We start from the raw sequence: 115,076 nt of genomic DNA, 5'->3' as shown, positions 1-115,076 counted from the left end.
GAAATTCAAAGTCAAATTTGTTTACCAAAGACTTCACAAAAGGAAACTAGAGCAACCAACTCTTCATTTGGAATTGCTCTCAATTTTAAGCAAGAAATTTAAGAACCTTTGATTTATCTCTCCAATTTCATTGATGATTCGCAATTCAATTGTGATGTGTGCAACGTCAAATTTCCCAATCACGATACCATTTCATACCATGTCTTAAAGAGTTAAAGTGATAGATGCTTTTTTGTTAAAAAATATTAAGACTACCACAATCGGATAATCTTACTTTACATTGTAATTTTAGTCCTCTTTAGTTTATTTAATTTTGACTTATTCTAAGCAAATTTATTTATTTATTTATAATAAATCAAAAAAGTTTTGATTAACTCGCTTCAATTAAAATAAGTTCAACATACAAATAAATAGATACAGTGCAACAAAAAAATATATAGTCAAATAACATAAGTTAAGACAAAATTAAGTTAGATAAAACAAACTCATAGTTTTCTTAAAAGAAAATTTTGAATATATTATAATAATACATTTACACAATGTGAAAAAGTAGAGAAATATCGATTACCTAAAATTAATAATAAAAAATATACCTTTTTTGTTTCCCGGTGAAAGAGAAGGAAAAACACCAATAATACAAACTACAAAATAAGCAAACTACGTAATAACGCAAACAAATGTAAAGCTAAGTGTCAAACTAGGCACACTTTAGAGTGTTTATACTAATGTAAATTATCGCTCTATGTCAATAAAATATACGCAAAATACGTTAGGATTTCATATCTCACAAGATCGGGAAATTAATGTTTTCAACTTTCAAATTTAACATGCTATATCTAAATACCATTAACATAATAATAATAATAATAATAAAAAAAAAAATCTCATGACAAGATATACAAGTATTTACAACTTTTAAAGAGTATAGGTTAAATAGTGGTAATTTTCTTACAAAATTTTACTAGAGGTTAAATATATTGCCTTTCCAAATTGAATAGTTGTGTAATAAAATTGGAAAATTACTTGCGAGTGATTTATTTATTTATTTATTAGGGAAAAGTTGCGAGTAATTTATAAAACCCACACCTTCCTCTTTCTCTCTCGTTTCTTGGACCCTCCATTTTTCTCTCACTAAAAAAAATTACGGTAAGAAAAAGCTTCCTCACATAAAACCAAAATAATAAAGGAAATTAAAAATCCCTTTCTCCAAATAGTACTGATTTTCTAGTTTTTATAATAAATTATTTATTTTCCTTTTTATTTTTCCCATGTACTATAATTTTCTATTTCCTGGTAGTTCTTCTGTATCATGCTTTGCTTTGGTTTGCTCTTTCTTCTTCTTTCCTGGAGCCATCAAGTTTCTAGATAGCTCCAAATTTCATCTTCTAAATGTTGGATCAACCTACTTCCTACTCTGATTTCTCGGCAAATTCATAATCTTTTTGTAAGATTCCTTCTTTTCCCCCTTTTAATTTCTGGCTCACATGTAATTAATTTTGATTTCTGGGTTGTTTCTGAGTGGAATTCAATCGAATTATAGGATTTTTGAAGTGGTATTACTTTGATTTGAATTTCTGATGATGGGTTTTTGTCAAGGGTTTTTAGTTGATGGATTTTTTTGATTTTTTCTAGGGGGTTATTTTACTGGAAAATGCAAGTAGGGTTTATATGATTTCAATTCCAATTTTAATTTTAAAAATTAAAACTTTTGAAAGCTTAATTATTGAGAAATTTGACCATTTCCAAATGTTGAGTGTTGCGGTGCTAAAAGACCAGGTTCAGTTAGTTTATTGGATCGGGATCCTTTGTTAATATTGATTGTGTTTTTGTGCTTATTTCTAGAATTGTTTTATTTGGAGCAAATATAATAATATTGGTGCAAAAATACTGGTCTTGGAATTTGTGTGTCTATATGTTGTTTATGAGAAAAATCAATTAGTTTTACTTTATTATCTGAATTTTATATAGTATTAAATCTTTGCTCATTTGGGAATTTCTTGTTTGGAGGAAATTCAGGAGTTTGCACATTGCCGAGGTTATATAATAAAGTTGGTTACTTGAGGAGGGGTTTGATGGGTTGAGGCTTATGCTCAAGCAAACAATGGATACTTGCAGTGATCCTGGTGAAAACCAGTTTTTTGATGCTCTTGAAGAGATTATTGATTCGGGTTCCGATTGCGATTTGCGTTCGAGTTCTTCCCGGGAAGCTAGTTGTTCTGTGTCTAGTAGTGCACAATTTGATGTGTGGATACAAAATCCAGAAAGTGTTGAATCTCGTCGTAGTAAATTCTTTAATTGGTTGGGGTTTGATGTAAATAATAAGTTTTCTGGTGATTGTTGTGAAGAAAGTTGTGATTCTGAAATTGAGGTTGATAGGATTACAAATGTTAATGGTAATGAGCTGAGAAACAGAAGATTTGAGTGTCAGCTTTCGTCGAGCAGGCATCCTGTATCATTCTGTTCTTTTGATGATACGGAGTTGTCTGGAAATCTGACTCATAAGGAAAATGTAGGTGAGGGATTGAAGGGCAATGTGGTTGTTGAAAACCACGAATCGCGTTCAGATGATGCTGTCAGAGCACATCAGTCTGAGGGCAGTTTGAGCTCTTCTTCGTCGAGTGAAGGATTTTCACCTGTTGAAAACACAGAAATGAGCAGTTCAGTGGGTCCTACCAAGAAGGTGAAGAAGTGGTGGTTGAACAGATTACGCAGCTTTAATTGTGTTATGGAGGGAGAACCTGAATCATGTAACTGTGATTCATCTGCTAGGGGAGGAATTCAGAGAGTGAAGGTTCATCAAACAAAGAAACAGTCAAAGGAATTTTCAGCCCTATACTATGGCCAGAACATCCAAGCTCATAAAGGCGCGATTTTGACAATGAAATTCAGTCCTGATGGGCAATTCTTGGCTAGTGCCGGGGAGGACAGAATTGTACGCGTGTGGCAAGTGGTGGAGGATGATAGATCGAATGAGATCGACATTCCGGAAATGGATCCATCATGTGTGTACTTCACAATGAACCATCAATCTGAATTGAAACCCCTCAGCCATGATAAAGAGAAAAACAGCAAATTGAAGAAAACTTCTGATTCAGCCTGTGTGGTTCTTCCTCCAAAGGTGTTTCGGATATCGGAAAAGCCATTACATGCGTTTCAAGGCCATAGGAGTGAAGTATTGGATCTATCATGGTCCAAAAATGATGTAAGTGATTGCATATAAGGTATTGTGTACTTTTTTTTTTTATTGCTGTGACACTCGTCTAATTACATCTATTGCTTGAAATGCAGTGTCTCTTGTCAGCATCAGTGGATAAAACTGTTCGTTTGTGGCGAGTGGGAACCGACCATTGCCTTAGAGTCTTTCCACATAATAACTATGGTAATTTTTCAAGAATCTTGTTATATATATATTGTATTATGCAACTCTTGATTTTTATCATCTGCTTATAAGCTTATTGAGTTAATTTGGTCTTGATGCAGTAACATGCGTTCAGTTTAACCCTGTTGATGACAATTGCTTCATTAGCGGGTCAATAGATGGGAAGGTTCGCGTTTGGGGATTATCTGATTGTAAGGTTGTCAATTGGACTGAGACTAAAGACATAGTAACTGCCGTGTGTTATCGCCCTGATGGCCAGGTACATTGTCTGTTTGCTGTCTGAAATATTTTCAAATTTATTGTTTAGTCTCAAAATGCTACCGATCTTCTATGTAGTAAACTTATAAATTGTGCTCCTGTATCAGGGAGGAATCATTGGGTCGATTGCAGGGAGTTGCCGTTTTTACAGCATATCAGGTACTAAATATTGCTAGATACCTGTCCCGGCTGTTTTAAATGCAACTCTAACCATTATGTATTCCATTGGGTATGATGTAAACTTGTATATATCTGCTTTCACAGAGTGTGATCAGTGCAATTATAAACAAATAATGTTGAGAAAAGAAATTCAAATAGAAACTCGGTTACTGATTTAACAGATCTAATTTTGGTATAGAGGATGTCTAAGATAGGCTAGTAAAGCAAAGTATGTATATCGCTCCTGATAATCATGTAGTGGTGAAACTTTAGTCTTTTCGTTAGGTGGTTAATGAATTGTCTGGAGGATTTAGTTTTTGAAAGAGATTTGTTGAAGTGTGTTCCCTTCTGTGTTTCAGATAATCAATTGGAGCTAGATGCTCAGATCTTTTTGCACAATAAGAAGTCATCTGGGAAACGGATAACTGGTTTTCAGGTATTCATCCTTTCTTGGTTATTACCAATTTCTCCTTCTATTATAGAGTATATTCTATTCGTTTGGAGTAATCTGTCATGGTTCTCATTAAAAAGTTTCTTCTATGCAGTTCTTTCCTCAAGACCCAAACAAAGTGATGATCTCATGTGCTGATTCACAAGTTAGGATTCTTCAAGGGGTGAATGTGATTGGAAAATACAAGGGTGAGTTTTTCATTAGACACCCGGATTTTTGGCAAGACTTATCAGTGTTTAAAAACAGTTTATAAGTTCCTTAATTGATTTGTATTCTTTTCCCTTCTATTTTCCAGGCCTTCGAAGAACTGGTGCTCACTGCACTGCGTTTTTCACTGCTGATGGAAAGCATATAGTTGCTGCATCTGAAGACTCCAATGTCTATATTTGGAAGTGTAATGATCAGGACTACACCGACTCGTCAAAGACAAAGAAGATTAAGTCTTCTGAGCGGTTTCTTTCCAATGCGTCTGTTGCACTACCTTGGCCAGGGCTACAAAACGATGTCAACAGAACTCAGTGGCGTGATGGTGCTTTTAATGGTTTGCCTCATGGTTCGCGCCCTTACTTTTCTCCACCTCATTTCTCCTGTAGGCAGGATTTCTTCTTAGAGCTGTATCATCCTAAAGGTTCCGCATTATGGCCCGAGGAAAAGCTTGTCTCCCCAAGCCGTTCTCCCAGTTTAACATCTTCAATGCACAAATCTGAGTACAGATTTCTGAAAACTTGTCAGAGCAGATCTGATTCCAATGCATGGGGAATGGTTATTGTAACTGCTGGATGGGATGGCAGGATCAGATCATTCCATAATTATGGATTACCAGTACCCCATTGAAATTCCTGGTTTTAACAATATTTCAGGAAAAGTTGGAAAAATACAGTGGGGTGCATCGCGCTTTCTGGTGGGTCCATGCCAGATATCTCCGCTTAGCCTCTTGCTATAATGCGATGCTGAGGTTAGCCTATTACGGATGCTAATCACGGGCAAATCCCAACATAATCATATGATTCTTCCATTCATTTACCATGAGAATTTAGCGTGAGGTGGCCCAGAAAGGAGCAATTCATGTGCTTAATTTTGGCTATTTGGGATTGCATATCCATGTGATAGGAGCATATTTAAGCTTTGTGGGGTCTTTGAGTGGAACCTCTTTTGATATCTTCCTCTTAAAATTGTGTGGAAGGTGATTGCAAAACTGGTGGGTTTTATCCCCGGGAGGAGGAAATTTTTGGAGTGGGGAAGCCTCAGCCTTTATGCTATATTGGCTGTTATAGAATGATTTAAATTCGCCTGTCCGCCATTTGGATGTTGTCCCCATGGTTAGGCCCAGGCACATTTGGGTTTAAGAAAAAGTTTAAAAGAGCTGGTGGGGTTCAATGGGGCTTGGCTCATCGGTCCGTTGCTAAAAAGTGGAGATCAACCCATGTTCCTGTTTGGTTGCAAGTCAACATCCAGCATTAGTATACAAGTGTTCAAGACGAGAGAGCAAGAATGACATTTTTCAAGCTGTAGGTAGGAGGAATGCAGCATATAGTCTCTGCTATCTGCTGGTAAATATACCCTTTTTTCGGGTTAAATAGAGAGTCAAATATGTGTGTTTAGGACAATTACTGACATTTTATGTACTAACACCATAGTTTAGGATTTACTAGATCTATCAGGTTAGATCTTCGGTCTATGCAAATTGTAAGTTAACTTGTGTAAATGAATTCTTTTTTTTTTGGTCACCCTCCTACCCTTTCGGGTCATGTAAAGGCACAATGGCCAATACAACGATTAAATTGGGGGAGGAGGATTCGAATACTGGATCTAATGTATCCAATATCCCGGTCTATATATGAAGATGAGAGTGTACTTGGTCTATTTGAATCGCCTTACTTCTCAAAGAAAATAGATAATGATGTTTTTTGACATGCTCTCGCTTTTACATTGGTGAATTTATCAATATTCAGCATCATTCCTCTATTCGAGTATTCGACTAAGCTATACCGGCCTCATTCATTGCTTTGCCTATCAGAATTCAAAGGCGTGTAAGCGAGATCCTCATTAAACTCGTGCCGCCTTCAAAGAACTCAGCCACAGGTATTTCTGTTTCGCTCGAAAAAAGAACATGTTGCAGGACATTCTTCAGCATGGGGCGTTACAGGCCAGACTAAAATTTTTATCATCTTTTTAGAGCCGACTTATTATATAAAGATCTTTCACAAGGTTGAAAACATCTTAGCAATTTTCTGACAAAAAGAGCAGCAATTGTCGTTAAATCTATAACAATCCTCTGATTTATGTGTTATGTTTTGAAAACTATCCTGTTTATATAAATAAGATACTCTTATATAACTGGAGATAGATGAGGTAATAGTTTTAGGCTTGTCTATATCTAGTTGCCTAAGTTTATTTAGGCCTGTTACCTACTTTCAATGAAATGTCAGACTTTCTAAACGCTCTTTTTAGACACAATTTATGTTATGGGCAAAAGAAGCATGGAGCAGCAAGCACCCAAGCTGTTTTGTGTTCACTGAATCACTGGCACTCTGGCTAGTACATCTCCGACAGTGTAGTATAGGTGTGTGGCCGTGTTAGGCATATTGCCATGAGTAGTTGATTCGCGCTCCAAGAAACGAGGCGTAGCAACTAAACCGGAAAAACTATTGTGTGTGACAAGTCGCGTAACATTAATTTGTTCTCGTATTTACGTTTAAGCATAAACTTGTATGAGTAAAACTAATACGAGAATGTTAGCGAGCATTAAAATGTTACCGTGGTTACATATGTTATTAGCAAATACTTGCATCAATGTTACTGTAGCAATAAAGGAACATATTTGGACACAGCATGATACTACTTGTCTACTTCAAATTCTATTCCAATAGCATTATTATGTAAAACAGCATCCATCTGTCGTCATAAATAATACAAGTGGAACATTAGAATTTGTTTAATACATTCAAGTGCACCGTACACCCAACTAACCTGAGGCTAATTTTTGCTCTTCATTTGATGGTTAAATGAAAAATAATTATTAAAATGAGAACAAAATACTCATGGATATACGGTGCACCTGGATGCATATAACAATCTCTCGTAGAACAATTAATATTGCTGTCATTATTGTTACCTCAAATTTACTTGATTATAAATTTATCATTAACAATTTGCAAGAACCAAAAAAATTAGTTACACCAAGTAAATTTAAGAAGACAACAATACAAACAGTCTTTATAACATTGTCGTCATAAATAGTCTTTAGGATTGACAATGACTAGTGAACAATCACACTAACACATTGTACGGAATATGTAATTAGGCCAACTGTGAAGATTTCAACGCGTATGAGTGTATGACATAGCAAAAATTAATCGAGTATTATAATTTATGTTCATAGAATAAGAAACTTTGTAAACCTACTTCTACAATAAACCTATCTGCAATTCTGGATCAATGGTTATGGTTAAGATTCGTACGTCATTCTCATAAGAAGATCTCAATAATGTTGAGATTTTAGTAAATTGAATGATAAAGTATTTTCAAATCTTATTTTTTCCTGATTTGATCTAATATAAACTCAAAAGAAAAAAAGTTATTATAATGAAGGAAATTTTGTCAATAACTACCAATTAAAGCACGTATTTTGAAAACAACTACCTATTAATTTTTTTTTTTAAAAGAACTACCACAAAGATATAAAAAGTTTAACTAGTACTACCACTTTAACAATTTTGGCTAAAATCTCCGGTATTTGGGTCTCACTTTTTATCACTTTTTTACCTTTATGAAGGGTAATTTAGTTAATTTAGATGATGATTTTATGAGGTAAAGGTAAAAAATAAAACCTACATGCCGAATATTCTAGTTGGAATTATTAAAGTGGTAGTGCTATTTAAACTTTTTACAACTTTGTGGTAGTTTTTTTAAATTTTTTTTTTAATAGGTAGTTGTTTTCAAAACACGCACTTTAATTGGTAGTTTTTGACAAAATTTTCTATAATGAATTACATTCCTCTTAACTCCTAACACTGTATTTTTTTTTTTTTTTTTACTTTTTTTTATCCGAGTCATATAGAGAATCACAAAAGGTAAAGAAGGTACATAAAATAGTTTTGTAAAATGTATCCGGTATATAGTTGGGTTAACATAAGACCGTGAATTGACACAAAAAAAGTCTAGGAATTCATTTATGATTAGGCCAGTTGGACGAGGATCCATGTATAAATGGGCTGCAAAAAGACGAAGTAAGGGTTATTTAGATCAACTTCTCTCACCAACCTTAAGAGCAAGAGCCATCATTTGTTGTCTTGTTCCATAACCATTGAAACCCGAAACGTCAAGTCGAAAAACTGTCTTATGTACACCCGTATCATGTCAATGCTAAGGTGAGAGCTTAAAATTAAAAAAACCATAAAAGAGCTTTGCCAGATGCCTCAATCTGCAATTGATAGGTCCATTCTCATTTTATTTTGGAAATTACGAACGTGTGCTAAATGAATGCTAAATCTAGAACGTTGGGTACAAATGAAATGTGCATTTTTCCTTGAATAGCTTATGCTAAAGAGCCTGAATGCCTGATCCTCATAACCCTACAAGGGACCATCCTAGAGCTGATACCTCTCCACGTGTAGTGTACTCGTAAGACGCTATGATCATACTCATAGTTATTATGGAGATCGATCTTACAAGATACATACTACGTAGTAAAAATGGAACACAGACGCATACTTAATGTATTAATCTGGTTAAATAGCTATCTACCCAGCATAAGTTCTAAATGACTAATGACTATCTACCAAGACTCTTAAGAGCTCGCGTCTTAACTTGGAGAAATCGAATCCTATTTAAGCTGAAACAGTTGCCATCTGCAGGAGTATCTGAAGGACTATTAATGGCCCCCATAAATCTTCATATTGAAGGAAATATAGTAACTATCAATGATATGCAGAAAATTAAAAATATCAGTAGTTGGAACATGGAAATTAGTCTCAGCCACTAAGTACAACAATTGATCATCGTTCTAGGCTATACTAGCATTTATGACTGTTGTGAGAGAGCACAAACAAAAATTCGATTTATAGTGTCTTTACCAGCTAATTTCACCCCTGTTTTAAGAGTCAACAACTGGCAAAGCAACACAAGGTGTAATGATATAGACATTGAGTAGTACAACCTTTCCAACTCATTTATGATAAATTGACCCAACAACCTGGGATTCAAATCTACCAACATTTTGGAGTGAAAAAATCGTACTCGTAAAAGACACTGCACTGGGAGGAAAACCGTACTGTGAAATGATGCATCTGATTGTGATGCAGTTCGGCCTTCTCAATCACCCATCTAACAGTTTATGAAGCCCAAACACAGGGTGTCTGAGTTTTACACAACACAGGACAAATCTATTTGTTTGTTAATCAATAGACTCCTTTTAATTAACGCCAAAGCCCATCTCCCACACAAATCACATATCACGCCATCTAAAACTTTAAGAACAAACTACTGTATCCATTTCTCGAAAAGATATCCTACGCAATGCAGCACACAGTAATGCCTGCAATGATGCAAAAAACAGTGCTGAAGCATAAATTAGAACAAAATGTAGGTGTGTTACTAATTTCCTATGAGAAGTGATTGGTAGTACTTGCAAACAGTCCCAAACTACAAGAGTTGCACCAAATCTACCAGGGCTTGCCCAAGCTACTGGCTGATAACTAAAATTTTTTAACATAATCAAGGGAGTACTCCTACATGTTAATGTAATAGCTCTCCAATGCCTGAGCATAACAAAAAAACCCAAAGTGAAGAGCGAGTGTAACTCTATTCCAATTCCTTGAGCTCTGGCTTGATTACCACAATAACCAGAATATTCCTAACAGCTTAATTTTTCTATCCTAAGATCACCTTTTAAATACCTCTAATCTTGTAGACCACAGTTACAGGCTATTTTAGCCCCAAAATAAAACCAAGATCCCAATTTTTCTTATCCTAGGCGAGATTCACCCCTGATTATATATATCATCAATGCTAATGTCACCAGTCCACAAGATAAAATTAAGTTCCCTTAGGGCCTTAGGTAATCCATATTATTATTATTATAGTAGCTTCAATAACCATATGCATATTCCCACACTAATCACCTACCATTCATAGTATAATATCTTTGATCAGAAAACACTTCAATATCCAAATAAAAACAAAAATGTCGTTATGAAGCAACTGATGACAAAATTTGGGCACGCTAAAATTTTCATCTCCAACCACAATGGACCCAAAAATATGGAAATAAGGCCAAGAAGCTTTGCTAAATACAAGCCAAAATAGATAAATAATCAATCTTTAGCAAGTACCTCTTCAATCTCTAATCTTCGTGATAATTCACACTATTCATTCCACCAAACTCATCAACCAAACAACTTAATAAGAGGTATATGCACAATGCACTCTCTCTGCCACACTTAATAGGCGTATAGGCCACATTTATTTAGAATAGCCCAAAATATTGGGCCACTCAATATTTTTAGTATGTAAGGAGGCCCAATATTTTTAGCATGTAAGGACATACAAAAGTAGGTCTTTATCAATGAACACATTTTAAGTTCAACTGTAGAAATGTAAAAGCAAGAAAATGAAATATAGTACAAAGAATGAAGAAAAAAAGTCATCCAAAAGATAATTGAAGAGTTATGGTGTAGATCGTAAGAAAATGGGTAATGGGCCTAATTTCCAAGGTTCAGGGTGTAATTCCACTATCTTTCTCGTTCTCAAATATTCTAGGGGAGATCATATTGTTGTATTTTAAAAAGAATGGAATTTGAAGTCATCAATGTCATTCGTTTGTGTGGTATAAAGAAGGCAGAGGAAGAAAGGGAAGAGTATGCAGTACATCAATAGAAAAAAAAAAAAAAAAAAAAAAAAAACCGTGATTCAAAATGAACAAAATGAGCATAAATATCAAAAAAATCCTACAAAATTCAAAAGGATGGTCAGATTACCAAAACCAAAAACAATACCCAACCTGGGAAAAGAACAATGGTCTAGAACCACTTACAAACTTCATCATCCTCCACTTCAAAGGCTTTCATGGGAAATGTTGCTTCTTATATTCTCTTAACTTATAATTCTAAAAAAACATTTAAAATAACCAAAATATATACATCAATGATGTAAAGCAATTCTCCTATTATTTGTGATTTCATTAGCTAAATAGTTCAATTCATGGATGAGTAGAGTAAGATTAACGCAAATCTAGATAACAAATAAATTTCAAACATTATATTTGATTTAATCAAGGGGTGAACGTTGTGCCCAAACAACTCATTACTCTTAGTTTATCATCACCCTCACAAACAACTTCCCATCTAAGAGGTCAGATTTCTTCATTCCTTCATGATTGTATTTATTCTTTGGATGAAACTCAAACATAATTTCAACAAAACAAAAGACCTTGATTGAGAAAACCCGAGAAGGGTATACCTATGATTTAATTTAGGGAAAGAAAACTCCCTCTGTACTTTGACCTATCAAGATTGCCCCAAAAGAGCTCTTTCACTTTCTTAAAAGTTAATGCAAGGGAAGGTAGTCAAAGGTACATGGGGAAAACTCAATGGGACTACTAGAAAAGAGAAATGGGGAAACCTAGTGGATCGGATACAATCAAGTTTAAAAATAAAATAAAACATAATTGAATTATTTCTTGAAAATCACACCTCAACATTGGGGAAAACACAACTACATACAAATACGAAGAGCACAAACTTCACCTCACTTAATCCTCAATGAGACATCTCAATTAAACAGCTTAGATCAAATGGGGAGACTGGGAGAGAATCAATGGAGGGAAAGGTTTAAATGAAGCAAACAGCAAAGTAAAGATCACCTACGATGTAGAGCACAGGGGTACTTCAGCTCCAAAAGACCAAAACTATCAATAAATAATGATCCCAAAATTTTTATCCTAGAATCCTAAAGTTACACGAAAATTAATTCTAAATCATCATACGTAACGCAAGAGCATATAAGAGTTTACTTTTGCTGTGATAATGGCTTCAACAGTTCAACTACCACATGCCTATTTACACGAACTATTTGATGATCAAAGGATAAGTTGTTGAAATAAATAATCAAAATCAATCTCAAAAACCCTAGCAGAAGATAGACAAAAGATTTTAGCTTCAACAACAAAGACTTTGTTGGTCCGCAATCGCATTCTACAACAAATAACATAACCAATAACATAGCTAATCCCCCCAATCATCTCACCAACACCAACCAATCAATCAAATAACTAAGTATCCACTATACACAATAGAATACCGTTCAAATAATCTCACTCGGTTTCTAAGCGATATGTCAGATTTAATCAGGTGGAAATCTTCAAGGATTTGAGTTATAAATTCTCATAGCTATCTTTCACTAATTAGAACTTAAAACTCTTGTAAATTAGAATCTAGAAAGCGGCAATTATCTTGGACTATTTCAAAATAGCAATGTAGTACATAATTCAGAAAATCATTGGAGTACCAAGATGATTCAACACTAATAAAGCAACATCAAAACTCGTCTATAGGCGAAAAATCGAACAACGACACAGCGAAATCAGAAACCTTGATCGAGGAAATACCTATGATTTCATTTAATAAAGCATACTTGTATATAGCAGTAACATACAATTGATCAAGTTTCAGATCAACATATTCTTAATTCACAAGGCATAACACTTAAAAAAAAAAAGAAAATTAATCGAATTCTTTCTTCAACATCACACCTTCAACATTGTAAAACAAAAGGAGAATGAAAGAACTACATACAAACATGACGAACACGACCTTCACCTCACCAGACCCCACCTCACCTCATCTCATCTCACCTCACCGCCATGAAAGATCTCAAATCAACGGCGGAGATCAAACGGGAAGCGAATCAACGGAGGGAGAAGGGTTAGATGAAGCATTAATGGCGGAACGAGGAGCAGGAAGAGCGAAGCGAGGATCATCATGACGAGTAGAATGGTTGAAGATTAAGCCGCGATCCATGGCGTCTTCTTCATCGTCGTTGTCGGAGGTGCTGAGATTGATGCAGGAGCAACGTTCGAGGGAGGTGAAGAAGGCGGAGACGACGCTAGCGCCGACATAGTTGGCCACCATGAAAAGCTTGCCGGTGGGAGTGGTGGTGGTGGTTATGGCGGTGTTTTCCTCCATTGATGAATGTTGAAGAAATTCGAAGGTCAAAGGTTTTAGGGTTAGGGGGAAATTGGGAATTGGGGAAATTAGGGATTTGAAGCGGAGAGAGAGTGGAAATCGGAGAAATTGAAGGGGAAAAGGTCAGAGAGAGGAAATTTGGATTGTTATTGAGAATTAAGGAAAGTTTGATTACTATTCAAAAAAAAAAAAAAAAAAAAAAAAAAAAGGGAAAGTTTGATTAGTTTTTAAGTGAGATTTTTTAAGGGAGAAAATTGAGAAGGACAATTTCAACATTATTACTACTAGTGACTACTGACTAGTGAGTCGGCTAATTGATTTTGATTATGGGCTCATTGTTTTATAGAATTGTTATTATTGAGTTTGGGGTTTTGGGCTCTTCTTTGATTCATACTGTTGGAAATCTTGGAATAGGTCTTTGGAGGGTACGAGATTTTTTCGTTATTTGATAATCAGTCGGCGTAAATAACTCAATCCAAATGTAAACCGTTTTTCTAAGATTAAACCGTCAATTTGATACTAACTAAAATTGATTTGATAAAAGTTTGTATACACTTAACTGTTGTTGTTTTTCTTTTTTAGTTGAGAACTAGGTTAGATCCCATGCCATGCACGGTAATTTCAATATTTATCATTAGTTTAATACAATTATTGTACTATAAAAAATAATATCAAATTGCAAAATAGGATGAAAGTTCTGTAATTACGATTTTTTTAAATCATTAAAGAAAAGTTGTATACACTTAACTGTTGATTTTTTTCTTTTTTAGTTGCGAATTGAGAAAATAATCCATTGACATGAATTACTCAATCCAAATGTAAATCATATTTCTATGACTAAAACTTCAATTTGGCACTAACTGAAATTGAATTGGTAGATTTCGATTTTTTTTTTTTTTTTTTTTTTTTTGTGTAAAAACAAGCACGTACACTGACCTGAATTTGGGGTACATAGAATTCCATTTTGTTTTATCATATTAAATGCCTTACTTTTTAAAAAATAAGTCGACTTTCGTCGTCATACTTGTTCCAAGTAAGTGAATTGGCATTACTTTACTCTAAACAGTAAGTCAATTTCATTGCTTTTGCCTCTGATTACTCCAACTCGTACAGGTCTTTTTGTAGATCCAATAAAGATTTTGTATGAGTTAATTTACTTTTGCTCTTTTTCTTTTGGGGTACATAGAATTCCATTTTGTTTTATCATATTAAATGCCTTACTTTTTAAAAAATAAGTCGACTTTCGTCGTCATACTTGTTCCAAGTAAGTGAATTGGCATTACTTTACTCTAAACAGTAAGTCAATTTCATTGCTTTTGCCTCTGATTACTCCAACTCGTACAGGTCTTTTTGTAGATCCAATAAAGATTTTGTATGAGTTAATTTACTTTTGCTCTTTTTCTTTTCTTCCATGCTTATATATTTCTCATCGTATCAATAAATCCAAAACCAAAATTAAAATCGATTGTCTTCTTAAGGGTGAATGTTCCTAACCCAAAAATAAATAAATAAATTTACTCCGTATTAGATAAGAGATTATACAAAATGAAATATTATTAATACTTTATAATAGAGATTTATTTCTAATTCCAAACCCGTATACGTAATAGATTGGGTCGCCCCAATAAAAATTTATAAATGACGACTATATAAAGACCCGCCCTAATTATTAATTGAATGATTGACCCATATATAACTGGGGGCGAATCAGGGCTTTTAATGGGGGTCCAAGCGTCCAAGCCCTCCAACCCATTGAATTGCTCTATTTGTCAGAAACTCAATAAGAACTCTCTCTCTCTCAGTTCGTGCTCCATTGAAGCTCAGTTGACGTTCTCCATTGACGCGCCTTCTAATACTTGAATCCCCCATTGAAGCAGCTTCAGAGGTAAGTCGTTGTTTCCTTTTGTAATCGTCATATGAATTTCACAATCTAGGGTTTAATTTAATCTAATTGTCTGTTTAGTAAGTTTAGGGTTCGGAATTCTGAACTATTGGTTCTAATTAATAAGATTATTAAAGATCAGAACCAGCAATTATGTTGTTAGAAACAAAATTATAAGCTCAATTGATGATTGAATCAAATATCCCTAATTATTTGGTAATTGATTCAAAGTTGGTTGCTAATGATTGCAGAACCCTTTAATGTTAGGTTTTAACTATGAAATTTGCTTGGATATGTTTTAAGATATGCTTAGATGATGATCAGGAGTAAGATTTATAGCAGTGACCTCAAAGATGTTTGTATGATGTTGTATAATAGTGGAAATAATCGAGTTTGTGTTGCTGTCTTGCTAGTTTGAACATTCTTTAAGGTGGCCTTAGAGAGCCAGTGATGTGTAGATGATGTATGTTTGTTACGTTTCGTGTAACGAGGCAATTGTGTGGAAAAGTATACCTGGATGAATATGCTGGAAGTTATCCGTAGTTTCTTCTGAATAGATGTAAACTAAGGGATTCTATATTCTAATGGAGTACGAGTAGTAAACAACTCGTGTCATATGATTACTTTTCAACAATTATCTACTTGAATCACCCTCTTTGAATTTGATCAATTTATACATTAATTCGTTATGGCCACTATAATTTTTTTATTATTTGGGGGGACTAAATATACATCTATTTTAGTCATCACAACTTCTTTAGGTCGTATACTTATCCTTAAGTTGATGCAAATAGTGACTAATTAACCTTAGATTGGCACACTGAATTATAATTGATAGTTTATGTGATTATGAAACGAAAACCCTGAACTTCGTCATTTACCCTTTTTTACAGATCAATCATCATAGAAAACAACTATGGCAGGAGAAAGTGACACCCTAACCTGTAAAAACCTTCCAAACCTTTTCTCCTCATTCGTTGACACCTTTGTCGACTTCTCTGTTAGTGGCCTCTTTCTTCCTCCCTCCCCTTCAAATTCTGACCCTAATAAGCCATCACCCACCTTCTACCCTTCACCAGACCGCCTCATTGCCGTTGGTGATATCCATGGGGATTTAGAGAAATGCAAGCAATCTCTTCTTCTTTCCGGAATAATTGATGCCACGGGGAACTGGTCTGGGGGCTCCTCTACTGTTGTGCAAATTGGCGATGTCCTTGACCGTGGAAGTGATGAAATTAAGATCCTATACTTTCTTGAGAGATTAAAACGACAAGCAGATAAAGCTGGTGGGAAGGTTATCACGATGAATGGGAACCATGAAATTATGAACATTAATGGTGATTTCAGATTTATTACAGCTGATTCGTTGAAAGAATTTTCGAATTGGGCCTTTTGGTACAATGTTGGTAATTCAATGAAAACACTGTTTTCTGGAATTATGGATGTGCCGAAAGATCCATTTTGTGGTGTTCCTGTTGAATTTAAGGGTCTTAGGAAGGAGTTTCATGAGGGATTTAGGGCTAGAATTGCAGCATTGAAGCCAAATGGGCCATTGAGCACTCGATTTTTAGCGAATAATGCAACAGTTTTGGTGATGGGAGAGAGTGTGTTTGTTCATGGGGGTTTGTTAGCAAATCATGTGAATTATGGATTAGAGAGAATTAATAAGGAGGTTAAAGATTGGATTAATGGGGTCAGAGGAGATTTGTGGAGAGATATTGGAAGGGGTAGCAACTCAGTCGTTTGGTTGAGGAGGTTTTCGCATGAATTAGCGGAGAGTTGTGATTGTGAAGCACTTGAGCATGTTCTTACTACAATTCCTGGAGCGAAGAGGATGATCATGGGGCATACCATTCAAGGGAAAGGGATCAATGGTGCTTGTGAGGGCAAGGCAATCAGGATTGATGTAGGTATGTCAAAGGGTTGTATTAATGGATTGCCCGAGGTTTTGGAGATTGCTAAGAATTCAGAGGCACGAGTTTTGACAGCTAATCCTGCTTATCAGGATAGTAATGGTTCTAGAGTTGTGAGAATTGGTGGGAGAGCAGGGCTTGGTGCGTTGCTTGAGGACGATAGACGCAAGCAAGTTCAAGTTAAAGCTTGATTTTTATATGATCTCAAAGAGTTGCATATCACTTCTCGTGGATGATGATTGAAAGCAACTATAAGAGGACGGTTCTGATTATGATTTTGGAGAACTATTTTTTGCTCTGTGGAAGTCTGTGTTGCTTGATAGGGCAGATTATTTGGATGCAAATATGCAAATTGACTTTTTTTTAGTGAACACTATTTTGTTTTGTTAGAATAATATTTGGTGATTTATGCAAGCACAGAATGCTCAAAGTAAGGAGCAGTTGCTCAGTGTCTTCAATTCTTCATAGACCTAATATTAAACTTTGCTGTATATATCTTCATACTTGGCAGACTCAAGAATCTGTGTAAAATTGACTCTTCCAGCAAATCACTTCTTTTTTTTTTTTTTTGGTGATCCATCTTGTCTATTGCTGTGTGCAATGCTATGAATGAGGTTCTTTTGCTCAGGGTATGATGTAATCCTCAATTTGATTACACATGCTGTGATCCAAGATTAGTGTTTTGAGCCATGCATGCCATTTATAGGGGTCATGACTTCGCTTATTGATCTTTTAAGATTGCCACAGATGTATTCTCTAGCATATCATTATATATAATTAGGATTTAACCTAGTGCTTGTAGTGGAGCATACGGTGATGACTCTGATGAGTGTACATTTAAAATTTGATTTTGAGTTGCCAATGTAGTCTCAAGCTTTTATGTTGAAGACCTGATTATTATGGTTTTGACATTATCTTATGTGTCCTTTATATTTTGGTGTTTACAAATTATATGCGTTATTTTAAAGATCTTTGTTGTGTATATGTTGTCATGGGAACTATTATATTATTTGACTGTCTCTCTTCCGTGGACCTTAACTTCCTTAGTAACTCATTTTCTGTGGAACTTGATGTTTGTTGGACAGGAGATGGGGTACAAGGTGAGTCCAACTTATATAATTCGGCTGCTATTTTGTTAGCTACCCTGAACTTTGAACATAAAATTGTTGCATTTCGAGAGCAAACACTAGGATTTTTGGTTGCATTTTTATAATGAATTTCTCAGTACTGTTCAATAATACCTCTATAATCCAATCCTTCTCTTGAGTATGTTATTGGGTAACTTTTATTTTCCGTGGGCAAGCCAAGTTTTATCCATGTCTTATACAAGTAGATTGCTGTGATCTCAGCCTTCTTTTCCCTTGTTTGGGCTAATAATGTTCTGCATGCCTTGTCATAGGGATTTGCCTCTGAGCATGACTCTTCATGTGCAGTCCACCTTGGAAACATACTATGATATCCTTCACGTAAGGGAGGACGCAAGCTTTGATGAGATCCGCCAAAGCTATAGGTTAGCCTTACTCCAGTCCCACCCTGATAAACTGTGCAAATCATCTGAAATGCCAAAATCAGTTGACAATGTAGATGATAGATTCATGAAGGTCCAAAAGGCTTGGGAAACCCTTGGGGATTTACGATCACGTGCTCTCTATGATGACAAATTAAGAAGTTTGAGATGTGATGAATTAGTTGCGGAAGATGTTGCTTTGGACGACATGATGGTTGAGGATGGGGAAGAATTGGATTTCTGTTATCAATGTCGATGTGGTGATTTTTTTATGATTAGTTGGTCCGAGTTGGAAGAAATGGGTTATGTGCTGTGTAGGGATCCTGAGGATGAGATTTCTGTTCGGACCGTTGAAGGTTTGCCAGGTTGTGTTATTCTTCCCTGCAGTTCATGCTCTCTGAAAATCCGCTTATTGATCAATACCAATAGTAAAGTAAAGCTATAGAAGCTGCATAACCCTTGTTGGTTGGCCCCGAGCTCTCCAAATTTGTCTTTTGTGAATGTTTATGTCAGTGCCCCAACTGTAATGAACTGATATTTTTGCCCTTCAGCATAGCAAAAGGCTTGTGGACTTGTGGTCAGCAATCTCATTCTTTACCAGAATTCCCTCATTTTTTAAAAATCAATCTCTTATGGGGTGGATGGCGCAATAGGAACTTTCACCATGGGTATTGCAGTGGCAAGGAATTTCCATCTACTCTGTAATATATGGTGAATTTGAAGTCTGAGATACCTTCTGTTTTCTTGGTTATATGAGTACTCCGTAATAACATAGAATCCCCTGAAGCCATGGGCCTATATTCCCAGGTTAGGGATCTAGTTTGATTGTTTCTGGATGCTTTTAGCCTTCAAGGTTCTTTTCAAAAAAAAAAAAATAATAATAAAAAATAAATAAATATCTGTTTATTTTCACCAAAATTTCCCGTTTGATATTATAGCATTTTTGCATTTTGGATATCAACTTGCATTTTGTGTGGTCTCTTATATACGCGTTTGTATATCAATATCTTTAGTTTTAAATTACTCTGCAGTAAATAAATAAAACAAGAATAAAAATTGTTAAAGCACACATAAAGATAAATCTAGTGGGAATTCACATGATTACATTTTTTTTGTCTCGTATTTGATGTTGAAGGCAATCAAAGTTCTTGATGAAGTTTGTTAGTATGAAATGTAAATAAGTGATTTAAAAATGAAATACCAATATTTAAATTAGGAAAATATCATTATGATAATATCTAATTATCTATGTCTTACCTATAATTATCACCAGATTTTAAATGTCATTGAATTGTGCAAAATACCCACTTCTAGAGGGAGGGGAGGAAATACTAAAAGTCCCAAAAAAAAAAAAAAAAAAAAAAAAAAAATTAACAATCCAAAAAAAAAAAAAAAAAAAAGGTCTTGTCAAAAATTAAAGAAAAGTACAAGTAAGTTTGAGTGCCACGTAAGAAGATAAGCTCACCCAATAAGGGAGAAAGAAGGGAGAGAGAAAAAGATAGGAAATGGAATTGACATTGTTAATCATCATTTGAAACATGGCTAGCTTTGGCATTCACCCAAATACCATCTCTTTGAATAATTCTTCTGCCAAACGCCATCTCTTTTCTGCTCGTAAACTTCATCTTTCTTTCCCAATTTCCTGCTCTGGTACGCACAATCTCTCACTCTCTCTTTATATGTCAAGTTGTTTTGTTGCTTTAGTTGTTGTATTGGTTGAGCTTGACTTTCTTATCTTTAGCTTATTTGCAAATGCTTAAAGTCCCTCTTTTGCCTGCTTAAGTGGCGCGCTCCCTATGCTCTCGAAAAATTGTGCATCTCTTGTATTTTAAAGGGACATGTTCATATCTTTTTCTTTTGGTTATCAATTTCGAATAAAATGTGCTTTTCTTGACATGTTTTGATTGATCGTGTGGTTGCCTTTGTAATTTTGTTTATAATGGGACGTCACAAGTTTTTTATTTTGTTTTTAGATGCTTACTTATGACAGGTTAGGAGAATGTGACACTTTATGTTAAACAATCATTGCATACATCTAACACTAGTTCCGATTGAGCTTAGATCTCTTGACAGCCGCGTCTCTACTACATTTTGGGTGACGTAGAGTACATCTAACCCTTTTTAATTACCATAGCAATCATACTTTGAAACCAGGGCAGGTGATTCTTTTGAAGACATTGAAAAATATTGAGATGAATAGATGCAAAACTGCTTTACTAAGTGTTATAAACATATAATATCCAAGCAAAATGAAAGTTGAAGGGTATTGTGTCTGGTGAAGTCTACTTCTTGGTATATCTCAATCTTTATAAGACAGATGTTTAAATTGAGATGGTCGAACGAGTTATCAATACCTCTGTTTAAGTTAGTGTGTTCACCAAAATACCAACATGGTTGCACTCACAGCGGTCAAAAACTCCTTGAATTGTAACTAAAGGAAACCGTGTGACAATCTATTAGTACAGTTCGATCCATCACGTAACATTGGTAAGTCAATTGATAAACATTTTCTTTCACCTTACACCAATCCAACAAATGCCTTGAAATAGAAGTGGATTATAACATTTGTATGCTTCTTGATGATACATCAATGCTACGCTGCATCATTAAACATACCGCTCATTTCGTTCCCTAACCCATTTCAGAGTCTTAACAGTTTGCAGAATGCTTATGCTTTGCTGTTATCTTGTTCTTCATTCTTTTGGGCTAACGGTGATGTTAAATGAACTCATAAATGTTTTCATTTTTGGTGCAGCTGTTGGAAATGGATCTCAGAAAGAAAATTCATCTCAATTCAAAGAACTTAGGAATGTGGCGTTTGGCCTCCTGGCCACGTGGGCTGTCACAGCTGCCTCACCTGTAATAGCTGCTAACCAGGTTAGGAATCAGCCATGATTTCAGTATCAATTGCAGATGCCTTCATTTGAAACAATTTATGATTTAGGATTCTGTTCTCATGCTTCTAAGTTTTCTAGATACAACTACTGATTTACACTCTACTGCTTGACATTATCCAAATGAAGTGTTTTATGGTTATAAGATAATTAGAGTTCATTAGTTGAAAAAGTAGGGGTATTGGAAGTTTGCTGTTGTTGAGTTGATCTATCTTTTGCTTAGGACGCTTACATTTCTTGATTGTCGTGAACTCGTGATCAAAGCCATATCTTAACAAAATTGACCTCTCATGTTCTCAGTTGAAGTTTGATTGTCTGCATCCCCATTCTCTCTGGGCTCAAAACCCAAAATTATGCTCTTCCCCACCCCCCCCCCCCCCCCCCTCCGCCCCATTTGATATGTTTACTTGGTGAGCCTAGGTCATCATAAAAGCTTTCAAGCTGCTATAATGTTCTTTAATTTGTACGTTTCATAATCTAAATCCTAAGCTATATATCTAACACGAATTATCCTACTAGGTTTTTTTTTTTTTTGAGAAAAATTATCCTACTAGGTTTGAAAAGCTCAATTGTTTGATTTTAAAGCTTATGTTTCATAATTTAGACTGTATAGCTCTCTCATGTCAATCTCACAGCAAATTATGATATCAATCTATCATAGAAAGCTCAGATTAGATGCTCCATCACATCTTGATAGGCATAATTATTCCCATGTTAGTATTCCCAAATTCTAGTAACTTATAGCTTCATGCCTAAGAAGCTTCATTTATCTGGTCTGTTTGACTCTTTTGTACTCACACCTTGTATAGTGGGTTCAACAGATAACTTCTTATTTTTCAGTAGCTTTTAACATGTTTTCACAGAAAACATTCATTTCTCCTAATAGGTGGGGTGATATTGAATCAGCTGCAGAACAAAATATTATTGCACAATTCAACTGTTTTTTCAAATATGCATCATGTTTCAGTTACTTATACTTGTATAATTCTCCTCAACCTGTGAAAAGAAGCTTACTTTTTTATAAACTCTAATGTATAAATTTAGAGGATTGCTAGTTGTTTTTCTCTGTTTTTTATTAGTACATAATTATTCATTTGCAGAGACTTCCTCCATTGTCAACCGATCCTGATCGTTGTGAGCGTGCATTCGTTGGTAACACTATTGGTCAAGCAAATGGTGTATATGACAAGCCATTGGATCTTCGCTTTTGTGACTTTACAAATGAAAAGTCTCAACTTAAGGGGAAGTCTCTAACAGCTGCTCTCATGTCAGATGCTAAGTTTGATGGTGCTGACATGACAGAAGTAGTCATGTCCAAGGCTTATGCTGTGGGAGCTAGTTTCAAGGGTATATTACTCCCTATTTCTCTTCTACTGATCAGTTCTATTTAATTTTTGAAGCCACCTTGAAGCTAATCACTCCCTTCGTTCCCAAAATAAGTTCCGTAACATTAACTTGTGCACGGAGATTAATAAGTCAATATAAAGAGATGAATATCCTGTGAAAGACGTATTCTGAGTTTCTGACTTTCATCGAGTTATATTGCAGAATGGAAGATGATAACTATTTTTAGGAATAGAGGGAGTATTCGCTTATTAACCAAGTAATAGAATAGTGCTGTGTAAAGTTTATTTCTTGCTGACCTCGGAAGATTGATTTTTATGCAGGTACTGATTTCACAAATGCAGTTATAGATCGTGTTAATTTTGGGAAGGCTGATCTACAAGGAGCTGTGTTTAAGAATACTGTGTTATCAGGCTCCACTTTTGATGAGGCCAATCTAGACGGTGTTGTATTTGAGGACACCATTATTGGCTACATTGATCTCCAAAAGATCTGTACAAATAAATCTATCAGCGAGGAAGGAAGAGCTGAACTTGGGTGCAGATAAACCGTAAAACCTATGCTCTCCGAACCCAGTTCTCTTTTCAACAATTTTTTCGTGACTCACAGTGTCAAACTGAGAGTGAAGAAGGGGAAGAGATCGTAATCGACAGCTAAAGGTTAACAAGTATTGTTATGTATAATAGTGATGCACTTAATACTGATAGGATGAACAAGTTCATAATTCTTTCTTTTTAGTCTTTTTTGTATGAGTTATGTTACTTGTACAATTGTACCTATCATTTTATACAAATCATAAGATTCATAACCACCAATTACTTGAGTTTCTCATGTGTATAGTGTATCTGTTATTAACAGTTAATACTGTCCTTGGAGTATCGTCTGTCAGTCTCTCATCAGAAAACAGGAGAAAGAAAAGGATTAAGGATCAAGGTTTAAGGGTAAAGTAGTTAAGAGTTGGACTGTACAAGTACAATACAGTACGTTAAAGATCTCGTTTTCATTGGACCTAAAAATGTACATCTGAATTGTTACATTTATGGAACCTAATTTGGGGACAATTTCTTGGTATATTGGGAGGACCATGTTATGGTTTCGGTTTTTTTTTTTTTTTTTTTTTTATTATTAGAAAGAATTCACAACTAGTGAGAAAAGAATCGGATTATACAAAGTAAAATTGAGTAGCTCTTCACACGTATTTTTATTGAATTTATCAATGCATTACCATAATCTTGAATTTGCACAATCATCATAAATTTAAGTGGTGTGTTTGTAACTCAACATTAGAGGCATTGTAAAGATAATGGTCGCTTGCACCATGTGTCCATGTCATATATACACCGATGAAAGTAAGAGTTAATGAAGTAATACTTTGATAGGTGAAAAATATTGTATTATTTGAGTAGGGAATAGCTCAAGTGGTTAAAGCTCTCCTCTTGTTTTCAGGTGACCTTGTGATCGATTCTCATCACCTTGCTCTTGTGAGTTGCAGCTCTCTAAACCCTTAAAAAAAATGTTGTATTATTTTGATTTTCTACAATGTACAATAGTTAAATTGTAAATGAATTAAGAATATTATAAGCGCATCTAGTGTAGTGGTATCATAGTACCCTCCCACGGTACTGACCGGGGTTCGATTCCCCGGATGCGCAAATTTGTCTTTTTTTTTTTTTTTTTTTTTTTAATAATAAACTTCATATTCTATCCTCTTTTTTTATTTTTTTTCTTTTTAAATTCTTGGACTGGATATTTATTCCTTCTTCATGAAATCTTATGGCTCAGTTGTTCATTAGATTTATTTTTCTTCTACAAAATATAACATCACTTCATGATCTAGAAACTTATGATCTAAATTTACAAGATTTAATGATACATATAAAGAGTAAGTACTATAACAAGAAGCTCATAATCCGATCCTTTTTACTAGTATTCATTATTAAGCTGAGGTAGATCTTAACAATCTAATACGTATACAATATTAAAAGTAAGTAAAAGCTCAAAAAAAAAAAAAAAAAAAAAAAGTAACCCTTAAAATATGCTTATCAAGTTACTAGTACATATCATCTTCTCACAATCAACTAGTTCTTAGGCTCTTTTTGTCTCACAAATTATTACTAATTGATACTCCGTAAAATATAATATTGATAACATCAAGAAATTTTGAATTGATGTAATATACTTTATATAATGCTATGTACAAGTATGTAAATCAGTAAATCTCGGAGGAGACATTGATTTATATGTATAAACTTGATTGACAAGATAATTGTGTACAAACTTTAATTTATGGACGAACTATTCAAAATGATTAATGATTAATCATATCTATTATTTAAATTACATATTTCAAATAAATCAAAATGGAAAATTACATATTTAATTTGATGATTTACCTGTAATTGGTAATTTGGTATAGATCATCAATCGTAATGGAGGTAGAGCACAAACTGGAAAACTAACCTCTTCTCATAATACTGCTTACTCAAATGAGCATCTCAATCAATCATCAACAATTTACAAGAAATCATAGAAAAAAATCTTTCTTTTAAATAAACTAGCTCACACCTTTTCTTCTTTTTTTTTTTTTTTTTAATCAAAAATATCACTCCAAAATGCACTAATAATAATTTGCCTCAAAAAAAAAAAAAAAAGCACTAATAATTTGTAGTAGTAATAAAATACAACAATTTTCTAATTTTTACCTAGGCCATTTGCTGCAGTGATTGGAATACTCATTTGAGCAAGAAACATTACAAAGAGGTTTTCATAACACCTAGGTTTTCATGAGGAATTATTGAACACAATTCATAAGTTTAAGTGTAATAAATCTTATGTAGTTATATCACTTATATATGTACCTCACAATATATATCGTCGGCCTCAGGATGAAATGACAAAAATACCCTTGCCAAAAGTCGGGTTTGTTGGTCCAAGATAGGGATGGGAGGAACGTGAAAGAAGTGTTCACAATTGAAAGTCAGTTTGGGAAAGTTTGATGATGTAGATCGAAGGGAAGGGAGTTAGTTTGTTGAGTATGTAATTAGGGTGTTAGTTTAGAGTTACTCCTTGGACTGGCAGCTCCCACGTACTAAAGTACTAAACACCATGTAATTCACCCACCACAATATACAACACCACACAATACTCCTAGGTTACTATACAAACATTAAATATAATTAAAGTTGCATTTAAATATGATTAAAGCTACATTAGTAATGAACTTTTTCCCTTTAGAGATAAAGCTTTTAAAATAAACGACAAAAATGCTTTACCACTTAACATATATGAGTAGTATCAAGAGTCAGTGTGACAAGACAATTATAAATACAGATCCCATAACTTGTGGCCTAATCTTGAAATATTCCTAAAATTCCCTTCAATAATTTTTCCAACTTTTTTTTTTAATAAATTACACCAAGATTATTAGAAGAGACTTACCATACTATTAAGAGAATTTTTTTAAAAATTACTATATAAGAAAATATATAAGTATTTTTCTTGATGGGTTTGACAAATATGTCCTAACGCTTCAACATAATCTGCTGCACTATTAGCTTCTCTGTAAATGTGATAAGATAAGATCTTGGCCTGGTGAAATGACTCAACAAACTATAGAGACATTGTCCATGAAATTTAACGGGATTCTCCACGGACTACGAAAATATTAAAAGTGAGTATATTATTGCCAAAACTAATTAGGATGTGAAGTATGTAACCTTTTGATCCGGTTGACATAGATCACCTTCATTTGTAAAGAAAAGCTTGAATCATACTCCATATAATAGTAATAAAACAATTATGAGTTAAGATGTGGTGTCAAATACACTTTACGCAATGCACAAGCTAGCTAAAATTGCATCATGCTCATAAACTCACCAACAAAGAAAAGTATCTTTCATTAATCCATTTTGATACTTATTCTCTTAGACAATTCTGTTTAACTAAGTACTTCGTAACAAGCTAAAGTCATACCCTGCAACAGTTAGCATACAAGCAAAACTTCCCATGATCATGGCCTTGAAAACACTAATCTATGTCATTGTCCCCTTGATCATCCGAATCTTAGGTAAGCGCGAATCTTAACTCTCTACACACAATCATTAGTACTAGTTTAGTACAATTAGTACAGTTTTTAACATGTTTTTGTGTGTTGGTATTATGTAGGAGTTGAATCAAACATTGGAGTCAATTATGGAGTGAATGCAGATAATCTTCCACCACCAAAAGAAGTCGCGAAATTCCTTGTTAACTCAACAATCATCAATTATGTTAGAATCTTCGATGCAAACCCTGATATTCTTCAAGCCTTTGCACATACAAGGGTTAACATAACTGTTACAATCCCAAATGTTATGATTCCTCTGTTTACTAATTTCACATTTGCTCAACAGTGGGTTAAGACTAACATTTCTTCACACTTACATTCTACAAACATTAAGTGTATCTTGGTAGGTAATGAGGTGTTGGCAACGGCTAATAAACTCCTCATTACCAACCTTGTCCCTGCTATGGAGACCCTCTACACCGCCCTCGTTGTAGAGTCCTTGGAGCGTGAAGTTCAAGTTTCGACGCCTCATTCTCTTGGGATACTTTCTAGCTCGAACCCTCCCTCGACGGGGAGGTTCAGGCAAGGGTACGATGTGCATGTTCTTTGGCCGTTGTTAAGCTTTTTAAGGGTTATAGGTTCACCCTTTATGGTGAACCCTTATCCCTTTTTTGATATTGATTCTAATGAAACCGACTTAAACTACGCGTTGTTTGGGCCTAACTCAGGGGTATTTGATGAATATACGGGTAAGAACTACACCAATATGTTTGATGCACAACTTGATGCTGTTTTTTGTGCTATGAAGAATTTTGGATATGATGACGTGGATATTGTGATAGCTGAAACTGGTTGGCCTTCTCAAGGGGAGTCAGACCATGTTGGCGTGGACCTACGAACCGCAGCCACGTACAATGGCAACATAGTACGCCACGTCACATCCGGTTTGGGGACCCCACTAATGCCAAACCGGACCTTTGAGACGTACCTTTTTGCATTGTTCGATGAAAATCTGAAGATGGGCCCGGCCTATGAAAGGCACTTTGGGCTATTTAGCCCCAATTTCGTGCCAATCTACGATATTGGGCTCCTTCGGCCCAATATGGCATATAGTGCTCCTCCTAATGGTTTCTTATGCTTCTTCATGATCATCACCATTATATACTGGCTTATAAGTTGATTACTTCTTGTGAAAGCTATGTGACATGGCTTGGGTTGAAGCAAATGAAACTCATATATTGGGCCATTAAGCCCAATTAGATCTTGGTCTTGGGCTGTTCTCAAGAGATGTGCTACAGAAGTCAAAGGAACAACGATTATGCTACTGGGCTAAGCCAGCTAACAGGCCCATCATTATTCTGGCTCATGCAGTCATGCTACTATTGCAATTTTGGACACACTGTCTAAAGCAATTGCCTCTACCAATCCAGGTATGTTTGTATATTCTTTCTTGGGAAATTCTACCTCATACCCCTGAGCTATTGACTATTCCACGTTGTACCCCTCCCTTTGAAAAGTTCCACGTTGTAACCTCATTGTCCCAAAAGTGATTGTTATACCCTGTCGTTATCCCTCCGTTACATGTTGTCGTTAGTGAGGCCCACTTTACACCTATTTATTTTTTTTCTCGATTTTCGTGCTAAAAAAGTCCTATTAAAGGTTTTAGCGGTCATTTTAGGTCTAAAGGATCCAAATTGAGCTCGGATTTTGCAAAAAGTAACGTAAAAGCCCCGTTTTATGAATTCTAAATTTAACTGTGAGAATTCAAATTCACAATACGAGGCTTTTACGTTTTTTTTTTTTTTTGCAAAATCAAAGCTCAATTTGGTCCCTTTAGGCCTAAAATGACCCCTAAAACATATAATGGGACATTTTTTAGCACGAAAATTGAGAAAAAAATTAAATAGGTGTAAAGTGGGCTCCACTAACGGCAACATGTAACGGAAGGATAACGACAGGGGTACAGCTTAATCACTTTTGGAACCTTGAGGTTACAGCGTGGAACTTTTCAAAGGGAGGGGCACAACGTGGAATAGTCAATACCTCAGGGGTATTATGTAGAATTTCCCTTCTTTCTTTTACATTCTTATTAAATCCGATAAATAAATTGTACGGACTAAGAAGTATATGAACGAGGTACGAGTAGCATTACAAATTTAATAATTAGCATTACAAATTTAATAATTCACTCAAAATGAAAGTTAAATAACCTAAATTTTGAACCTTATTCCTTTCTTTTAGGGGAATTGTTGTATATGCAAATATTGAGAATTGACTAGATTATGTAATTGTAACTTGCTTGAATGATAAAATTGTGTTATACATAAGATTTCTGTTGAATGATTCAAAACTCTTAGCTAGCATATTTCAAGTAAAGTTTGACAAAGTTGTGAAATTTAAAAGTTGCTTTCATCTTATCCCAACTATTCTTCACAAGCTAGGACCACCACGGCACCACCTACGTTATGTAAAGGGATTGTTTACAATATTTCTATCTTTTAAGCTTTGGAATTGTAATTACTACAACTTTTATGCTATATCTTTCAACCTATTTTGCCTTTGTATTTTGGTTGATTGGCTAAGCTAGCCTAGCTCTTTCTGTTAGAGAATCTTGTCCTTTTAAAAAAAAAATTAATTGGCCATGGAAGGGATAAGAATTATGCCATTATGAAAATAATTGATAAAGACATACAATTTGTATTCTTAAAAGTACTTCGAGCATTTATCAAAATAAAAAGAATACACGATTTTGATATGATCTCTATGTATTATTAGGTTATCATGCACTTTTAAGAATTTTCGTGTATTGGTAAACATGATGAGTTTGACCACTTCGACAACTTCTTTATGCCACAAAAAAAAAAAAAAAAAAAAAAAAAATGTGAGTAGATTGAAATTTTAAAGTCACATTCAAAACAATAATTTTAAAGAGAAACAAAACACTGCAAAACTAATCGTTTAAAAAAAAAAAAAAAAAAAAAACTTATAGTAATGGCATAAGCTATCAGCAATGATATTCAACTTTAAATCTTTCAACCGCGCGATACCATATAGTCATTCATGTTAATAGATAACGTTGTAAAGTGTAGTTAACATCTTATCTTGACTTCTACCTCTTAAGTCTTATAATATGTTTGCAATAATCATATACAGCGTATCAATTATTGCAACATTACTAGTATGATGCCCAAAATTTCACACCCAAATCTACAACGTTTGTGCAAGCAAGATTGCATGACAATCATGAGTCCCCAATTAATCCTAGCTACAAAAGTACAAAGGACAAAGAAATTATTAGGTCTTGACTCTTTCATTCATATTTTTTGGCTTTTTTGAGAAAATTGAAAAAAAATAAAAATGTTTTCTTCCCTTTGGATTATGTTACCAATTAATTAATTAAAATACAAAATGGTGACTCAAAATATACACAAAGAATATCCAACATTTGTTACATTTCACATTTTTTGACAAATTATTAAAATTTAAAAAACGTGGTACAAGCTCATCGTCCTCATCTCAATTCTGCACTTTTCTCTATCTTCCTTCTTTGACACCTCCTTTTCTTTCTTTCTCTCTCTTCTTTCTTCTTCCGAATCTTTTCTCTCTCTAGTTCTTCGATCACCGATTAATCAATCAATTAATCAAGTATTCGATCAAATTTTGTTCAAGATTAGGGTTTTGCGATTTCGATTCAATCGCAATCACCGCCATTTTCCCCCAACTTTTGAGCTTCTTAGGGTTTGAAGTTTAGGGTTAGGGTTAGGGTTACAGAAAAATGGGGGGCGATTGGCAGCAGCTATTACAATCGGTAATCATTGGATTAATCTTCTCTTTCTTGCTTGCGAAGTTGATCTCGTTTGTTACTGCATTTCGTGATGAGAATCTCTCGATTTCTCGCGCACCTGACGCCGACGTTGATGCTGACGCTGTAGCTGCGGCGGCGCCTGCGCCGTCGAATGCGCGTCATGTTCGGAAAGCGTCGGTTCAATCGGAGCCTGATTCGACGGTGTCTGAGGGAGAATTGAGTGAGATTGCGTCGAGAGTTAGTGATGATAATGCGTCGGTATTGGCGGAGAAAGGAAGTGTGACTGCTGGTGATGCGTTTTTGGATGATGTTGATTCTGATGACGATGATTGGGAAGGTGTGGAGAGTACTGAGCTTGATGAGGCTTTTAGTGCTGCTACCGCCTTCGTCGCGGCGTCTGCTGCTGATAAGATTATGGCTCAGAAAGTGGGGAATGATGCTCAGCTTCAGCTTTATGGGTTGTATAAGATTGCCACTGAAGGTCCCTGCAGCGCCCCGCCGCCACCGGCTTTTAAGTTGACAGCTCGAGCCAAGTGGTATTGTTACTTCTGTCAATAATGTTGTGTTTTATTTGTGGTTTATATGTACATGTTCTTGTTTCTTGGTGGTTTGATTTGGCTGTGATTTGGTGATTGTCACATTGACATACTAACCCCTTATATGGCATGAATTCACCAAGAACTGATGTGATTGTTGATTAGATCTTACGCTTTACCATATCGAAAACATAACTAGAGGCATGTTTTGAGAAAATCAAATCATAAATTAGGACAGTGTTTTTCTGGGTATTTAAGTATAGTTTGTGTGATTATTGTTTCTGGATGGAGATAGTATGCTGTTGGATTATGATGTGACTAAAATGAAGTATTGGGTGGTAGGAGGCTTGATTTGTGTTGTTGTGATAGGAATTTACTAAAGTTGGAGTTGAACTAAACGGGGTCTTTATTTAAATAGTTGGTGACGGAGATTGATTTTGGATTGTGATAAGAAACTTTGGTTTAGTATCGAAATTCTGATGAAGAGGATATCCTATTTTGATTAAGACCAATAATTGATACGGCTAGTACGTTGATGTCATTATTTAATTTTAAGAAACATTCTTGTAGCTTGTGTGAGGATTATTTTATTGTCGATTTAGGCAACATTACCGAGTTAAAAAATTTAGGTGTTGCCTTTGTGGACCTTTTGATTAAGATCAATTAAGCATTTTTAACAATAGCTGAAGTGAGGGATGTCTTTTTCTATCTTAAAGATGTTGCCTTGATGTGTTCTATATTGTTTTGTTCTGGTGAAGTTGATGCCATAATCATTCATGGAAGCCTTGTACATTACATACTTTGTTGATTTCTGAAAATGTTGGTCTTATGTGGAGTAGGACGGCTCCCTGTGGTTGACGTGCTGCTTGTATAAATGTGTGGAGAAGTGGATGCTATGATCACTCACTCTAACCTCTTACATTAGGCATACTAGATAGGGAAAGGGAGTTTTTCAAGAAGTAGACACATTTTTATGTTTGTGCTGTGCTAGTGAAAAAGTAATGGAGTTGAAAGTAAAGTAGACACATTTCTTGTTCTCTTGTGTTTGTTGTGTGTGTTGGGGTGGGGATTAAGGCATTGCAGTATGATGATCAAAATATCAAATTTAGCAATCTTCTCTGTATAACTCTTGGTGGACATGAGTCCATACCTCATCCATCGCAGTTAAACTAAGAATAATGAAACTAGGAGAATATGATGACCTAGAACTGACCCCCCATGATCATGAGAAACTCTCCTAACTAACTATAATTTGTTTTGGGATATAATATAGGAATGCGTGGCAGAAAATGGGTGCTATGCCTCCTGAGGATGCAATGCAGAAGTATGTTGATATTGTGACAGAATTATTTCCTTCTTGGGCAAGTGGTGGAGCAGAGGTGAGATTGTACTTTTAGAAGGCACCCCCCCCCCCCCCCCCCTTCTCTCCCCAGACAACACCCCCTAGTTTGGCTAATGCTAATGCTAATGACTTTTGGTTCCAATTTATAAGTTCCTTTATTCTTCCTTCAACCATGTTGACAGAAAACCAAAAATGGAGATGCCGAGGAGCATAGTTCAGATCCAAAAGGACCTATGGGACCAGTTTTCAGCAGCTTCATTCATGAGGAGGATTCTGGAGTTGAAATGTAAGTTTGCCAGAACTATGAAACTTACATACAAGTATTGCATTTTTTGTTTATGATAATTTTGTGGGGGTGGGGTTGGGGGGTGTGTGTGCGGATTATGTTTGGTCAGTATGCTTTTCAATGTGCTGTGAGATCTTATCTGTAATCTATATCATTCTTCTGCTGGAAAATTGCAATGCCTTCTGTCCAACCATTGGTCCTGTTTATGTCATGAAATTATCTAAGTACTTGCTGGGCTGAAAGACATGTTCAAGGGCGTAGTTGTATACATAATGTCTCACATACTTCTGAAATGTAGAGCTAAGAATTCATTATTTTTAGGTTTCCATCTTACAAGATCATCATTACTAATATGCTTGAATACTCGTACATTTTCAATGTCTGTTGAGTCTGTCTGGTTTGTCGTTAAACATAGGCTGTCTGGATGAAATTGTATGAATTTAAGACATCTGACATTAAAAGCTGTTCCAGTCACTGAATGGTCCATCCTTTCTCATGCATGGACATGTTTGGTGCTATGTCTTTTCATCAATGCTTAGGTCTGGAAATTCTTTTTTTTTTTTTAGTGCTGAAGGTATTCAGTGTGTAATTTTTTGAGTATTTATATGGGAATGGGCAACTTGGTCGGTTATTTTTTATGTTATTTCATGCTGTTATTTCTTTTTAGGAAAATGGATGCTATACATGCCTTTGCTAGAGAAGGTGATGTAGAGAATTTGCTTAAATGCATCGAGAACGGCATTTCACCAAATTCAAAAGGTTTGCGCTCTAAGTCTATGAATGTTATCTTAAACTAAATTTAAAACAACTACTGAACGATTTATGTAAATTCACGTGTCTCTGCACAGAAGAAGTGCACACAAGAATTATATGTGATTTATGTGAACCTATTGGTTTTATAAATCTGGATGATTAGATCAGAGTCTTTAGGAAAAAATTATAAAAATTTGACAAGCAGTTGTTATGAATGATGATATCGTAGTGATCTATATTAATAAGGTCTGGCAGAAGATAGATATTTATTTGTTTTAACTCTTAATTTGAGCGAGTGAAGTTGTCTGTATTGGAAGTTTTAGTTGGACCAGACTTGTAGATACATTGGAAACTATTCAAAGCGAGGTAACTATATTTTATCAAAAAAAAAAAGTACTCTTCTTATCCTTGGAGGTGGTGGGAAAAAGTAAACCCAATCAAATAGGCGAATGTGGTTAATATATATTCCAGTTTACTTATTATTTTGAGCCAAATGCATATGTAAATAGAGCTGGCATGATTTATCACAGGACTATTTTCCTCTAGTCATTTGTGTGAGAACATCTTATACATTATTACTTTCTTCAGATAGTGAAGGCCGGACTCCGTTGCATTGGGCAGTTGATCGTGGTCATCTTCCTGTCATAGACTTGCTCTATAGCAAGGATGCAGATGTGAATGCTAAGGTAATGTTCCAAATATTGTTCCATTTGCTTCATCCTGTTTTTGTCTGTTTGGGGATCCAGTATCTTGATATCTGATCAGCTACTGGTTACATTAATCTTACTATAACTATTAATTGCTATTGCAGGACAATGAAGGACAAACCGCATTGCATTATGCTGTTGTTTGTGATAGAGAAGCTATTGCAGAATACCTTGTGAAGCATAATGCTGATGTTGACATAAAAGATAATGATGATGCATCCCCAAATGAGCTCTGTGAGAAGAATTGGCCTTGGATGCGAGCAACTGATAAAGTGGTTGAGTAATGGGTTTTTTTGGTTGTCCTGCACTCCCACTACTGCTAATTAATTCGGTTAGGAACTTCCATGTGGATTTGTACATGCTTCGTATTATCAATCATGTTCCTGTTTTGTCTTGAAGATGTGTTGATATAGGTTAATATTGTATGCCGTTTCAAGTGGTAAAATTATTCTTTGTCTGCAATATCTGAAGAAGATTAAACTTTGCATTCGCAAATTTAAATGTCTATAATCTGTTGTAAGTAATTTGGCATTCCTTGTGCTGCTAGGAGATGTTAGCATTCTGAATAATGAACTTGAATCCGTCTAAACCGTGTACACAGTTACATCCACCAACCCCACCATCATGGACACAAGTTCTTGTCGTTAAACTCGAGTCCTTCGTTTCTGGCATTCCAACTTCAGTGGAATCCATCCTTTCAATTTATTCAATGAATATGAATTATATAGTACCTATGTTCTAGTTGTAATTCAATACTTGTATATCAAAATAAGGGTATCTCAATTACTCAACTTATTAAATTTGTACTTTTAGCTTCTTTTTTTCTTCATTTCTAAATTTGAGATTAACTACTTTCATCTATTTACTTTTATTCGTTGTCATTGTCCCTATCATCTGTGTAACTGGTTGATCAAGGACTCATGTCCGTAATAGTCGCTTTAAGAAGTAGATAAAAAAGAAACTTTATGAAATACATTCCTATTTGAAATTGGATATTTATGTTGCATATAGGATTCTTGGAAATGTCAGTGATGAAGTAATAGGTTATCATTAGAGTTTCCAGTTGCTATTCCTTGAATCAAGTGAATGGGGAAATTAGAATTACACAATTATTATACGAGTAGAATGCATTTTGCGAGGAATTGGTAACAACGGGGTATAAGAAATGAAAAGCTCAATGCTTTGTGCTTAGAATCATATTCTTTAATGATAGCAGATATGTGGTGTGAAGGTAAAAGTCGAAGGTCACTTGTTGAAGAAAATAGGGCACAACGACGCGTGTTTTTACCTCCTAATTGAGCTCAAATATAAATATTAATCTCTTTTGAAAACAAGATATAGAAGACGAGTCAAAAACAGAAGCAATTATAAATTCTTAAGTAAAAAAAAATAAAATACTAATGTTTCAGCTGATAAAACAGTTGAAATATCCTATACATTGTCCCTCAAAAATTGAACTTGGTGAAGGGAAAGAGGAAAACCGAAAATCCAAACGAGTTTCCCATCCCAGTTTTCTTCTAACTCCCGTAAACATTCTACTGCGTCTTTTCTTCCAAAAGCTCCCAAAAGGAGACCATTAGTCTAAACCTAATACACCGAACAATTGAATCAGTGATCCACTTATAGCTCATCATGCCCATCCTCAGCATCTTCTGAATCAGCGCTTTCACCTGATGGCCCACCAGATCTCTGGTAAACAGCGGTGATGATTGGGTTGCAGACAGCCTCGACTTCCTTGAGTTTCTCTTCGTAGTCTTCCTTCTCGCCACTCTGGTTGTCATCCAACCACTCAAGAGCCTCCTTAACAGCGGCCTCAATCTTCTCCTTCTCATCAGCCTCTAACTTGTCAGCAAGCTTGTCGGCGTCGCTGACTTGGTTCTTCATGTTGTAGACATAAGTCTCTAAGCTGTTACGGGCGTCAATTCTCTCCTTCACCTTCTTGTCTTCCTCAGCGAACTCCTCAGCTTCCCTAACCATTCTCTCGATTTCTTCTTGGCTGAGACGACCCTTGTCGTTTGTGATTGTGATCTTCTCGGATTTTCCTGAGGCTTTGTCTTCTGCCTTCACATTTAGGATACCGTTGGCATCCACCTCAAAGGTGACTTCAATTTGTGGGGTTCCCCTGTTTCATATCAAAATTTAGATATAAGCAAACCAGACATAAAATAGTTCAAAGCAAAGGAAGGACAGATTATTTTGGCATTCTAACAAACCTTGGAGCTGGTGCGATTCCGGTAAGATCAAATTTCCCGAGAAGTCTGCAGTCCTTGGTGAGACTCCTTTCACCTTCAAAGACCTGTTGTTACAGCAATCAATGTCATGTTAGAACTACAATTTTCAATTGAAGAGCTCGAGGTCAACAATTATGAACATTTATATACCTGGATGGTGACGGTGGTTTGCTGGTCCTGGTAAGTGGTGAAAACCTGAGACTTTTTGGTTGGGATAACAGTGTTCCTTGGAATCAATTTGGTCATAACTCCACCAACAGTCTCAATACCAAGGGTAAGAGGTGCAACATCCAAGAGAAGGATTTCTGTGCAAGAACCGAAACTCAATTAAGTCAGATGTTCAAAAAACTACTTTCACTGCAAGTTAAGTATTCAAACTAGTATAGTAGATATGGAGGAATAAGATTTGAAGTACCTTTGGTCTCTTCACCACCCTCTCCACTGAGAATGCTTCCCTGAACAGCAGCACCAAAAGCGACAGCCTCATCAGGGTTAACTCCCTTGCTGGGCTCCTTTCCATTGAAGAATTCCTTCAACAGCTGTTGGACCTTGGGAATCCTAGTACTTCCACCAACAAGAACAATCTCATCAATCTGGTTCTTTTCCAAACCTGCGTCATCCATGGCCTTCTTGACGGGTCCCATGGTCTTCCTGAAGAGATCATTGTTCAACTCCTCAAAACGAGCCCTAGTGAGTGGCTCAGAGAAATCGACACCATCAAAGAGAGACTCAATTTCAACACGGACTTGGTGCTGGCTACTCAAAGCTCTCTTGGCACGTTCACACTCTCTTCTCAATTTTCCAAGAGACCTGTTGTCCTTGCTAATGTCCTTGTTGTGCTTCTTCTTGATCAACTTGATGAAGTATTCCATGAGTCTCTGGTCAAAGTCCTCACCTATAGAACAAAACAACAAAGCATGTCAATTTGAAGAGTTCATTTAAGTGATTGATATATCAATAGTCATGATTCCTAGAGGCAATCTTACCTCCCAAGTGAGTGTCTCCGTTGGTTGCAAGAACTTCAAAAACACCATTGTCGATGGTCAAAACACTGACATCGAATGTCCCACCACCAAGGTCAAAGACAAGGATGTTCTTCTCACCACCCCTCTTGTCCAATCCATAAGCAATGGCTGCTGCGGTAGGCTCATTAATAATCCTAGCAACATTCAAACCAGCGATGACTCCTGCATCCTTGGTAGCTTGCCTCTGGGCATCGTTAAAGTAAGCTGCAACATATTTCACAACAGATATATAAGTAATCACTCAAATTTTGTAAAACAACAAAGTCTAAGCGGTAATATTATTATTCAATAGATTATGGTCTCGCGATCTAACCAGGAACAGTGACAACAGCATCCTTGATTTTCTTTCCAAGGAAAGTTTCAGCTGTCTCCTTCATCTTTGTAAGAATCATAGCACTGATTTCCTCAGGGCTGAAAACCTTGGTCTCGCCTTCTTGAACCTTAACTTGGATGTAAGGCTTTCCTTCCTTGTTCACAATCTTGTAAGGCACAAGCTTCATGTCCCTTTGGACCTCCTTGTCCTCGAATCTGTCAAACAAAATGTCATCAGATAAGCACGGAATTTGGATAGCTGCATTGCCTGCATATAACAGTGAAATAGAAGAGGGAGAAACTCACTTTCTTCCAATAAGCCTCTTGACATCAAAAATAGTCCTCTCGGCGTTAGCAGCTGCCTGATTCTTGGCAGCCTCTCCGATCAACCTCTCATCATTGGTGAAGGCCACCCATGATGGAGTGATACGGTTACCTTGATCATTTGCTATAATTTCAACTTTACCATCTTTGTACACACCAACACATGAGTAGGTGGTACCAAGATCAATTCCAATAACTGTACCGAGCTTAGGAGCTTCATCTTTCGCACTAACGAAAGCAAATAAACTACCTGAAATTCATTTCAAAAACAAAAGAAAATTTATGTTAAATCAATTGCATTCGGGAACATTAACTGTGTAACACTTTGTATATTAACACTATAACATACTTTGAACATCACATTATTGCAAAACTTAAATTAATCGAATTTTAGCACTAATTGTGCACTAACATCCTCTCATATATCTCTTGTGAAACTTACTATATTAACTATATTCAAGTAATATTGCATATTTCATATTTGCATTGCTTTTATTCGAATTAAACAGTTTCATCAACATTATCTTCGATTAATCGGATTGTTAACGTCTGATTGTTAAATCAATAAATTATACTACTATGTAAATAAACAATACATGAAACAATACTCAACTTGTTATGATAATCAATCAGCTAATACTGTATTTTATATTTCATGAAAACAACACCAAAATCAATACTTAATTCCTAATATCTTCAATCAATCACGAACTAAAACTACACAGATTCACTCGTCAAACTAATCAAAACACAGATCAATTACAAACATAAACATATTTCAGCAACCTTACGTTTGATCTTCACATTACATACATATATCATTCCAAATTGCGTCGAAAAATTTATAGATCCAACCAAACTTCTCGTTGAAACTTACAGATTCAAGCTCATACACTTATTTTTCAGTGAGATCGCAAAATCACTGTTTCATGATAACTAATTATTGAAAACTAACACATTAGATCTACTTTTAATGCCGCAAATCAAACAATAATGCGATCAATCACTATCACACTCTCACTCTCACTCCTTAATTCAAAACGATCCGAAATCATAAACCAAAAACAACATTCAACAAACAAATCAACATCATTCAAATTCAAATGCAGTTCAAATCTCAACTTCCTAAAACTCAATCACAACATAAAACTACAAAGATCTGGAGAAAGTAAGCTCACCGAATAAGATGATGCCGAATGCAATCGACGATGCGCGTGAATTCCACGCTCCCGCCATTATCTTCGCCGGTGATATAAAACGACGTAGTTTAGTTTTTCCGACTCTTCTTCTTCTTCTTCTCCTTCTTCAGGTAGTGCTTTGTGTTTCTTCTCTTCACAGTAGTTCTGTTTTCTAAGAAAGGAGAGAGAAAGGGTATTTATAGAGTGAAGAGGAGGAGAGAGAGAGTGAAGTTGGGACGTGTCAGAAGTGATGACGTGGACCAATAGGAATGCGAGGATGATGTTGTTAGCCAATCAGAAAATTTTGGAGAGTTTGTGTGGGAGTTTGATGTTTTTTTCTTTTTTTAGTGGGAATGGAGTTTGATTGAAGAAGGAATTTGAAACGAACAAAGCGTCATATGAAATGACGTGGACCAATGAGGTTTGGAGGATTTGATACGTGGACCAATAAGTTGAATCTGTTGGTTGGGTTGATCGTGGCCGTTGGTTTTTGGATCTGATGGATGGGAGATGCGGTTCTAGTTTGAAGAGTCGAGAATTAAATGGGCCGATTCTCCGTTTCTCTTTTGCTTCACATGACATGTTGGGCTTATGGCTATCGTATTGGGTAAGGATGGCAATCCGGTCCGGATCCGACCCTTCTCCGTCCCGATCCGAGGTAAAAAAATCCGCTCCAAATCCTAGAAAAAAGTTATCCGAGTTCGACTCCGTTAAAATAATCTGACTCCGAGTCGGAGGAGGGTCGGAGTTGGATCCTACAAAAAATCCGAGAAGAAAATCTGAATCCGAGAAATGTCCAACTCCGACTCCAATAGATAGTGGACTTTTGTGTGGGTCATGGTGGCATTGGGTGTGGGTTGTAAAGGCCCAAATAGCACAATTTCTCAAAGAATATTGAATAACGAAAAAAAAAAAAAAACTCGGAGTCGAAGGTCGGATATTGAAGTCAGAGTCGGAGACAGATGTTGGACGTCGGAGTCAAATTTAGCCTCCGACTTCCTGTAGGGTCGGAGCCGGATTTAGCATAATCTACTCCGAATCTGACCCGTTGCCATCCTTAGTATTGGGTTTCATTTTTGAGTCTTGACACTCTTGACAAGGAAGTAATAGTGGAGGTTAGTTATGTATAGGCTAATATCAGGGCTTTTATATGGAGTATTGTTATGCATCAATAATTGTATGACGAGGGAAATGGCTTAATTACACCTAAATGTATATATATACACTAAATTTAGAGTTATACTATTGAGTGATCAAATAATACCATTGAATATTTAGGTATTATGTATATAGTAGCACTATCTATGCATTTAGTGATTCTAATAATGTGCATATATAGTATCATTAAATAATTAATAATATTATACAAGTTTTTAAGGGTACAATTAAAAGTAATCCCACCTACTTTTCTCTCTCTCTTCCTTTCCTCTCTCTTCTATGTGATTTTGAATATTTTAGTAGTGTTTGTTATGCATTTGTAAGCGCATAACAATACTGCATTACTACTTCCTCGAGCCTTGGCTAATACGTAACATTATTAAAATATGTGTTGTAACTAAAGTGCATGGACGATCTCATTTGTGGATTCTTTTAGAAAAGTGCATGAAAAAAAAAGAGAAAAAACAAATATTTGGACCCCACCATCATGTGAAAATAGAGATTTAATGATAGGACCATACTTTGACTGTTACAACTTGAACCTTTTAAAATAAAATTGGAATTTTATTTAAGTATTGTCTGAACTGAACTGAACTTAATATTTTATAAGAGAAGGAAATTATGAGCTGAACTGAACTAAACTGAATTTCAACGTAAGAGAACATGCCCTAATTGTATCACTTGAAACTTATTAAATATCATTGGAATTTTATTTAAGTACTAATGAAAATGTATCAATCAATAACTATATACTAAACGAAACACCAGCAATGACACATGTCATTACCTGGTGTATTTAAAAAAAAAAAAAAAAAAAAAGGTTTTTGGGAGTATGTATAATGAAAATATTTGTTTTTGGAGTAGGTGAATATTCCGGTAAATGAAAATATTTGTTTTGAATATAGTTTTAAGCTTTTAAAAAATGGAAATAGTTTATCCGAGAATGTGTAAATATTTTGGCAAATAGGAATAATTGCATCCAAAGTAGATAATATGAGATCGAGTAAGTAGGAAGCATTAAGGATGGTTTTAAAATGTAACCATAAAAAGAATGTGCCCAATATAGAATATGTAATCATAGAAAAGTGACAAAGGAAGTAATTTAGTTTGGTTTGGGGGAAAGTTGGATTTAGGAAGAATTTTAATTACAAGATTAGATTGTCCGACCCCTTTTCCGAGGTTGGATAAATTTTTCACCAAATATTGCCCCTTATGATCAAGTGTACACCTAGGTCTTTGTTTGAACAAATTTTAACAAAGTATTTGCAGGTATCAAATCAATAACACAATTAACACTAATAAGTTGAATACTTGAAAATTTAATTGATGTTAAACAAGTCCTTGATTTAACATGATAATTAAGATTTTGGACCGCAATCTGTTCCATTATTGCCTAATTGGTACATGACTACACAACTTATATTGATCTAGTGATTTGAGCCTAAACTAAACCCTTACCAAGCAACGATCAACCTAAAACCTATGGCATGAAAATTCAATTCAAACCAACACAGATTGTACCTTGTGACAATTTATTTTTGACCAAGTTGCTTGTATCCATATATAAATCGAAAGACTATATTAAACTTAACTCGCAAATCGAATGACTTAAAGCCTGTACTCATTGACTGAACTCAGCTGAACTGAATTGAACTTATTAGAGCTGAATTGAACTGAACATTTTATAAGAGAAGGAAATTAGGAGCTAAATTGAACTGAACTTATTAGAGCTGAACTGAACTGAAAATAAACGTATGAGAACAGACCCTTAATCGAAACTTGTCAAAACACATGATACAAATTGGACTCAAATGCAAAATGATACTTCATTTGATCTTGACCCAAACTAATGTCAGATCAAAATGAATGAATTCACATTAGTCACATACCAAAGGTGATGAAAATCATATCATACTAGTTACACTAGATCAAACCAAATTGTAAAATCGTTTGCTTAAACTTGTAAATAGTATCACATATATTGGGCCAAATTGATATTATCGAAAATTTTCCAAAAAAAAAAAAAAAAAAAAAAAGAAAAAGATTTTTGTGTCTAAAATGTGTTTTTTGAATTATCCAAACTTATACCTCTTTAGACTGAGATATACCAGGTAGGGCCTTATCTTCAGCTTACTTTCATTTCAATTAAGTTCCTAACTAGGTTAGATCCCGTGGAATAATGCACGGTTGTTAAAGTTCCAATCTGTGTCATATTATTATAAAATAAACTCTTGCTATATTGATTTAGTACAATTAAGGCAATTTACATTTTAGCCAATCTTTATTTATCTTATTAAAAATTTAAATTAAATAAATTTTTTTTAAAAAAAAAAATCAAAACTAAAAGATACACCAGGAGACGACACGTGTCATTGCTGGTGTGTCTTTTAGTTTATATATTTACTAGTTTTGTGCCCTGTGCGATGCCCGGGTTGTTTATGAATTGTAATATAAATTTTTAATTTATATATCAAATTTTAAAATATATTATTGATACAAATTAGTTAGGAATTGGATGTGCTTTTTTGACGATTTGCTATCTGATAGGCATATAATGACTAATAATAATGTTGGTGGAAATTTTACGCTTTGAACTATATTAGAATTATGATCTAATAATTTTTTTTGAATAAATTTATAATTCAATTTGTACATCTGAAATATTGGTATTTTATCGAAAATAAAACTCTAAATTAACAATTTTATCTTAAAATTCTCTCCAAATAGAATTCTAATTAACTTTTTTTATCTTGTAAAGTCTATTTAAGTCTATCCTACGTCGCGTGACCCTTGGCGAAAAGGTTGAACGCCAAGTGTCGCTGCCTCTTGACTTGGCTAAAAGTTTAGCTTTATATATTAGTTACTAGTTTTGTGCCCTGTGCAATGCCCGAATTGTTTATATTTATAATTCAACTTGATTGAAAATAGAATTCTAAATTAACTTTTTTTTTTGCTACAAAGTCTATCTACATTTATCCAATGTGGTACGACATTTGGCGTTAAGTTAAAACTGCTAAATGATGTTGTCTTGTGACCTAATTATAAGTTTATTATTTGGTATTTTATCAAATATGAAACTCTAAAATAATAATCTTATTCTAAAGTTCTATCCTAATTTGATTGAAAATGGAATTCTTAACTAACTTTTTTTTTTTTAATCTTATAAATTATATCTAAATCTATCCAAGTTGGCGTGATACTTGCCGATTTTTATCTTATGAAGTTTATTTAAATATATCAAAGGTGACACTTGGCATTACTTGGCGAAAAGTTAGAATGCCAAGTTTCGCAGTTTGATGACCTGTCTAAAAGTTTAGCTTTATATACTAGTTATATATGATATGATTGATTGATGATTTCTTCAATTTAATTTAGTTTCAATCAGTTCAGTTCTGTAAATCAGATATGCAATTGACCCGACCCTGCAAAGGGCAAACCATATTGTACACCTTCAAGAAGTGTACCGAGGAAGCCAATATACGAAGCAGTCACAATCACCAAAAAAAAAAAAAAACGAATTCTATAATTGGCGCTCATTTTCCTCTGATACAGTACATTTTTCAAACACTCAGTACGCCCCTCACTCATTCCTCCATGGATGAACAAACTCAAGCTTCATCTCTCATCTCAAAGCTCGAAACCTACGAATTCGCCCAAATCTACACTCTCTTCTCCGAATTTCTGCAACCATTCTCTCTCCTCAATTCCACCAAACCTCAAAACCCTAGCAAAAAACCCTCTCGCAGCAAAAAACCCTCACAATCTTCTCCTTCTTCGCCAATTAGGTCACTTGCAAAGACATTTCTATCTTTCGTTAGTCAGTCTCTTTCTCTCCTCCCGAAACGCCTCTCCGAATCTCCAAAACACCCGGAAACTCGCGAATTTGTGGCCCAATTGCTCGATTGTTACAAATTGTGCTTAGATTGTTTGGATGTTATGTCGTCCGAGCTTTCGGGTAAGCCGTATTGTGTGCATTTGCAGAGAGGTAGGTATGTACATTGTTTGATTAGGTGGGAGAGGTATGAGGATGCTATCAATGATGGGTTTAGGGTTTTGAAGGACCTTGGAGGGGTTAAGCTTGAAGGGGCTGGATGGAAGGTTTCGATGGGGGAGCTCGTTCCTCGGTTAATCGTTGTCGATTTCGATGATAATGGAGGAGTGGAGGTGGAGGAAGATTTTGTGCACCTAATTGTGGATTTGGTTGTTGCTGTTGCACAGTCTGTATCTTTGAGTAAGCTTAAAGATGCTGGGAAGTATACTGGTTTGTTGATCTTGCTCGACGAGGTTCGCCCGTGGTTCAGGTGTGTGTGATCTTGTTAATCTTAGAATTGAGTTCAAAGGTTGTTGTTATTTAATCAAGTTTTACTGGAATTATGTTCAACACTTTGTACCATTTTCTCTTCAATTGTTTGTTTATGAATTGAAATGATGTGTGTTGACACCAATTGATAATTCTAATTTAAACTGAATTCACCCAAATTGGATTTGTTGAAACTAATATACATAAGTTGAAGAAAACAAAGCCTATGTTTAAATGTAGACAGCAGAAAGATGACATACATCTGGATTGGTATGATGCAGCAGTGTGTCCGCATTTCAAAAAATTTTGGGGTAGTTTTAACTTTTAAGAGGCTAGAACAACAATACTTGTTAATTGAAGTTTGGTAATGCATTTGACCGGGTTGCGTAGTTTGAATATAGTTTTTTTGACCCCTAAGTCTTAAGACTTGAATGTGACATCATTTTTGGTGGTCCCCATTGAAAATGATGTCATTAAATTCTTGTTAAGACTCACTAAGACTTGCACAAATTTATAACGCACAAATTTATCACTTCGGCCCTAAACTTAGAAAAGTGTAAAAAAAAAAGGATAATAAAAATAAAATTGAGGTGGGTCCCAATCTTAAGTCTTAAGTTGAGTTTTGGAAATTCCAAGACTCAACTTGAGACTCGCTTGGGATTTAAGAAGAAAAAGGGGAAAAGTCTTAAACATAAATCTTAAGAGTCAAGATGATGATGTCACCCCATAAGAGCAAGTTTAGCCCCGACTTGGGGTGACATCATCATCTTGATTCTTAAAATTTATGTTTAAGACTTTTCCCATTTTTCTTCTTAAATCTCAAGCAAGTCTCAAGTTGAGTCTTGAAATTCCAAGATTCAACTTAAAGACTTGAGATTGGGACCCACCTCAATTTTATTTTTATTATCCTGTTTTTTTTTAAAAAAAACACTTTTCTACATATAAAGAGTTAAAAAAAAAATGTCATATATTTGAGTCTTAGGGCTAAAGTGATAAATTTGGACAAGTCTAAGTGAGTCTTTACAAGAATTTGATGACATCATTTTCAATAAGGACCACCAAAAATGATGTCACATCCAAGTCTTAAGACTTGGGATTTGGGGCTAAACTTGCTCAAAGAAGTTATATGGTGACTTGCCTGTCATTTACAATAAACAGTATGGATGGGGTTGCTGGGTCTAGAAAAGAATTCTCTTTCAGATGTTGACAGAAATTCTCTTCTAGAGTTTTAGATGTTGATGTACATGCTATGGTCTAAATTGATGGTTCTCATAAATAATCCTGCTCTTATTGAAGTATTTGTTGGTGCTTAAGGCATCTGGAAACTAGTGTATGCAGTAAGCTGCAATGGAAGCTATTAGCTCACATGAAGAATGCTGCGCTGTTTTTGGTTAGAGAAGTTACACATTTTAAAGGGGATTTGGTACCTGGTTTCTGTGCTGCTGTATTCAACGAGTATACGCAATTATTGAAAGCTCAAAGTATCCAGGTGATCTATCTGGTCTTTACTTTTGTGATCAATTTGGCTATAGAATTGCGAACAATCTTGTGATGCTATATATGCCCTAATACTTGTCAGTAACTACTCATTCCTCCTTCGTTTGCAAGTTAGGTGTATAACATTTTTATTATGTGCCCTACGATCAATAGCAGTTAAGGGATACAACTAAGTAAGAAACTCACAGCAATGTCAATGCACTTTTTAAATTGACCTACAATAACAAGTGTCAACGTAAAATGACTGCTACAGTTACGCAATCGCGCGCTCAAAATTAATCTCAAACCAAAATACTTCCTCCGTTTCCATAATATTGCAACATGGATGAAATTACGCATCCCAAAACATATTTTATATGTTAAATATCTATAACTGTATAAGAGTAAAAGTTATAAAAAGTTGATATTGTGAAAGTATTTTATGAGATGAATCTAATAAGATCTCACATGACTATATTTTGTTTAATGTTAAAACCATATTATATGGTCAAACAAAAGTTATAAATAGTGCGAAAGTCCCATTGTTACAATATTATTGGAACGGAGGAAGTAGATTACAAGGGCTTCATTTAAGTCCTAGTCTCCTCAAAGAAAGAGTTAGCTGATGAGAGATTATATCACCTAATTACTGGGATAAATCAGAGTTTTAGCATTATTTTCCTGGATCTAGCTACATGTAATAATAATAAGGTCCGCAGTCTGCTACTCAAGTCCTTTGTCTTATTCACTACTGTCCCCTATGCTCCAGTAGATGCTCTACTAGAAGTTTTATGGGAATTGAAAATCTCTCTTTTAGCTACTGGCTTAGTGTAATTGGCAGAGCCTCGATTTGCTAACTTTTCCCTCCATATCTGGCCTGCTGCACACAACCTGACCTGCTGCACACAACCTGGATTTCTCTAATGCTCTATTCTATGTTACTCTTTTATAACCAAACTATTATGATTGTGATGTAAGAATCTCCAAATTCTTTGTAGGAATATATTTCTTTATAACATTAATAAAGAAAGACACATTAAGTACTCTCAGTAGCTTTAACAACCAGTACTAGTTCACCTTTGTTTTGTCAGGAGCACTTTGCTTTCTGTAGTGGGGTGTTGGATATGTTGAAAAAACATCAATAATCTGTATTTGAAGCCTTATAACGTCAGCTTGCTTGAGTTTAATGACTTAAATTACAAATTGTGAACAATATCATTGTTGTTTTAAGCTATTATACTCTTTTATAGGGGACAACAACGGAGGAACAAGAAGAATTTGTAAAATTTGTATCAAATTGTACATCCAAATGTCGGTCAGCAAGCAAGAATGTCCGGGTCTCCATTGCTATGCATTTGTACAAATCTGCTGACAATTTCTCTCAGGTTCATTGTTTGAAATTCTGATATAAATCTAACATAAATTACATAATAATTTTTTACAAGAATGATGATTCTTATAGCTGAAATTTTGATGTTGCTTGTATTTTTTTTTGTTCTGAGCAGGGTTTTTCATACTTCTCACTTATTCAGAGATTTCATGCTTTGGGGCTATACTTCTATGAGTTATGTTTTGAATCAAACAATTGTATGTCTTCGACTTCAGGGAGCTCAACAGGTAGTCATTCTGTGGGATTCTCTCCCAATGATTGGGATCAGCTAAAAGATTTATCTCGTTTGCTGTGTAGTGGCAAGAAATACTACCCTTCTCACCTAGAGGTCTATGACAACACACTAAGTCATGATTTCAGGGATTATGTTGAGAAAGCATCTATAAGTTCTAGAGCTGGTTGTAAGATTTCTAAATCCTTTAAGTCAACAAATGGGGAAGAAAATCTATCTTATTATCTGAATGCCTTGAAGTTCCTATGTTGGCCACTTGCTGACTTTGTAACTTCAGAAAGAAAAAGGATAATTGTGGAGGACACAGAGTCCCCCCTAGGAGAAGCATTGAAGCATATCCTGGAGGCATTCCTTGAATACAGCTATCTCTTTTCTCATTGTCAGCAGTAAGTAGCAGCTACTAAGTTGATTGTTCTCTTTATTTCCTCTGACCTACCTGCTTTCTGACATTCTGGTTCTGGAAAGTAGAGAGTGGTGTTGTAAGTTTTTAAAAGCTGCATTATTTCACACGCTAGTTTATGAAATACTCACTTAAGTTCTGCATGCTCATCCTTATTCTTTATTATTTCTGAATTCAAAAGAGCAGAAAAGTTACTCTAATTTCCTGCTCCAGCAATATATCTCGTTGAATTAGCTGCATTGGCTTTTGCATTGCCTTTTATATATCTTAAATTTGGTTATACACATTACAGGAATAGCGAATCTCGTGTTGAAATTGACATGATTGTGCTAAACATCTCCGTGGCTTGTTTTACTCTCTCCCTGAAGCTAAATCTCATCACCGAGGTATCTTGATGGCGAGCTGATGTATTACATGCTGATATGCAACTATTTTTGTATAAAATAAAATAATGAAGCTCTTTGTTTTTATTGGCTAATTCCCTCTGCTCCTGTAATTTCAGGGAAGTACAATCAATCAATCAATCAATCAATCAATCAAAGCCTTAATCCCAAAAGTGGGTACAAGGCTTGTAAATTATATTCTCTCTGATGAGTGTACTTCATTGTTACGGCCTCACATGCTGAAGTACATCATAGCCATGCTTCACAACAATTTTGTCGAATTCTACAGACATGAACAGTTTAAAGAGGTTTTAATTTTTTAATTTTTTATTTTTCCATTTTATTTTAATTAAAAAACCTATTGATAATTCTGGTACTCTAACAGGTTTTTCCCTTTATTTATTATAATTTGGTTTTACACTTTAGGGAGTGTCTTAAGAATTTTTGTTCCTATCAATGGGTTAGTCTTAGTGTGGATCTTAAATTTGTTATGGTAATTGTGCTGCAACTGATAAAATTTCTGAAATCTCATTTAGTAATTGCCTATAAATTAGACGATTATCTTTGTTTTTTTTGTCCTGGTGCTGTTGTTAATGTGCTGGCGAGGATGATGTTATAACTTATAAGCTGATGTGCAGTATGTGTTAAATGACCTACCATATAACCTACCCATATTTCTTTATGTATATTATTATACTTCTCTGAGTTGTTCCTGGTTATGTCAGGGAGAGTGTAACCTTCTCCTTTCACTTTCATGATGCTGACCTGTTTTCCATGCAGGCCTTTGATGCATTAGAATTATGTTCTAGAGCATCATGGAAACGCTGTTTACTTTTGTGTGAGATACATGTGGGCAAGCAGAACGGAGTTGATGGAGAGGTATCGGAAACTATGATTGCTGAGTCTATGAATGAGGCATGCAAAGTTGGTTCTCATCTTATTGACATTGACCATCGTATTGATAGCGGTAAAGTGGAGAAGGCAATAGATGGCGGACTTGTAAAGTGGTGCCTTGCCAAAAATCTTTTAAGGCAGCTCCCTTGTCCTGTGACATTGATAAAGAACTGGACTAAGGTAATTTTAGTGATTTTTATTTTTGCAGTTTTTTTTTAGTTGGCGCGCTACTAATCTCATCTTACTTTTGCAGATGCAGTGTAAGTTGTATAAGAATACCGAAGATGATGCTCCAATCTTGGGTTATAATCTCCTCGAATCTCCTTGCTTGGCAAAAAACAATATTTCATCTGAAATTGTCGGGACCATTTTAGAGCAGGTTTGGCGTTTTGTCTTAAATTCTTCCTAGTATTTTCTGCTATCTTCTTGCTCATCTCTGTATAATATTTTAGATTACTGCTTGAAATTTATGTTTCAGGAACTTTCAGCTTACCAGGAGATGAGCAACTTGTATCCTATATTTTGTCAGAGAATGCAAATGAATTTAATTGACACCCTCTTGAAGAAATTGTATATATCTAGCAAGTGCTTGCAGAGATCGACTATTCTAGTCAAGAAAGGATTGTTATTAAGGACCTTTGGAATCGAAAATCTGGACGATTGTATCCGTTGTTTGTCAAAAGCAATTGAATCAGTTGTGAGTTACATCATTGTGCTCTTTGGTCAATCTATCATTTACCATATTGACTAGTTTTTTTTTTTTTTTTTTTTTCTTTTTTTTTTCCCTGATATGGATTAATTTATTCAACAGAATGGCTTGTCTGGTGATAAAGTGTATAATCAGTTAGCTGTTGTGTATTGTTTGCGTGCGCTTTCCAGCCATGAAGCTGACCCAACATCAAAGGTCTTTCTTCTACATAAAATTTCACGTTTCTAGACTTGGGCAAAGGTATTTTTTCCAATTGGAAATGTGTCTGGGAACGTTTCTAAATTTCATCTTAATTTGTCCTTTGGGCAGGATATGTTTAGAGATATCCATGAGGCCGTAGACCTATGGTTGACGACTATTGATGTTCTTTGTTGCTCTTCTAGTGGCAATTGTGGGATGGGATGTGAGTCTGTGTTGCAGCTTCTGTATCACATTGCTGACTTATTATCCATCAAGGTTTGCTGATAAAATATTAACAGAATCTGGCTTTCTTCATTGGTAACTTCATGGTTCCATTAACACTATCTCCTGATTATGATATTTGCTTCATTGCCAGGGCGATGTGACTCTTCATGCAAAAGTACTATCTGTAATCATTAAAGTGTTTAAACAGTTGAATGTCCCACTGGAGAAGTGTCTGTCACTATTGTGGGAGTCGCGAAGGGTTAACCATGCACTATGTGCCGTACCCATTAATGAGGCATTCATTGAGTCTCTTTCAAAACATTATGGTAAAGAGGCGGAGTCTCTTGAATTCTGGATTAGTTGTTTTAAAGATTCCCAGCCACTACTAGTAGGGCTGCAGCAAAATTTCTCGTTTTTATCCTCTCTTTTTCCCCTTGCTTTCTTTCAACGCAAGCATTCTTTACAGTCCGAGATCTCTGTTGATGAAGTGAAAAAAATTGCAGCGAACCTTCTTTCAAATGTAAGGTTCATTGTTAGATTAAACAATTATCTCTGTACAAGTACTATAAATGACTGCCCATTTGTGTTTACTTTTTGCTTAGGTTTCTGTATCTCGTAGCTCAGCTTTTCTAGCTGGATATTTATACCATGATTTGAGTGAATGGCTTTGTGCTGGTGGAAGGACTATTGAGGTATGTTTAATACTCGGAATTATCATCCAAATCCCCTATAGTCTGTTGGATATCATCTCTGGTAGGTTTATTTGCTGTTTAGTGTTAAACTTTGTACTCTTCTGGTGACAGGCAGTTTTTGACTGAATTAAAATACTTGATGTTTATGCTTACTATTTGTAATGGATTTTGGTTATCGCATTATATATGTTAAATTATTAGGACTGTCTCAACTCTCTTTCATGCTTATTTCATTATAATTAAAGATAGCCGAAGGACAAGATTTGTGTCATTGAACTCAAAAATACTATCTTTTCTCTTGATCTAATCAATTTATTATCTTTCTTGTTCTTGTAGGCATTTGTTTATGCAAAAGAAGCTCATCGGTTGCGTGGTAAGCTGTTGCAAGAGCATTTTTCTTGCTCAATTCAACAATATGATGAAAACCAAAAACTTGAGGAATCTATAAGGAAATCATCAGCTGTTGTTAGTCAGCTCTCTGTGTTGAATCAAATAGCTATTAGAGCTTGGCCCGATAATTCTGTTGCACCGTCTTTAGACAGTTCTTCTCTTTCCCCATGGAATGTGCTTCGCTGTTATCTTGAGAGCACGCTGCAGGTTTCCAAATCTTTATTTTGACTGTATGTAATAATTGAAGTAGCATTACTAGAATTTTGAATTTTTAATGTTACACCATGTTTTCACTGTTGGTTTATATGTTAGGTTGGTATAATCCATGAAAAACTTGGAAATGTTGCTGAGGCAGAAGCTCAGTTTATATTAGGCAAGAGTATCTCCTGCTTGCAGTGTCTGCCCCGTTTCATTTTCAGATTTTCCTCTTGTTTAGGTATGTGAATAAACTTTTGTTTTTATTTATTTTTAATTATGTTTTGTTTGAATATTGTTCTTTATTATCGTTGGAGATTTGGTGTGTTGACTGTAGCTCTTAAACATAATACAGGGAAAATATACCACGGTATGGGCCTTTTGGACTTGGCATCCACAGAATCATCAGAGCAAAATTTGGATTTTGAAAGTAACTCTATGACTTGCTCAAGGTGTTTACTCATGTTGGAAAGTGATATTATTGAACTTGGTTATTTGTGTAGAAAAGGTGTTGATGGTGCTCCAGGAAATCCTTATGAATCATCTATTCTAAATCTGTTATCGCTTGAGGAAGCCAGTGTAGCACACTCTGTGCATGAATGTGATGCTGCTATTTCAGGCATTGACACTATGTCAAGGCCTACAAAAGCAAAAGCTATTGTGGAAGCTAAAAGGTCTAGGAAGACAGAAAAGGAACTAGAAACTCAGGTAACTGTTAATTCATGTGCAGCTGAGCAGAATAAAAGGGTAACTCGTTCTAGAAAGCTGTCTTCTAATGCCAAAAACACTGCCTTTGTCAAAGACGGAAAGAATGTTACAACTTGCCAGACCAATGGCCAGCTGGAAACTGAAGAAGCTGTTGTTTCTAAGAAAATTTCATGCCAGAAATGTTTTTCAAGCGAACTTAATTTATTTGGTTCTTTAGCTTGTTTTATTCAAATGAAGTGGGAGTTTGTTCGCCGGCAACAAATACTGAGACTACTCATTGGATTAGGTATAGTTCATTTCTTATTCTTATTGTCTTTATAAATACAGGCCATGATGCTGTTTTGCATATCTTACTTTCAATCTATGTTGTTGATTAATACTTTCATATTAGTATTGAGAATACTCATTGACCTAGCTATGATTCATTTTATGTTCTTATAGTCAGTAGAAACCCATGTCAAAAGAATTATTTGTATGTGTTATACATAGTCACTTACTAAAGCTGTTGATTTTATTCGTATTGACTTGATAATTCCTGTGTATTGATATACTGTACATTCAAGCAAAGTATAACAGAGCTTTGGTTCTCCTTCTTTTAAGAGGTCTTGGCTAACTGAATTATTTTGAAACTTGAATTTCAATATTAGGTTTCTGAAGTGAAATATAGTGAGTAATTTTTTTTACGTCAACATAAATAGGCATAGATGTGTATGATGGAGCTTAGATTTAAAAAAGTGCGCTTGAGGCGCAAGGCACAGTGAGGCTCAAGAGCTGGCAACTTAGCTCTGTGAAGCTCAAAGTCCTACACGCACTTTTATTTTCAAAGAGGCTTCTTGCGCCTTATGTTATAACTTGTAAGGCATCAATTGTTAATGTGTAAGATACTTTTTTTACAAAAAAACACAAGACTTTGTGACTGGCAGGTTTACTTTAATTCTAAATCAGAGAGAATTCTCATTACCCTGAATTCTCATATCCCCCAATTCGATTTGAAGAACCCTAGCTATTAATCCCATGGTCTTTTCAGGCTATCACCTTTTCTTACCATTTCTTCTATAGACTAATTTAATATAAATTATACATTTTTAATATTAATAAAGTACACCTCACCTACAAAAGGCCCGCATCTTTGCCTTGCACCTAGGCTCTAAGGATATTTGCGCCTTGGTGCGCCCTCTAAAACTAAGGAATGGAATGGACAGGAAATCTTAAAGAAGTCAATTTTTTTTTGTAAATGACCTTAGTGGAAGGGGTGAAATGAACAAGAATGACATGAGTTTTCTGGGTAGAAACTCTTGGGGATGTCGTCTTGGTTCATGTGGTCGACCCTATACTTTTGTGATTTTGGCTCTGATGTTTTATTTGTCGTCATACATCAGCATATATATATATTTTAATGTATATAGATTCACATTCTTTTGTCGATTTCCTTTGGTTGTCATTTGGTCTGTGTAGGTTTGTTTGATGCATAGTGCAGTGTTTATTTATTTTTTGTTCCGTTTTTCAAATTAAACATAACAAGTTGTTGTGAATAGAGAATTTGTGGTCCCTTATTATTTTTTTGCATGACATACACTGTAAATTAAAACTGAGAATTCTCTATGTGAATAGATTTTGTATACATTGGTTTCATATTTATTCAACTGGAACTGCCTGGAAGGTTAATTGGGAAAGGATCATGTAAAAGAATTTATGCTTTTCATGGAAAAAGGGGTTGTTTGATTATATTTGGTCTATTACTTTTAAATCTAATGCATGTTAACATGCTAGCTACTTGATTAATCCTTCTCGCAAACATCAAGATGATAAGCCATTGCCGTCATGGTGTCGCATAATGTATTAGTATATTACTTCCTCCGTTCACTTTTAGTTGCAAGCTTGCACCATTTTGATTTTCACACTTGCCAGTGCATTATTTTAATCCTTCATATCTTTAATTATAGATAAATTTGATATTGTGAAAGAATAAATTGAGACGAATCAAACAGGATCCCATATGATGACTATATTTTGCTTAACATATACCTAAAAAAGGGGATCAAATGAAAGAAGGTGAATGTAAATTTGCAAGTGTTGCAACTAAAAGTGAAAAGAGGAAGTATGAAACATGTTTACAGCTCCTTTATATAGTTTCCATACAAGGAATATCTTGACCTATGCAAGTTTGTGATAATTTGACTAACCCGAATCTCTATATATTTCTTCCTGTTGCTAGGGAAGCATCAGGGAGCTTTGGTTGGAACTCATAGATTGCACACTATATACTCTAAATGCATATTTATATTGCTGGGAGGAAATGATTGTCATTGTTCAAGCTCTACTGTTCTAGATTTTGATTCTATCAGCAAGGAGATTCCTGGGGATATTTTGGTTAGCGAACGTGCAGAAGTGCTGTACAATATTTGTTTGTTTTCCTTGAAAGCTTTGTGTTCTGAGGACATCAGGTATGGTAGATGCTCAATTTTACATTTAACCCTTGCATAGACAGCACATGCATTTGAGCTCGAGTATTACATCTACCATCATTTTGCACATGATAAAAAAAATTGTGTTGTTGTCTGGCGGACCCATTTCAAGATAAAAAAAAGTACAAGAAATGGGTATTAATTTGGAGACTATGATCTTTTATTTGCATCAATTTTATATGTTCATATACATTATATTTGTGATTAAGATTTCAGGCTTTGTGCTAGTTGTTACTTGAATTTTAAAGAGTTCATAATTTCAAAGGATTAAGATTTTGGAGACTATGATCTTTTGCAGCACTGTTTTGTCATTGGCAGATTAGAGTACTATTGGTCCCATTACTTATGCTTAGATTTCACATGAATTATCTCCTGATTTATTTTGAGGGATCATGTTTGATTTTTCTGTAACATTATTTTGCCAAAGTTTGATGGCTGATGAGTGGATGCAGTGACAGTGATCATCTGTTTCTATTAGTCACAAATATCTCAATCATATACATTATTAGACTTATACATGATTATCATCGCAAAGCGTCGTATTTCTCCTGTGAGTTTACCTTAGCTTTGCCTAACCTTGTAACTAGGCACTGATGTGATGTGACCATTGATTAGGAATGATTTTTTTGGGAACAAGGAAGAATTTGTGGAACATAGTGCTGTAACTAGTCTCTAGATAGAAATCTGGTGTTTCCATATACTGTATTTCTATTTCTATATTTAATGTTGGAATCCAAAAGATTACAGTGCATATTATGGCCCATGGGCAATTGGATGCTTAGGGGATTGACTAGTTTGTGGCATGCCAAAACTTTCTAAGGGGTTTTTCTTTTAATAAATATTAAATTTAGGTTCAATTTTCAACCAAGGCTCAAGGATTTCGGTTGGAAATTTTGACTTTACGTATTGTAGGGGCTTGTTTGTCAGGCAGAGTTATAGAGAGACACTTAGGAAGGGAGACTGTAGTGACTGTTCATTTTTGATATTTTTGGCATTTTGCTGTGGTTACTAATTTCATGAAGGATCATTAGCAATGTTTTCCTAGTTAAAATTTTAATGTAGTGCACGTGCCAGCCACTAGTTTGTCAGGTAATCTCTGGGCAATCTGTAGGAAGATTCTAATCTTGAAGCGATGAACATGCTTGGTGGGAAATTACTTGTACCTTGCTGTTACTGCTGTAGGGACTTGCTGTTTATACTCATTCATTTATCTGCAGAAGAGTGTAATTTAAGGCATTGTATCTATCAATATTACTAAAGTAACAACCGCTGACATTATTATTTTTTTTCAAATTTTACACATGTCAGCTTCTCATTCATTTTTTTCCCGCCTAATTTTTTTTTTTTTTTTTTCCTTTCAGTTTTTTTTTTTTAGTTTTATTTTTAAAATCTAAATACTGATTGAAAATTAGTTTAATACAATACATTAAACTTTTTAGTTTTCAATACTTTTTCTTTTAAAAATCTTAAGGGAAACAAATATCAACCTTTTATATATGTGATTACTCCATCTAATTACAAAGTTCACAATATTTTATTGTAGACATGAATTTTCTTTTGTTTATATTAATTTAATTTTTTTAAAGTTTGGTTTATGTTAATAATATCGCATGTAACACAAAGATTTTACATATTTTGACTGAAATGTCTTTCAAGTTTACATAATTATAAATTTTTTTATTATATCCATGCATCGCACGGGAGTTAATCTAGTTAACTATTATATTAATTTCTGGTTATGCACAGGCATTGTATTCAATCAACCTCGTTTGCCACCTTTCATGTGTTGTTAGTTAATGGCATGTGCTAATCTGTTGCAGGATCTGCATTGCTGTGTGATTAATAATATTAGATAATGTTAAGAGATTGTGTCCACTGGCTATATTAGTGTCACACCTAGACTTCATTCAGATTTTCATGTTATTATGAGATTACCAAATAACTATTTTTTTTTTAGGAATATCAATAACTAACTGCAGTCCTATGCAACCTATTTTTTTCTTTTTCTTTTTTTTTTTTTAATAATTAAGTAACTAATTTTTTTATTTTATTTTATTTTTTTATTCCAGGACTACTTGTTTTCCTTTTTGCTGCATCCAAATGTCTCATGTAATATCCTTCCTAAAGCTATCCTTTGTGCTGAGTCGTGAGATTCCTTTGCTCTTTCAGAAGGTTTGTTTCCAAAACATATTTTTTGTACATTTATTTTTACAGTAAAGTAATCATTTTATTTGCTCAAGGGTGGTGGAGAATTGGTGATTTATATTGTCTGATCCTTGTTGCTGGTTTAACATAAAAGCTGTGAATAAATATTGTTGAGCATGTTTCGTAATGATTTAAATCTGTTAAAGTGCAGATTTATAATTTTTTTTTATTTTTTTTATTTGTGTGATATATTTTGGCATCGAAGTAAGTTTACAATATGTCTGAAATAAATTCTAGATTTGCAGTTATACCATGCTTTTGACAAGAGCTTAGTTGTGTGGGAGGTTGCCATTATGGAATTAAAACTCCATTTGAGATGCCCCTGGCTATATGTGTTAGCTAAATGACTTTCATCATGATCTATTTTGGTGGAGAATTGGTGATTCATATTGTCTGATTATTGATTGTTGAATGGTTGAAGCGTGAACTAGGCCTTGTAGTCTGATTTTTGAATGTAGGTGAAAAGGCAGGTTTAAACCTGCTTTAGCTTGCGTGTTTGTTATATGATGCTTCTTCCGTTTTTTGGGTGTTAATAATGGTAAATTGACAATGATAGGTGTCGAGACTGCTTGCTTTGGTTTATGTGGTTTCGTCTTCCAAGAAGAACTTCTCTTCTCTTATATCTTGCAAAGTGCTTTCAGAAAGTTATTGGGCCGCTTATTTTCATCAAGCCTCAGTTGGATCTCATCATGATTTGCAGCTACTTTCAGCCATTTCTTTGAAGCATAAATCCCAGTTGGTATCCAAAAATGAGGTATGTTGTGCTGTAGCGACTCTTTAAGGATATTACAAGTGTTCGGCCATTCGGGTGCTGTAAACTGACAATTTATTTTTAATGAATATGATGATAGGTTTAGTGGGTTTACAAGTAATCATTGTTGTAGCTTAAAATGCAGGTTGTAGGTCCTAAACCTAGGTACTTAATTTAAAGGTTAGGTCTCTGTGGATAAAGTAATCTGGTAAGAGTTTCCTTAGGATAAACTTGAAACTCTTTTTTGTGTGCATAATAACAGCTGATTTTGTATTCAACAAGCAATTCTCTTTTGTATTCAGAATACTGGGCGAGTTTCTGCTTTTACCTGTGCGTGCTCCTTTTTTGATACCATTATTCAGCATATTTATTGTTTTTTTGAATAAATTAATTTGATCTTTTACCAATGCAGGGTTGTGAAGCTGCTGATGCGACAAGCGTAACAGATACATGCAAGTTGCTTAGGTACTAGTGACTCTTATATGCATTATTGATCTCATATATCATATTGGGCCCATCTTGACCTTTCTGAAACTGAATCTCACGTGGCAACATTTTATTTCAGGACTGTTCCTGAATCAACAAAAGATATGGAATCATGCGTGGCAAAGTTTTTTGAAAACCTTCCCAGTACCACAATAGTATGTGTGAGCATACTAGGGGCTTCTTATGCGAGCCTTTTAAAAGAATTGATGTGTTGTCCCTCTACTGTTTATGGTTGGATGCTCTTGTCCCATTTTGATGCTGACAGTCAGCCAGCTGTGATAATGTTACCGCTAAGTACTGTTATCCAAGGTAACATCTTTCCTTAAAGGGGAATATTATTTAAAATTTTAGTCAACATAGGGGTATCCTTTTCAGACTGCTAATTATTTGTTTTTGGGTTTAATAATTCAGAAGAAGAACCGAATACAAGCTGCTCAATCTTTGGTGAGAAGAATGTACTAAAGGAATGGTGCTCACCATGGGGCTCCAATGCCCTGGTTGATGATGTAGCTCCTTTGTTTAAATTGATTTTGCGAGGAAATTACTTATCTTGCTCAAGCTTTCCTGAAGAACACACTGAAAAAAGCCGTGAACTATGGTGGACTTTGAGAGATAACCTTGATAAGTGCCTGCATAAGTTACTGTGGTAAGCATTTTTGTAAAATTTTCAAAAGGAGGCATGCATAACCCTGCTTAAGGAGCCTGTTGTACAACTTGATTGTAACAAACTAATATATTTGTCTTGGGTATCAATATCTTAGGGATATAGAAGAAAAATGGCTTGGTCAGTGGAAATACTTGCTTCTGGGTCGATGGTTGGACACTGACCCCCTTAAGTGTGCCGTGAAGGAGTTCATGGATAATACCAGAAAAGATGGATGTATATTGGATATAAATGAAAGTATAGTAAAGATAGTTATAGGAGGCATCAAGTCCATTAATATGGAAAAATTGAAAATCCCAAAGTCATTCCTTGAGAAAGGTTGTTTCATTGGAAGCATCATAGATTCTGTTCGAGTACTGGATAAGGAATATGATGGTGTTCATTATGTATCAGATTTACTCATTGCTGCAGCTAACCAGGTTGAGTTAGAATGCTGCAGCCGCAGGGAACCTGTTGTTCTTGTACTAGACAGCGACATTCAGGTTGGTCTGGTTTATCTTACAATATGTACTGCTTTCTTAATCTTTTGTCTGGTGTTGAAAAGAACAAATATTCCAAATGTGTATATTTTGGCAAGTGGTACCATGTGTCTCGTACTCTCGTGGGAGACGCATAGGCATGAGTCATGTCCTTGGAGTGTTTCTGCCATTGCCAAGATTAGATACCTAATTACCTACTCGCAGCAATTCGCAAGGACGGTTCTTGAGTCCTTCCTCCCCCTTCCCCCTCATCGTTACTCTAAACCCTCCATCCCGTGAACAATGTGTCATTAGCACTATCTATCCTTGTTTGTTTACCTTAGGAAGATGTGGCATGTAAAAGGTTGATTTAACCAGTAAAAGTGATCCTGGTAGGAAAACTTTGATATACAATATTGAGAGTTCATTTTAGGCAAATTTTAATTGCGACATATCATGTCCACGTGAGAATTTACGTAAGAAGACACTTTCAGAAAATCTCATTATGACAAAAGATCTTTGTTTGTGATTGATCCTAATTGGAACTTCATCCCTCGATAGCTATTTAATCTCCTTTTGTCATTTGTCCCATGCTTTAGAAGAGATTGAAGGCATTTAGAATCATCCACTTCTTTCTTTGTTTTCAACTTAGGAAGGTTTGTTGTTCACTGACCCTCTCCAATGGTGAGACTCAAGTGAGTATTTTTAGGAGAGAGAGTATTTTTTGCAATGTATACCAATAAGTTGGTATCTAAACTTAGCAACTCCAAAGGAAAGTTGCTAAGTTTAGATACTCAACTTTGAGTCTCATTTGACAAAAAGTGTGGGCCCTTGTCAATATTCTAATATATTTTGTAATTTATTTAAGTTTTACCTTTTTTTTTATTATTATTTTTTAATCTTACAATAATTTATGGGCCATAAATTGAAAGTGATATTTGTATATTTTAGAGAGTCACCATTGGAAAATTAGACTTAACATGAGTTGCTAAATTGAGAAGTGGGTATGATCTCACCATTGGAGGTAAAAAACAACTCATTTTGTATTTCAATACTCAAAGTTGAGTCTCACTATTGGAGATGGTCTTATAAGCTCCAACCCTGGAGATGAATTACTCCAATGATTGCTATTTTGTAATTAGATAATGGAGTGAAAACTCGAGTATGGAAAAATATTTCTTATTTAGTATTTTGTTGTGTGGAAGTTTGTTATTTATCTTGACCATTCTATAGATGTATTAATGAGTGGATTAGATGTGTAAATGATCTGTCATGCCTAACCCATCAGGAATATGATCTTGTTTGTGTTCACCTCTATGTATTGGAAATGATTTGTCCTTAATTTCTGTAATATTGGCAACTATGTTATTGGATGGCGCTTTGATCATAATTGAGTCAAGTGTTTATTTTTGATGTAGACAAAGGTCAAGTGTTTAGGTAGGTATCAGCATCATTGCAGATTGGATTCATGTATTACTTTAATCTCCAAATCTCTACCTTTTCGTGCTTTAAGCTCTAGTGATGAATTAATTGATTGGCAAAATGATGTTTCGGTAGTTATTTTCTAATCTTTCTTGGGATGGCATAATGTCATGATAATTTCATTGTTGAAAATTTTACTCCCCTGCAGTGACACCAAGTCCAAATTGTTGGTCCGTAAATGGTGGTTCTGGGTGTACTTTGGGTTGTGATGTCATGCCCCTTATTTTTACTCATCTTTCCTGTGCTGATTTTATTGTAATTATTTGCAGATGCTTCCTTGGGAGAGCATTCCTATTATGAGGGAGCAAGAGGTGTATCGCATGCCCTCTGTTGCAAGTATCTTCATGGCTTTGCAAAGGAGGTCTGTCTTAGAAGAAGCTGCTAGGCTTGGTACCAAATTTCCATTGATAGATCCACTGGATGCTTTTTATCTCCTGAATCCAAGTGGTGACCTAAGTCGCACACAATCTGAATTTGAGGAGTGGTTTAGATATCAGAACATGCAGGTATGCTCTTGCTGCTTCTGTAGTGGCTAAAAGATGATGAGAAATCACATAAGGCAATGGGGAAAGCAACTGACACAAGTTCTATTAAGTCAAAATTGTTTTCATGCCCTATGATCAAGTCCAGTGCACAAGTACATTAGAATTATTTTTCCATTGAAAAGGCTACTGCTATAAGATCTCAATGCGTAACATGAGTTTATAATTTTCTTCCATTATCTGGCTAATTTTATTATCTTTCTTTCCATTGCTTTCAGGGAAAGGCAGGAGTTGTTCCGTCAACTGAAGAGTTGAGTGCAGCATTGGAGAACCATGATCTATTCCTATATTTTGGCCATGGAAGTGGTGTGTCTGTCATGTTTCGTTACATACTCATATATTTTTTAGTCTCACTTTCCTTTCTCACGGCATATGCACTTACTATGCTACTCTTTGTGATCATGCAGGTGCACAATATATGCCCAGAGACAAGATCCAAAAACTAGAAAGCTGCTCTGCTATGCTTCTTATGGGATGCAGCAGCGGATCTTTGAACTTAAACGGGTGCTATGCTCCAGTTGGTACTTCTCTCTCGTATATGTTAGCTGGCGCTCCTATTGTGGTTGCTAACCTGTGGGAAGTGACAGACTTGGACATTGACCGTTTTGCTAAAGCCGTGCTTAAATATTTCTTTGAAGAAAGATCAATGTCTTCCACAGACTGCATTCAATGCAGTTTATTAGCCGAAGAATTGGAGTCTATGAGCGTAAATGAAAGGAAAAGAAACCCTAAGAAAGGCCGAGGAAAGAAGAAAGCAGTTGATCCTGTGCCTGATGTTTCAGGTGAATATTGCTACAAACATAAGTTAAGAGCTGGATATTTCGTAAGTCAAGCTCGAAAAGCATGTAAACTTCCCTTCTTGATTGGAGCTGCACCTGTTTGTTATGGTGTTCCTACAGGTATAAAGAAAAAGAAAGATATTAAGTCCTCAGCATCTTGTTGATCCCTTTCAAACGAGTGAGGGGCGTAGATTTGTTGTACAATTAGTTGATCAGTGTAACACATTATAATCCTAGATTTAGCATGAAAAAAAAAAAAAAAAGAAAGAAAAGCTGTACAGAAATGAAGAGATCATAAAAATCACAGGTTATTAATTTAAAATTAATTTTACTTGGACCACATTTATAAAAAAAAAAATTATACATCCTGTAATATCTATCTTTAGTTATAACCTTTTTATTAATGGTCATTTGGCTGCAGATGTTTAACTTTTCTGTTAAAAATTCATTCTGACAGGCTGCATTTCGTTACATTAGTACCTAACATTGTCATTGTACTTTGTACCTTCCAAAATTAACGGTTATAAGTAATATAACCACTTTTCCTTATCATGTTTAATCATTTTGGGAGGTTTTTTTTTTTCATTATTATGTTCAGATATTGTCTGAAACCAAAAATCTCCTGAAACTAAACAATGTAACAGAGAAAAAACAACAATTTCCCTCCAATTCTACGGACATGGCGAAGGGGGAGGTTGTATACACCATCATGACTGCCACCTTCGTCATCCTAATCCTCCTCCCTCCCTCTAGTATATCCCATAATGGTAACCGCCACATTCGTTTATTTGAATTCACACATTTCGACCCACTTGTCAAGGAAATTGACCACAAGGCCGAAGACAGAAATCTTGATTTTCATCCAAACGATCATAATCATGCATCTTTAGATTACGTCTATAAGGTCATGGAGGCAGAGGTCGAGGTCGAGGCTATAGATAAGGTGTACTTTGGGAAGGATGGGAAGTTGAACTTAACGTTGAGGTTAACGACATTGTTTCCTCTTATAGACATTATGCCAAAGGATGGTTACGTTGAATTTAGAGAGCTTGAGGCTTGGAATATCATGCAAGCTAAACAAGGCTTGGAGTATTCTACAAGGAAAGAGTTTGAGGTTAATGATAATAATAAAGATGGATTTATTTCTTTTAAAGAAATTTTCCCTAAATTTTCAGATGATGACATAGGTAAGTGTTGTTGCTAACATTTTCGTATTGTTCTTGTATGAAAAAAGAGAGGAAATTTTACAAAATCTGAAAAAAAAAGGAAGAATAGAATTTTGAGTATATATATTCACAAAGTAGTCATTTATAGATTGAGAAGTCGTATGAATAATTTGTAAAATGATTTACTTAGTATTGAGTAATAAACCTTTCTACTTTAGAAATTACACCTAGAAGTAGATACATTCGGGTGTATAATAGACAACCTCACAAACTTTGTGAAATACATAAAATGACAACATATTAAACATATGAGTATATGACAAAACTATTAGGATAGAATTAATGAACAAAACGCCTTTTTTTTTCCTCGTCAATATATACAATGATAGTATATGAGCACACAGCCGAGATTTGTTTGAATTAAAAATATATATATGTTAAGAGTCTTTTGATGCATTGAGCACATAAATTTGTTGTGCGATATTCAGTCCAATAATATTGTATATATATATTTGCATAATCTAAATTGCAATCATTTCAAATACTTGTTACAGAGAAAAACAAGATGGGGCGTGGGGAAACTGGTTGGTGGATGGAACAATTCACCAATGCTGACGCTGATCATGATGGAAAATTAAGCTTAGAAGAGCTAAATAAGTATACTTCTTTTTATTTTTTTCAAAATTTCTACTACTTTTTTAATGTTTACTTTATTTTATTTACAATTAAATTAAATAAATTTTATTTGTATAATATTTGTAGCTTCTTGCATCCGGAAGAGTGCGCTAAAAATACAAAAGTTCAAGAATGGAATATGCGTGAGAAAATAAGGCAAGTGAATCTTAGTTAAAAAAAATATTTGAATTATAATTTTATTCAATTCTAGAATTTAATTATTGTTTTAATTTGTCCAAATTAATTGATAAATCCCTTTGAATATATATTTTGGTGTATACTTATTCTATAATAGGAGATTGGATTGGGACAAGGATGGCAATCTTAACTTCCAAGAATTTTGTGACAATGCTTATGATACCTTCAAAAACTATTATCACTTTTTTACCAATGGTTATGTTCCATCACCCGAATTACAATTTTCTAATCTTGATTTAGACAAAGACAGGTACGTAAAATATAATAATTTCTTTCTTTTACCTCTTTTATACCTTTTTTTGTAATTTTTTTTCTTCTCATTTTCAGCTTTTCATGTCTTTAAATATTGTTTAAAACTCTATATATTTAAATTTGAATCATTTTAGTAAAATATTTGACAATTTTTATTTATTTAGTTTTAAAAGAGTATATAGAACACAAAAACTCTTAAAATTTCTTTAAAACATAATTTATGCATTATTGTTCTAACAGGTTATTGACGATTCAAGAGTTGAAACCAATTAAACAATATATTTTTCCAGGAGTATTGGATCATGCCTCATATTATACAACTTATTTAATGAATGAGGTAAAATTTAATATAATACATTGTATGTGATTAAAGTTAGAGACAAAGTACGTAGCTTTGGAATTATACTACTACGTATATTTTTTTTCTTTTTTCGTTTTCTTGTAGGTTGATGATAACCATGACAACAAGTTAATCATTGATGAAATCTTAAAACATGAAGATAAATTTTACAAAAGTGTTTATGTGGGGGAAGAAGATGATGATGATTGTGATCATCATGATGAGTTTTGAGGGCTAACAATAAACTTGGTAAATATTTGCATGTACATGCATTTTGTCACGTTACTTATTATTATGTAATGCTATTAATGTAAATGATTTTTGATTTGTCTAGAGTTCGAGCTGAGCTTCAATAAGATCACATGCTCCTTGATGAAGTTGTGGAGATGCAACAACTTTTTCACTTCTATATTATTATTGCATGAAGATTACATGAGGAGTTGGACTTTTTGATCGAGGAGATCCGTACTCCATGCTTTACATTATCGGATAAAAATATTACGGAATAAAGTCTTTTCGTATAAATTAATTTCAGGAAGTTTGGCCGGGATTACAAGAAAAGTAATGTTTACATTTTAATGTGTCAAAAAAAAATAAAATTCAAAATAAAATTTACTTGTACTAAATAATAGAGAGAAGTCTAAATCTTAATTGTCTTAGATTTTTTTTTTGGTGTTTAATTGTCTTAGATTCCTAGGTTAGGTTTTTGTTTGTAGGTGTAATGCACCACTAACATTAAGACTAATGACTTAAGTATTGTAAGCATTTTTGCTAATAACAACAACAGACTAATTTAAAGGCGCAAGTTATTAAGTATTTTTAATGACCATAAATTGTGGGATTTCTAGCCTAATTTGATTCAAATTAAATTCAAAAGTAAAGTCATCTCAACCGTAATAATAGAGTATGTATGTGTATGGTGCAATCATTCTATTTTGTTATTGTAGTTATAATAATTAATTCATTAATTACATATTATAATAATGTTTTTATGGAGTAGCTAGCGGCATTTTCGTTATGACACTTATCACACTATTCACAAACTCCACTTTGATCATAGTTTCAATAAATGAACTTTTCTTTGTATACTATAAATACAAAATTAGAGGTATATACATTCAAAGTTTCACATTCACAAAAAAAAAAAAAAAAAAAAAAAAAAAAAAAAAAAGCCAAATGCTAAGTTTCGATTGAATGCTTAATACGCTTCATGAGCAAATCTGCAATCAACACAACTTTAAAAAGGAAAATAAAAGGAGAGAGGGAACATTCTATGAGTTGTGTTGAACCTCACTTTTATTTTAAAAAATTAATTATTAAAGAAATGGAGCAAGTACTGTGTAAGAAACAAAGAAAGAAACAGAAGAGAGTATGTAATTGTAACATTAGTGCTGACGGATAGAGTATGTATGAATGCATTTTATATGGAGTATGCAGCATATTTCTTTGATTATTGTTACAATAATATAATACGGTCACACTGCCACTGCACAATGGTCTTAGTTTTACCATCAAATTAAAGATCGGCAAATGGTAAAATAGCTTACAAACTATTAATACGTATGTAGTATCAATAATTTAGGGCTTCAATTTAGATAAGTAGATAACATGTAACTACAATGCAAACAAGAAAGTATTCATTATAAATAGACTGATTAGAGAATAAACCGTCAATTCTTGAGTTTTGCTCAAAATAAGTTAATACAAAGATTAGATCAAATAATTAATTTGGGCTATAAATGAATTGAATATGTATGCTCAATAGTTCCAAATATATGTTCTCACATTCAATTAGGTTTATGCAAAAGTTACATACTAAAGTGACATTTTTAATTCCTTAAGATTATTCAAAAGAGAACATTTTTGAAGTAGATGGACTTCATACTAAAGCAAGTATATGAAAAATTATGTTGAAGCATGATAATATACAACCGTTGGTAGATGGAATATAAGGACAGACTAATACGAACTCACAAAATACTTGTATATGATTCTTCTATATATCTCACAAGAGAACACAAGTTTGTCAAGAAACTATTGTTCCAAAAGTTGACCAAATAACTTTAAATCAATCAATTTTTAAAAGGTAATAAAATAAAAATTTATCAATCTTAAATTAAAATCTTTTTAAAAGCAATATCCCAATGAATCAAATTACAACCTTCTTTCATAATTTTTAATTTTTTTTCAAGTTTTCAATTCAGACAGCCACTATAATTAGAATAATGTGCAAAAGTATAAAATTCAATTAAAATACAAAACTTACATCATATAGTATGGCAGGAAAATAAAATTATTGAATTTGATAGCAAAAGCACAACCTCAATTCAACCAACCAAAGCATATTACAAGATATTGCTTATCTGTCTCCAATTATTAAACACCTTTACTTTTTGTAATTTTCCACATTACTATTTTTATTATTAGCATTATCACCATTATTACACCTTTTTCTTTTTATAAAACCTATTTCTTTTTATAAATGTAATACTTGTATTATTAATATTACACTTATATGTTTCAAAAAATAAAATAAAATATTACACTTATAAAAAACCTTCAAGAATTAAAAAAATATCGGCGGGACCCGTTCGCCACAAACCAACGGTCCAGATCTTCTCAATCAGATCTACTAATAATACCGTACTTGTACTACCCAATATTGGACTTACAAATATAATTCCAAATTCCCCTAAAAATTGTAAATTTATTAAACTTGATTAATTAACGTTAATCAGCAATTTGTTGGATTATTATTTGCGTGTTTTATGTAAAAATTATTCTTTTAGTCTCCATCTTTTTTTCACAAACCGCGTCTCTCTTCTTTCTCTCTCTTATTTTTTTCTCTCTCTAGTTTTGTTTCTCTCTCCTAGGGTTTCGAAGCCGCCGTTTTTGGGGGTTTCCTCTGTCTTTCGATCGGTGACTGATTACTCTCTGTCACTTTCTCTCTCCTCAATCCTCTTGCAATCTCAGGTAATTGGCACACTTAATTTTCATTTCGTAATTTTTAGTTTGATTTTCTGCATTTTGGTCCATTTTTTGATTGATCGGTTTCATTTTGGAATTTCATTTTTGCTTGTTTAATTGATCGGATTGGATTGTTGTTTACTTCGATCGATCGATTTTTTGTTTAATGCTGCGATCTATGATTTTTTATTTTATTTTATAATTTTTGTTAATTAGGGGATTGATGATTGTCATTAGTTTGATTTAAATGTTGTGAGTGATTCCGTTTTTTTTTTCAGAATTAGTTGAAGTAGTGTAATTGTTAGGTTGATTTCGGTTCAAATGCGATTGTTTTATATGCTTATTATATGATTAATTTGTACTATCTGTGAAATTTGATGTTAAATTTGATAATTAGCTGTTTATATTGTTAGATCTAGCTGCAATTGAATATTTGCAGTTGAATTGACCTAATTCATTTTTCCATTTCATTTGTTCCTAAATTTCTCTGCGTTGTATGGCAATTGCTGTGCTTTTAATCAATTGATTGACTGACTATTATGCACCGGGAAGCCGTTCCTAGATTTTGAAAAGATTGATTGCTTTCTGCAGTAACTACAGAGTACTTTACAAGTAATTTTGACTGTTTAGGGTGATGATTTTTTTACATCAGTTTTGTTTATCAGACACTTAGGAATTTTCGGAATAGAGATAGGGATTTTGTTTAACCTTTGAAGTTACATTCTTTCTAGAACGATGCGAGCATGTATATAATATTCAAGGATGGTTGTTGACCTCTTCCTTAGGTTTTCCTTTCTAAGCATGTTTTTTTGTTTACCCTTAATAAATTACACACATTCTCCTATGAGTTGTTGAATCTAAAATAATCGTTGCTCTTTGAGATTATCAGTTATTGATTTATAGGCCATTATATTCAAATTTTTGTTAATAGTTATTCACTGCTCGTTTCGGCAAATTGGTTCTCTCTTCTTTCAAGCTTTCTCCAGTTGAATGTACAGTCTATCTGGACCTGTCAATCGATTGAATATGCATGCATTGTGTTTCTTTTTTACTTTCAGTTGATCTTTTTTGGGATGTAGTACATACTGGTAGCGCTGTTAGAAATTTACAAAAATAAAGTTCCAGTGCCTTTTGTGGTAAAGATTATGATTCCTACTTGATTGAGTTTTGACATGTGCTTTTATGCAGATATATTATGGTGATGGAAATCACCCAATTACTTTTGAATGCTCAATCAGTTGACGGGCAAGTCCGGAAGCTTGCTGAAGATAACCTTAAACAATTTCAGGATCAGAACCTCCCAAGTTTCCTGCTTTCGCTTGCTGGAGAGCTAGCCAATGAAGAGAAGCCAGCTGACTCGCGAAAATTAGCAGGTCTTATTCTTAAAAATGAATTAGACGCTAAGGAACAACCTAGAAAGTTTGAGCTTGTACAGAAATGGGTGTCTTTAGATGTGGGATTGAAGAACCAAATTAAGGCATTCTTGTTACAGTCCTTGTCTTCTCCTGTTCATGATGCCCGCTCAACTGCATCTCAGGTTGTTGCTAAGGTTGCTGGTATTGAGTTGCCCCAAAAACAATGGCCAGAGCTGATAGGAGCACTGTTAGGAAACATTCACCAACTTCCACCTCATGTCAAACAAGCAACTTTGGAGACCCTTGGGTATTTGTGTGAGGAGGTCTCTCCTGATGTGGTAGAGCAGGATCATGTGAATAAAATCCTCACAGCCGTCGTTCAAGGTATGAATGCAAATGAAACAAACAATGAAGTTAGGCTTGCTGCTACGCATGCATTATATAATGCTTTGGGCTTTGCTCAGGCTAATTTTAACAATGATATGGAGAGAGATTATATCATGAGAGTTGTCTGTGAGGCGACATTGTCACCTGATGTGAAGATTCGACAGGCAGCTTTTGAATGTTTGGTTGCTATTTCTTCCACATATTATGAGAAGCTGGCTCCTTACATTCAGGACATATTTAATATTACAGCAAAGGCAGTGAGGGAAGATGAAGAGCCAGTTGCTCTTCAAGCTGTTGAGTTTTGGAGTTCTATATGTGATGAGGAAATTGATATTCTTGAAGAATATGGAGGTGATTTCACGGGTGACTCTGAAATTCCTTGCTTTTATTTTATCAAGCAGGCTCTCCCTGCTTTGGTCCCCATGTTGCTGGAGACACTTCTCAAGCAAGAAGATGAGCAAGATCAAGATGAGGGAGCTTGGAATATTGCTATGGCTGGGGGAACTTGCCTTGGGCTTGTTGCAAGAACAGTTGGAGATGATATCGTGCCTCTTGTGATGCCGTTTATTGAGGAGAACATCACGAAGCCTGATTGGAGGCAACGAGAGGCTGCCACCTATGCCTTTGGATCAATTTTGGAGGGTCCATCCCCTGACAAGTTGACTGCAATTGTCAATGTTGCTTTGAACTTCATGCTCACTGCATTGACAAAAGATCCTAACAGCCATGTTAAAGACACAACAGCGTGGACTCTTGGACGTATTTTTGAATTTCTTCATGGATCAGCGGTGGAAACTCCAATTATCACGCATGCAAATTGCCAGCAGATTCTTACGGTTTTATTGCAAGCCATGAAGGACACTCCTAATGTTGCTGAAAAAGCCTGTGGTGCTCTCTATTTCTTGGCCCAAGGTTATGAGGATATTGGTTCGTCTTCACCCTTGACTCCTTACTTCCAGGAGATTGTTCAGTCCCTTCTTACTGTTACCCACAGAGAAGATGCAGGGGAAGCACGATTGCGGACTGCTGCTTATGAAACTCTAAACGAAGTAGTAAGGTGCTCAACTGACGAAACTGCTCCCTTGGTTTCGCAACTAGTTCCTGTAATTATGATGGAGCTTCATAAAACACTTGAATCACACAACCTTTCACCTGATGGGAAACAGGGAGAACTGCAAGGTCTTTTGTGCGGTTGTCTTCAGGTTATTATTCAGAAGCTTGGGGCAGCAGAACAAACAAGAGCTATGCTTTTGCCGTACGCTGATCAAATCATGCAACTATTCTTAGGAGTGTTTGCTTGTAGAAGTGCCACAGTACATGAAGAGGCCATGCTAGGAATTGGTGCTCTTGCCTATGCCACGGGTCCTGAATTTGCCAAATACATGAATCAGTTCTACAAGTACTTGGAAATGGGTCTTCAAAACTTTGAAGAATACCAAGTTTGTGCTGTCACTGTTGGTGTGGTGGGAGATTTATGCAGGGCGATGGAAGATAAGATTCTGCCTTATTGTGATGGGATTATGACACAACTCCTTAAGGACTTGTCAAGCAATCAACTTCATCGCTCAGTGAAGCCTCCTATTTTCTCATGCTTTGGGGACATAGCTCTTGCAATAGGAGAGAATTTTGAGAAATATTTGATGTATGCCATGCCAATGCTTCAGAGTGCAGCAGACTTGTCTGCTCACACAGCTGGTGCTGATGATGAGATGCTCGAGTACACTAATCTTTTGCGGAATGGAATTTTGGAAGCTTATTCTGGAATCCTTCAAGGATTTAAAAACACTTCGAGAACCCAACTTCTGCTACCTCATGCACGTCATATTCTTTCCTTCATAGATAGCATATACCAGGAGAAAGATATGTAAGTTATTCGTATATTTAGGTGTGTTGGTTTACACACTTTAATACTTGTTTGATAGCTAATTTCAAAACTTTATATTTGTAGGGATGATGCTGTTATGAAGACTGCCATCGGAGTGCTTGGTGACCTTGCAGACACACTTGCAACTAGTGCAGGCCCCTTAATCCAGCAGTTTCCATCATGCAGGGACTTGCTTAATGAATGTTTGTCGTCTGATGATCATTCAATTAAGCAATCTGCTGAATGGGCCAAGTTGGCTGTTAGTCGAGTGATATCCATTTGAGGCTTGGTCTCCTGTTTGGTATATTCTTTTACTTTTAGAAGTCCCTGCATGCATTGGGTGTGTCGAGTTGGGTCCGGGGGTTCGGGGTTGCATACACAAGTGTCGGGTCGTCACCAGTCAGACAACTGAAGCTGTCAGCCTTCATGTTGTCGCTAACTCTTGCATCAGCATCATGGGTCGGTCAGGTCATTTTGCTCTGGTCATTAAGGAGGTGGTGGATAGTCGGAAACATTTCAGGGGCCTCCGCTTGAAAGTTTTAACCAATCAAGCTAAGTGCCGAAGGATGAATTTGGGAGAGACAGGTATGTCTTTTGAGTCTGAAATGTCAAAACTGATCAAAAATCATGCCGAAAGGGTGGTTGCCTGATTTCCGGTCCATGGTCCCCTCTACTAATTTTGAAAAGGGATATTCCCTTGTTTGCCCTGGTGGTTCCTATCGTCTCCAAATGGTACAATGTTAATCTGGAAGTCGATGATGATTACAGCAGAGGGTCAATGCAGGTTCAAATGACCACCAGTGGTTTAACAATAGAATTTCCTCCCCCCTTCACCAAGTATTATTTTATTATAATTTTTTTCCTTCCCCCCCATTTTTCATTTTCTTCATATTTGGTCTTTTAATTTTTGGTTTCCCCCCCTTTTCGAGTCCTGCATTGTTTGTAGTCCATCAGTTCAGCCAACAGTTGTGTTGCATTTGCGTCTCATCATATTTTGCCCTTTTTTTTGTATACTCTTCATGTGGTCTTTTTGATCACCCACATACGATGAAAGCATCACATTATTATTATTATTATTATGCATTATTTCAATGATATTTTGGGTTTAAGCACTGCTGCTTGATCAAACTCGTTTTGATCGATTGTTCTCATTCATGATCAAGCATGTCTGTTACTTGGAATCTTGGATTTTGCAGTGGAGTACAGGAATTTTTAGTTGCGTAAATTATTTTCAAATTTTGTTGTCTTTAAAGGCGAAACGTGTAACTTGTGGACTTCCTATAGTTATCATGTTATAAGCATATTATGGAAACTGGGTCTTTAAGGACCCCGAATTTTTCTCTCCAAGTTGTATGATGTTTAAATACTTGTGAGATTGAACAAAGAAGTCTGGAATTTTTTAAATTTAATTTATGCTATAATTTTATCATGTAAATGTAATTGTGGTAGTATAATTTTATCTATTTTTGCATAAGTTTAATAGTGTGATTTGTTTTTTCATCCAAAATTAATGGTTCATGTTGTTTAACTAATACAAATTTGTATAGTATTAATATTTTGTGTTGTAATATTCATCATCATAATGCCAACACATTAAAGTTTTTTTCTTTTAATAAATACAATATTGAAGAATTTAGTAATTAAAGAAGACACTTTTGATGTCTAATTAATTATTTTTTCTTGCACCAAAGCTAAAGAAAATGGAAATGATGACGTAAAAAATATATATAAAAGGTGAGAATTCAAGTGTTTAGAATATTTTGGGTTTGGATAATATCTTTATTTCGTGTATATTCACATCAAGAATTCGGCCAGATAATAGATGATGAGGCAATATGTGTTGAAAATTGTAAGAAGTGATGATTATGTGAAGTTGCTATATATCACTTGACCCTTTCACTCTTTGAAAAGTTGGTATTTTCAGGTTTACATCTTTGCCTTACCTGACTTCCAAATTCCAAGAGGTTTTTTATTTAGTTGGAGTCAATAGTCTGTCCATTTCATGCTAAAGTGATAGGCAACATTCGATATCACTATATCATGTTTTCGTTATCACTCCTTTAAACTTTAGTTACGGACTACTTACATGAATTGGACACCAAAAAAGTAGATGGTTTATATAAGTGGATCAACCATTTTTATATTGCTTCATAAAAGGCTAGTTTAGACTCTTTAGAGTGAGGATTTTAACTAGAAAATTTAATATTATTTTGAATTAATACTTCTGTAATACAAAGTATGAGTTACAATGAAGCATAATTTAAATAACAAATTAAGCACACGAAATTAATCAATTATCATTAGTTTCTTGATATAAATAAAAGCGATTGGAAATAGAGACTAGAGAGTGTTGAAGTGTTATGAAATATTTTGTTTACACCTGGGTGTATCGTGCACCCAACAAACTTAAAGTTAGTTTTTGCTCTTCATTTGATGGTCAAATCAAAAACAATTATTAAAATGGGAACAAAATGCTAATGAATGTACCATGTACCTGAGTGTATATAACAGTTTTTCAAAGTGTTGAGTGGATTTAAGAAAAAAATTATAAAGTGAATAAAATAAGAAATACTACGTAGAAATAAAAAAAAAACGTACAAGGTGGGTGGGTGAGAAAAAGTTTTGCCTTGTTTTAGTTTACTTCATCAATTTATCTTCTAAAGTTCACAAAAAGTTTTTTTTTTAAAAAAATTTTATTTTATTTTATTTATTTATTTATTTTTTTGTTTTAGGGAATAACCAAAAAGGTTAAGATATTATGTGTTGCATTAGTATTAAATAATTATATTAACTAGTTGCTTATTCCATGATAAAAATTTAAGACTCCGTAATACATCATTGATGTTGCATTGCTTTTATAAGAAGTAAAATGGATTAATATGAGAACAAAAAAAAGTTAGTTATTGCAATTGCAGAACACAAAAAAAGAATAGACAAAATATTTGTAATTCTTATAAGAACGAAAATGTTATATTGGCCATTAAAATCATGAAATTCTACATGAGCTATTGGAGCTTTGGTTCAACTTATGGTGAAGAAACACACTATGTTTGTATGCTTTATGATTCACGCACACTAATTTACCATCCATATAGTTTTCACAAAATGCAAGAAAAGAAATTGTCAATTTTAGGAAACCCTTCAAATATGACATTCCTTCTTGTGAGTCATACATTGATTATGTTCTATTACAAGGTCAAAAAATTTGTGGTGCCATTTTTGCACAAACAAATTCTAGAAAAAACAATAATAATTCTATACGTCTGATGTACATATAGACTAGCTTAGAAAGGAAAACTTCTTTATATTATTATATTCATGTATAATTTAAAAAAAATTGTGTTTTTTATACTCGTAAATTACAAGTTGAGATACATCTTTCTCTCTCTTTTCAAAGGATAAGACACTTGGAATATTATAACATTACAACACGGGTATTAATCGGAATCATGATATGACTTGGAATATGTTACAATTTGTAACAAAATGTTACTTAATATGCTAAAGTAAGTGGGAATAATGGCATAGTTAATCTATAGTTAGCTCTTGTTGATACCCTTAAGACCAAGCAATCGAGACTTACCGTCTTTAACTTTAGTTTATATCGTGCCATGTATAGTGGAAAGCCAACTTATGTGTTGGGTATCTATCTTTGATAATAAGAAAGCGATCTCTTGATTGAATCAGTAAAATGTTAAGTCGATTATCTATTCTCAATCAATAATACTAATATTTCAACATTTTATTTACAAAAATATATCATATCAACGGATTTGTAACAACTACCCATTCTATTATTATACAATCGTACGTCTAAACATTATGGTGAAGACCGGTAACCTAGCTAAACTCTTAGATAAGATTTGGTGCTTAAATTGAAAAGAAAAGGGTTAGTGATTTGCTCAAGGCAATAGACTAGTACGATGAGATTTGGCTGTTCAAGAGCCACACAATGTGAAGGGAAGAAGAGATTGACTTGTAATTAAGAAAGAATGATGAAATTTGAAAGGTGCCTTGAACATATTGTAAAATCACTATCACAATTCACATGTTATAAAGTCAGTATTCTGCACAGTTCACACCACCTCAACAAAAATAGTGCTCCTTTTGCTGCACTTCTTTTAGTGATGATCTTGCACCAGTTCTCCTCAACCCTTCCACAAAGTCACCACATCATGTTGTTTTCGTGTTTTGTGTAAAGAGTATATAGACAACGGAAAAAATATTATTTGATCTCATGTTTTGAGTATCATATCCCGATATATAGTTTATAGTGGCTCCTCGGATTACTTTTGATCTCATGTTTTGAATATCATATCCCGATGTATAGATTACAGTGGCTCCTCGGATTACTTGACATCTGGCTGGTCCTCAACCCTTCCACAAAGTCACCACATCAAGTTGTTTTTATTGAACAATTGTACCTCTTTTAACTTCACATCTACAAGATACATAACTTCATCAACCATTAAGTATATATATATAGATATCGATCAATAATTATTTAAAAAGTAATATCTTGAAAAAAATATATTACGACGTTTATAACCAGATAAACATGAAATTAAAATATGTTCTCATACGAAGAATTACGTTTTTTTGCTTCCTTATTTCAAAAAAAAATTGTTTGAGATGGATTAATTGGCGTGAGAGATCATTTGTTAGGAATTGTTACAAATCTCACTTTTGTTATTATGAATTTCTTTTATTATTTTTTATTTTATTTTGTATTTACATTTAATTTTACATTCATGCAACTCCTTTTCCCCACTACCTTTGTGGTGCAATGTTATAATTGATACTGATGTTTTATGTATAGAAGCTATTACTTATCTTACTATATGGGTGTGAAGTGTGGTGGTCTCTTTGAAGTTAAAGTTTGTGGTCTCTTTGAAGTGTGGTCTTTTATTTCATGTGAAGTGTTTGTAGATTATATTTTGTTTCCCAATTAATAATTAACTATCAATATAATCATATAAACAAGAAAAGGTAAAAGGAGAGCGTGATAAAAATTGCATTCTTTTTTTTCGGAATTAATAGTCACATTGTCTCAACTCTCAAACCATCTCGTCCGAAGGATAACAGCATGATCACTTGAGACAAAATATTAAATTTGAGCACTAGGTAACAACTTCATGCACTAGCTCAAGATTGTGCTATAAATAAAGTTTGTAAAACTGTGGAGTTCTCACAGGAAAAATGAAATTTCAACTGTGGAACACTAACATAATATATAGGGCACGCACTATAGACTAGTTGAAATCTCATCATAAAATAATAAAATATACTATAGAAGGTCATTTTCATATTAAACAAATGTTAGACCATGTTTTTGGTTACAATTTGACTTTTTGTTAGGTTTGATTTTTCAATTAAACTCAATCACCTTGATGATCACCCTTTAAACACCATCATTAGAGACAGCAGACTTTTTAAATCATGATTACCCATGAACTTTATACCTTAATTAATATATTCAATTCATGATATGTACAGTAATGGACTGTCTTATAAATGTTGGACTGCCTACCTTCTTGTTTGCTAATACGGATCACTAACTTTGTTTATCTAAGGGTGTGTTCGATTTACCATTTTACTTTTATTAATTAAAATTTATTTACGCCTAGTCTTGAATTTAACTCATCTGTATTGATTAATTTAGAACTTAACTTATTCAAACTTAAATCTTTTGAAATAAGTTTTAAAAAATGAATAAATTAAAACCTAAATCAAATTCAAAACAATGTGCTACAAAAAGTAAACCAAAAGAATGAAGAAATTGTTGGTTAGTTTTGCTGCTGTTAGTTTTTGCTGGTGGCACTTTATCACTTACCATAATTGTAGTATAGGTCTGATAAACTATGACATTAAGTTATTTTTTTAAGAGTTTATTTATTAAGTTGCAAATTAATGTTGAAGTTATTGATTTGAATTGAACTTATTTTTTCTAATATTAATATTAACGGAGATATACACACTATAAAATTTCAAAGGTTGGTCTCATAATTCATAAAAGGTGCTTATGTAGCGATAATGGAAAAAAATACGTTATTGAGACAAATTCAATAATATTGTACAAGATAATATGCTATATATGAATTATGTACTATAATTTCAATATATCATTAAAATGACTTTGTTGCAAATAATAAAATGGATGCAGTGTATTTTTATAAATAAATTGATTTTGGTGGAAGTCTACTGAAAATCAAAGTGATTTATGCCTAAAAAGAAAAAAAAAAGGTTAATTAAGCATGTCACATCTAAAAATAGCAAAAAATTAGAGCCATGCAGCAAAAAAGAGTACTTAATACTAGTACTACAACCATGATATATATTATTCTGTCCATATGCATAGAATTGATCATGTTTTCTAATTTCTACACAAAGTGCTCTTTAGTTGACTTATTGTTTTCATGATATTTTGTTTTTATTTATTTATTTATTTATTTAGTGGCATTTTATTGCATTTCATCATAATTTTATTTCTTCTTTTAGTGGGTGTTACATGACACCATCCTATGCACCCATTACTCAATTACCTTTCTGAATTTTATGTGTCTTTCTTTCTTTTTCTTTTGCCTACCCTATCTATCTATCTATTTTTCATTTGTACTATTAGAGTACTACATACTACTATATATATGGACCTTCCCTCATTTCATTTACATACAACATTACCATGGCTCATCCCAAGTTATTACTATCCCTCTCATTCCTCCTCTTCCTCGTCGTCTTCTCTTCATCGTCGTGTGATGGTGCACTCGATGAGCCTCTCTCAACCGCGACTCCATTCTCTGTCTTTGAATCCGTGGACCGGCTACATTTTCACCATCAGGTTAGTATTTATCTACCATGTAACATGTTTTTGTTTTTAGTGAAGGTTACTGTACTTACGTTAATTTTCTAATTGACTTGTTTTGACCTCGCCTTTTTGACATTATTATTATTATAATTTATATTGTTGTAGGATGGGGTGTCAAGGAAATCAAGGAAGTTACTAGAAGGTGGTGATGATTTAGTGCAGCTGGATTATGACTATGCAGGACCAAATCCTAGGCATGAACCTAGGAGGGGTAGAGGTGGTGGCAGGAACCCTTAAATGCTTGCTTAAATTAATCTTAATTACTAATATATCTTTACTTAGATATATTTAATTACTAATATAATTAGCAATAATTAATTATATTTCTCTTTCTCTTCAATCAGATGGAGAAAGAATTTTGATCTAGAATATAGTACTTGTACTATATATTAAGAGGAAATTAAGTGATGCTGTTGTTATATCATTTGTACTGTTTAGCATTTGTTTAGCATTCATATTAATTTCATATTTACTAGTTCCCAAAGAATAATGTAAGTGGTCTTATTTGTGACCAAAGTATATGTAAATAAATTGGGATTATAATTATATTATTATTATTGCTACTACTGCCTATTTTCATTTCCGAGTTCTAATAATACTTGGTAATTATAATGTTCATATTAATGTTTTTACATTTTCTACATTGTATATGGCGTTATTATATTGTACATTATGCCCCTGAGCCTCAGGAATTTACGCGCACAGTCCCTGTCGTTAATTAGATGTTAAACCTAGCTAACTGGCTTACTCATATTTTTGAAGAGGGTTTCGTGCATGTGACTTAAGCTCTTCCTAGTCATAAGCCTTGTTGAGAGGCTACTCTAAGGAAGCAACATATTTTATTTGATGACTACAAAAATGAAACAAATTTATTAAACTGTCAGAAGTCAAGAGTCAAGAGTCAAGACAATGCCAAATATCTGCTGTTTCTGAGAGTTTCCTAAATTTGTTTTCTGATCCAACCTGAAGTGTACATCCTGGTGCCTAGCAGATGCACCTAAGGACTAGACCGGAGTTAGCTGTATGTTCGTGTGAATGGACTTTGAAATGGGATCCATTGATCTACATTGCGGATCACCCTTGATACAAATCAGGATCACGTACGAGTGATAACTATGGAGCATTAATACGAGTAGGTTATGAATCACCTCACTAGTTTCATGAGGAGGGAAAAAACAGGGGATTTTGGGTAGTTGGCTTTATACATACCATTATTACATGTTACTTGTACGTATAATTTATATGTAAGGATTGTGGTTTTGCTTCTGGTTATGAATACATTAGTGGACACAACATGTTACTAGTTTAAAGTACATAATCAACGTGACAATAAATTCTGGAAGGGATTGACTTAAGGCGGAGTTTGAGATAATTTGTGTACAAAAAGCTTTTCAATGTTCCATGCATCACTGCAGTCTGAAGCAGTACAGAATCAGCTCAGACTTTTGCTTCTGAAACTAATTATTTGATTTATTCGAAAAGATGACAGGGTTAAGGTTATGTTTAATAGGTCACGAGAGGCAAAGTTGTATCAATCTCACTATGAATTTGATTTCATGTGTAATCAGAGATTTGAAAGCAAAAAATGTGTACAAATATTATACTTCATAGTATGATTCCTATAGACTGAGTATTGGACTTATATACAATGTACTTAAGCTACCAATTTACAAAATCAGATGTGAAGACAACCATATCCCAAGAGAAACAACACCGAGTGTGACAAAGGCTTGGCCGAACTCATACAGAACGTTCTCTTTATCTGCAGGCAAATTCTGCCAATCCGTTTTCCTGAAAGAGAACAGCAAGAAAGGGTTATGCATAAACTATAGGATAGGATGCTTCACCTAACTCTATATACTAATAGAAGAATGCTATACAGAAATGGTATAAATATGTTTTAAACAAAAGGGTAACGAAATAGACTTACAAGAGCTCACAATTAAATAGTAATAATGATTGCTATGTTTAGGCAGAATATCTCAACTAAGAAAAGAACTTCACAAATATCAATGGTAAAAAGAGCTAGCATACCCTAAATCTGCAATAATTATGCTAATATTATCCTGTGATCGCCGATCCTGCAACAAGAAGGATGTAATTATATTATTAGGATGCCTAGAGCTCAAAGTAACTAAGATTGTGTGAGGTACAGGAACTTAATTTTGGGGGAGATCATTACCAAAGCTGCGTTTGCCAATGATTCACAAGCTTGCTAAAACAAAAACATGAAAACAAAGCCATAAGCTTAAGACACAAAGATATAATCTTTCAATTAAATCTCATTTTTGACATGTATAACTAAAGTAGGCTGTTGGCTTTACCTGAACATTTCCATGCTGCCGCAGCTCATCTCTGACAAAAGACACTGCCTCTGAGCTGTAATTAGTACAGAAATTCGGTGAATTTTAAGATTTTATATCGTTATTTTAGAAGGAAGAATAATCAATGCATGACACAAACCTGTTAATATAATCCCATAAGCCATCAGAGGCTAAAACAACCAATTCTGCATCTGAACCAAGTACTGCTTGGATTATATCAGGACGAGCAACAACTAAGTCCCCATTAAATTTCACCCTGAAAACCAAAATTGTGTCATATTTAACTCGTATTCATACTAAAATTAATGTATTAAACTCAACCAGTCAAGCTAGTTACCTATTTTTCTTATGTTTATATGCCAGTTACTCTAATTTGTAGCTAAGCTATGCAACCTAATTTCAAACTGATAATTATCGCGAGTCACATATATAAAGGCAAACATATTGGAGACCAACTTTGTTTTTTTAAACCAAAATAAGTTCAGAAATGGTAAAAATTATTAAGATAAGAGTAATAATTCGAGGATAGAGGCTTTTACCTAGAAGCAAACTTCTGTGACCATCTCCCTTCCTTGACTCCTCCTTCCACCATCCTTTTCCAAACATATGACAAGCACTTGTCAAGATATGTACATACAGAAAAGAAGTTCAAGAAATGAAGCAGTTTGAAATTAGATCATTAGGAATGACACTCATTTGTCCAGGTTAAGTAGAGGGACCAAACATACTCATTCTTCTTTGTCTTAAACCGAATGTCACCAAAAGCACGAGATATAGCAATATCTCCACATATCCTCCCATTGTTAATCTGCAGATCAGAAAGATGGTATTATAAAAAGTCATTCCTACTGCTCTACACATAACAATGTCGGGTTGCAAAATCAACGCGGTGAAGTTAAGGAATAAAACAGAATTAAATTTTAAGAACAGGAAGACACACCCATCCACCTGCTTCATTGATTCTTCTAATTTCCTGAAGTGATGCCTTGTTGCTTCCATAGGGTCTATGGGGATCAGTCAAGACTTCTGCTTTCCCGGAGCGCGAGATTACCTGAATCACTTAGGAAGTCAAGATATTTAGAAGTAGAAACTTACAAAAAAGCATTCACCAACTATATGATTTCCTTGACTTTATGCAGCATATAAATTCATGAATACGCCATTTGTTTGTCAATTCTACCGATGCAATCTGTTATTGAGCATCTGCTAATGCTATATGTCAGTCAAATTGGTGATATGTCTTCATAACCCTTAGACATAAATAGCAGTTCATGCAGTTTGCTTCAACTCTTACAATCAAGGTAACTAGTAACTCAAAACTACTGCTACATTGCTTATTCTATCAGTAATTCAAATTTTTTGTATCAAGGAAACTAGTTATTTGCTCCCTATCTTGTCTATCATGTTTCCTAGCTTAGTATAAGTAGGTTTCTTGTGATTTTCTTACGATCCAAGGCTCAATCAAGTATGTACTGTAACTTTTTCTGCAAAGTAGTACAAGACCATCTTGACATATTTCCCTAAATTTATTAGTCTGGTACTAATCACTGCTAAATTGCCAATTGCACAAGAAGGTTAAGCAATTTAAGAAGGGCTGGCTTGAACCATACCGCAGAGGAGTCACCAAGATGTGCAATGTATAACCTATCATTCCCAACCAACATGACTGTAGCCGTTGCCCCAGACTCATCCTCCTCCTCTTTATTCTCCAGCCTATATTGGTTGAAATCAGAAAACTTAATGTTCTCTTACAAGAGATTGAATGTATGATCATAACAAATGCAATTAAGGATATATGTCAGGTGAGATGTGCTTGCTTACCATTTTGATAATCTCAAGTCCACATTCTCAAAAGCCTCAGTTATCGCGCTCTTTATTGTATCAAAATCTTTACCACTCAACAGCAACTCACCTTTTAGAGCCTGAGCACACTCTTTATATAGCTCCTCCCTGCTTTGCATGAAAACCATGTCATAATCTGCATATTTACTCAGCTGAGAACAAGACTGCTAAGAAGTGAAATAAAAGCAAAAAAACAACCAAAATTATTTAATGTATCAATGCATTAGTCCTGGAGATCAACTTAGACAAATTTATCGAATATATTCAATTCAAGAATATTGTTCATTTTCTGCCCTAATTACTCAATATAGTTGATTAGAGAAAACTAGGAATGTCAGCTTTAAAAAAAATCAAAAAGAAGAATCTGAACTTTGGACATCTTCTTACATTAATCCCAGCTTTCAATTCACTTGATCAATACAAACACAACTTTGGGGTTTGTATTCTCTTAACAATTTCAAGTGATCCGAGACTTACATATTTAGGTACTTTCAAGGGCTAATTTAAGCATTCAAAGATTCAAACTTTAATAATAATAATACTATGAGAGCATGACTCTAAAATTGGGATTATTTTGAGTTGATTCAATAGTGGGCTTAATAAATAATAAAAGGCGATCAAAAGTCCGGATTATCTATACTAAATCTTCCAAAACATAACAGCATCAAGTTCTGATGTACTGTAAGACATACCTTAGAAATGTAACAGAAGAAGAACCACCATGTCCATCAAAAACAGCAGCAAAAGAAAAACCTTCAAGTGTATCAGGCTGAACAATAACAGCATCATCTTCCATTTCATCTCGAGCGCCTTGTAATTTGGTTAAACCCCATCTGATTCCTGCAACACCAGCTAAGGAAGATGGTGCCTCAATAGCAATAGCAGAACATTTGAATGATGATCTCTTTGTTTGTCTTAGAATTATGGGATTTTTCTTATTAGTCTTAAAAGCAGAATTAGAATTGTTTAATCTGGTTAGCAGAAATTTCTGCAACTGTTGGTTAAGTAAAGCCATTAATAGCAGATTTTTTGTAAAGATTCAGGCAGAAGTTTGAGTGGCTAGTTTTATAGTGAGGATAAGAGTTTGAAGCAAAGAACTTTTAACTGATTTAACGGCTAAGATTTTATGTCAGAAATTAATCTATTGGCTTCATATGAATACTGTACAGTTGGTTGGTCGGGATTTTGTTTCTTTCTTTCTTTTGTGGTTCTGGTTGAGTGTACTTTCTCATTGAAACTATAGTTTAGATTAGAGACCAAAATATCTCTAAGTCTCTATAAACATAGTGAATATTGCTAATAAAGTATCTTAGGGCTAAAACATTTCAAAATTGTTTGGTTGACGCTTAGGGTTACTAATTACTCCGTAATAATATATTTGTGTTCAATAGCATATTGAAATGGTCCAACACGAAGAGCTATATTTTTCCTAACTTTCAACACTATTTAGAATGAGTAGGTTTTAAGTGAAAGCACTAAAAGCTATTGTCGAACATGCCCTTGTCACAAGTGTTTCAATTACCTTGTTTTGCTAGCATTAGGTTACACATTAGCTAGACTATCAGTCTGTCACCATCACATACAATCCCAACCACTAATAGGAGCACATGTAAGATACTCCGTTTCTATCAAGGTTGATATTATGGATTACATTTTACTTAATTTCATTTATTGTAATTACACTTTTTTTGGCCAAACTATAGTTGGCATAATCGCCCATTAACATTTTCCTGTCAATCAGAAACTCAGAATGTTTGATAGCATCTTGGATAAGAAGCTCAAATTAAGCATAGTGAGTTGAATTTCAAACCTCAACTACCAAAGGCGTCAAGTTTTTGTCATTAGGCCAAACAATAATCAATTATAACAGCTAATGCAATCTATATAACTCAGCATTAATCGAGGTTGTTCGGCTTGTTCCATCTAATACATTTATTCATATAATTAAATTCAGACAGCTAAAAATGATACAATCTAATCTTTTAAGAGTACTATGAACTAATCCTTAATAAAAGCTGACAAACCAAAATACTGCCTTAATAAAAGTTTTCCTTAAGGTAAGTAGGACCGGGGCTGAATGGGTCGGTCTCCAAGTAAGCTTCAGGACGAACAAATCCAGCATCATTCATACGGTTACTCAGCACATGAAGGATGGCCTTTTTGTCCCCATACTCATCTCGGTTGTTTTCTACATATACTGTGGCCTCAGCTGCTATTTCGTTCACAAATGCAAAGCGGTTGTCCTCTGACTTCAGTAGCCGATCTATATCCCCTGCCAAGACCCCTCCACCTTCATTGACCTTTCTTATTTGCTCCTCAAGGAAAGGGACCCTTTCCAGTTTGGCTTCCATAAACTCATCTTTCTTTGTCTTTAGAAAAGGAACCAACAACAATGTCATCAACATGCAGACCACCACTTTAAGAATGAGCTATGTTTATATCTAGAATTAGCACCCGGAACTGTAAAACCTAGCTTGTAAATACAAGTATACTACTACCATGCTTAGACTTACTAGTCCTATAATTGCAATAACAGAAAAGAAAAATCATACAGGAGTTTGACATTAACTGCCCGATTGCAGTATGCTCATCAAACTCACATCATTTCCTGAGATGACACGCAGAAACATGCATTATTCATCCAGTTATAGCAGTTGTAATCTAGTCTGGCAAGTGATAACTATAAGATCAATGCCCTGTAAATAAGGATATACAATTTAACTTTAGGGTATATAAATCTGGGTCGGGTAATCCTAAATTCCTAACTACGACTACATCTTTGACTATTCTCAGGATTTTGGAATAACTACATAAACATAACCCCAATCATCACTAACACAGACAAAATAAGCATATTATTCCACAATGCTAAATTACAGATAATTTTGTAATTTCCATAACATTCACTTCAACCTTATCCAGACCAAATTCTTCCATTAATATTTCCAAATGTTTAGTCTCCATTCTCCAATGGAAGCTTTATTTTCTAACCCTTCTTTTACTTCATTCTCAAATAAATGATAAACAGAATCTTCTTAAAAGAAAAGGCTTTATAAAGAGTAAAACTTGGATTATTTGGTCAAGTTAGATTCTCAATCGAAACCAAGCCTCGATCAACCTATCAAGTTTCGACACAAACATGCCATTTCTTTTCTCTAAAAACCCATTTCAAGATTTTCAACAGCTAAACATCATTTTTTGTTGAAGAGGAAGATAAGGAACGTGATGAAATGTTTGGCAGTCTAACATCAGCTAAGGAAACCTTTCCACCCTTGAATTTTTGGAACCAACAATATAATTAGGCTTTCCCCCAAAACATACACAGACTTCAAACACTTTAGAACAGGATATAAGAAGTTAACCCTGTTATATTGTACGAAGGAATGATCCTTGATTAATCAAAACCAACTAGGTGATATCAGCAGAATTATGAGGTCACACAATAAGATAACAAACCATGAAAGCTAAACCATACAAACAGATATGACCAAGTAAAGCAGTAAACATTGACAACGCTCAATTGCTTCCTCCTATCGGATTTAATAGTCACGTCGATAGTATAATCCTATCTGTATAAAGAATGTGACAACTAAATCAGGACCAAGTAGTTCAAACTGGATTGAATGTGATCACTATTACAAGCTTAAACATTGGTGCAAACAATGATGATCTAGCAATATCTCAAGCAGCCAAACATAATTAAATGTCACACTTCTATATACAGTACTAATTAAAATATTATTATAAAAACCCAAATTATTCCAAATCACAATTGTTTTCTTCAGTTTCAGGTGCCCACAAATTAAGCATAAATTTCATGAAATTAAAATTGTAAAAATTACTCCGTACACAACATACCAATTTTCTACGGCGCCAAACTTGCCTGCCACTTTGTTTACGACTTCGGGGTTTCGATTGGGCCTACAATTTGTATAAAAACCCAATTAAATTAGACAAACAATAAGAAAACCTAGTTCATCAAAATCCCTCTTTTTTTTTTTAGGAAATTAATGATTTTTACTTACTTGACAACTGATAGAAGACCTTAAAGACCACGAATTTACTGGTCCAACATCAATTTTCTACACAATTAAGCATAATTAGAATATTAAGACAGTTGGGTTCATCATAATTTTCAATTTCTTGCTAGCATAATACAGTATTTATTGAATGAACAGAAATGGTGAATAAAAAACCAGAAAATTAAGCAAAAAAATGGTGAAATAAGACAGAAAGTTAAGCAAAATTGAGGAGAGAGAGGACCTTACAGGGGAAGAAGATAATGGGAGTAATGAATTGAAAGGGAGAGATGAGAAAGATAAAGACATGGCTATGGTGCAGTTCTTCCTTTCTAAAGTCTCCTATCTACACGATTAGCGGTATTTGGGCGATTAGCTTTGCGCAGTCCGCAGTTGCACACTTGCACGGCTGTCACCCAGAGGTGTCGGGTTCAGTGAGGTCGGATCGGTCTATTTCAAAATTAAGTTAAGCTAAATTAGTATGTTCATATAAGTCGAAATCTGAATCGAATAAGTTTAGGATTTTTTTTTTTTTGAAACCAAATAAGTTTTGGATTAGCTAGGATAGAGTCGGTTGGATTCATTTTTGTTGGTTTAATGCACTCAATAAAGTATTGCTTGTGCTACTCTGGCATTTTTTTTTTTTTTTTTTTTTTTTATGCACACTCTGTCATGTTTTTATAATAGAACGAAAATATTGCTTGGAGTAATGGTTGAGGATTCATGAGACGGTATCTTTTAGAAAAATAAAAAGCTAAAATTGGAAAAAACAAAGCTAAATAAAACATTAATTACACCGGTTTCACGCACAATTATGTCATTTATTTGGAAATCGGTTAATGCATGATTTTGTCATATAATTATATCTTGATATAATTGTGTATTAAATGATTATTTACAATTCTATGTTTGCATTTATATAAATTAAACTCACAAAATCAACAACAAAAACAAGAATAAATTAAAGAGAAATCATTTGAATAATATTTGAATTTTTCATAAATTTTGCTACATTCAATCAAGAAAACTCGATTACTCGTCATTATAAACCCTAAAAAGAACAAGTGAAAGGAGAAAATAGGCGGCGAGAAAGTATCAATTAATATCATAATTCATAGCTCTCCTATTAAATCCTCCCAAACTTGATTAAAATCAGCAAAGATAACAATGATTTCTTCCATCTTTCCGGTCCATGATAAATCCTCCAAAATCAAATTAAAATCAGCAAATATAACAATAATTTCTTCTATCTTACCTATTTTGTAATAAATCCTCTAAAATCAAAATAAAATCAGCAAAGATAACAATGATTTGTTACTCCAATTAATGCAAATCCTCCCAAACAATGATTTCTTCAAATCCTATTGTTAACTCCCTAAGAATAAGAGATTAAGAGAGCCCCCAAATTTAAAACATTACAACAATTATAATGACCAAATTATCCTTCCAATACCAAAAACGGCACCGTTTTACACTCCCAAATGATTTTTTTTGGTAAAAATTTATAATTTGTTTTTGTACACTCACCAAAATTACAGTTGAAAAAAAACATTTGCACGAGCCCCTTGACTGCAAATCGTGACACACAATCACCCCCACTAAAGCCATGTACTACACTCTCTCTAATCTTGGTACTAGAAGTAGATTTTAAAGGGTACTCACTACTTTCTCTCTCTTCTACTTTCTCTCTCTAACTCTAGGGTTTCTACTCTTCAAAATCAACATTCCACCAAAACCCCCATTTTCCTCTCAGATTCAGATTGTTCTTAGAAAGAGAGAAAAAGGGTTTTTGTTTATTTTGTTGTTGTTCATCGAAGATTCAAACTTTATGCAAATCTAGCTGAAGAAGAAGCAGCAGCAGCAAAAACCCAGAAAAGTAACAGCTAAGGAAGCAAAAGGGTTTATTGAGATTTCATTTGATTTTGATTAATCAAATTTGAGTGATTTTTATTGACACAAATGCCTGAAGCAAATTTGGGAAATTAGCAAATTTCTGGGATCTGATTTGTTTGTTGTTTAATAGAGAACTGAGGATTGAGATAAACCTCAACATTTTGCCAAAACTCAGTTTTATTTACTTGACAGTTAGTTGATATCTTTGTTTTTCTGGACCAAAGAAATTAAGGAACTTACCCACAAAATTTGAGGATGGACAGATCAAGATCTAAGAGGAGCTACTACTATGACCACCAAGACTATGACCCAGAACCATTTTCTAGGACAAGACCAAGGTACAACAACAACAGCAACAACTCTGCTCCTAGCCAACACCATTACCCCAGTAGTCGCCATCGAGGCGGCGGAGGAGGGGGTGGGTTTGGTGGGGGTGGAGGAGGAGGTGGGGGCGGGGGTGCTGGTGGAGGTGGTGGGAGAATGGGAGGAAAAGGTGGTTCGGATTCATCAATGGTGACCACTAGTTATAGGATACTATGCCAGGATATGAAGGCTGGAGGAGTGATTGGGAAATCAGGAAGTATAATTAAGGCAATTAGGCAGCATACTGGGGCATGGATCAATGTTCATGAGCTAATGCCTGGTGATGAGGAGAGGATTATTGAGATATCTGATACTAGGAGGAGAGACCCTGATGGGAGAATGCCGGCATTTTCGCCGGCTCAAGAGGCTTTGTTTTTGATTCATGAGAGGATTCTAGAGAGTGAAGGGTTTGTGGATGGAGAGGGTGATTATGGTGGTCCTGGGAGAGGTGGAATGGCTGGTGGTGCTGGGAGTAACAATGGGAGGGTGGTAACAAGGTTGGTGGTATCAAGGCTGCATGTGGGAAGTTTGTTGGGGAAAGGAGGGAAGATTATTGAGCAAATGAGGGTTGAGACAAAGACCCAGATTAGAATACTCCCTCGCGATCATACCTTGCCTCGTTGTGTTTCGATGGGAGAGGAGATTGTTCAGGTTTAATCTTTGTATTCCTAATCATATCACTCATGTTGTTTTAAGTGCATTTTGGACTGCCTGGATTTGAGTGTGGTTTTTGACTGGCATTCCTCAATTCTTAACCTATATCAGATGAATGGTGCTGTTACTTGCTTTTGGACATTTAACTTGGATATTATCTTGATATTTTTGGCCCTTGACATAGCATGGGACAAGCAGAACAATTTTCGTTCAGTAGTGAAAACCTTGCTTAATAGCAATGTATATTGTTCCTGAACCAACCATGATTTGCTCAATGCATTTTAGCCTCATCAGTATTTGATTGGTATGCCTTTTTCTTGAACATGTGCATTGACTGGGAATTGTTGAAGCAATTAGAATTGATTGCAACTGCATGGAATCTGATGATGTTTCATAGGATTTGTTGATAAATGTCATAGTGTCACTGAATATAGCCACTTTATGTGCTAGTTGTTGGGCTTCTTGCATCTTTGAGCTCTCCAACTTTTGCTCTCTGTTTCTCTGCTTTATGAACTCTGGACAGTTGCTGTTCTTTTTGTTATTGGAAATAACATTTTATTACATGTCTACTCTTGAATGTTCTCTTTGGATTTGGATTTTGAACGGACCAAAGTGCTATTTTGTATTGTTTCTTTTAGGGTAATTTCACACAATGAGTCGACAAAGTGATGGGAAATTTTTTTAGTTATCTCTGTTAGTTTGTTCTTTGTAGGACCAGATACTACATACTCCGTATTCAATAACAATTTAACCTAATGATGCCATCATGTAAATTGACAAAGTGTTTGCTTCTCACATATTTGAGCCATGAAGTCTTTGCTTTTGTGATTAGATATCGTTTTCAGATCAGTGCTTAGAGAAATCTTCATATTATATTGCTTTCCAGTTCAAACTCCTGTTGAAGGACTTCCTATGGCCAAATTCTAGAAACAAAATGTGTTTCATTTTGCTGTGTTGTTTATATATTAATTTTTACGTAACTATATCATGTTCAACGTATGCAAAATCACTCACTACTGTGTTGCCGTAGGTTGTTGGTGATACAAATGCTGTAAAGAGTGCCATATCTATAATTTCATCACGTTTAAGAGAGAGCCAGCACCGTGATCGCACTCAATACCAGGGGCGACATAACAACTCAGAGGAACGCTTTGTTGAAGAAGACTTCAATCCACACATGAATCGCAGATCTTCTATGGATGGTGCTCCTTATAGTTCTCGATTAAATTCTTCTAATAACAGGGGCAATAACTACTCATCTCGATCCGGTGGTTATATGTATGAGTCTGAAGGTGGTAACCGTACTGAGAACTTTCAGCCCTCTTTTGAAGACCTTGTGTTTCGAATACTTTGCCCAAATGACAGGGTTGATAGTGTAGTAGGGGATTCCAGTGGGATCATGGATATTCTTCAAAATGAAATTGGTGTGGAAGTTAAGGTTTCTGAACCGTCGGATGATTCAGATGAGCGCATTATTATTATATCATCTGATGAGGTATTTATACTGATAGTTGTAGTTTCTCTTTGTCTTTCTATTCAGCTGTCTCGAAGCTTCTGTTTTGATAGATGGCTAACATATTCCCATAATAAGTTACTGATGGTTTTCTCCTCGTTGTGACTTGCCTAGGGGCCCGATGATGAACTGTTTCCAGCTCAGGAAGCGTTGCTGCATATACAGACTCGAATTGTAGATTTAGTTCCAGACAAGGATAATATTGTCACTACAAGGCTGCTTATCGCATGTAATGATATCGGATGCTTAGAAGAAGGAGATGGATCTTTATCTGAGCTGAAAAAATTAACTGGTGCAGATGTAGAAGTCCTTCCGAGGGAGAAAGTTCCAGCATACATATCAGGCTCTGATGAGCTTGTCCAGGTATATATATAAGTGTAACTGTAGATGTCTCAAAATTGTTGATTTTTGTGTGTGAGTTTTGCTGTTCTTTATGCTTTACAATGTATTGTGAGAGGCGCTTGTTGCATGCATACTCCATCACTTTTGCTCTAATGGCACCATGAGTCCATTACAGATGATATGTGACCAATCCTGATATTGATCATATTAGAGCCCTCAACACTTGGGAAAATTTCTATAATGAACTACCACAATGTTACTTCTTTGGAAAATAACGCACTTTATTGATAATAAATTTGCTCACAAGCAATAGGTTACAGTTAGCCCTGTATGCTGATATACTGGAATGTGATCTTGGCCATTGGTTTTTTAAATTATTCTTGTCATTGGCTCATTGCTAGTGCTTTTCATGTAGAGGTATGATAATGTCATGCTAAGTTTAGTACTCTGTTTTCTACAACTGTTCAAACTTCCAGCTAAAGATTCTTTTCTTTGGAATATCACCCAGGCATATATGCTCAGGATCAACTCTGAGATCTAGTATGTACAATCTTTTCTCAGTAGCTTGTGTCATTTGCAGATTGTTGGGGAGATTAAAGCAGCTCGTGAAGCTCTTGTTGAGGTGACTGCTAGACTGAGGAGCTATCTATATAAAGAATTTTTCCAGAGGGATATGCTTCCACCACCTGATCCAGCTCCAGGCTCTTTTGGAAATGGGCCTTCTGGCCCAGAATCAGCGAACAATTCTGCTCCAGCTTATGAATCATTGGGTAATGAGGCTGTAATTTCTCAAAATGTGCAAACTACTGCTGCTGGACAACCAAATAAGGTACGTGAGATTCTCCCCATAATACAAACTCAGAACTCCCCCCCCCCCCCCCCCTCTTTTTCCTGAAGAGGGAGGTTGAGGGAACAAGAAATTTGTTTGTTTTATTAGCACCTATAATGTCTGAAAAAGGCACTACCCTTTGGAATGAATTAAAAAGCAGATTTTGTTGCGGTGAAATGTGTGTATTGTATGTCTTTCAATAGTAGTATGCCCTTAGTTTTATAGTCTTATGAAAGTTGTGCTTTATCCAAGGAATAGCATGCATTGATTCTGACTGATTTCATTTTTCCATAGCCCAGTGATATACACATAATCATCAATTTTTTGCCAGTGTAATAAAATATTGGGACTAAGGCTTTGTTGCTGTTGTTATTCTTGAGAGAGACTATATATAGCTGCTGATGCTATTGATATATGAAATTGTTTTCAATATATGTCAATTCCATGTGTATGGAACTATCAATTATGGCTCCTTGATCAACCCAGGTATCTGTGGGTCAACTTGTTTCTTTGTATGGAAATTTATTTTTCTTTTTATGCAAGCTATAAATTCTAGTGCTAGTTGAGGAAATACTCTGTTGTCTCTAATAGAAAATAAAAATTTCCGTTGTCTTATTTGCCAAGTTTTAAATCCTAAAACTACAAGCTTTTAGAGTTAGATACTCTCTCTCTCTTTTTTTTCCCCCAGTAATACTGTTTGTACATGTGGATAGTCCTTAAAAGCATGCAGGACCAAGAATTCTGATGTAACTGTCTTGTAAAACAGATTGTTTACTCTGATTTTTCAGCTTAAACACTTTAACCTTTATCTAGAAATGATCTTCAAGCTTCCTCTATCACAACAGTATCGATTCTGATGTAAAACAGATTGTTTACAAGTTTCAGCTTAAACACTTTACCTTCATCTTCTAGCTTCTTCTATCACAACAGTATCAATTCTCATGTGTCTGATTTGAGAGTGCATAGAAATATGAACACGATTTGAGCAGCAGATTAGTTTTCAGAGAGGGGCCTTGTTACTGATTGTAGCTTGTTTTTAGAAAATTCAACTTCTGACTGTTTCATTATATGAATTTTGGATCTTCTTGAAGGATGCTGGATTGTCAAGCAGCGAAACATCAAGACATAATGAAGGTGACCGTCGTGAAGATAGTGCCAGCAGTCGCCGTGAAGATACACCAACTAGCTTGAACAGGTTCAGATCTCAGATTGCTTATATGAATTTAAAAACTCAAGGGAAAAAGGGCTTTCAAGTAATTCTTAGAAGGATTTTAATAATTATTCAAGGGAAAAAGGGATTTCAAGTAATCCTTATAAGTTTTAAAATATTTTATTCTATTATATGAACTATTCATGGATGTTTAATTGCTATGCACATGTGCATCGTGTTGTTTTTCAGTGGCAGGATCCAGCTACCTATGGTCACTAGGAGCACTCTGGAAGTTGTCATACCAGAATATGCAGTTACGAGGCTTCTAGGGAAATCCAAAAACAAACTGGCTCAAATTAGTGAGGTGATATTACATCTAGCAATTACTTTGCTCCCTTATATCCTTTTATTTTAACAAGACAATTAAACTCCTTATGTATGCTTGTGCAGTTATCTGGTGCCAATGTTTCTCTGATAAATGATGAACCTGAGCTGACTGAAAAAGTCATCAGGATAAGGGGAACTCCAGAGCAGGCTGAGCGAGCCCAGAGCTTGCTCCAGGGTTTTTTCTTGAGCAGTGAGTCCTCACTCCCTTGACCTTGTCAATGCACTTACATGTGACTGGTATTCTCTTCTATTTTATGGGCAGGAAATGATATGATTTCATGATTTAAGATAACCACACCTTATCATCTGTAAAATCTACTCTATGCTCAAAGCATTAATCTTGTACCCTATGATAAGTATTCCGGATTAAGTTTTTTTATGGGGCTGATTTGTTTGTATATCCTTGCAGTTCAAGAAGACGCCCCATGAGGTAGGTGAAGTTGATAACCTATCCAGCGAAATGACGAGCTCTTTCAACTTCCCATCTGTTGTTGTTTTCAGCATCTTTTTGGTTAGGCCTCTGAACATCTTTTCTCAAATCCTTAGATCTTCCACATAAAGACCAAGTAGGTGTTTTGAGTTTTCGGAAGCGAGGAAATCAGAGGGTCTTTTTTGTTTGTAAATATGTACCAGAATGCTCTCAGGCTTACCTTTGGATTTTCTAGATGTTGTACTAAGTCGAATTTGTCAATGTATTAGTACTGTTAGTAGGCAGTAGACTCGGTACCTCTCTAGTCTAGTTGAATGTATCATTTTGTTTTCATGGATGATGTTTTATCATTTCCCCCTGAAAAAGGATGCCTGATGATGCAATATGTCCTCGAAACATACTGTTACTTCACTTGGATTTGGATGAAGATTCATGTACTCCACAATTTTGTAGTAATTTGGAGTACAATAGCAGGCAGAAGCAGAGAATGTTAGTGTATGTGAACTGCTTGAGTTACATTTCAACTCAAATTACTTTTGTCTTAGCTGCTGGTGTGATTTTGGGAGTATCTTAGCCCTTGTATTTTTTTTACTAGAGCTAGTATGTAAATACTAGTAGTAGGAACATCTTAATTCTTAAGGCAGTTACATTTTGTTGTAATTCAGGTGGGCAAAAGAAAGTTATACTTCCTATAGACTTGCTCTGTGGCCTTGGTGTTTTCGGGTGTGTCGAGTGATGGTTCTTTTGGTGTTTGGCTCCGTTGTATCACCAATAAGAAAGAATCTAGACATACCCGAGTGTATACATGTCACATAGGAGCATATGGTATTAATAAAAGGAGAATGAAATTTCAAATATTATTATATATGGAGAGTGAAGATAAAAATATCCAATTATATACAACTAAACTAACTAAAAAAACAGAACAGGTGACAGTAATAATTCAATAAACATATGATTTATATATTCAAGAAAAAAAATGGAAATTAGTTCAGAATTTGTGAAAGGCTTATTCTACACAAATTTAATGTATTGTACCCACTTTCTATACTTTATTCTTAATAATTGATGATACTTTTTTGTTCTATGTAATCTTCAACATAATCTCACCACACAATCATTCATCTCCTAAAAAAGAAGGCAAGAAGAAGTCCTTTTATTTATTTTTTTTTACTATTATATTATGTTGACAAGGCATGAATCATTATGTTCTTTCCAATTACTCTAAATATGTTGTCTACAAAAACTCTACATCTTCAAACCCAAAAACAAGATACTTAAACATGGAAACTCCAAACTCTTCTTCATCAATCTCTCTTCTATCATTACCTTGCAACTCAACCTCTGATCTTCATTTCAACACCCTGTTCTCTAACCTTAACACCATCCTCATCTCCTCGAAAACCCAAAAATCCACCAATAATGTCCCTCTCCCTCATTTCCTCTGTACCTCCATGTCCATGCAACTCAAACTCCAACCCCCAACACCAAAAAAGCCACCACCTACTTCTCATATAACACTAAAATCCTCCATGAATAACCTATCGGTTTTTGAACGCGCTTTCATTGGCACGTTAGCAGGAGCATCTGCTGGTGCATTCACTTACTTCTGCCTACACCCACTAGACACCATCAAAACAAAGCTTCAGACTAAAGGGGCTAGCCAAATTTACAAAAATACCCTCGATGCGATCATTAAGACCTTCCAAACTAAAGGGATTTCAGGATTTTACAGTGGCATATCTGCTGTAATAGTTGGTTCAACATTCTCATCTGCTTTATTATTTGGAACTTGTGAGTTTAGCAAATCATTCTTGTCGAAATTCGATGAATTCCCCTCTTTGTTAGTCCCTCCTACAGCTAGTTTAATGGGCAGTATTGTGTCTTCTGCAGTAATGGTACCTAAAGAGTTAATAACCCAAAGAATGCAAGCTGGTGCAAAGGGAAAATCATGGGAAATATTAGCCCAAATTTTGAGAAAAGGCGGTATATTAGGGTTGTACACTGGTTACTCTGCTACATTACTAAGAAATTTACCTGCAGGGGTTCTGAGTTATTCATCTTTCGAGTGGCTTAAAATCGCGGTACTAAAGAAGGGAAACAAGGAGAAGCTGACACCATTGGAGAGTGTTTGTTGTGGTGCATTAGCCGGGGCGATTTCGGCCTCATTGACAACACCACTAGATGTTGTTAAGACTAGGATGATGACTCAATTTCAAGGGGTGGTTGTTAATGATGGTGTTAGTGGAATAATTAAGCAAATTTTGATGGAAGAAGGTTGGGTTGGTTTAACAAGAGGAATGGGTGCAAGAGTTGTTCATAGTGCTTGTTTTTCTGCTATTGGTTATTTTGCATTTGAGACTGCTAGACTTGCTATTTTGGATCAATATCTTAAGCATAAAAATCAGTCTAAGGAAATAATGGCTTTAGAACCTTCACTAAATGGGTAGTTTGCACTTTTTTTATGTACTACGTATGAAATTACTCTGTTTTCTTAATAAATTTTACAATGCTCTTTTATGGATGTCAAAAATAAGTACTACGTATATAATTCGTATATACTGCCTTTTTTTTTTCCACACCAATAATAAAGATAAGAACTAGTTAACGAGTACGGTACCTTTAGCCAAAGGCGCGTACTTGGTACATACTTATAAAGAAATTAAAGCAATCAATCAAGTGTTTATAAACCACATTATGTGTTTACATCCTAAACAAATTGACTTGTTTTGAAATTTCTAAAGTCGAGTTGAGCATTACTTATTTGACTAATCTATTCAAGATTTCAAGTAGGAACTTTGTTCGAATAGATCTTGATTGTTGGCCAACTCGTGACCTATTAGGTGTATCGTGTATGTCATCTTATCAACCAATACCTAAATAGTAAGAGCACCGATATTACTCAGCATGATTATTAAAATTTTGGGATTCAAAATAAATACAAATATTATTTGACGAATACAATTCAATTAATTAAGTGAATTAACCTTTTGAGGCCTAAACTTCATGAATAATATTATTTATTATTTTATTTTATCTTATTTTAGGATATATGTTAGTTTTCTTTCTTAAAAAACTAAAAAGGATATATGTTAGTTTTCCTAATCTTATTTTCGTATCCACTAGGATCTTTGGCTTGCTTTGCAAGGCCTTATAGGCAGGCTCATGTATAAATATATGATTTTTTTTTTTTTCATTGAGCCATTGCCCTAATTTTGTGAATATTGTCGATCAATTCTGATATTTAATTTATGACTTAGGAATAAAAATTTTGTGAGTGATGAGTGCAACAGGCAAGCTAAAGAATGTGGTGGCCGCGGCGGTGGTTCGAGGAGTAACGGAAGCAAGGGCACAAATATTTGGGCACGTACTTAATCCTACGTCCAAAAGGTCCGCTCATAAGGTACTAAGGAAGAAGCTAATAGGTGACAAAGTTGCTGAGTGGTACCCTTATGACTTGAAGCATACTATACCAAAACAATTGGTAGAAGTAGAAGAGAAGGAAAACCAAAAGAATCAAAAGAAAAAGTTTAGGGTTAAAAAGGCTGAGTGTTGGTCAACGCCCAAGTATTTTAGTCAAACTACTGGATTTTGGTCGGCGACTTCTTACAACGATAATAAGAAGAAACAACAAGCAATGGAGAAAAAGAAAGAATTAAGGATTAAACGGAAGAACAAGTAGATTAACTCTATCGTGTCTTTCACGATTTATGAATGTTTAGCTTGTAATTAGTTGTTCATTTCACTTTATAAATCTCTTTTGTGATAAGCTTAATAGCTAGAGTAATAAAATTATTAATATATTGATGAATATAACCTATTGTCTAACGCGTAATTTAAGCTGTCAAAAGTTGACCCGACCCGAAATACCGACTCAAATTCGATTATTAACCGACCCATTTGAACACGAAAAAATGGTGACCCAAACCCGACCAGACCCTACCCGACCTGAAACCAACCCTAGACCCGAGTATGTGAGACCCGAACATGAACTGACCTGGAGATGACCCGACCCAAATGTAACCCTTTTTTTATTGACCTAAACCGAACCCAACTTGAACCGAAATTGACCAAAACCCGTTTTAACCCGTCAAAACCCGAATTTAACTCGACTTGTTACTAATCTGACCTGAATTCAACCCCAACCGGTCCTAACACGACCCGAATTTAACCCAACATGTTACAAACCCGACCCGAAATCAACCCGACTTTTTATTGACCTGACCCAAATTACACCCGACTTTTTATTGACCTGACCCAAATTACACCCGACTTGTTATTGACCCGACTCGAAGTTTACCAGACCTATTACTAACCCAACCCAAAAATTCAACCCGATCTGTTACTAACCCGACTCGAAATCAACACGACTTGTTATTGACCCGACCTAAATTCAACCCAAATTGTTCCTGACCCGATTTCAAATCACCTTAAATGCAATTTAGACCGCCTTATTATTGTTGATCAAAACATTTTGTTTAGGGCACTACGTGAAAAAATGAATTTGGCACCGGTTCAAACCCGGCCTAAGCCACCAGTTTGAACCGGTGGCAATGTGGAGGGTGCCAAAAAGGGGTTTTAAAAGGCACCGGTTCAAACCGGTGCCAAAAATCGAAATTGGCACCGGTTAACCGGTGCCAAAAAATCCCACAGAAATTGGCACCGGTTAACCGGTGCCAAAAAAAAACCCAAAAAATCAATTTTTTTTTTTGTTCATTTTTCACTTAAAAATCAAATTGAATAAAATAAATAAGAACAACAACATATTAATCGAATATCATTGAATATAACCGAAAATTTACAGTATATAATCAAGAAAAAATTACAATATACGAATTATAAAATTAAACAATTACAACATATAAATAAATAAAAAAGAACTACAATATAAATCAAAAAAAAAATTACAACATCACAATAAAAAAAAACCCCAAACATCTAAATCAATATTCTTGATTCTTGATTCTTCGATTATGTGCAATATTTTGGGCTTGCAAAGCAAATAGTATACCTGTGCCAATTAGTTCATCCAAAAAAATCAATTAAAATGTATTAGCTGTGAAAATTAGTTAAAAAAAACCCAGAAAATAAAAAAAAAATCGAAAAAATTAAAATCGAAAAAAAATTAAAACCTACAAAATCGAAAAAATTAAAATAGAAAATTAGTTAAAAACCCAGAAAATCCAGAAAATCGAGAAAATCCAGAAAATGAAGAAAAAATTAAATTAAAACCCAGATAATCGAAAAAAATTAAAACCCAAAAAATTAAAAAAAAAATCAAAAAAAATTAAAATCGAAAATTAGTTAAAAACCCAGAAAATTAAAAAAAAAAAACGAAAAAATACCCAGAAATCGAAAAACAAATAATAATCGAAAAATGAATCAAAATCGAAAAACAATAATAATACCTAGAAATCGAAAAACAAATACCCAGAAATGAAATCGAAAAACAAATACCCAAAAATGAAATGGAAAACAATTACCCAGAAATGAAATCGAAAAACAAATACCCAAAAATGAAATCGAAAAACAAATACCCAGAATTCGAAGAAAAATAAATCAAAATCGAAAAAAAAAACCTATTAAAATCGAATAAAAAATAACCAGAAATCAAAAATAATAATCAAAATAAAATAAAAATCTATCAAAGTTGAAATCGAATAAAAAAAACCCCCCAGAAATCGTAAAAAAAAATGAAATCGAAAAAAAATACCAAGAAATCGATTGAAAGAAAGGAGGACGGTGTTGCATGTTGGAATTCTTTGAATGATAGAAGGGAGGAGGACACCAGGAAGAAGGAGATGAGGGAAGAGAAATAGAAGGAGGAGAAGGAGATCGAGAAAGAGGAGGAGAGGAGAGAGACAGAGGAAGAGAGGAGGAGAGAGAAAGAGAAACGGCTGAGAGGAGGGGAGATTAGTGAATATGTTAGGGTTAGTTGGGGGGTTTTAATGGGCCGGTTTTTTTTTAATATTAAATGGCACCGGTAGGGATGGCAACGGGTCGGATCTGAAGCGGGTCCGGATGGACCCGGATCCAGATCCGTTTTTGTATATAGGATCCAGATCCGACCCGGATCCGTCGGGTCTAGAAAATGAAGACCCGGATCCGGATCCATCGGGTCCAACGAATCCGGGTCCAAAACGGGTCTAATATATTTTGCCTAATTTTTTGCAATAAATGTAATGTTCGGGTCAAAAAATTTATTTCAAACTTACGTTGTTGGTAATTAAGTTCAACCCCAAATTAACCAACTGTACTTATACACTCATATTTTGAATTAAAATTATAAACAAAAAAAAAATACGATGTTACATATGAGCTAGTGAAAAAACAACGATGATGTATATAATATGAACATCCAAAATTTATCTCTTGAAAGGGTTAATCTTTATCATTACTAACATTATCAACATTTTTAATAAAGAAAAAACAATTTTAGTTTTTTTTTTAAATAGGAAAAATAAAAAAACGGGTCCACGGATCTGGATCCGGGTCTAGAGTCCAGACCCAGATCCAGATCCGTTTTTTTCAGTAGGACCCGGATCCGTCGGATCCAAAATTTTAAGACCCAGATCCGTGAAAAACGGATCTGGATCCACGGATCCGGGTCGGGTCCAGATCCATTGCCATCCCTAGGCACCGGTTCACTTCAAACCGGTGCCCTTTTATGTTTGTGCCACCGGTTTGAAGTGAACCGGTGCCATATATCCCGGTTCAACTTCCCACCAAATTTTACGGCCATTTTTGGCACCGGTTTGGAATGAACCGGTGGCAATTAGGGGGTGCCTTTTTGATTTTTTCTACTAGTGGGGAGACCAAGTCGGTCCAAGCCAGCAAAAGAAAGGAGCATCATCCTCAAATTTAAGAATTAAATATAGTATATATTTGTTGTATGGTCAAATGAGATAATTATCTTTCTAAATTATAAACTATAGTTCCCTAGTATATTGCCATATATATTATAGTCAAAGGAAATAATTAGTTTGATAAAAATGATAATTATCTATTTATAGTTAGTTGAACCCGAATATGACCTGACTTGGAAATGACCCGAACTAACTGTACCTTGCAAATTATTGACTTGAACATAACCCGACTTGACTCCGAGAATGACCCGACTTGGAAATGACCTAACATGATTATAACCCGCTAATTATTGACTTGAACCGAACCCGACTTGAACCCGAGAATGACCCGACTTGAAAATGACCCGACCTGCTTATACCACGCAAATTATTGACCTGAACCGAACTCGTCTCAAACCCGAGAATGACCCGACCTGATTCTAACCCGCAAATCATTGACTTGAACCGAACCCGACTCGAACCCAAAAATTACCCTAACCCGTTTTCACCCGTGAAAACCCGAGTTAAACCCGACCTATTGTTCACCCGACCCGAATGTAATCCGACCTATTATTAACCCGACCCTAACCCGGTAAGAAGTATGACCCGACGTGACCCGACTCAAGCATGACCCAACCCAAACCCGACCGCATAGGTTATGGAATTAATCCGAATTGAACCGACCCACTCTTACCGACCCAAACCCGACCCGTTTACCCGAATTGACAGCTCTACCCGAAACCTCCAAAATTTCTCAAAAAGTGAGGATATTAGCCTTCAATTTAAAAACTTTTTGACTTTTTTTCACCTGAAAATAAAAATTGTCGTAATGTTTACCATGGTCCCTTATAACCTGCGGGAGTCCAATTGGTTGGGTGGAACCATCCAATTTCCTTTAAACGACCAATTTACCGGTTTACAACTTGCACCGATTTCATTAACTCAAGCTTACCACGAACATTTATGACAACATATAATGATCATATATGGATCCAAACGGCATTATATGATCCCAAGATGTATCCCATAAAATTTCAATGCTTTTCGACACCTACCCCGAAACATTCGAAATTTCTCAAAAAACATGGATATTAGCCTTCAATTTTGGAATTATTGACTTTTTTCGCCCGGATATAAAAATTTCCGAAATGTTTACCATTATCCCAAATATCCTCCGAGAGTCCAATTGGGTGGGTGAAACCATCTAATTTGCCTTTAAACAACCAATGTACCGGTTTACAACTTACACTGATTTCATTAATTCAAGCCTTCCACGAACATTTATGACAACAAATAATGATCATATATGGTTCCAAACGGCATTATATGACCCCGAGATGTATCCCACATAATTTCAAGACTTTTCATCACTGGGCCCCAAAACCTCCAAAATTTCTAAAAAGCGTGGATATTAGCCTTCAATTTTGAAATTTTTTGATTTTTTTTCGCCCGAAAATAAAAATTGCTGAAATGTTTACCATTGTCCATAATACTCTCCCGGAGTCCAATTGGGTAGGTGGAATCATCCAATTCGCCTTTAAACGACCAATTTACCGGTTTACAACTTGCATCGATTTCATTAATTCAAGTCTGCCACGAACATTTATGACAACATATAATGATCATATATGGTTTCAAACGGAATTATATGACTCGAGATTTATCCCCTAAAATCTCAAGAATTTTCGATATATACCTGGGCTCGAAACGTCCAAAATTTCTTAAAAAGCGTGGACATTAGCCTTAAATTTTGGAATTTTTTTACACTTTTTCGCCTGTAAATAAAAATTGCCGAAATGTTTACCATGGTCCCTAATACAATCCGGGAGTCCCATTGGGTGGGTGAAGCCATCCAATTTTTCTTTAAACGACCAATTTACCGGTTTACAACTTGCACCGATTTCATTAATTCAAGCCTACCACGAACATTTATGACAACAAATAATGATCGTATATGATTCCAAACAGCATTATATGACCCCGAGATATATTCCCTAAAATTTCAAGACTTTTCGACACCGGGCCCTGAAACCTCCAAAATTTCTCAAAAAGCGTGGATATTAGTCTTCAATTTTGGAATTTTTTTACTTTTTTTTTCGCCCGGAAATAAAAATTGCCGAAATGTTTACCATTGTCCCTAATACCCTCCGGGAGTCCAATTGGGTTGGTGGAACCATCCAATTTGCCTTTAAACGACCAATTTAATTAACGGTTTACAATTTGCACCGATTTCATTAACTTGAGCTTAACACGAACCTTTATGACAACATATAATGATCATATATGGATCCAAACGACATTATATGACCCCGAGATGTATCCCCTAAATATTAATACTATTCTACACCGGGTCTCGAAACCTCCAAAATTTCTCAAAAAGCCTTTAATTTTGAAATTTTTTGATTTTTTTTCGCCTGAAAATAAAAATTGCCGAAATGTTTACCATGGTCCCTAATACCCTCCGGTAGTCCAATTGGGTGAGTTGAACCATCCAGTTTGCCTTTAAACGACAAATTTACCGGTTTACAACTTGAAACGATTTCATTAATTCAAGCCTATCACGAATAGTTAAGACAACAAATAATGATCGTATATGGTTCCAAACGGCATTATATGACACCGAGATGTATCCTACATAATTTCAAGACTTTTCATCACTGGGCCCCAAAACCTCCAAAATTTCTCAAAAAGCGTGGATATTAGCCTTCAATTTTGGAATTTTTTGACTTTTTTTCGCCCAAAACTAAAAATTGCCGAAATGTTTACCAAGGTCCCTAATATTCTACGGGACTCCAATTGGGTGTGTGGATCCATTTAATTTTCTTTTAAACGGCCTATTTATCGGTTTACAACTTGCACCGATTTACCAATTTACAATTGCCAATTTAATTAACTTGCACTGAACCCAACTTGAACCGAAATTGACCCAAACCCATTTTAACCCGTCAAAACCCGAATTTAACCTGATTTGTTACTTATTAACCTGACCTGAATTCAACCCGACCCATTCCTAACCCGACCCGAATTTAACCCAACTTGCTACAAACCCAATCCGAAATCAACCGGCCGACTTGTTATTGACTCGACCCGAATTTTACCATACCTATTTCTTACCCAACTTAAAAATTCAACCCGATCTATTACTAACCCGACTCGAAATTAACACGACTTGTTATTGATCCGACCTAAATTCAACCCAAATTGTTCCTGACCCGATTTCAAATCACCTTAAATGCAATTTAGACCACCTTAGCTTATTATTGTTGATCAAAGCATTTTATATAGGGAGACCAAGTCGGTCTAGGCCAGCAAAAGAAAGGAGCATCATCCTCAAATTTAAGAGTTAAATATTGTATATATTTGTTGTATGGTCAAAGGAGATAATTATCTTCCTAAATTATAGACTATAGTTCCCTAGTATATTGCCATATATATTATAGTCAAAGGAAATAATTAGCTTGACAAAAATGATGATTATCTATTTATAGTTAGTTGATTGAACCCGTTGAAAATGACTCGACCTGATTGTAACCTGCAAATTATTGACTTGATCATAACCCGACTTGAATCCGAGAATGACCCGACTTGGAAATGACCCAACATGATTATAACCCGCAAATTATTGACTTGAACCGAACCCGACTTGAACCCGAGAATGACCTGACTTGAAAATGACCTAACTTGAAAATGACCCGACCTGATTATAATCCGCAAATTATTGACTTGAACAAAACCCGACTCAAACCCGAGAATGACCCGACCTGATTCTAACCCGCAAATTATTGACTTGAACCGAACCCGAGAATTACCCTAACTTGTTTTAACCCGTGAAAACCCGAATTAAACCCGACCAATTATTTACCCGACCCGCATGTAACCCGACATGTTATTAACCCGACCTAAACTCGGTCCAAACCCAATAAGAAGTATGACCCAACGTGACCCGATTCAAGCATGACCCAACCCAAACCCGACCCGCATTGGTTATGGAATTAATCTGAATTGACCCGACCAACTCTTATCCGACCCATTTACTCGATTTACAGCTCTACGCGTAATCATATTTAATGTTTTCGCACATCAATACTATATATTAAAAATTTAAAACATGTCAATTAAAAAATGTTATTTGAACTCGAGTCCATTAGAAAATAAATAAGAAGTCATATAACCTTGATAACTATAATTTGAAGTAAAGAATATTAAACTTATAGACTTGGGACATTGCCTGAGCTAAACACTAGTTTATAATGTTACTTAGGCTTTTCCTTTCTTAAATTCTTAATCCGATTAGTTGTTCAAACGAGTAATAGAATAGTTTAAGAAAAATTAAATTTAAAGCATACTCACAAACTTCTAGAGTCATATAGTGACACTCAGTGACTCAACTCATATAATTTTTGAATCGAACTCAATAGTTCATGAACCAGTAAGTTTCGCCAACATCTAATAATAGTCAAAATAAGGCCATGCTTGATTTACCTAATTTTTGCTTATATAGTCTGATCTGAATGTCAGATTTGACCAAACTTTAACTAGGGATGTCAGTGGGGCGGGTCAAGTAGGAGACCCGCCCCATCCCCGCCCCAATTCTCGGTTTTGCGGGTGGTGGGGAGGGGATGGGGATAAAAACCATACCCGCCATGGGTGATGGGGCGGGGGTGGATTTTAAGTTGTACCCGCCCCATCCCCGCCCCACCCCACCCGCCTCACTTCGTACCCGCCCCATCCCCACCTCATACCCACATCTATATATCTTTTAAAGCAAAATTAAATACTTTTATTCTATTTATAAAATAATTACATGAAATACAATATTAATTATAATATTTTGTACGACACTTATATTATAACACAAAAATGTGTATAGAATGTTTTATTTTATAATTCGTATTAATTATGTAAGATTGTGTATTTGAGATGCGGATATTAGGTGGATCTTGGGTGGGGATTAGGCGGGTCTTTGGTGAGGATTAGGTGGGGATGGATATCCAAGTGGGGGTTGGGGCGGGGATGGTTTTGGAGTTGTACCCGGTGGGACGGGGATGAGGATGAAAATTGGACCCGCCGCGGGGATGGGGATGAGGATGGGGATGAAAATATTAGGTGGGGATGGGGATGGGAATGCCAACATCCGCCCCGTCCCGCCCCATTGACATCCCTGACTTTAACCTAATATGCAATAAATACGAAAAAATATATCAAATGGGGTCTAATTAGATTCATTTGACCAAACTTTAACCTAATATGCAATAATACATACGAAAAAGTTATATCAAATGGGGTCTAATTAGATTCATAATAATGTATTAATTTTTTTTTTCATTAGTAAATTAAAGATATCCAACGATAAAAAAAGACACGTGACTAAAAATTGTAGAGAATTAATTTACGGCCCATCAAATTCATTCTTGAAACATTTGCAAATACTCGGAAAGAAGATTGTGTTTATGTCACTATTCATTTAACCATTGCTCTCTCTCTCTATCTCTCTCTCTCATCCTGAGTTGCTGTGCTTCACTGCTCCAATGGCAACTGCGCTTCTTCCCTCTCCCTCTTTTACTGACAGGTACCTCTCTCTTTCATTCTTGGGGTTTTTTCTTCTTCAATTTCTGAGTTTCAAAGGTAGAAGCTTTTTCGAATTTGTTGAGTTGAAAGTATGAATATTGTTCTGATTGTATTTTATTAGTTGCCAATGTTAATGGGTCAAGTTTTAAATTTGTTAACTTAAATGGGTTCTCTCTTGTTCTGTTCCCAAAACCTCATAAAGAAAGAACAAATTATGTAATTAATTTGAAGTAAAATTGAATTTCTCCAGAATGATTTCTATTTTATGTTTAATCAATTTCATAAATCCATGTTCAATTTTATAGAAACATTAAAAAAACTGAGTTAGATGGATATAGAAACTAAGTTTTTGTAATTGTAATGTTAGAGGATGATTAAGGAATGACATAATTAATTTGTTTACAATTATGTGTTTTCATTTCCTGTTGCTGGTTATAGTGAGAATTTGCTTATCAGTACTTGATGTGTGTCCTATTTGTTGAAATTAATGCTATGTTATTTTTGCAGGATGAATTATGCTTGCTTTCATCCTAATTTGAACTCTATGGCATGCTTCCCTATCCATTTTGAGCATTCGAAATGTGATGTTAAGCTTTATTTGGTCCCTCGTCTAAGCATTGCACGTCCACAGTCTTCGAGGGTGTGTGTGTGTTCTAAGATTGTATCACCAATAATGTACAATGGAGCTGAACTGAAAAACGGGCGTGGTTCTATTGTTCCACACTTCCAAAGGTAGGGGCCTTAATATAGTTTTGTTCTTGGTTAATTGTGATAGTTTCTTTCTTGTAGAAGTTTGAATTTCCACATTATATTGAGTGAACTGTAGTGTAATATGGTTATGGATTGTGTATAGCATGTTTGTGAATTAAGTGTGGTGGCTGTATATTATGGGGGTATTCCATAATTAAATAGTCTGAATTTATTGTTTTGATATCATACTTGTTGGTGGATATGTCTATATGATGTGTAAGTTGTAACCTCAACAATTCCATAGTAAAGTGTTTATGAAAGGAGTGTTGCTCTGGCTTAAGTGTCCCGATATCATACTTGTGGCTAGAGAGACACCATTGAATGTCACTATATGATGTGTTAGCTGTAATCTCAACGATTACATAGTAGAGTGTTTACAAAAAGAGTGTTGCTTTGGCTTAAGCATTTTATGTCAGTCATTTTGCTGATATATGTGTAGTAAACCCATTGACACTACTTTCTAAACCCTAAAAGGCTGGAAGATACAGAATGACATATATAAACCTCGTTGCTTCTGTATGAAGCCTCAGCCTTTCAATGCCCCACCATCTCCAACTTTTTGGCTTGTAAGTTGCAACCCATGGTAGAATCCTACTATTTTCCATCAAACAGGTAGACGACAGCTGATGAGAGCAGGTGGTTTACACATTAGCCATTTTGATAGGTGGACCTTTCACATGAGAGATGACACTAAATAATGGTCGCAGAACAGCGAGAATCCACCCTCTTTGGTCCCTCTGCCTCTTCTTTGGATGTCTTCTGTTAGTCTAACTTTGTTATTTCCAAAGAAGTGTCACGAATCCTTTGCTAATTAGTGGCGCTAGGTCATATAACATGTAATGAAGGAATGGCATTTACAGTTGGCATAGTCATTTTTTAAATATGTATTTTTGACAGGTCTGACACTTTGCTTGATAGCTCAAGCCACCCCTTGAACACTGCAAATGATTTTGAGAAGCATCTCCAAGAGTTATTTGACGAAGTCAAAACTTTGATTTCAACAGGGAAGAGAAGTGATGCCATAGATTTACTTCAAGCAAATTATCAAGCAGTAGAAGAACAGTTGGATGCAGGATATTTAGGGATTGAAGAAGTTGCTATTCTTGATATTATTGCTTTGGGATATATAGCTCTTGGCAACTCAAAGATTGTTGAATCACTATTAGACACGGTAATCTCTTGGTTACCCTCTTTTGTAATGTTTGAGATGAACCTTTTAGTTTTCTTTTTTGACTAGGATATTTTCATAACAATATTTTGCTTGGTAAATAGATTCCATATTTGAAGACAATGATGCTTGCAACAAAATTGTACAGTCAACCATTCTTTGTATTTGAATAGTTGTATTTTGGTTCGCTCTACTACTTTTTGTATCTCCATTATCAAGAAATCTTCACTTATACATTTGCATGGACTATGGTTTGTGGGGGCTGGAGTTGATTGTGTGTTAATCGTGCTGTGTAGGTCTATCAACACTAAAGACTGTCCTTCATATCCAATCTTGTAACATATTTTGAAAAGTCACCACTAATCTTTTACATTTCTTGTATAACAAGAGTTGTAGGACAGATTCAGGCCATTCATCTATGCTTTATTTTAACCCATAGAGCTTCAGTATTTCAGCCTCCAAGCACCAACTTACTGATAGAGCTTATAGTGCTCTTATGTTACATGAATCCTTGAAGTTCTTTATGTCTTAAGGTGTAATTTGTGTTGGAGAAATATGTTTTACATCGTGTTTCTAATATGTTTAATTACTTGATTGGGCAGATGAACAAGATTGTTGATTGTTTGAAAGATGATGAAATGTTATTGGATTCAGTACTTATACACATGGGAAGTATGTATTCATCATTGGAGAAATCAGAGAAATCAATGCTTATGTATCAAAGGGCTCTAAAAATATTGGAGAACTTACATGGTGGGTCTGATACTTAACTTCTTCTACTTGATGCTTAAGGCCAGTCATTGATCCTAGTAATCTAGTTTACTTTTTAAAAGTCATGTTATAACCAGCTCATCTTGTGTGCATCAGGTGCATAATTACAGTTAAGAGTTTTTAAGTGATTATTATAAGTGACCATGTTAAAGCATTAAACTGACTTCAACAACAAATTATGTAACTTTGTAAATTGAGCTGCTTTGGCTTCTCAAGCATTTCTTGGCCTCATTTACTGTCCTAATGATACTATAGAATAACAAATGAATGAAAAATAGTATGTTTTAGACTTTAAGATATTGTTCTGCTATGCCCTTCCTCTCGTGCTCTTTGGATAGTCATGATAAGCCTAAAATGCCATGAATTCGCAAGTTTGTATCTCTTTGTTCTCTTTTCTGGGTGGTCCTAGACCAATTTGTTTATCTATAAATCAGCTTTTCTATTATATTTTTCATGTAATAACCATCTTGTGTATTGCAATATCCTTGAGACTTCTAAAATGTACAGACAAAATGGAAGTAAGGTACTCTACATATTATTATATTTACTTTGATGACTTTCTTGCTGATGTGGGGTGATGAAATTAACTTTTCACTTTAAATAAACCTTAAAAGTAAGACCAACTTGATATGCTGACAAATGAAAACAGCTAATGTTATGTTTGAATGTCTTTGATAGGCAAGCACAGTATATTTCTTGTCACGCCACTGTTGGGATTGGCTAAACATCTTGGTTCAGTTGGAAGAGCTGCAGAAGCTGTAGAAATCTACGAACGTGTAATTACCATCGTGGAGTCAAGTCATGGTGCTGATAGCCTTGACCTTGTGTTACCTTTATCTGGCTTTGGCAATCTCCTCCTAAGGCAAGGGAAGCCTAATGATGCAGAAATTCCGTTTACCAGGTTTTATTATGTCTTGCATTGTGTTTGTAGAGGTGTTTGAAGGTTTTGATTCAGATGATTAACTCACTTATATTTGGCTTCAATGTTACTAAAAATTTGCAGGATTTTGAATCTGTATTCAAGGCTACATGGAGAAACTGATGGAAGGACTGGCATGGCTCTTTGCTCCCTTGCCCATGTAAAATTTGCTCAGGGTTAGTACACTACTACACTGGACTATTTTATGGCTTATTATTTATCCTGTACTAGAAAATGTAACACACACACACAAAAAAAATAAAATAAAAATAAAATAAAATAAAATAAAAAAAAATCCAACCTATCATTTACAACATTGTCATTTGTAATGAAAGTTAATGTAGACTCTTCCAAATTTCAAATATGTATCATATTACCATGTGACCCTGCATGTCACTGCTCCTCCTGATGCCACATAAAATCTACTGTATGATGGGAGATTTGCTGAATACAGTGTGTTTTGTCTGACAGGGGATGCTGAGGAAGCCATTCACCTATACAGAAAAGCTCTTCAGGTCATTCGGGATTCAGGATATGTAGCATTAGATGACAACATTATGGAGAAGATGAGATTAGATTTAGCTGAATTACTTCATATAGTCGGAAGGTATAGTTTGATTTACAAATCAAGAAGCTATCTACCATAGTTGCTGGGATAAAGTATAAATTGGCTTCCCTATTTTTTAGATGAAATGGAAAATGAAACTTCTAGTACATAGTATAATTGTATAAATGGTTTAGAACTTCGATCTTGTTTGAGTATATGATGTCAGGATCACCCTAGTTTAATAATGGAAGGATTTAAGTCAAATTTTTTTGAAGTGATTAGGAAGAATCACCAAAATTAGACTATTTTTAGCATTGTCTTTGCTATTTTGAAAGTTACAAACTTGCAACGAATACCTATTCATTCAAAAATGGTACTCCGCACTAGTAAAAATTAATAAGCTTATAAATAGGGACTCTTTCCCGATATCTTTATCGTCTATGAGGCTTTGATTTCAAGCTGCATTTGTTGAATTATTTTTGTGCGATTTTCAGAGGTAATGAAGGCCGAGAACTGTTGGAAGAGTGCTTGGTGATTACCGAGAAGTTTAAAGGAAAAGATCATCCTAGCTTGGCCACCCACTTCATAAATCTTGCAACTTCTTATTCTTTCTCAAAGACCTATGTCGAAGCAGAACGCTTGCTCAGGATGTCTTTGCGGGTCATGATGAAGTCTGTTGGCCCTGATGATCCGTCCATCACCTTTCCTATGCTACATCTTGCAGTTACCCTCTTTAACTTAAGACGTGATAAAGAAGCTGAAAGGCTTGCCATTGAAGTTTTGCGCATCCGTGAGACAGCTTTTGGAAAAGAGTCCCTTCCAGTTGGTAAGTTTTTTTTTTCAACTTAGTTCATTATTGGCTTTTCACTTGAAAATTGATTCACTTCTAAAGTTCTGAAGTTATAGGTCTGAGAAACCATTTATCTGTAATACTTCCTGCAATTTACAATTTTGTTTGCCATATAGAGCTGATACTTGAATTTCCCTCAAAATAGAGCTGATACTTGAATTGTCTGTTATTTTCTGCTCACGGAATCCCCAACATGTCAGTTTATAATTAGTTTGTTTTTCTGTCCATAGGCCGATTCATATTAATCTCTTTAAATTTCTGGTACTGTAGGGGAAGCTCTTGACTGCCTAGTGTCAATACAGACCAGATTAGGAGAGGGTGACGACGAGTTACTGGAGCTGCTGAAGAGGGTGCTCAGAATTCAAGAGAAAGAATTTGGTTATGAGAGTGAAGAAGTAATGATAACCCTGAAGAAAGTTTTATTCTACCTGGATAAATTAGGAAAAAAGCAAGAAAAGTTCCCTGTCCAGAGAAGATTATCTGTTTTAAGAGATAAATACAAGCACAGAGTTCAATATTAGCTGTACTTTTCTCTGTGAAAATATATTTGTGCAATTGTATCATGTGTAGATCATGTTTATAGGAGAGTAGATCATCTGTTTAGATTATGGGAAAGAATGTTCCCGATAGTAAATCGAACATATTCCATGAACTGGATTCAGGGCAGAGAAAGCAGGATCGTCCCGGTCAGTTGTTAGAACTTTCTCTGAACAAGGAATCTGCATAGAGCTTCCTGTAAGTTGTGCACTAATTTTTTTCAAATTAATATTGATGCCCACCATACATTTTGATTAAGGAATAATGGCTTTATCAACCAACTTTCCCCCCTTCCCAATAAAAAAATTAAAAAAAATAAAAATATCTAGCCTAGTTGTCCAAGATGCTTGAATTGTTTTTCAAGGTAAGATGAACATTATTATTTTTATTCCTTTCCATATTGTCATTACCAGTCCTAACTAGTACCAGTATATGTATGCATTAAACTCATACTCAATTCTTAATCGATTCAATACTACAATCACATATTAAAAGGTGCAGAACGAAGAACATCGATGAATATGATTCGGAGAAACAGAGTTTTGCTGCCGATGGCTGTCCTTCTTCTGGGAGTTTTTGCAGTAATTTTCAGTTTTATTGCTTATGCCACAAGGGTTCAGGTAAAAATGTTACCCCAACCTCAAAGATGTTTTTTTTTTTTTTTTTCCTTTTTTTTGTTGGCAAAAAGACTTAATTCGGTCAATTTACGCAGGATAAAGATGTTACCAAATCAAAAGGGGTATGTAGATATCCAAGCAGTCCAGCAGATGCTCTTGGTATAATAGCAGCACTATTTATACTAGCTCAGCAAATCGTGTTACGTCTTGCAACTAAATGCTTCTGCTGCTGTGGACAACGCTTTTACAAACGTTGTTCTTATATAACCTCGCTATTCTTCTATATTTGTTCGTGGTATGTCATTTTTTTCCTAAATTTGTCCCCTTTTCTCATTTTTATTTTTTTCGTTTTTGGTCATGTGTGATTCAATGTGACAATGTAAATACGGCCACAAGTTAACCCTAAACTTTCTACTTTGTGAATGTAGGTTAACCTTTGTGGTTGCGTTCATTGGATTGATATATACAGCAATGCTCAACAACAGCCATTATTTGGCAAAGACCTATCCTGGAACAAATGGCGACGATTGTAATGTGGGCAATGAGAAATATTACATTGGTGATGCACTTTGGTGCATAATTAGCACTATTTTAGGTCTAACCTCTTACGCTTTCTGGGTGAAAGGTACTGCTAAAACAAGCGATAATTCTCAAGTTAGTTCTTGATAATCAACGACAGAAAACTCACAAGAAACTGCTGATAGTCATGATCCAGCAAGGTGTTGCAAAGGAAGATCCTTAAATGCATCAAACAAATGAACAAAGTTGTTGATGTGAATTGAAGCTGGATTTGATGTAGTATATACCAAAATCGACCTGATGTCGAAAGGGGTGCAAGTAGATGTGCGTGTGTGTTCTTGGTAATCTTCAATCGGTACACTAATCACTGTCTTGTAACGAGCTTAAAGATTGCTTCATTTTTTGTAATTTGTAACAATGTAATTGATCAATTGAAATAATTTCCTATCTTTGATATGATTGGCTCATTAATAAGTAATAACATAATTACATTAACCCTAGGATTTTTTTTTCAAAAAGGATATATTTGCACCAAATGTAACTATTTAACAATTTAAGGTTTTAGTTACCAATCTTAAAATGCAAAATAACACAAGTAATTAGTAGGATAATAATTTTTCTAACTTTACACTTAAAAGAGAACAAAGATTGTATAAATACTTTATACGAAGTATATAAAGCACGACCGAGAGAATACAAGTATCTCATGGTATCTCAAAGGGGCAAATTCGTCATTACTAGTGCATAATTTGGGTTAATTTTGTAATTTTTAAAAATAAATTTATTTTTTCAAGCTATAACAGAAGGCTTCAATGGAGCATTGAAGAACTTCAACCGAAAATGGAAGAACTTAAATGGAGAAATGAAAGGCTTCAAGGGGTTTCAATGGAGGACGACCTAAACCTTCCCCGTTAAGGGTTAACCTTGCCCTTCTTTTCTCCCTTTATAGTTAGGATTTTCGTTTAAATATGTTGAGAAACCGAGGCTAGCTCAACACGACTCGAGTAAGATTGGCTTGCAAACCACTGATGGTATTAAAAGAGTAGAATTGGACAGAGCTTTCAAAACAAGTTGCATGAGAGTTCAAATTGTGCAACTATTGGTGGCTCATGTCATGGCTAGCTATTCCTTAGAGAGGGATTGAAAAAGATTGACACTGATGTCCACCACTCCACCGTATGTACTATACTAATTTAAGCCCAATAGTCCAATATGTATAGTTGTATACTCTAATTGCTTTCCAACCTAATATTTTCATTTCATACATTGGCCATTTTAAGCCAAGTTGATAAATGCCTAGACTCTCATTCATTGCTATCATTACTCTGGTACATTTCCATATTGTCAAACATTCAACCAATGACTTATTATTATCTCCATTCTTTTAATTTGTCCCTAAAAGATTGTCTCATGTCATAACAGCAGTGGCGGATTCACGTTGACGCCCGGGGGTACGTGCTACCCCCACCAAAAAAAAAAAAAAATTGCTGGAA

General features: G+C 34.9%; 13 protein-coding genes, 1 long non-coding RNA gene, 1 other non-coding gene and 2 pseudogenes across 20 annotated transcripts; 14 read left to right on the top strand and 3 right to left on the bottom strand.

The window, feature by feature from the left end:
- Positions 1-1,129: 1,129 nt before the first annotated feature.
- On the top strand, positions 1,130-6,110 carry LOC145631636 (WD repeat-containing protein YMR102C-like). Of its 2 annotated transcripts, none has more exons than XM_081683757.1 (8): positions 1,130-1,444; positions 2,008-3,202; positions 3,289-3,379; positions 3,481-3,638; positions 3,745-3,796; positions 4,156-4,232; positions 4,342-4,435; positions 4,543-6,110. In XM_081683757.1, exons 2-8 carry the CDS (start codon positions 2,087-2,089, stop codon positions 5,079-5,081), a joined length of 2,127 nt encoding a protein of 708 aa, XP_081539883.1. In that variant the 5' UTR covers positions 1,130-1,444; positions 2,008-2,086; the 3' UTR covers positions 5,082-6,110. The 2 variants fall into 2 exon arrangements, with proteins under 2 accessions (XP_081539883.1, XP_081539882.1); XM_081683756.1 differs by having other exon boundaries at positions 1,131-1,444; positions 2,017-3,202.
- Positions 6,111-15,034: 8,924 nt separating this feature from the next.
- On the top strand, positions 15,035-17,799 carry LOC145631634 (shewanella-like protein phosphatase 2). The gene is made up of 2 exons (XM_081683754.1): positions 15,035-15,314; positions 16,205-17,799. The coding sequence occupies exon 2, from the start codon at positions 16,228-16,230 to the stop codon at positions 17,413-17,415; it is 1,188 nt and encodes a 395-aa protein (XP_081539880.1). The 5' UTR covers positions 15,035-15,314; positions 16,205-16,227; the 3' UTR covers positions 17,416-17,799.
- Positions 17,800-18,600: 801 nt separating this feature from the next.
- Positions 18,601-19,176, top strand: LOC145631360 (uncharacterized). The gene has a single exon (XM_081683431.1). It carries the CDS (start codon positions 18,601-18,603, stop codon positions 19,174-19,176), a length of 576 nt encoding a protein of 191 aa, XP_081539557.1.
- Positions 19,177-20,189: 1,013 nt separating this feature from the next.
- LOC145631635 (thylakoid lumenal 17.4 kDa protein, chloroplastic-like) lies at positions 20,190-23,780 on the top strand. The gene is made up of 4 exons (XM_081683755.1): positions 20,190-20,381; positions 21,487-21,608; positions 22,726-22,972; positions 23,293-23,780. Exons 1-4 carry the CDS (start codon positions 20,270-20,272, stop codon positions 23,514-23,516), a joined length of 705 nt encoding a protein of 234 aa, XP_081539881.1. The 5' UTR covers positions 20,190-20,269; the 3' UTR covers positions 23,517-23,780.
- A 770-nt stretch (positions 23,781-24,550) lies between these two features.
- Positions 24,551-24,621, top strand: TRNAG-CCC (transfer RNA glycine (anticodon CCC)). The gene has a single exon. It is a non-coding gene; the product is annotated as a tRNA-Gly (tRNA).
- A 2,334-nt stretch (positions 24,622-26,955) lies between these two features.
- On the top strand, positions 26,956-28,500 carry LOC145630182 (glucan endo-1,3-beta-glucosidase-like). Its single transcript, XM_081682435.1, has 2 exons — positions 26,956-27,035; positions 27,134-28,500. Exons 1-2 carry the CDS (start codon positions 26,975-26,977, stop codon positions 28,192-28,194), a joined length of 1,122 nt encoding a protein of 373 aa, XP_081538561.1. The 5' UTR covers positions 26,956-26,974; the 3' UTR covers positions 28,195-28,500.
- Positions 28,501-30,482: 1,982 nt separating this feature from the next.
- Positions 30,483-34,907, top strand: LOC145631633 (acyl-CoA-binding domain-containing protein 1-like). The gene is made up of 6 exons (XM_081683753.1): positions 30,483-31,355; positions 32,629-32,734; positions 32,880-32,983; positions 33,651-33,742; positions 34,325-34,422; positions 34,548-34,907. Exons 1-6 carry the CDS (start codon positions 30,790-30,792, stop codon positions 34,725-34,727), a joined length of 1,146 nt encoding a protein of 381 aa, XP_081539879.1. The 5' UTR covers positions 30,483-30,789; the 3' UTR covers positions 34,728-34,907.
- Positions 34,908-35,792: 885 nt separating this feature from the next.
- On the bottom strand, positions 35,793-39,699 carry LOC145631632 (luminal-binding protein-like). The gene is made up of 8 exons (XM_081683752.1): positions 39,514-39,699; positions 38,318-38,585; positions 38,013-38,227; positions 37,661-37,903; positions 37,090-37,569; positions 36,825-36,979; positions 36,657-36,739; positions 35,793-36,565 (listed from the first exon to the last, which is right to left on the bottom strand). The coding sequence occupies exons 1-8, from the start codon at positions 39,569-39,571 to the stop codon at positions 36,064-36,066; spliced, it is 2,004 nt and encodes a 667-aa protein (XP_081539878.1). The 5' UTR covers positions 39,572-39,699; the 3' UTR covers positions 35,793-36,063.
- Positions 39,700-44,250: 4,551 nt separating this feature from the next.
- On the top strand, positions 44,251-63,112 carry LOC145631631 (separase-like; annotated as a pseudogene). The gene is made up of 26 exons (XR_014112409.1): positions 44,251-44,972; positions 46,286-46,460; positions 47,698-47,832; positions 47,953-48,455; positions 48,762-48,866; positions 49,037-49,160; positions 49,633-49,926; positions 50,000-50,125; positions 50,225-50,443; positions 50,558-50,650; positions 50,765-50,911; positions 51,012-51,380; positions 51,463-51,552; positions 51,889-52,149; positions 52,255-52,378; positions 52,493-53,131; positions 55,061-55,289; positions 57,380-57,482; positions 58,072-58,269; positions 58,679-58,731; positions 58,832-59,061; positions 59,164-59,398; positions 59,514-59,898; positions 61,626-61,862; positions 62,117-62,204; positions 62,306-63,112. The product of XR_014112409.1 is annotated as a separase-like (transcript).
- A 244-nt stretch (positions 63,113-63,356) lies between these two features.
- LOC145631359 (Calcium-binding EF hand family protein) lies at positions 63,357-65,539 on the top strand. The gene is made up of 6 exons (XM_081683430.1): positions 63,357-63,864; positions 64,398-64,500; positions 64,606-64,674; positions 64,814-64,966; positions 65,209-65,305; positions 65,414-65,539. Exons 1-6 carry the CDS (start codon positions 63,357-63,359, stop codon positions 65,537-65,539), a joined length of 1,056 nt encoding a protein of 351 aa, XP_081539556.1.
- Positions 65,540-68,098: 2,559 nt separating this feature from the next.
- On the top strand, positions 68,099-72,951 carry LOC145631630 (importin subunit beta-1-like). Its single transcript, XM_081683751.1, has 3 exons — positions 68,099-68,281; positions 69,464-71,881; positions 71,966-72,951. The coding sequence occupies exons 2-3, from the start codon at positions 69,471-69,473 to the stop codon at positions 72,162-72,164; spliced, it is 2,610 nt and encodes an 869-aa protein (XP_081539877.1). The 5' UTR covers positions 68,099-68,281; positions 69,464-69,470; the 3' UTR covers positions 72,165-72,951.
- Positions 72,952-78,474: 5,523 nt separating this feature from the next.
- LOC145630181 (uncharacterized) lies at positions 78,475-79,170 on the top strand. The gene is made up of 2 exons (XR_014112021.1): positions 78,475-78,719; positions 78,852-79,170. It is a non-coding gene; the product is annotated as an uncharacterized LOC145630181 (long non-coding RNA).
- A 1,092-nt stretch (positions 79,171-80,262) lies between these two features.
- Positions 80,263-84,000, bottom strand: LOC145630180 (protein phosphatase 2C 57-like). Of its 2 annotated transcripts, none has more exons than XM_081682433.1 (11): positions 83,605-83,997; positions 82,892-83,020; positions 82,681-82,783; positions 82,011-82,121; positions 81,799-81,878; positions 81,610-81,663; positions 81,210-81,326; positions 81,071-81,125; positions 80,929-80,961; positions 80,781-80,827; positions 80,263-80,537 (listed from the first exon to the last, which is right to left on the bottom strand). In XM_081682433.1, the coding sequence occupies exons 1-11, from the start codon at positions 83,925-83,927 to the stop codon at positions 80,414-80,416; spliced, it is 1,176 nt and encodes a 391-aa protein (XP_081538559.1). In that variant the 5' UTR covers positions 83,928-83,997; the 3' UTR covers positions 80,263-80,413. The 2 variants fall into 2 exon arrangements, with proteins under 2 accessions (XP_081538559.1, XP_081538560.1); XM_081682434.1 differs by having other exon boundaries at positions 80,318-80,537; positions 80,929-80,957; positions 83,605-84,000.
- Positions 84,001-84,766: 766 nt separating this feature from the next.
- On the bottom strand, positions 84,767-87,331 carry LOC145630179 (protein PLASTID TRANSCRIPTIONALLY ACTIVE 7-like). Its single transcript, XM_081682432.1, has 4 exons — positions 87,181-87,331; positions 86,938-86,994; positions 86,771-86,833; positions 84,767-85,281 (listed from the first exon to the last, which is right to left on the bottom strand). The coding sequence occupies exons 1-4, from the start codon at positions 87,238-87,240 to the stop codon at positions 84,949-84,951; spliced, it is 513 nt and encodes a 170-aa protein (XP_081538558.1). The 5' UTR covers positions 87,241-87,331; the 3' UTR covers positions 84,767-84,948.
- Positions 87,332-88,536: 1,205 nt separating this feature from the next.
- LOC145631629 (RNA-binding KH domain-containing protein RCF3-like) lies at positions 88,537-95,184 on the top strand. The gene is made up of 8 exons (XM_081683750.1): positions 88,537-89,838; positions 90,872-91,336; positions 91,469-91,717; positions 92,277-92,525; positions 93,617-93,720; positions 93,925-94,039; positions 94,126-94,252; positions 94,472-95,184. The coding sequence occupies exons 1-8, from the start codon at positions 89,080-89,082 to the stop codon at positions 94,489-94,491; spliced, it is 2,088 nt and encodes a 695-aa protein (XP_081539876.1). The 5' UTR covers positions 88,537-89,079; the 3' UTR covers positions 94,492-95,184.
- Positions 95,185-95,775: 591 nt separating this feature from the next.
- LOC145631358 (protein MITOFERRINLIKE 1, chloroplastic pseudogene) lies at positions 95,776-96,942 on the top strand (annotated as a pseudogene).
- A 9,806-nt stretch (positions 96,943-106,748) lies between these two features.
- Positions 106,749-114,034, top strand: LOC145630178 (uncharacterized). 3 transcript variants are annotated; one of them, XR_014112020.1, is made up of 12 exons: positions 106,749-106,906; positions 107,413-107,637; positions 108,553-108,826; positions 109,426-109,576; positions 110,273-110,495; positions 110,598-110,689; positions 110,985-111,120; positions 111,555-111,886; positions 112,181-112,645; positions 112,949-113,067; positions 113,160-113,359; positions 113,493-114,034. XR_014112020.1 is itself a non-coding variant. In XM_081682431.1 (9 exons), the coding sequence occupies exons 1-9, from the start codon at positions 106,866-106,868 to the stop codon at positions 112,429-112,431; spliced, it is 1,725 nt and encodes a 574-aa protein (XP_081538557.1). In that variant the 5' UTR covers positions 106,749-106,865; the 3' UTR covers positions 112,432-112,712. The 3 variants fall into 3 exon arrangements, 1 of the variants encoding a protein (XP_081538557.1); XR_014112019.1 differs by having other exon boundaries at positions 112,943-113,067; XM_081682431.1 differs by lacking the exons at positions 112,949-113,067; positions 113,160-113,359; positions 113,493-114,034 and having other exon boundaries at positions 112,181-112,712.
- The last annotated feature ends 1,042 nt before the right edge of the window (positions 114,035-115,076 follow it).

Source organism: Chenopodium album, chromosome 5 (genome assembly GCF_948465745.1).
Source record: "Chenopodium album chromosome 5, dcCheAlbu1.1, whole genome shotgun sequence".
Classification (NCBI taxonomy): Eukaryota; Viridiplantae; Streptophyta; class Magnoliopsida; order Caryophyllales; family Amaranthaceae; genus Chenopodium; species Chenopodium album.
Note: the sequence above shows the minus strand (reverse complement) of the source record. Positions and strands in the feature narration are given on the sequence as shown.

What these genes read in the sequence shown, in the direction of transcription:
- LOC145631635 (XM_081683755.1), top strand. Translation starts at nt 20,270, where the DNA reads ATGGCTAGCTTTGGCATTCACCCAAATACCATCTCTTTGAATAATTCT. An exon ending in CTGTAATAGCTGCTAACCAG is followed by an intron (nt 21,609 to 22,725) that starts GTTAGGAATCAG and finishes ATTCATTTGCAG; the next exon opens with AGACTTCCTCCATTGTCAAC. An exon ending in TGTGGGAGCTAGTTTCAAGG is followed by an intron (nt 22,973 to 23,292) that starts GTATATTACTCC and finishes ATTTTTATGCAG; the next exon opens with GTACTGATTTCACAAATGCA.
- LOC145631632 (XM_081683752.1), bottom strand. Translation starts at nt 39,571, where the DNA reads ATGGCGGGAGCGTGGAATTCACGCGCATCGTCGATTGCATTCGGCATC. An exon ending in TGCTGTTGTCACTGTTCCTG is followed by an intron (nt 37,904 to 38,012) that starts GTTAGATCGCGA and finishes AATATGTTGCAG; the next exon opens with CTTACTTTAACGATGCCCAG. An exon ending in AAACCACCGTCACCATCCAG is followed by an intron (nt 36,740 to 36,824) that starts GTATATAAATGT and finishes CTGTAACAACAG; the next exon opens with GTCTTTGAAGGTGAAAGGAG.
- LOC145631636 (XM_081683757.1), top strand. Translation starts at nt 2,087, where the DNA reads ATGCTCAAGCAAACAATGGATACTTGCAGTGATCCTGGTGAAAACCAG. An exon ending in TATCATGGTCCAAAAATGAT is followed by an intron (nt 3,203 to 3,288) that starts GTAAGTGATTGC and finishes CTTGAAATGCAG; the next exon opens with TGTCTCTTGTCAGCATCAGT. An exon ending in GTTATCGCCCTGATGGCCAG is followed by an intron (nt 3,639 to 3,744) that starts GTACATTGTCTG and finishes CTCCTGTATCAG; the next exon opens with GGAGGAATCATTGGGTCGAT.
- LOC145631360 (XM_081683431.1), top strand. Translation starts at nt 18,601, where the DNA reads ATGTTCTGCATGCCTTGTCATAGGGATTTGCCTCTGAGCATGACTCTT.
- LOC145630178 (XM_081682431.1), top strand. Translation starts at nt 106,866, where the DNA reads ATGGCAACTGCGCTTCTTCCCTCTCCCTCTTTTACTGACAG. An exon ending in CCATGTAAAATTTGCTCAGG is followed by an intron (nt 110,690 to 110,984) that starts GTTAGTACACTA and finishes TTTGTCTGACAG; the next exon opens with GGGATGCTGAGGAAGCCATT. An exon ending in TTACTTCATATAGTCGGAAG is followed by an intron (nt 111,121 to 111,554) that starts GTATAGTTTGAT and finishes TGCGATTTTCAG; the next exon opens with AGGTAATGAAGGCCGAGAAC.
- LOC145631630 (XM_081683751.1), top strand. Translation starts at nt 69,471, where the DNA reads ATGGTGATGGAAATCACCCAATTACTTTTGAATGCTCAATCAGTTGAC. An exon ending in ATATACCAGGAGAAAGATAT is followed by an intron (nt 71,882 to 71,965) that starts GTAAGTTATTCG and finishes TTATATTTGTAG; the next exon opens with GGATGATGCTGTTATGAAGA.
- LOC145631634 (XM_081683754.1), top strand. Translation starts at nt 16,228, where the DNA reads ATGGCAGGAGAAAGTGACACCCTAACCTGTAAAAACCTTCCAAACCTT.
- LOC145631629 (XM_081683750.1), top strand. Translation starts at nt 89,080, where the DNA reads ATGGACAGATCAAGATCTAAGAGGAGCTACTACTATGACCACCAAGAC. An exon ending in GCTCTGATGAGCTTGTCCAG is followed by an intron (nt 91,718 to 92,276) that starts GTATATATATAA and finishes TGTCATTTGCAG; the next exon opens with ATTGTTGGGGAGATTAAAGC. An exon ending in CCAGGGTTTTTTCTTGAGCA is followed by an intron (nt 94,253 to 94,471) that starts GTGAGTCCTCAC and finishes ATATCCTTGCAG; the next exon opens with TTCAAGAAGACGCCCCATGA.
- LOC145630182 (XM_081682435.1), top strand. Translation starts at nt 26,975, where the DNA reads ATGATCATGGCCTTGAAAACACTAATCTATGTCATTGTCCCCTTGATC. An exon ending in CTTGATCATCCGAATCTTAG is followed by an intron (nt 27,036 to 27,133) that starts GTAAGCGCGAAT and finishes GGTATTATGTAG; the next exon opens with GAGTTGAATCAAACATTGGA.
- LOC145631359 (XM_081683430.1), top strand. Translation starts at nt 63,357, where the DNA reads ATGGCGAAGGGGGAGGTTGTATACACCATCATGACTGCCACCTTCGTC. An exon ending in ATTTTCAGATGATGACATAG is followed by an intron (nt 63,865 to 64,397) that starts GTAAGTGTTGTT and finishes TACTTGTTACAG; the next exon opens with AGAAAAACAAGATGGGGCGT. An exon ending in AGCTTAGAAGAGCTAAATAA is followed by an intron (nt 64,501 to 64,605) that starts GTATACTTCTTT and finishes TAATATTTGTAG; the next exon opens with CTTCTTGCATCCGGAAGAGT.
- LOC145630179 (XM_081682432.1), bottom strand. Translation starts at nt 87,240, where the DNA reads ATGTCTTTATCTTTCTCATCTCTCCCTTTCAATTCATTACTCCCATTA. An exon ending in GGTCTTCTATCAGTTGTCAA is followed by an intron (nt 86,834 to 86,937) that starts GTAAGTAAAAAT and finishes TACAAATTGTAG; the next exon opens with GCCCAATCGAAACCCCGAAG. An exon ending in TTTGGCGCCGTAGAAAATTG is followed by an intron (nt 85,282 to 86,770) that starts GTATGTTGTGTA and finishes CCTTTTCTAAAG; the next exon opens with ACAAAGAAAGATGAGTTTAT.
- LOC145630180 (XM_081682433.1), bottom strand. Translation starts at nt 83,927, where the DNA reads ATGGCTTTACTTAACCAACAGTTGCAGAAATTTCTGCTAACCAGATTA. An exon ending in GACTTGAGATTATCAAAATG is followed by an intron (nt 82,784 to 82,891) that starts GTAAGCAAGCAC and finishes CAACCAATATAG; the next exon opens with GCTGGAGAATAAAGAGGAGG. An exon ending in CATTGGCAAACGCAGCTTTG is followed by an intron (nt 80,828 to 80,928) that starts GTAATGATCTCC and finishes TTCTTGTTGCAG; the next exon opens with GATCGGCGATCACAGGATAA.
- LOC145631633 (XM_081683753.1), top strand. Translation starts at nt 30,790, where the DNA reads ATGGGGGGCGATTGGCAGCAGCTATTACAATCGGTAATCATTGGATTA. An exon ending in GGGCAAGTGGTGGAGCAGAG is followed by an intron (nt 32,735 to 32,879) that starts GTGAGATTGTAC and finishes CCATGTTGACAG; the next exon opens with AAAACCAAAAATGGAGATGC. An exon ending in ATGCAGATGTGAATGCTAAG is followed by an intron (nt 34,423 to 34,547) that starts GTAATGTTCCAA and finishes TTGCTATTGCAG; the next exon opens with GACAATGAAGGACAAACCGC.